This window comes from Erinaceus europaeus, chromosome 15, assembly GCF_950295315.1.
Source record: "Erinaceus europaeus chromosome 15, mEriEur2.1, whole genome shotgun sequence".
NCBI classification, from domain to species: domain Eukaryota; kingdom Metazoa; phylum Chordata; class Mammalia; order Eulipotyphla; family Erinaceidae; genus Erinaceus; species Erinaceus europaeus.
In genome coordinates this window covers 21,909,528-22,050,754 of record NC_080176.1, presented here as the reverse complement: position 1 = coordinate 22,050,754, position 141,227 = coordinate 21,909,528, and the positions used below count along the sequence as shown (strand labels likewise).

The 141,227-nt window shown below is 54.0% G+C and overlaps 2 protein-coding genes across 4 annotated transcripts; both read left to right on the top strand.

Annotated features, from left to right (window-relative positions):
* Positions 1 to 52,253: 52,253 nt before the first annotated feature.
* Positions 52,254 to 110,596, top strand: CARD11 (caspase recruitment domain family member 11). 2 transcript variants are annotated; one of them, XR_009545006.1, is made up of 25 exons: positions 52,254 to 52,419; positions 78,165 to 78,298; positions 85,104 to 85,316; positions 87,881 to 88,018; positions 88,586 to 88,911; positions 91,730 to 91,909; positions 92,774 to 92,926; positions 93,258 to 93,383; positions 94,655 to 94,849; positions 95,370 to 95,546; positions 96,587 to 96,638; positions 97,448 to 97,530; positions 98,113 to 98,213; positions 99,082 to 99,134; positions 100,227 to 100,359; positions 100,887 to 101,085; positions 101,165 to 101,291; positions 101,606 to 101,846; positions 104,171 to 104,267; positions 104,495 to 104,593; positions 105,189 to 105,288; positions 105,540 to 105,719; positions 106,561 to 106,699; positions 106,962 to 107,077; positions 108,189 to 108,326. XR_009545006.1 is itself a non-coding variant. In XM_007525061.2 (25 exons), the coding sequence occupies exons 2-25, from the start codon at positions 78,292 to 78,294 to the stop codon at positions 108,391 to 108,393; spliced, it is 3,426 nt and encodes a 1,141-aa protein (XP_007525123.2). In that variant the 5' UTR covers positions 52,254 to 52,419; positions 78,165 to 78,291; the 3' UTR covers positions 108,394 to 110,596. The 2 variants fall into 2 exon arrangements, 1 of the variants encoding a protein (XP_007525123.2); XM_007525061.2 differs by having other exon boundaries at positions 106,575 to 106,699; positions 108,189 to 110,596.
* An 8,587-nt stretch (positions 110,597 to 119,183) lies between these two features.
* On the top strand, positions 119,184 to 132,891 carry GNA12 (G protein subunit alpha 12). Of its 2 annotated transcripts, none has more exons than XM_007525062.3 (4): positions 119,184 to 119,550; positions 127,452 to 127,667; positions 130,044 to 130,094; positions 131,122 to 132,891. In XM_007525062.3, exons 1-4 carry the CDS (start codon positions 119,278 to 119,280, stop codon positions 131,689 to 131,691), a joined length of 1,110 nt encoding a protein of 369 aa, XP_007525124.2. In that variant the 5' UTR covers positions 119,184 to 119,277; the 3' UTR covers positions 131,692 to 132,891. The 2 variants fall into 2 exon arrangements, with proteins under 2 accessions (XP_007525124.2, XP_060029206.1); XM_060173223.1 differs by having other exon boundaries at positions 119,417 to 119,550; positions 127,408 to 127,667.
* The last annotated feature ends 8,336 nt before the right edge of the window (positions 132,892 to 141,227 follow it).

Below are 141,227 nucleotides of genomic sequence, written 5' to 3'. Positions count from 1 at the left end.
TCCCCAGGGGCAGACTGATGTCTGGAGACTTGCTCCCCACACTATCAGGTCCAGGGCCGGCACTGGGTGAGTTCACCAAGGCTAGACACGAGTCTCCCATCGGGATATGGGGGGGGGGGTCCACAGGGACAGCCCCTCCCCGGGGGGTATGGGCTCTGCCTCATGTGGTCTCTGCTTCTCACAGCAGGTGGAGACAGTCAATTCTGGGCAGTTGGCTGACCAGCCAGAGGGGTCAGAGGGTTCAAGCCCCCAGCTCCCCACCTGCAGGGGGAAAGCTTCATAAGTGGCAAAACAGGGCTGCAGGTGTCTCTCTGTCTCTCTCCCTCTCTATCTTCCTCTCTCAATTTCTCTCTGTCCTATCCAATAAAATGGAAAAAAATAGCCAGTGGATTCATAGTGACACCACTGAGCCCATGATAACCCTGGAGGCAAAAGAGAGAGAGAGAGAGGCACCTACAGCCCTGCTTCACCGCTCATGAAGCTTCCCCCCTGCAGGCTTGAAACTGGGTCCTTATGCCCGGGAATGTGTGTACTCAGTCAGGTCACCACCACCCGGCCCTCGTCATTAATAACCGGAAGGGCTGGTGGCTGTGCTTCCAGTGCCAGCAGAGAGTGAGGGAGCAGAGGAGAGCCAGGCCATGCAGGGCCCCAGGAGAGTCCTCCACTCAGGCCCCCACCCACCACCCCAGTTTACGTCTTCCAGAAAGTTCTTCTCAGAGTCTTGGGGTTCAGGGGGGTGAGGACACAGGTGGTCTGTGCTCCTTGTTAGAGGGCCCTGCAGGGGAGAGGGGGCTGGGAGGCTTCAGGTGCATCTGGAAGTTTCTAAGGCCCAGGGCACCCCCGGGGCTTATTGATGCCCAAGGCAGCTCCCTGCCTGCGGGATCCGGGGAGTCCTCCTAATTGGGTCGTCTGCTTCCCCCCTGCAAGATGGAGAAACACCCCCACTCTATCCCCACATTCCCCTGGAAGGAGAAAGCAGGCAGGGACTATGGCCTCACATGCAGCCTGGTGTCCCCACCAGGCCCCCTCCCCTTTTACCTCCCGATCTTCCCCGAGGTTCTGAGAGACAGGGTGGGGGAGAGGGCCTCCAGTGGCCCTCCTGAAGCCTGAGGAGGGGACTCAGTGTCACACAGGGAGGGTGATTGGACGCCAGGTTTCAACACACATGCTCACACACATGACAAACCACAGGCACCCACATGAGCTGCGCGTCCAGGTGTGCTGGTCAGTACACACATGCACAGACATGGAAGGCTTTGCACACACATGCACTGCATGTCCACACACGTGAATGTGTGCACACCCCCACGCACAAATCCCACCCACACTGATCTGGGCCCTCAGCCCCACACTGAGAGCAGCCCCACAGGCCAGGCCGGCTCACCCGGCCCCTTGGCCCCCAGGCCCCCATGGGCAGCGGCCGCTTCTTTCGCTCTGTCCTTGCTGAGGGCAGGATATCGGAGGTGAATTATTTATACCTCAGGATGCCCAAAGTGAGAGGGAGGAGAGACAGAGCGAGGCAGGAGCAGAAATAACAGTCATCATCATCTCTGCGGTGCTGTCGTGCAGATCCTGCCTCTGCTCTGGGAACAGCTGATTGTTCTGCATTCTGGAGGCGTCTGTGTGCGTAGCCACCACGGGGTAGGGCTGGTGACTGATTGGAGCTATTCACACTCAGGACACCCAGAGGGTCTCGGAACTCAGTGCCCACCAGCCTGGGGTTTTCAAAAGAGATGGGGGAGACTGAGTCTGCAGTACTCATGGGTGGAGGCAGAGAGAGAGCTCAATGGCCAAGCCACCTGCCTTGCAGTGCTCAAGGCACAGGCTGGAGCCTGACACCACACGGGAGGAGCTATGGCACCAGGGGAAGCCCAGGTGTTGGCTGGCTGGGTGGATGGATGGATGGATGGATGGATGGATGGATAGATAGAAGGACAGTGGGTGGACAGTGGATGGTGCATGATAGATGGATGGATGGATGTTAGGTGGATGGATGGATGGATGGATGGATGGATGGATGGATGGATGGATGATGGATGGATGGTGGATGGATGATGGATGGATGGATGGTGGATGGATGGTGGATGGATGGTGGATGGATGGATGGTGGATGGATGGATGATGGATGGATGGATGGATGGTGGATGGATGGTGGATGGATGGTGGATGGATGTATGGTGGATGGATGGATGATGGATGGATGGATGGATGGATGGATGGGTGGATGGATGGACGGACAGTGGGTGGATAGTGGATGGTGCATGGATGAATGGATGGATGGTTAGAGATAGGGCCAAGGACCAGTTCATGAGGGAGTCTGTTTCAGTCCACTGGCACAGGTGCCCTTTGGAGCTCTATCTGCTGTGCCAGGACCCAACACCTGACGAAAATAGGGCTTCAAAGGGTAGTGGGGAATCTATCAGCAGGAGGTGTCCTTCACCTGCAGATGGGGGTGGGGACAGGCTGGGTCAGCCTACTCTGCCACTTGAGGAAGATAGTCCTGAAATGAGTGCAGCCTAGAATGTTCCCATCTTTGACCATGGACTGTGAACTCAGACTGACAGAGACTCAGAGGTCACACAGGCTCCTATGTTAAACTGACCCTGGGTCAGATTGCTGTGGTAAACAGTTAATTATATTTATATATTTTCTTTGATTTTGGCAGCTACTCTCTTCCCTAATCCAGCTTTCTAGTCCTATTCTCAATTTTGACACCATCTTCCCAGACAATATTTTTAGTCCACCTGCATGTTAGCTGTCAAGCTCAAGCAAAAATTACTAAAGTCATGGGCCCCTAGGAACATACCTAAAATAGACTTTCTAGTTTCTTTCCACCCTAAAATCCCTATTCTCACTTGCTCTATTCCTTTTTGGTTCCTGTTCATTAAACACTTTGCCCTGCTTTATATCGTACTGCCTTTCAGCCATCAAGTTGCAAATGCTACCATGACTCCATCCTGACTTCCCTGGGCAGATGACCTCTCCAATGTGTGCCAGAACCCCACCTCCACAGAGCCCTGCCCCACTAGGGAAAGATAGAAACAGGCTGGGGTATGTATCCACCTGCCAACACCCATGTCCATCGGAGAAGCAATTACAGAAGCCAGAACTCCCACCTTCTGTATCCCAGAAGAATTTTGGTCCATATTCCCAGTGGGGGAGAAATGCTAGGGACAGGTGACCAAAGGGCTGTGAACCCCAATTCCACCAGGACCCAGAAAGAGAAGAGAAAAAAAAGAGGAAGGACATTTGGAAGTAGCAATAGATGTAGGTGTAACTTAGAAAAGAAGGGAAGGCAGGACAATAGGGGGGAAATGGGCAAATATATGTAAATATAGATAGTTACAGAAGTAACAGTCAACCCATATCTGTGACCTTGGGAGAACCACTGTAGTTTCCAGTTGAAGGGGATGGGGACACTGAACTCTGGTGGTGGGAATGGGTGGAATTACACCCCTGTTATATCAGAATTTTGTAAATCAATATCTGTGACAAAAATAATTAAAGAAAGAAAAAAAAGACAGCAGCAGAGGCTCAGCCAACCACCCTCACCTCCCTCCATCCTCCCTCCTTCCCTCCTTTCCTCCTTCCCCTCCAGCAGCAGCGTCTTGGGGACCCGCACACAGCTTGTGTCTAAATGACACCAGATTCACCAGCAAGTTTTGCCTTGACTCCTCAGAATGAAGATCCCTGTTCCACCACGCCTACACCAAGAAGCAGACCAGGGCCCAGATGGGACCATCTGCCAGGAGCCATGGGACTAGGCGTGGCTCCCACCCAGTTGGTCCCCCAGGCCCTAGAGACTCGGTAGGGAAGCCCAGCTCTCGCTGGGGGGTAGAGGGACTCTATCTTCGCCGATACAGCATCCTCATCGACACCTTCCATGGGCATGTGAAAGGGACCCCGGTTTCACTGTTCCACCACTCATCACGCCGCTTCTGTGAGGTGCTGGGTGGGGGCAGAAACCTAGGTCTTTGTACGTGGCCAAGTGTGTGCACTACTTGCTGTGCCGTCTCCTGGCCCCTTATTTGTTTAGATATACATATTTTATTTGCTTATTTATTTTAATATTTATTTATTTATTATTGGATAGAGACAGAGATAAATTGAGAGAGGAGGGGGAGATGGACAGAGAGAGATAGAGACAACTGCAGCCCTGCCTCACCACTCATGAAGCTTCTTCCCCCTGAAGGTGGGGAATGGGGACTCGAACCTCCATTGTTGTGCACTGTAGTGTGTATATACTTAACCAGGTGCACTACCACCCAGCCCAAATGTCTTTTTTTCAATTTTTTATTGTATTTATTTTTTGGATAGAGACCGTCATAAATCGAGAGGGAAGGGGGAGATAGAGAGGAAGAAAGAGACACCTGCAGCCCTGCTTCACCACTCATGAAGCTTTCCCCTGCAGGTGGGGACTGGGGGCTTGAACCTGAGTCCTTGTGCACTGTAATGTGAGCGCTTAACCAGGTGCAACACTGCCTGGCCCCTTATTTTATCTTTAAATAAATATATATATATGCTATTTATTACTTAATGGATAGAGACAGAGAAATGGAGAGATAAGAGAGAGATAGAGGAGAGAAATGCCTGCAGCCCTGTGTCTCTGCCCATGAAGCTCCCCCCAGCAGGTGCTTGAACATTGTGCATTATTTGACAGTTGTTTTTTTTTTTAATTCTGTGTTGTTAGAGAGAGAGAGAATTGACAGGGGGAACAGAGACACAGTGCTGCTCCATCATCCATGGAGTCTCCTTGCTGCTGTGTGGTGCTCCCATGTAGCACCAGGGCTTGAACCCAAGGCCTCATGCTCCCCCAGCTGAGCTCTCTTTCATGCCCACAGTCAGGTCTCCAGCCAGGTGCCCACAGCTATCTAGGGTGGCTCAGGGCCTCCCTGCCAGGCTCTGCTCATGCTGGGCAGTGGATGGTCCCAGCACTGGCTCCAAGAACCACACACAGAGCTGGTGTTTAAACAGAGAAGATTCTCAGGTCAACACGGGTGCTCCAGGAATACTAACCAGGCACTGACCCTCCCCACCTGTTCAGATTCTAATTCTGGCAACAGAGGATGAGGGGGCAGGGTGGGAGAGGACTGGCTATTTTTAATTCTTGGCCAAGAAGTGGGTTTTTTTTAAAGATCCATACACACACTGTGCATTCAGCCCGCTTCAGTGGTGTGATATGCTTCCCTGCTGTCCCCGTCTGTGGGGAGGGTGGTAGGGAGAGCTGGGGGGGGGGGGTGTTCTGATCTGATCCCTCATCCCCATTTCTGGGGATGGTACTGGGGACTCCCGAGGGAGTAGGAGAGTGATCGCCAGATGACAGATAATTAAAATTTAACGCTGATTTTAGGGAGAAGCATGGAGGCCCCCCACTCAGGCCCCAGGAAGAGAGCTGGCCCTGAGTATTGACTGGCTTCTCATCCTCTCACACACACACCCCGCCCCCGGCCCATCTGCAGCTCCTGGGGGAATCAATGGCTCTGACAAAGTGCAGGGCTTTTAAAGGTCCCCAGATGCCACTGCAGAGAGGGCCCCCAATCTCCTCGTTCCCCCAGGGGCATCACTGAGAAGCCTCCGGCCTGGATCCTGGGCCCAGCTGCCCCAGACACCTCCCTGTTCAAGGAGCAGAGGCCATGGTCACCTGGGTCTTCACTGTCCCTCACCCCACCACAGTGTCTCAAACAGGCACCCACAGTGCCAGGCAAACAGCAGAGCACATTCTCCCTCCCCCCCCCAAAATCAGCAAAGACCCCCACTTTATATCTGTCTTCATTCCGTAAAGATTCATTGGAGGGACCAAGTGCTGGTGCACCTGGTTGAGCACACTCGTCACCATGCTCAAGGACCTGAGTTCAAGCCCCCGCTCCCCACCTGCAGGGGGGAAGCTTCACCAGATGTCTATCTCCCCCCCTCTCAAATTCCCTCTGTCTCTATCAAATAATAAATAAATAAAATGAAGAGAACTCACTGATCAAATTCAGTCCCTTATAAACTCACAGGCTGATCAGCCCCCTGGGTCTTCACGGTGGGGACGGTCTCTAGACCACCCCAAGTGCCTCATCTGTTGCCTGGGACAACAGTGGGGCACCTGCCATTTGGCTTTGTCTCCCAGGCCGCCGTGAGGGCATCCTACCCCTATGCACCTGTTCACATGTGTGTGGAAGCCCGTGGTGTGGATACCTCAGGCCCCACCTGGTAGTCCATTCCCTTTCTCATCCCCCATGGCTCATGTCTGTGTGGGCCTGTCCACCATTGCATTCCCCCTGCTGGGGGGAGGGCTGGGAGGTGGTAGGAGGCAGGTGCACGGGGAGTCCCCTGCCTGACATCCATGTCATCCAGCCTCTCAGGAGACCTTTCTTTAGACACCCTGCTAAGAGGATCCAGGAAAAAGATAAAGCTGGCACATAGTGGGTGCTCAGGAACACGGCAGGGTGCTGAGGGCAGAGCCGGCACACAGTGGGTGCTCAGGAACACGGCAGGGTGCTGGGGGCAGAGCCGGCACACAGTGGGTGCTCAGGAACACGGCAGGGTGCTGGGGGCAGAGCCGGCACACAGTGGGTGCTCAGGAACACGGCAGAGTGCTGAGGGCAGAGCCGGCACACAGTGGGTGCTCAGGAACACGGCAGGGTGCTGAGGGCAGAGTCACCCCAAGATTCATGCAGGATATATCCTGTGGGAGTGATCGCAGATGGCGGCCACCACACAGGCTGGTCATAGTGTCCCTCAGTCCTCTCACAGCAGCCGGGTGGGAGGTGGCCATGAGCTCGGCAGACCTGGCTCCCAAGAGGGCCTAGGGTTGGGGGAGCGTGAGGCCATGGGGTGGATGAGGAGGGTGGCCCCAGGCTGCCAGCCCCACAAGAGGAAAGCTCTCTGGGGCAGGGAAAGTGGCAGGAAGAAGTGCCCATCCTCCCCGGGGTGTCTCCACCAGCACCCCCTGAGCAGGAATGTCCCTCCTCCCTTCCCTACCCACGTTCTGATTCCATCCAGTGCAGCCCCCTCACACTGGGCCTGCTGTCCACGCTTCCTTCCCAGCCCTGGAGCTGCTGCCAGCCTCCCTCTCCAGCCTGCCAGACCGTCCCTGCCCCCAGCACCTGCAGTCAAGACCCACCCATCCAAATGGCCTGTGTGTGAGCACGTGTGAGCAGACACCAGATGATCCAATGCCACTGGGATCCTGTTCTCGGGAAGACAGACGGAGAGACAGGAGCCCTGGCCTCTGGGGACCATTGTCCCATCCCCGGAGGGAGAGGAAACAAATGATCAACAGACACCAGTCCCGTCTGTCCTCAGCTCCTTTCATGAGCTCGTTACCGCACCAAATTTGAGAATTCAGCAACTGTGCGACACATTTAAAAGCCTGCTGAAGACTCTGAGTCAGAGAAGGGTGCTGGGCTGCACCTGCCGCCTCCTCCAGGAGGTCCGGGGCCCCCCACCCTGAGTACCTGTCTGCAACAGCACCGCAGCCTCCCTCACCCAGGCTCTGCCTAGCACATGGGCCACGGAGGGTGAGCCGGCCCCTAGGATGGCTGTGTGGGGACTCCAAGAGTCGAGAATGTTAAGTCACTGACCACACACACAGAGGTCACCTACTATCTCATCACCCTGCTCTGTCGATGACAACACCCCCCCCCCACCGCCCACAGTCTTCCCATCTCTCTAACAACAACAAAAGAGGTTAGAGGAAGACACTGCATATACACTGCCTGGGAAGCAGTGCAGTGAGAGAATTCCAGTTTTATAAGCATGAGGTTCTGGGGGCCGGGCAGTGGTGCACCAGTGAAGTGCACATAGTACTAAGCACAAGGACCTGCACAAGGATCCTTGTTCAAGCCTCTGGCTCCCCACCTACAAGGGGGACACTTCACAAGCAGTGAAGCAGGTCTGCAGGTGTCTCTCTTTCTCTCCCCCTCTCTTGTCTTCCCCTCCTCTCTAGATTTCTCTCTGTCCTGTCCAATAAAATGGAACAAGTGGCCTCCAGGAGCAGTAGATTCGTAGTGCCGGCAACAAGCTCCAGTGATAACCCTGGAGGCAAAAAAAAAAAAAAAAAAAAAGGCTCTGAGCCTGGTTTCTGACATCAAATGTGCCAGATTGCTCCAAATATATCTCCCCCCCCAATAAAATACATCTTTAAAAAGAAAGAAATAGCAGAAGTCACTATGTCCTACCCCCACTGGGAGGGGACCATAAAGGCAGGGCTTTCAGATGCCTTACAAACCTACCTTAGACTCACATCTCCTGCAGCCACCACGCCAGGAGAAAAAGAGGAAAAAGCACCAAGGCAAATGGACCACTGGGGACCCAGCTCCATCACACAGGCTCCGTGCCCCTGTGAGCACCTGCTGGCAGGAAACAGATGGCATGCCAGGGAGGGGTGAGTCAGCGCCAGGAGAGATGCCGTGGGCAGTCCAGCACCCACTCATGAAAAGACGTGTGGCCAGGTCTGGAGGCAGAGGTGCTTCTGGAAGCTGAGAGCATCTGCAGACCCAGGCTGACCCCCCCGCCGGGACTCCAGCGAGCCAGAAGTGCCCATGCTCAGGGCTTCTGTGTCTTTTTTTTTTTTTCTTGTTATGGCATTTCACTTCTCCAGGATGACATTTTCAGAGTTGGGTGGGAGGGAGCGAGAGGGAGGATGGGGAGATAGGACAACGGTTTGCAAACAGATTTGGATCCCAGGTTCAATCCCCAGTACAACCGTACCACCATCAGCCAGAGCTGAACAGTGCTCTGGTAAAATAAATAAATAATAACAAAAAAGGAGGGGGGGAGAGGAAGAGAGAGCAGGGAAGACAAACACAATGGGAATGCAAACAGACTCTCCTGCCAAAGGCTCCAGGCCCCAGGTTCAACCCCCAGCACCACCATAAGCCAGAGCTGAGCAGTGCTCTGGTTAATAAATAAATAGTAGAGAGAGAGAGAGCAGGAGAGATAGAATAATGGGTTGCAAACAGATTCTCCTGTTATATCTCCAGGTCCTGGGTTCAATAATCTCCCAGCACCACCATAAGCCAGAGATGAGCAAGGCTCTGGGAAAGAAAGAAAAAGAAGAAAGAAAGAAAGAAAGAAAGAGAGAGGGAGAGAGAGAGAGAGAAAGAAAGAGAGAAAGGCAGAGAAAGGGAGAGAGAAAGAGCGAAAGAAGAAGAGAGGAAGGAAGGAAGGAAGGAAGGAAGGAAGGAAGGAAAGAAGGAAGGAAGACTGGTAGACATTTTAGAGAGAGAAAGAGACTACAACATGGAAGCTCCAGTGTGCTGGGGGCTGAACTGGGTCATGTGCTCAGAGCAAAGCAGCTGTGCTATCCAGGTGTGTCGCCCAGGTGTGCTGTCTGGGTGCACTGTGCAGGTGTGTCGCCCAGGTGTGCTGTCCGGGTGCACTGTGCAGGTGTGTCGCCCAGGTGTGCTGTCCGGGTGCACTGTGCAGGTGTGTCGCCCAGGTGTGCTGTCCGGGTGCACTGTGCAGGTGTGTCGCCCAGGTGTGCTGTCCCGGTGCACTGTGCAGCTGTGCTGTCCAGGTGTGCTGTCCGGGTGCACTGTGCAGCTGTGCTGTCCAGGTGTGCTGTCCGGGTGCACTGTGCAGCTGTGCTGTCCAGGTGTGCTGTCCGGGTGCACTGTGCAGCTGTGCTGTCCAGGTGTGCTGTCCGGGTGCGTTGCCTCGCAGTTTGGTTGGCCACTGCACCTACCGCAGGTTCTGGGGGAAAACATTCAGTTAGCTGAGACCGAAAGGTTGCTGTGGTCCCATGGGTGCAGCCCAAGACTTTTGAGTGTGAGGACCCCAGGTTCCACATGCCAGAGTTCAGTGGAGCTCTGCTTTCTCATCAAATAAGTAAAAATTTTCTATATATATATATATATATATATATATATATATATATATATATATATATATATAGTCAGAAATACCAAGGGCATCCAAATGGGAAAAGGCTGGAGCATCACTCACGTCCCCCGGCCCAAGCTGCTACCCCTCCTCCTCAGGGCTCATGGCTTCAGCTGTTTAGACAGTGGCATCCTGCCTTCCCCTGTGCCCTCTCTGCTCCCAGGCCGCACTCCTGGTGGTGCTGGGGATTAAACCTGGGACCTCTGGAGCCTCCGGCTTGGTGCACCCAGGAGAGGTGATGCTGGCCTAAGGTCCCCATTGATATGATCTGCTTTGATTCCAGAACCAAGCACTGATCTGCTCTGCCTACTGGTGGTGCCGGGGGTAGAACCTGGTACCTGCTGTAGGCAACTCCTATGCCCCTATCACTGTGCTGTCTCCCTAGCCCTGATAATACTTTTTTTTTTCTTTTTGCCTCCAGGGTTATCTTTGGGGCTTGCTGCCTGCACCACAAATCCACTGCTCCTGGAAGCTACTTTTTTCTGATTTGTTGCCCTTGCTGTTTTATCATTGTTGTGGTTATTATTGTTGTTGTTATTGCTGTCATTGTTGTTGGATAGAACATAGAGAAATCAAAAGAAATGAGGAAGACAGAGAGGGGGAGAGAAAGATAGACACCTGTAGACCTGCTTCACCACTTGTAAAGCAATCCCCCTGCAGGTGGGGAGCCGGGGGTTCAAACTGGGACCCTTACGCCGGTCCTTGTGCTTCATGCCATGTGCGCTTAACCCCCTACGCTACCGCCTGGCCCCTGATATATTTTTTTTGTAGATCCAGGGTCTTAGGTAAGGGGGACTAGGGATTTTGGGGGTTTCTTCTTCTCCTCCAGGGCAGCCATGTGAATCTTCTTTTGTCTTCTGGTGGGACTGGGCTTTGAACCCAGAACCTTCGAATGCCTCAGGCTTGAGTCTTTTCTGCATAGTCACTATACTATGTATCCAGTATGTCCAAGTCACACATTTCTGAGCCACAAACTAGACTTTTTTTTGTCTTTGCCTCTGCGGTGCAGGCACTGTGAATCCACTGTTCCTGGTGGCCATTTTTTCCATTTTATTAGACAGGACAGAGAGAAATTTAGAAAGGAGGGGGAGACAGAGAGGGAGAGAGACAGAGATACACCTGCAGACCTGCTTCACAGCTTGTGAAGTGACCCCACTGCAGGTGGGGAACCGGGGGCTTGAACCCAGATTCTTATGCAGGTCCTTGCGCTTTGTACTGGGTGCGCCACTGCCTGGGCCTCGTCCTAGGCTTTTACCCATGCGTGTGGCCCTGAACTACTGCATTTGGCCTTGAGTTGTTGTGGGCAACTTGCCATTCTCACCTGAAACTTAAAAAAGGGCAGTGAGTGGGTGGTAGTGTAGCGCATTAAGCGCACATGGTGCAAAATGCAAGGACCGGTGTAAGGATCCCAGTTCCAGCTCCCGGCTCCTCACCTGCAGGGGGATTGCTTCACAAGTGGTGAAGCAAGTCTGCTGGTGTCTATCTTTCTCTCCCCCTCTCTGTCTTCCCCTCCTTTCTCCATTTCTCTCTGTCCTGTCCAACATCAAAAACAGCAGCAGTGGCAACAATAATAATAACGCCAACAACAAGGGCAACAAAATGGGAAAAAGGGCCTCCAGGAGCAGTGGATTCATAGTACTGGCACTGCCCCAGTGATAATCCTGGAGGCAAAAAATGAAAACATAAAAATAAGAAATAAAATGGAGACTCACTAACCAGCTGACTGGGAGGCCTCACTGCTGTATAGTGGGGCTGGGGGGGTCCTAGGAGCCACATCTGCACATGACATTCTCCTGAGACAACCACAGGGAGGTGACACCCAGAGCTTCTCATCAAGACTGCTCATGACAGGTGTCTCTTCCAAGTCCCCTTCATGGAGTGTGTGTGGTGGAGGATGGGGGAGGGAGGCCCTGCGTGGCTTGGGGGGAGAGGGACAGGGCTCAGAGGAGAGGAGTGCACTGGGATGCAGGGACCCAAGAGCGAGTTCCTAAGAGCTCCAGACAAAAGCCAGCATCCTGGCACACCAGGAGGCAAATGTTGGAAACCACTGGAATCAGAGGTGTTGAAATACTTCACTTGGGGAAAGCTTCAGTGCTGTGGTGTCTCTCTCTGTCTTTTCTCTGCGGGGAGGTGTGTGTGTGTGTGTGTGTGTGTCCCTCCCTGTCTCTATTTTTAAAAATAAACAAGCATAGGAATGGAGGAATGGTGGAAGGACTCAGATGCAGAGAACATGACAGGAAGAGGCCTGTGGTGCAGAAAGAGAAAACCCCAGAGTTCTTGCTAAATAGTGGGAGTGTGGTCTGCGGAGCAGTGGGGAGGGGAGGCAGAAGGGAGCCCCAGCTGGCCAGCTGTGGGGGTGCTCTCAGACTCCCCACAGCCGCCTGGCACTGTCCTCCCTTCCCACAGGCATCTCTCACTGGGCATGTATGCTGGGGGCCAGCTCTTCTGACAACAGCCCGTGGCATCTGGCTCAGCACCTTGGAGCTCCCAGCACAGCCTCTCCATGTGGCCGAAGCACCCTCAAGAGAAGGCCCTTTCTCCACCTGCCAGGGCCACCCACCCAGAAGATAAAAGTAACGTCCTGGGGGTTGGGGAGAGGCAGTGCCACACCTATCTAAGTACACATATCACCATGCGTAAAGATACCGGTCCAAGCCCACGTTCCCTACCTTCTGGGGAGGAAGCCTTACAAGGAGAGAAGCAGGTCTGCTGGTGTCTCTCTGTCTCTACTTCCCTCTCAATTTCTCTTTATCCTGTCAAATAAAATAGAAATTTTAAGGTGGGGATAGAGAGCGTAATGGTTATACAAACAGCCTCTCATGCCTGAGGCTCCAAAGTCCCAGCTTCAATCCCCCACACCACAAGCCAGAGCTGAGCAGTGCTCTGGTTAAGGATAAATAAATAAATAAATAAATAAATAAATAAATAAATAAATTCAAAATATTTATTTTTAAAAAAAGACATTTTAAGGTGGAGGTAGACAGCATAATGGTTATACAAAGAGACTCTCAACCCTGAGGCTCTGAAGTCCCAAGTTCAATCCCCCACACCACCATAAGCCAGAGCTGAGCAGTGCTCTGGTTAAAAAACAAAACAAACAAGAAAGAGAGAGAGGAAGAATTTTTTTTTAATGGAAAAAATGGCTATTGGGAGTGGTGGATTCATAGTGCCAGCACCAAGCTTCACTGATTACCCTGGTGGCAATAAAAAATTTAAAAAAATCAAAAATGAAAATGAAAAAAGCAAATTCCTGAGGTGACTTGTGCTATGCTGGGACTGGGGACATGGGATGCTGTGTATTGGGGGGAGCAACTTTTTTTTCTCATTCAACCATTTATGCTTTTATCCTTTATTATTTTCTTTTTTTGCCTCCAGGGTTATTTCTGGGGCTCAGTGCCTGCACTACAAATCCACTGCTCCTGGAGGCTAGTTTTTTCTCTTTCATTGCCCTTGTTGTTCATCATTGTTGTTATTAGTATTGTTGTTATTATTGTCATTGTTGTTGGATAGGACAGAGAGAAATGGAGATAGGAGGGGAAGACAGAGAAGGGGAGAGAAAGACACTTGCAGACCTGCTTCACCGCTTGTGAAGCGATCCCCCTGCAGGTGGGAAGCCAAGAGCTTGAACCAGGATCCTTATGCTGGTCCTTGCACTTTGCACCATGTACACTTAACCTGCTGCACTACCACCTGGCCCCCTATTATTTTCCCTATTTTTTATTTGTGATAAACAGTGGGTAACAAGACTGTAAGATGACAGGTTACAGTTCCACATCACACCCACCACCAAGATTCTTTGTCCTCACCTCCCACCGCTCAGAGACTACAGAGAACCACCAGAGCTCAGGAAGGTTGTCCTTAAACCGCGATCTCCTCAAAGTGCAGCAGCATTCTCTCAGATCTCCCACAGAGCTCTGTGGTGGTGAGAGGCGGACTTTGAGGGGGGACATGGCGGAATGGCCAACCCTGCAGTGTTTGGTCTGTCTTTCCTGGTGGCCCTAGACAGAGACAAGGAGACAAGACTGCCCAGTGAGCCCAGCAGGCTGCGGTGGCTAGAGGGGCAGGTGGTCATGCAGACAGAAGAGGGTCTGGGGCAGCAGCTTTCTCCTGAGGCCCCTCATGTGACCCCCAAGGATGGCAAAGCACCCCACTGGTCTGGGGGTCTCTCCCTCCCACCCCACTAACAGATCGGACCCCTCAGCGTGGAGGCCTGAGAGCTGCATCCATCTGTCCGTCCTTATCAAGCAGGATCCAGACAACATAGTGTGAAGGAAGCCTGCCCACGGCTCCAGGCCTTGCAGGTGTCTGCAGATGCTCACCACAGCTGCACTGCATGCCGGTGGGGCACCCCTACTCCCTGTCAGCAGGTGGGTGCCACCAACACATACACACAGACACACACATACACACACACCACAATCCCCACTTCCTGTCACACCACAGCACAGTGGAAAGTCCCAGCACCCATGTGGCTTCCCTGAGCCTTCCCAGAGCTGTGGGCACTCTGGTCAGGACACTGAGATCCAAGTGACCAGTCCCATCCCCTACCATGTCATCCCGGCCACAGAAGTCCAGGTCTCTCCTGACACCAGGCACCTGGTGACTTCTTTTTTTGCCTCCAGGATTCTCACTGAGCTCGGTGCCAGCACTACGAATCCACTGTTCCTGGCAGCCATTTTTTCCTTTTTGTTGGACAGGACAGAGAGAAATTGAGAGAGGAGGGGAAGAAAGGGAGAGAGACAGAGAGAAACCTGCAGCACTGCTTCACCGCTTGTGAAGCGTACCCCCTGCAGGTGGGGAGAAGGAGCTCGAACCCAAATCCTTGTGTTTAATACTATGTGTGCTTAACCAGGTGTACCAAAGCCTGGTCCCCTCTTTTTTGTTTTTCTCCAGGGTTATCACTGGGACTCAGAGTCAGCACTATGAAACCACTGCTCCTGGTGGCCTGTAACCTCAGATATGAATAGACATGGGCACTAGGTCAGATTGATGGAGTTTACAGTTAATGGTATTTATATACTTTCCTCATATTTGGGAGCCACTCTCTGCCCTGATCCAGCTTTCTAAGTTCTGTTCTCAACTCTGACACCATCTCCTCAGACAATACCTTTAGTCCACCTGCATGTTAGCTGTTTGGTTCAGACAAAAACTAGTAAAGTCATGGGCCCCTTGGAATATACCTAAAATAGACCTACTGGCTTTTTCCAGAATTGAGACCCCAAATCTTCACCTGCAATATTCTTGCCTTTAGATTCCTGATTATTAAACAATTTGTTCTGCTTTATATCACAATGTTTTTCAGCATGATGTCAACCTGACTTTGGGCAGATGACCTCACCAATGTGTCCTGGAACCCCACCTCCCCAGAGCCCTGCCCTACCAGGGAAAGATAGGGACAGGCTGGGGGGATCCACCTGCCAACACCCATGTCCAGTGGAGAAGCAATTACAGAAGTCAAAACTCCCACCTCCTACTACCTATAAAGATTGGGGGGGGGGGTTTTGGGGGGACAGACAGTAGTGCAGCAGATTAAGTGCACATGGGGCCAAGTGCAAGGACTGGCATAAGGATCCCAGTTCGAGTCCCTGGTTACCCACCTGTGGGGGGGTAGGGTTGCTTCACAGAAGGTGAAGCAGGTCTGCAAGTGTCTATCTTTCTCTCCTTCCTCTCTGTCTTCTCCCTCCTCTCTCGATTTCTCTCTGTCCTATCAACAACAATGACAGCAATGACAACAACAAAAATGATTAACAAGGGCAACAAAAGGGGAAAAAATGGCCTCCAGGAGCAGTGGGTTCGTAGTGCAGACACTGAACCCTAGCAATAACCCTGAAGGCAAAAAATAAAGAAAGCTCTTTGGTCCATACTCCCAGAGGGATAAAGAATAGAAGGCTTCCCCCCACACCTATGAACATTTAATCTTTGACAAAGGTGCCCAGCCTATTAAATGGGGAAAGCAGAATCTCTTCAACAAATGGTGTTGGAAAAAATGGGTTGAAACATGCAGAAGAATGAAACTGAACCACTGTATTTCACCAAATACAAAAGTAAATTCCAAGTGGATCAAGGACTTGGATGTTAGACCACAAATTATCAGATACTTAGAGGAAAATATTAGCAGAACTCTTTTCCACATAAATTTTAAAGACATCTTCAATGAAACAAAACCAATTACAAAGAAGACTAAGACAAGCATAAACCTATGAGACTACATCAAATTAAAGAAACTACTTCCCAAACCAAGAGACCCCTCACAGAATGGGAGAAGATCTTTACATGCCATACATCAGACAAGAGGCTAATGACCAGAATATATAAAGAACTTGCAAATCTCAACAAGACAACAAATAACCCCAACCAAAAATGGAGGGAGGACATGGACAGAATATTCACCACAGAAGAGATCCAAAAGGCTGAGAAACACATGAAAAACTGCTCCAAGTCTCTGATTGTCAGAGAAATGCAAATCAAGACAACAATGAGATATCACTTCACTCCTGTGAGAATGTCAGACATCAGAAAAGGTAACAGCAGCAAATGCTGGAGAGGATGTGGGGTCAAAGGAATGCTCCTGCACTGCTGGTGGGAATGCAAATTGGTCCAACCTCTGTGAAGAACAGTCTGGAGAACTCTCAGAAGGCTAGAAATGGACCTACCCTATGACCCTGCAATTCCTCTCCTTGGGATATATCCTAAGGAACCCAACACACCCATTCAAAAAGATCTGTGTACACATATGTTCTTGGCAGCACAACTTGTAATAGTCAAAACCTGAAAGCAACCCAGGAGTCCAACAACAGATGAGTGGCTGAGCAAGTTGTGGTATATATACACAGTGGAATACTACTCAGCTATAAAAAATGATGACTTCACCATTTTCAGCCGATCTTGGATGGCCCTTGAAAAAATCATGTTAAGTGAAATAAGTCAGAAACAGAAGGATTAATATGGGATGATCTCACTCTCAGGAAGAAGTTGAAAAACAAAATCAAAAAAGAAAACACAAGTAGAACCTGAACTGGAGTTGGCAGATTGCACCCAAGTAAAGGACTCTGGGGTGGGTGGGTGGGGAGAATACAGATCCAAGAAGGATGACAGAGGACCTAGTGGGGGTTGTATTGTTAAATGGGAAACTGGGAAATGTTATGCATGTACAAACTATTGTATTTACTGTTGAATGTAAAACATTAATTCCCCAATAAAGAAAATTATAAAAAATAAAAAAAGAAGAAGAAGTGGCTTCCAATGAAGGGGATGGGAACACGGAACGCTGGTGGTGGAAACTATACTCTCTTATCCCACAATCTTATCGATCATTAACAAATCACTAATAGGAAGTCAGGCGGTAGAGCAGCGGGTTAAGTGCACGTGGCGCAAAGCACAAGGACCAGCTTAAGGATTCCAGTTTGAGCCCCCAGCTCCCCACTTGCAGGGGAGTCGCTTCACAGGCAGTGCAGCAGGTCTGCAGGTGTCTATCTTTCTCTCCCCCTCTCTGTCTTCCCCTCCTCTTTCCATTTCTCTCTGTCCTATCCAACAATGACGACATCAATAACAACAATAATAACTACAACAACAATGAAAAACAAGGGCAACAAAAGGGAAAATAAATAAATAAATATTTAAAAATTAAAAATAAATAAATAAATCACTAATAAAAAGAAAGAAAAAGAAACTGCAATGGTAGATGTTATTTTAAACAAGTGGCCTAATATCTATAAGAACTAATCCAGGAAACATACTCCCACATTTTAACAGATGAATTTACCCTTAAGAGCGAAGGAAGACGGCACGTCAGTATGAGGTGGTTCGGCGTTTCTGACTTGGACAATCTCCAGTCACAGATACTCAGAGTACAAGCTCAAACCGCAATGCCCTGATTTTCAGATGCCAGTGAGTAAGTTTCCCCCTGCATCTCTGTAGTGGTCATTCGTGAGACTGAAGTTCAAATTCATACAATCAAGTAAGCACCCAATTATTTCTGAAATGCACTGGTATAACTGTGTATAAGCTTCCACACATAATGACACGACGTATAATACATTATAACAGAGATCACATAGGCGGGGGGTGGGGGGCGCCTGGTTAAGTGCATGTTTCCCTGCACAAAGACCAGGGTTCAAGTCCCTGTTCCCTCCCTTGCAGGAAGAAAGCTTCCTGCTTTCTTGTAGCAGGAAGCTTGTGTAGCAGGTGTGTCTCTGCTTCTGCCTCTGCCTCTGCCTCTGCCTCCCCCTCCCCCCCTCTCTCTCTCCTTCTCTATCCCCTCTGTCTCAATTTCTCTCTGTGCTACCAAATTAAATAAAATTTAAAAAGAAAGAAAGTTGTGTAGTGGTCCGGGAGGTGGTGCAGTGATAAAGCTTTGGACTCTCAAGCATGAGGTCCTGAGTTCGATCCCCGGCAACACATGTACCAGAGTGATGTCTGGTTCTTTCTCTCTCCTCCTATCTTTCTCATTAATAAAATAAGTAAAACATTTATTAAAAAATAAAATAAAAAAAGAAAGAAAGAAAACTGTGAGTTCAATACACTATGACAGCTGTGAACTCAGCACTGTGACAGGCAAGCCTAGCTCGTGGAGAGCGGGGTTTAAATAGGCAACACCCACAACCACCCCCCACCACCCCCCATCCGACAGCCAGGCAGGAACACATGCCCTCCATCTGAAAGTCCCACTGCTCTGGAGGCCTGGGGGGGGGGGGGGGTTAGGAGGAGGTGAGCTGCCTTCACTTATTATGCTTGTCATGCAGAGTTCTGAGATGAAATTGAATTTGGGCACTCAGGGAAGGGCTTCCAGGGGTGTTATTAACTGGCCTTATTTGCACTGACTCCCTCACGCGAGGGCTCTGGTTTCCAACACACACAAATGCACATGCACACGCACCAGCTTGGAGGCCACACCCAGGAGTTGGTGCAGCAAAAGCCCCAGACTTGCCAGCATGAGGCCCCTGCTGCCTCTCGCAGGACAGAGCTGCTGTTGGTGACGACGTCCATGGGGACAGACACAGGGCCCCGGGCCGGAGACAACCCGCAGTTGGGGGCCACAGCTAAGTGGTGGCCGTCTCACAGTGCCAAGCTCACAGCTGTCATAGTGTGTTGGCAGCTGTCATGGTGTTGCACTCACTGTTGTCATGGTGTCTTGGTGGTTGTCACAGAGTTGAGCTGAGTGCCGGCTGTCACGGTGTTGACTTCAGGAGTCAAGGGAAACAGCAGAGCAGACTTTTACCGGCTGTCGTAAAATCAAGATGATACAAAAGGACACTCAGCCTAGAAGGGAGCACGTGGCCACCCATCTGTGACCAGGATCTCGAGAAGGACAGTGGACGCAGGGTGATGACAACTTGGAGAGGACACATGCTGACCCCATTTCACAGTAAAATAAACCAGAAAAATTGGATTTCTCTAGCCCAGAACATGCCCTCCCATGATTGTTCTGTAAGGCTGAGTGAAATGACAACGGAAGTCACAACAGGATGGTGGTGGTTTAAAGGGTGCTGGGAAGGCCACTGGTTACAGTGGCCAGAGAGCATTAACTGTTAATATCAGAGAACAGAGGCATGGGGCATGAAGGTGGAAGCTTCCAGAAGCAGCTCATACGTGGAGAAACAGGCTCCTCCCCTCTCCCAGAGAGAAGCAAGACTCAGGGGCTGGGCAGTGGCACACCCTGTTAAGCACACATAATACAAAGCCCAAGGACCCACTCCAGGGTCCGGGTTGGAGCTCTCGACTCCATCTGCAGGGGGGTTGCTTCACAGGCAGTGAAGCAGTTCTGCAGGTGTCTCTCTGTTTCTCTCCCTCTCTGTCTCCCCTCCTCTCTCTATTTCTCTCTTTCCTGTCCAATAAAAATAGAAAAAATGGCGTTCAGGAGCAGTGGATTCATAGTGCCAGCACCAAGCCCCAGCAATAACCCTGGAGGAGAGAGAGAGAGAAGACTCCCAGTGCTCTGGACTCAGGAGGTACTGGGATGGAAGTCAAAAGGCATGCGCTCTGCCTGCTGTGCTATCTCCCTGAGCCTACAAAGCATCCTAGTACATTTAGGAGGACTGAGCTCGAGGTTGGGAGACGCCTCAACTGGGGGAGGTAGTGCAGGCTTTGCAAGCCTTAGGCCCCAGATTTAATCCCCAGCACCTCATAGGCCAGAGCCATACTCTGATCTCCCCTTACCCAGACAAACAGTGGAAAAGCACCAACACTATTGAGGAAATAGGAGTACTTGGCCTCTGTTCTACCATGCCATTTGATTTACCTTCATTTTGTTAAGTTGCATTTGCTGTTTCTTTATGTAATTTGCTTTACTACCTTTTTAACCTATTTTGGTACTTAAGGTAATATGTGTTTTGGTTTCAGAGATTATCTTTTTATGTATACCTTTCAAATGACCTTAGTCATGTACATTAGGTAGCTACTACTACTAAAATAAAATTAATTAATTTTTAAAAAAAGGTTTTGTCGAGAAAGAGAGAAACTGGAACCCATGTGCATTGTTAGTGATATTTTAAAATGGCAAAACTACTATGGAAAGGGGTATACTTTTTCCTTAAAAATTAAAATAAATTATTATAGAACTCTGTAAAAAAAAAAAATGGTTCGATGATCTCAAGCACCTTCTTCAATCATATCAGTGAGGAAGCAGAAATCAGTTCAGGAAGAAAAGCGGAAAACCCACAGCCCCCATGGCAAGGGACAACACTGCCGAGATTTCAGCAGGCCAGACACAGCCGGAGGAGTAATCTGGAGGCCAGCGGGAACAGAAACACAGCACACCAAAACACCCAAGCCCCCCCTTTCCCTTTCCCTTTCTCTCTCCCTCTTTCCCTCCCTCTCTCCCTCTTGCCTTCTCTCTCCCTCTCCCTCTTTCCCTCTCTCCCTCTCTCTCTCTCCCTCAGCTGAGGAAATGCTGACTCACAGGGCTCTTGTCACAGAGGCAGGTCTCGTGACAGGTGTCAGCACGTCACAGCCCCACCCCTTGCGTATCCCCTCCCTCCACCCTGGAGCACTGGGTCCCCAATCACCCTCCCACCTCCCTGAGAGGCGTTTTATTTAAACACCACATGAATTAAAAATGGAACACAGCATCAGCCGCCGTCAATGCATCAGTCCTATGCCCCAACAGCAGAGCTGCTCCCTAATAAAAACCGTCATTTCTCTGTAAGAAAACCAGCAACCTGGCAGCTGGGGGGGGGGGGGGACGGACAGCAGTGGATAAAGCGCTGGACTCTCAGGCATGAGGTGATAGTGATAGGGATAGGCACAGAGATATATACAAACAGAGAGTGTGTGTGTGAGCACTGGACTCTCAGGCATGAGGTGATAGTGATAGGGATAGGCACAGAGATATATACAAACAGAGAGTGTGTGTGTGAGCACTGGACTCTCAGGCATGAGGTGATATGATAGGGATAGGCACAGAGATATATACAAACAGAGAGTGTGTGTGTGAGCGCTGGACTCTCAGGCATGAGGTGATAGTGATAGGGATAGGCACAGAGATATATACAAACAGAGAGTGTGTGTGTGAGCACTGGACTCTCAGGCATGAGGTGATAGTGATAGGGATAGGCACAGAGATATATACAAACAGTGTGTGTGTGAGCGCTGGACTCTCAGGCATGAGGTGATAGTGATAGGGATAGGCACAGAGATATATACAAACAGAGAGTGTGTGTGTGAGCGCTGGACTCTCAGGCATGAGGTGATAGTGATAGGGATAGGCACAGAGATATATACAAACAGAGAGTGTGTGTGTGAGCGCTGGACTCTCAGGCATGAGGTGATAGTGATAGGGATAGGCACAGAGATATATACAAACAGAGAGTGTGTGTGTGAGCACTGGACTCTCAGGCATGAGGTGATAGTGATAGGGATAGGCACAGAGATATATACAAACAGAGAGTGTGTGTGTGAGCGCTGGACTCTCAGGCATGAGGTGATAGTGATAGTGATAGGCACAGAGATATATACAAACAGAGAGTGTGTGTGTGAGCGCTGGACTCTCAGGCATGAGGTGATAGTGATAGGGATAGGCACAGAGATATATACAAACAGAGAGTGTGTGTGTGAGCGCTGGACTCTCAGGCATGAGGTGATAGTGATAGGGATAGGCACAGAGATATATACAAACAGAGAGTGTGTGTGTGAGCACTGGACTCTCAGGCATGAGGTGATAGTGATAGGGATAGGCACAGAGATATATACAGAGAGTGTGTGTGTGAGCACTGGACTCTCAGGCATGAGGTGATAGTGATAGGGATAGGCACAGAGATATATACAAACAGAGAGTGTGTGTGTGAGCACTGGACTCTCAGGCATGAGGTGATAGTGATAGGGATAGGCACAGAGATATATACAAACAGAGAGTGTGTGTGTGAGCACTGGACTCTCAGGCATGAGGTGATAGTGATAGGGATAGGCACAGAGATATATACAAACAGAGAGTGTGTGTGTGAGCACTGGACTCTCAAGCATGAGGTGATAGTGATAGGGATAGGCACAGAGATATATACAAACAGAGAGTGTGTGTGTGAGCACTGGACTCTCAGGCATGAGGTGATAGTGATAGGGATAGGCACAGAGATATATACAAACAGAGAGTGTGTGTGTGAGCACTGGACTCTCAGGCATGAGGTGATAGTGATAGGGATAGGCACAGAGATATATACAGAGAGTGTGTGTGTGAGCACTGGACTCTCAGGCATGAGGTGATAGTGATAGGGATAGGCACAGAGATATATACAAACAGAGAGTGTGTGTGTGAGCGCTGGACTCTCAGGCATGAGGTGATAGTGATAGGGATAGGCACAGAGATATATACAAACAGAGAGTGTGTGTGTGAGCGCTGGACTCTCAGGCATGAGGTGATAGTGATAGGGATAGGCACAGAGATATATACAAACAGAGAGTGTGTGTGTGAGCGCTGGACTCTCAGGCATGAGGTGATAGTGATAGGGATAGGCACAGAGATATATACAAACAGAGAGTGTGTGTGTGAGCGCTGGACTCTCAGGCATGAGGTGATAGTGATAGGGATAGGCACAGAGATATATACAAACAGAGAGTGTGTGTGTGAGCGCTGGACTCTCAGGCATGAGGTGATAGTGATAGGGATAGGCACAGAGATATATACAAACAGAGAGTGTGTGTGTGAGCACTGGACTCTCAGGCATGAGGTGATAGTGATAGGGATAGGCACAGAGATATATACAGAGAGTGTGTGTGTGAGCACTGGACTCTCAGGCATGAGGTGATAGTGATAGGGATAGGCACAGAGATATATACAGAGAGTGTGTGTGTGAGCACTGGACTCTCAGGCATGAGGTGATAGTGATAGGGATAGGCACAGAGATATATACAAACAGAGAGTGTGTGTGTGAGCACTGGACTCTCAGGCATGAGGTGATAGTGATAGGGATAGGCACAGAGATATATACAAACAGAGAGTGTGTGTGTGAGCGCTGGACTCTCAGGCATGAGGTGATAGTGATAGGGATAGGCACAGAGATATATACAAACAGAGAGTGTGTGTGTGAGCACTGGACTCTCAGGCATGAGGTGATAGTGATAGGGATAGGCACAGAGATATATACAAACAGAGAGTGTGTGTGTGAGAGAGAGAGGAAGAGGGGAGGAGACAGGGAGAGAGTGAGAGGGAAAGAGTGTGAGTGTGAGAGAAAGAGGGAGATGGGGGCAGGGTAGACAGCATAATGGTTCTGCAAAAAAGATTCATGCTCAGGCTCCAAAGTCCCAGGTTCAGTCCCTCCTACCACCATAAGCCAGAGCTGAGCAATGCTCTGGTGAAAGAAAGGAAGAGGAGGAGGAGAGGGAGGAGGAGGAGGAGTGGGAGGAGGAGGAGGAGGAGAAGAAGAAGAAAGAAAGAAAGAAAGAAAGAGAGTGAACAAAAGAAAAGGGAAGAAAAGAAAAGATAAGCCAGGCTGTGGCACACCTGGTTAAGCACACACATTATAGTGCACAAGGATCCAGGTTCAAGGCCCTGGTCCTCACCTGCAGGGGGAAAGCTTCACAAGTGGTGAAGCAGGGCTGCAGGCATCTCTCTGTCTCTCTCCTTCTCTATCTTCTCTTCCTGTCTCAATTTCTCTGTCTCTATCCAATTATAAAACAAAATAAAAATATTTTTAAATTTTTTTTAAAGAGGAAGATAGGGAGACAGGAGGGTTGGGGGGAAAGGGAGGAGGGAGAAAGAGAACCCATGTCTATAACGTTAGGAGAACCATGCAGTTACCTCTGGAGCACAGAACTCTGGTGGTAGGAGTGGTGTGGAGTTATACTCCTATTATCTCATAATTTTGTAAATCACTATAAAATAAATAAAATATGTACATCTCTTTCTTCCTCCTCCTCTCTCTCATAAATAAATAAATCTAAAAAAATAAAGAGTATCAGGGGCCTGGCAGTGGTGCACCCGGTTAAGCAAACATAGTACCAAGCACAAGGATCCATATTCGAGCCCCCGACTCCCCACCTGCAGGGGTCGCTTCACAAGCAGTGAAGCAGGTCGGCAGGTGTCTCCCTTTCTCTCTACCTCTCTGTCTCTCCTCCTCCAATAAAATGGAAAAAAATAGCTGCCAGGAGCAGTGGATTCTTAGTGCTGGCACTGAGCCTCAGAGATAACCCTGGAGGAAAAAGAAAAGAAAAGAAAAGAAAAGAAAAGAAAAGAAAAGAAAAGAAAAGAAAAGGAGGGAGGGAGGAGGGAAAGGAGGGAGGGAGAGACAAGTATTGACCATCGGCCATCAGCTGTCCCAGGACTCCTGTGCATCAGTGAATAACCAGTAAAAAAAGCTTCCCCACCTCAGCCACCAAGCACTGCCCCCCCCCACACACACACCCAGGCCCATGCTGGGCACTCACTGTACCAGAAACCAGCCTGGAGGGGAGGAGAGGGGAGGGGAGAGTAGCTGAAAGGGGAGGGGAGGGAAAAGGAAGGCAGGGGAGGGGAAGGAAGGGGGAGGGTGGGGGAAGGGAGGGGGAGGGGAGGGGAGGGGAAGGGAAAGGAGTGGAAGGGAAGGGAGAGGAGGGAAGGGGAAAGCGGCCCAAGTGCGGGTGGGCTGCAGGCTGCTGTGGTCCCACACGGGGCCTGGCAACCCTGCATCCTCTCATTAAGCATCTTTAATTTTTTGCTGTTCAGGCTACATTAAAATTTAAGACCTAGTTAAACTTGTATTTCTCCAGGCTAAGTGGAAACTTAGTAGATTATTTTTTTCCCAATTAAAATAATAGTAAAACTGATTGGGGGGGGGGGGAGAAATAAAACAAGCTTGAAGAAGCCACCCGTGTCTGACATCAGAGAGTTAGCAGGGCCCAGCCCAGTGCCGCCCACCAACACCCCCCCCCCCCCCGCGGGGTCCCTCTGTGCAGCCTCAGGCAGAGCTGTGGTTCCCTTCCTCCCCTCCACCCCACCCACTGGGCAGTCTTCACACTGCCACACTTCCTTTCACAAAGAGGCTTTTAAAACCAACACAAGGAAACGAATATTCAATTTATTTTGCTGGGTGAAGACATCTCAAGTTATCCGTGTTCCTCTGCACAGTTCCCAGGGGCCCCTCTCCCCCGGGCCTGTGTCTACACCCCAGAGCTTCCTGTGTCAGCCTGGACCCTCTTACCTGCAGCAAGTCAGGGGCACTGGGGGTCTAACTTCAGCAGACAGGAGAGGACCTGGGGGTATCCCAGTGGGTAGAGCACCTGCCTCCATATATGTGTGAGGTCCTGGGTTCAAGTCCTGACTCCACTTGGGGGCACTATGGACAGCACTGGGGGTACAGGTGGTGGAGGAGTGCTGTGCTGTCTCTCCTCTCTCTCTCTCTGTCTCTCTCTGTCTCTCTCTAAATGAGCTGGGAGGGAGAAGTGGGGAGGAACACCAACTCTCATGGCTAGGTGGGGAAGCATCAGCCAGACAGAAGGGACTCTTCATGAGCGGTGAAGCAGGTCTGCGGGTCTCTCTCTCTCTCCCTCTCTGTCTCCCCGCCTCTCTCAGTTTCTCTCTGTCTTATCCAACAAAATGGGATGCATTGGATCGACCTTCCCGTGGTGCATCTCGTGAGTACCCATTCATTGGGGAAACTGACGATCCTTCCTAGCCGACTGAATCCACATGGATCCCAGTCACTTTCAAAGCCAGCAACAAGCAGCTCCTGACAGCTTTCAAGCTGTTGGTCCTGCTCTTCGAGTCCTCCAACTTAATGTTGAGGGGCTGTCCTTTGCCAAACGCGTTCTTATTGGTCAATTGGCGATACAGCATCAGGCAGATGTTATCTGCCTACAAGAAACAGATATAGCAGTCGATGAAGCTGCTCGATTCACCATCAGTGGATTCGACTTAATATGCTATAATCTCCATCCTAAACACGGCCGAGCCATCTACGCCAAATCGTGTCTTGTGGATGTTTACCATACGGCCTCTTTGACCTTCTATGACTCCATTACTATTGGAACTATTCAGCTCGTCAACGTATATAAGCCTCCCAGTGCCTCATGGGATAATGAGGTCCTGCCTAGCCCGAATCACCCAGCTGTTTATGTTGGAGACTTTAATAGTCATCACCAAGACTGGGGATATTCCTCCACTTGTGCTGACGGCTCTATCTTAGCCGACTGGGCTTCAGCGAATGACCTCTCCCTATTATACGATCCCAAACAGCCAGGCTCTTTTTACAGTGCTAGATGGAATAAAGATTCATCACCCGACCTGTGCTGGATTAGCACAGTCAACGGCCAAGCCTTTCCCGCTACGAGACAAGTTCTCAAGATCTTCCCGCACAGTCATCACCGCCCAGCTATCATCCACATTGGTCTCCAGCTCCCACTGATTCTGTGCTCGGAGAAACTAAGATGGAACTTTCGGAAAGCAAACTGACATCTGTTCAGTGATCTTACCAACAAATCTATTCCTGCAATTCCAATTAACTCTATCCCCTCTGAAGATTCCTACAGGCGCTTCCACCAAGCCATCTTCAAAGCAGCTTCCCAAGCCATTCCTCGTGGGAGACATGCTAACTATACGCCTTGTCTTGATGCTGAGTGCGAGCAGCTACTAAAGCAGTATGATGAGTCGGGCGACCCAGATGTGGCTGACCATCTCATTGCCTCCCTGAATGCAGCACGCCAAGCCTGCTGGCAACAACTCACAGAAAGTCTGAACTTCACCCACTCAAGTAGGAAGGCCTGGAAGCTTCTTCACAGACTGGGTGCTGGTAGCCAACCCCCTCTCATCTCCCATCCTCCCGTCTCTCCAAACTCAGTGGCCAGTCACCTAACTCAAGTTGGACGTGCTAAGATCGACCCAGTCTGGAAAAGAGAAATTTCCCATGAGTGGTCATCCCACTTCCAGTTATCTTGTCCATCTCCAAAACTGTCTCCCTTTACACTGTCTGAACTGGAAGACGCTTTGAAGAGGGTTAAACTGGGAACGGCTGCTGGCTATGATAACATCACCCCAGAACTCATTCTTAACCTGGGTCCCGCGGCAAAGAAGTGGCTCGCTTCATTCCTGTCCCACATCTTGGAATCTGAGTCTATGCCCAAAGTTTGGCGAAGATTATAGCGGTTTTGAAACCAAAGAAAGACCCAACACTGGCCGCCAGCTATAGACCAATTTCTCTCCTCTGTGTGTTATAAACTCCTTGAGAGGCTGCTTCTGTCACGTATTTCTCATCTTACAGAGAAATTCCTATCACCCGCCCAAGCTGGTTTCCGCCCAGGAAGATCTACCTGCGAACAAGCCCTGGCCCTCTCAACTTACATTGAAAATGGATTCCAGAAGAATTTAAAGACGGGTGCTGTCTTTGTTGATCTCACAGCAGCCTATGACACGGTCTGGCACCGTGGTCTCCTAGTCAAGATCTCAAGATGCCTGCCTCCATGGGTGGCCAACTCTATATCGTTTCTTCTCCAAAACAGAAGATTCCGGGTGCATCTGGGTGACAAGTCTAGCAGATGGAGACTTGTCTCAAGTGGCCTCCCCCAGGGCTCTGTTCTGGCTCCTACGCTGTTTAATATTTACATCAATGACCTCCCAGAAACTTCTTCAAGGAAGTTCATCTACGCCGATGACATCTGCTGTGCAACTCAGGCATCCAAGTGTGACATCCTCGAGGAAACACTCACGAAAGACATGTCTCTGATATCTGATTACTGTAAAAAATGGCGACTAATCCCTAGCACTGCAAAAACGGTATCATCTGTTTTCCATCTACACCATGCCTCGGCCTCGCGTGAGCTTAATGTGCAGCTTGGCGATACGAGAATCCGGCATGAAGCCCAGCCAGTCTATCTTGGCGTTACTCTCGATCGCACTCTGCCATTTCACGAACATCTCATAAAAATTGCAGCAAAGGTGGGCGCGAGGAATAACATCATTGCAAGACTGGCCAGCTCCTCATGGGGCGCGAGCGCTTCCACACTACGATCATCATCTCTGGCATTATGTTATTCCACTGCAGAATACTGTGCCCCAGTATGGTTCCGTAACCCCCATGTCCACTTGGTCGATTCCAAATTATATTCCTTCATGAGGATAATTTCTGGAACCATCCATTCCACCCCGCTTCCATGGCTGCCAGTTCTTAGCAACATCGCCCGGGATGAGGCATCACCTAAGTTCATTTCCCACGTCTACGCTCGACCAGACCTGCCAATATACGCGGATATCTTCGCCCACCCTGTCCAACGCTTGACGTCTCGTCATCCAATCTGGTCCCCTACACCTACACTGAACTTCTCTGTTCCAGACTCTTGGAAACAGAGTTGGCAGTCAGCTGAGGTAAAGAACAAACACCTCATCACAGACCCCTGCAAGCATCAACCCGGCTTTGACCTAGCACGTTATGACTGGGCCCTCCTCAATCGCTATCGAACAGGCCATGGCCGGTGCGCCGCTATGTTCCATCGCTGGGGAGCCAGAGACGACCCGAACTGCCCCTGCGGCTACAGACAGACTATGACCCACATAGTCAACGACTGCCACCTCTCCAGATTCAAAGGAGGTCTCGAAACTTTACATCAGGCTCAACCTGACGCTGTTGACTGGCTACGGAAGAAGGGCAAACGCTAGAAGAAGAAGAATCCAACAAAATGGAACGGCCTCCGGGAGCAGTAGATTCAGCCCCAGTGATAACCCTGAAGGCAAAAAAAAAGAACGTTCATGCCTGAGGCACTAAATGCCCCAGGTTCAATCCCTGGTACCACCATAGGCCAGAGCTGAGAAGTGCTCTAGTAAAGTATATAAATAAATAATAGGAAAGAAAAAGAGAGAAAGAAAGAAAGAAAGAAAGGAAGGAAGGAAGGAAGAAAGAAAGAAAGAAAGAAAGAAGGAAGGAAGGAAGGAAAAAAAGAAAGAAGGAAAGAAAGGAGGAAAGGAAAGGAAAAAGAAAGCACCAGCCAGAGACATAGCTCCACCAGGGCTGAGTGTTTGCCCGGCCAGAGCAGGGGGCACTGCAGTGTGCTGAAGGCAAAGCAGTGCAGGGCCACCCCATCCCTGGTAGGGTCGCCTATGCCAGGAAGCACTTTTGCATGTGTCCCACCCCAGCGTCCACCACCAGCACGGCCAGGACACAGGGGTCTGAGCCACTGCTAGAGGCTGCCACATGGCACACACACACCAGTTCCTAGGTGAGGGTGCTGGGCCAGAGGGGTACTCGCAGGGGAGAGGTGGAGCGGGCGAGGAAAAGGATGGGGGAGGTCCAGGCTCTTGGCCTCACCAGTCTGAAGATCAAGGTCTTGCTGTGAAAGCCCAGGTCACTGAGGGGCGCCCTCAGCCCCCAGCCTCCAGCTCCCTTCAGGGTCATGCTGACAGCTAACCAGATGTCTCCCCCAGGAGAAGAACACTACCCCCTGCGGGGAGAGGGGTTCAGTGGCTCAGGCTCACCCCCGGTCATGCCCAGCACCAAAGGGGACAGGCCAGGCCCGGGTGCGGGGCACATATAAGAGCCAGAGCCTCAGGCAGAGATGTGGTCTCCCAGCCAGCTGGCCAGGGCAGCCCCCTACCCAGCCTCTTTGTCCCTGCCTGGTTCACACACTCTGAGGCATGCCCCCAACACACACCTCACCTTCCCCAGACCCCTGTCCTGGCAGCATTTAGGGCTCCAGTCCCGGTGAAATAGATAAATAAGTAAGATAGAATGGCTGGCTCCTCCAGCCCTCCCCAACGCCCCTCCACATCAGAAGTCCTCGCTTCTCAGCTCTGTGGCCAGCCTCTCTTCTGTACTTCATCCTAAGGACAAAATAGTAAATATTATCTCTCTCTTCTCGGGCCATCAGCGGATGGATGCCAGGAGCACAAGAGCCTCGTAATTCTTCCCCCAGCAAAGTAGAAAGCATTACCTGTGGCCGACCTTGAGCCCAGGGAGAGGGAGGAAGCCTCCGAGGGTGAGCCTGGCAGTCCCCCGCCCCCATGACTGTGCCCGCCAGCCACACACACACACATACACACAAACCCTACCCCCAGCTCTGCTGAATCTCACTGCCTCCAGGGTTTCCAAGACAGACAGCAGGCAAACTCACAGTAGTCAAAACTACATGGGCTGGTATAGGACTGAGGACACACACACACAGACACACAGACACACACACCTCAAAACACAAGACTCAGGGAAAACAGCCATCAGAGTCAGGTTCCTGTTTCAGTTCATTTTCTTTTCTTTCTTTCTTTCTTTCTTCCTTTCTTTCCTTCTTTCTTTCTTCTCTTCTTTCTTCCTTTCTTTTTCCTTTTTTTTAATGTAGCAAATGCCAAAACAGATTCAACTGATTTCCTCTGTTCTTTCCAGAATGGTCCAGAATCCATATTCAGACATCAACTTGAGGCTTTGCTTCTGGGGGTTCACTCCTGGGGGGCGGGGGTGGACCAGCAGGCTTATCCCAGACAGTGTATGCCAGACGGTGTTTTCATCTCGGAACCCTGATTCCCAGGGCAGCTTGGGGCTTGGCTTTCCCCTGTTTCTCATCTGAAGTTGGGTACACTATCCCTTCTTCCCCATCGGCCTCCCAAAATCCTGCATCATGATGACCAGGGTTCAGCAACGTCACTCCAATGTGTCCTTCATATCTGATGGACCAGATTTGCCCCTGGCCCCCCTACTGCCCCTTCCCCACAGCCTCACTGCTTCTCTGCTTTGAGGAAAACCAAGAGGGGTTTGGGTTTTGAGTTGCCAGCCTCCCACAAAGCTGGTTGTTGCTGAGGATCGCTCCCTGCTCTCCCCCCGTGGTTGGCCATGGTCGGCTGGCTCCACGTGGTCTGAACCAAACCCCCCCCCCCATCCTATAATAAAGATCTGTGTACCCCTTTGCTCTGGACGTCCGCTCTCTTCTCCGCGGTGCAGCCCGACACCAGACCACCTCAACAACAGCTGGTCCCCCAGACCCCCACTACCCAGGGTCTCTGGCAGCCTCTTTGCTGCCTGGCTTGGCCACCTCTCTCCATAATGCCATCCTCATGACACAACCCTCATCACAAGAGACCTCCCCACCCTCGGTCAGATGTAAAGAATCCACCTTAGTAGGAAACACACATGAAGATAGATCTGCCCTTCTGCAGCAATGCCCGTGGGAGCCGGTGAAGAACAAGGCTGAACGCAGCAAAGGGTACTGGGAGTTTTTATTGGAATAAACAAGAAACAGTCACCCAGAGAAGAGAAGGGCAGACAGTAAAAAAGGAGACAGAGGGAGGCCTGTCTGCAGGGAGAGAGCCACCTGCCTGCTGCAGGGCAGGAGGGCACTAGCTACATCCCTACAACTGAAACTGGGTTCTGTGGAAAGCCGGGAAGAAGTGTGTCGCCAGCCGCCCTGGATCAGGGGGAGCTGTCTTGCCCTGTTCAGGCGCCAGGCATGGAGCCTTGCTCCTGAATTCTCATCCAGCTCAGCTAGAAGCTGGCTGTAGCCTTTGCACTTGCTAATGCCTTAAGCCTGAGGGTATTCACTGACCTAGCTCTGAACTGTTGCTCTTCTGTCAGTCTGGCAAAAGCCCTTATATAATCTTATGCTACAGGACTGGGAAGATAGCATAATGGTTCTGCAAAAAGACTTTCATGCCTGAGGCACCAAAGGTCCTAGGTCCTAGGTTCAATCCCCAGTACTGCCATAAGACAGAGATGAGCAAGTGTTCTGGCTATATATATAATTTAAAATAAAGGGGTCGGGCAGTAGCGCAGTAGGTGAAGCACAAGGACCCCTAAGGATCCCGGTTCGAGCCCCCGGCTCCCCACCTGCAGGGGAGTCACTTCACAGTCGGTGAAGCAGGTCTGCAGGTGTCTCTCTGTCTCCCTCTCTGTCTCCCCTCCTCTCTCCATTTCTCTCTTTCCTGTCCAATAAAAATAGAAAAAGATGGCCTTCTCCTCTCTCCATTTCTCTCTGTCCTATCCAGCAACAACAACAGCAATAGCAACAATAAAAATAACAACAACAAAAATGGCAACAAAAATGGGAAAAATGGCCTCCAGGAGCAGTGGATTCATAGTGCAGACACCAAGACCCAGCGATAATCATGGAGGCAATTATTATTATTATTATTATTCCATAGCAATGCAGCTCTGGGGCTGGGAGCTAGCTCAGCAGCTGAAGCACATACCTTGCCTGTGTGGGGTGTGGTTCTGTCCTCTTATCTGTCTTCAAACAGCCCCCCCACCCCTGGGGATTCCCAGTGTGCACTGGCATGGGGAATCCTCTGTATATATAAGAATCCTTTTGGGAATCTTCACCCAGCTACTCAGACTGGCAATTCAAGCTTTATACTAGAAAAACTAAATAAACAAAAAATAAAGTCCAAGAGGCCAACAGAGCTTACTTTACAACGCACAAGGCCCTGGGTTCCAAGCCCAGCATTCTGCCAGAGCCAGCACCCAGGGGAGCTCCAGATAGGTGGTGAAGTGTGGTGGCTTCTCGCCTATACTCTGTCTCTTCCTCTCTCAAAATAGTTTGAAAATGAAAATGTTAGCTTGGGGAGGCTGCTTAGTCATGGTTTTGTGCATGTCTGAGGGGCTGGGAAGACAACATAATGGTTATGCAAAAAGGCTTGGGGCGGGGCAAGGGAGATAGCATAATAGTTCTGCAAAGAGACTCTCCTGTCTGAAGAGGAAGTCCCAGGTTCAATCCCCTGCACCAGTATAAGCCCAGAGCAGAGCAGTGCTCTGGTAACTAAAAACATAGAGAGAGAAAAAAAAGGGAGTCGGGCAGTAGCGCAGTGGGGTAAAGTGCACGTGTCGCAAGATGCTAGGACCAGCATAAGGATCCCGGTTCGAGCCCCCAACTCCCCACCTGCAGGGGAGTTGCTTCACAGGTGGAGAAGCAGGTCTGCAGGTGTCTGTCTTTCTCTCTCCCTCTCTGTCTTCCCCTCTTCTCTCCATTTCTCTCTGTCCTAACAATGATGACATCAATAACAACTACTACAACAACAAAAACCCTTCCATGCCCAATGTTCTAAGGTTCTATCCCCAGCACCACCATCAGCCAGAGATGAGCAGAGTTCTATAAATAAATTAATTAATTAATTAATTAAATTCAGTTGACTGCATTCCCTCACCTCCCCTACCCCCAGATCCACACTTTCACCTGGCAATGGAGCAGCAGTGAGGCAGGCACCAGGAGGTGACTCCACAGAGATGGAACTCCTTCACTCCAGGCATGAGGCCCTGGGTTCAAAGCCCAGCACACCATGAAAGCAACACAGACCAAACTCCAAAAGTGTATTTACATGAAGGGTGGAGTCATGCTTTGTGCTGTAGGGCATGTGTGTGTGTGTGTGTGTGTGTGTGGTTATCTCATAGAAATAAATAAAATAAAATCCAGGCCAGTGGTGCAGTGGATAAAGCACTGGACTCTCAAGCATAATGTCTCAAATTCAATCCCCAGCAGCACATGGACCAGAGTGGTCTGGTTTTTTCTCTCTCCTTTCACATTGATAAATAAATAAAATCTTAAAAAAACAAAAAAAAAATCCGGGCCAGGAAGATGGCTCAGTGGTAGAGTCCACTCCGCAGGTATGAGGCCCTGGGTTAAATCCCTCACACTACAAGGAAGCAAGAGGACTAATCCAAAACAGAACGACAGTGGGGCTCCATGACTGGCCAACAGAGCAGTGCTTTGTGCATTCTCTCTTTTCTCTCTCATAAAATATAGTGGAGGCAGATGGTTCACCCAGTAGCGCATACACTTTGCTGTGCTGGAGGGCCTGGGTTCAAACCCCCGCCACCACACGGGAGCACCATGCAAAGGGAGCAGTGAAGCAGTGCTGTGATATCTCTCTCCTCTCTTTCTCTCTCTCTATGTATATATCTATCTCTAAATATCCGAGGGATGAGTCTTCCGAGAGCACAGAGCAGAGCTGGCATGTGCCCTGCCATCCCCCCCAGGGAACACAAAGTCAAACTAGGCTGGGAAGAAGGCAACCGCTCTGCGCATGCGCAACACCTGGGTCTCTAAGGTACACCCTGCCCCTAGCCCCGCCCACCACCGGCACTACTCACGTGACACACCGTGTCCAATGCTATGCCACGGAAATGGCTGCAGCCCCCCCCCCCCCCCCCACACACACACACACACACACACACGTGCTGCTTCAGGTGCTTTCTCTCGCCACGCAGTCACTACCTGCTGGCCTTGCGACCACATGGGCCTTCCTACGCAGCTGTCCTCTCCGCTGAGGCTGTTTGAGGAGCCCGGTGAGGCCGGACACAGGTGAGGGCAGGACACAGGTGAGGGGTGGGTACACAGGAGAGGGCGGGGACACAGGTGAGGGTGGAGACACAGGTGAGGGCGGGGTCACAGGTGAGGGTGGAGACACAGGTGAGGGTAGAGACACAGATGAGGGCGGGGTCACAGGTGAGGGCGGGGTCACAGGTGAATAGGTGAGGGTGGAGACAGGTGAGGGTGGAGACACAGGTGAGGGTGGAGACACAGGTGAGGGTGGAGACACAGGTAAGGGTGGGGTCACAAGTGAACAGGTGAGGGTGGAGACACAGGTGAGGGTGGAGACACAGGTGAGGGCAGAGACACAAGTGAGGTTGGAGACAGGTGAGGGCGGGGTCACAGGTGAACAGGTGAGGTTGGAGACACAGGTGAGGTTGGAGACACAGGTGAGGGCGGAGACACAGGTGAGAGTGGAGACACAGGTGAGGGCGGAGACACAGGTGAGGGCGGAGACACAGGTGAGGGCGGAGACACAGGTGAGGGCGGAGACACAGGTGAGGGTGGAGACACAGGAGAGGGCGGGGACATATGTGAGGGCAGAGATACAGGTGAGGGTGGGGACACAGGTGAGGGTGGGGACACAGGTGAGGGCGGGGACACAGGTGAGGGCGGGGACATAGGTGAGGTCGGGGACACGGGTGAGGATGGGGACATAGGTGAGGTCGGGGACACGGGTGAGGGCGGGGACACAGGTGAGGGCGGGGACATAGGTGAGGTCAGGGACACAGGTGAGTGTGGGGACATAGGTGAGGTCAGGGACACAGGTGAGGGTGGGGACACAGGTGAGGTCGGGGACACAGGTGAGGGTGGGGACATAGGTGAAGGCAGGGACATAGGTGAGGGCAGACACAGGTGAGGGTGGGGACATAGGTGAGGGTGGGGACACAGGTGAGGGCAGGGACACAGGTGAGAGCGGGGACAGGTGAGGGCAGAGACACAGCTGAGAGCAGGACACAGGTAGGGAGTCAGGGACACCTGCAGACCTGCTTCACTGCTTGTGAAGCGACCACCCTGCAGGTGGGGAGCTGGGGGGGCTGAGCCAGGATCCTTGTGTGGGTCCTTGCACTTAGTACTATGTCGCCTAACCTGGTGCGCCACTGCCCAGCCCCCTCTCTGAGTCTCTGTCTCTCTGTCTCTCTGCACCAACATCCAGCCCCAGGTGAGGTTGTCTAGGCTGGCTGGGCTGCTGGGCCGATCGATTCACAGCTGGCCAAGGTGCCAGGTTCAGAACTGGGCACTGGGGCTGTGCCGGGAGCAGCTGTGGGAATGCCCAGAGTCTCCCTCCTGATTCCATGCTGGTCACAGGGGCTTATGGCACCTGGCACGGGTGGAGCAAGGTGTCTTGTCACTTTGTCTCTGCAGACAAGTCCTGGCTTGATGGTCTTTTAATTGTCTCGACCCAGTTAATTGGGCCGAGAGCCTGCGGTTTGCAGTCTGTTTCTGATCCCACACTCTGACGTTCACAGGGGGGTCAGGGTAGGTTGGGGAGGGGGGATATAGAATTTTTCTCCCTCCAGGGTTGTCTCTGAGGCTCAGTGCCAGCACCACGAATCCTGGACCATTTTATCCATTTTATTGGACAGGACAGAGAGAAATTGAGAGAGATGGGGAGGTAGAGAAGGGGGCCAGGAGGTGGTGTAGCAAGTTAAACGCACATGGTGTGAAGCGCAAGGACCCACATAAGGATCCCAGTTTGAGCCCCCAGCTCCCCACCTGCAGGAGGGTCGCTTCACAAGTGGTAAAGCAGGTCTGCAGGTGTCTGTCTTTCTCTCCTTCTCTCTGTCTTCCCCTCCTCTCTCCATTTCTCTCTGTCCTATCCAACAACTACAGCAGTGGCAATAATAACGGCATCAAAAATGGGGAAAAAATATCCTCCAGGAACAGTGGATTCGTAGTACAGGCACTGAGCCCCAGCAACAACTCTGGAGGGAAAAAGGGGTGGGGGGAGAGAGACCTGCAGCCCTGCTTCACTGCTTGAGAAGTATCCACACACACATATGGGAAGCAGGGGCTTGAACCGGGATCCTTGAGCGAATCCTTGTGCTCAGTCCTACATGCGCTTAATTGGGTGCACCCCCACCGGCCCCAGGACATAGACTTTTTAAAACTGAGTGAAATTCCCACCGTAGGAAAGTCATTATCTTCAGGTGACCTGTTCAGTGACATCAGCACACTGTGGCTGTGTCACCACGTGTCTGATTCCAGCACTTGTCCTTGTTAAGACGGACATGTACTGTCTGCCTCTCACCTGCCATGGATATCCAGGGCCCCTGGGCACAGTTCTCTAGACTCCTCCAGGGGCTTCATTCATCTTTCCCAGGCCCAGGGGTGATGCCCGGTTAAGTGACAGAATGGAGGACAGGAGAGCAGAGGCCACAAGGCGATAGGCCATGTGTACCTCACGGTGTCTGGAACTGCCTTCACTGTGGCTTTTTTGTTTTTTTTAAGAGGTGTGATCACCACCAGGGGTCCCAACAGGTTTTGGGCTGTGAGTTACGACTTTGGATGTGGCTCCATGTTGGTTGTTATGCAAAATTAATTATCTTGGTCATTTGAATGTTTTTTTTCCCCCAAACATAATATAATCTCATTACCGACTGCTCTATACCAGAGTGAATCTCCAGCCAAACCCCATTAAGGAAATTGAAGGTAATTTAGAGTTAGATGATTTGCAGGGGGAAAAAAATTGGGAAGGAGAAGGAGAAGTTCCTTTCTCTGCTAAATACTAATTTGCTCTGGCTCTGCGCTGTGGAAGTGACATCCATTTGGTCGGGGGTGCCTATCAGTGCAGGAGACGGCCACCTGCAGAGGGAGAATCCTTGAGAGCAAGTACTGAATTCCAGGAGGCAGGGGACATGAGCTGCCAGCTCTGCAGAGGACACAGGCCCTACAGGGGACACAGGACACAGGCTCTGCAGAGGACACAGGACACAGGCTCTGCAGAGGACACAGGCTCTGTAGAGGACACAGGATCTGCAGAGGACACAGGACACAGGATCTGCAGAGGACACAGGACACAGGCTCTGCAGAGACACAGGACACAGGCTCTGCAGAGGACACAGGACACAGGATCTGCAGAGGACACAGGATCTGCAGAGGACACAGGATCTGCAGAGGACACAGGCTCTGCAGGGGACACAGGACACAGGCTCTGCAGAGGACACAGGACACAGGATCTGCAGAGGACACAGGCTCTGCAGGGGACACAGGCTCTGCAGGGGACACAGGACACAGGCTCTGCAGAGACACAGGACATAGGATCTGCAGAGGACACAGGACACAGGATCTGCTGAGGACACAGGACACAGGCTCTGCAGAGGACACCGGACACAGGATCTGCAGAGGAGACAGGATCTTCAGAGGACACAGGACACAGGCTCTGCAGGGGACACAGGACACAGGATCTGCAGAGACACAGGACACAGAATCTGCAGAGGACACAGGACACAGGATCTGCAGAGGACACAGGACACAGGCTCTGCAGAGGACACAGGATCTGCAGAGGACACAGGATACAGGCTCTGCAGAGGACACAGGATCTGCAGAGGACACAGGCTCTGCAGAGGACACAGGATCTGCAGAGGACACAGGACACAGGATCTGCAGAGGTCACCGGATCTGCAGAGGACACAGGCTCTGCAGAGGACACAGGACACAGGCTCTGAAGAGACATAGGACACAGGATCTGCAGAGGACACAGGACATAGGATTTGCAGAGGACACAGGACACAGGCTCTGCAGAGGACACAGGACACAGGCTCTGCATGGGACACAGGACACAGGCTCTGCAGAGGACACAGGACACAGGCTCTGCAGAGGACACAGGACACAGGCTCTGAAGGGGACACAGGACACAGGATCTGCAGAGACACAGGCTCTGCAGGGGACACAGGACACAGGCTCTGCAGGTGACACAGGACACAGGCTCTGCAGAGACACAGGACACAGGATCTGCAGAGGACACAGGATCTGCAGAGGACACAGGACACAGGCTCTGCAGGGGACACAGGACACAGGCTCTGCAGAGACACAGGACACAGGCTCTGCAGAGGACACAGGACACAGGATCTGCTGAGGACACAAGATCTGCAGAGGACACAGGACACAGAATCTGCTGAGGACACAGGACACAGGATCTGCAGAGGACACAGGACACAGGCTCTGCAGAGACACAGGACACAGGATCTGCAGAGGACACAGGATCTGTAGAGGACACAGGACACAGGTTCTGCAGAGACACAGGACACAGGATCTTCAGAGGACACAGAACACAGGCTTTGCTGAGGAGCTGGGACACAGGCTCTGCAGAGGGCAGTATGGTACTCCCTCCTGCACTCTGTCCTTGGGGCTGTCCTTAGCACACCTCTCAGTTCAGGTCATCCCCAAGACCCCAGTGGCTGTGCATTGTACCCAGATCACGCAGTCTCTCCAGCGAGACCCCAGGTCCACCATACGCACCTCCAGCCCTTGGGCTCGGGACCCCAGTGCCCTGGCCCCCTCTGAAATACGGGTCTTTGAATTGCCTCCTGGCACTTCAAGAGCTGCTGGATTTGGGCAAAAACATTAACCAGTGCTGTATGCCGAGGACACTGGGCTCTTCATAACATGGCCTCTGACCCCAGCGCCTCTCACCAGGGAAACTGACTGAATGCCCCTCCGGGGCTGACCCAGCCCTGGTGGCCTTTCACCCCAAGATACGTCTCCGGTCAGTGTGTGGCCACGTGCACCTCACAGGCCTCTCCTCGGCTCCTGGCGATACTTACAGTTTAGATTCATCTGAGGCCACCTCCTCTCCCACCCCAGGCCACGTTTAAAGTTAAAAATTGAGCAGAGTGAGACAGCCCCTATGGAACACTGGATGGAGAGAAATAAAATTGAAATTCCCTTATAACCCAGCAATACCACTCTTGGGCATTTATCCAGTGGACACTCAAACATTAATTCAAAGGGACACACACAGCCCCATGTTCACAGCTGCCTTATTCACAACAGCCAAAGAGTGGAAGCAGCCTGAATGTCCATCATCAGATGACTGGCTAAAGGAGTTCCAGGATATAGACTCCATGGAATACTACTCTGCCATCAAAAAGATAATATTGGAGGCCGGGCAGTAGTGCAGTGGGTTAAGTGCACATGGTGCGGGATGCAAGGACCAGCGTAAGGATCCCAGTTCGAGCCCCCAGCTCCCCACCTGCAGGGGAGTTGCTTCACAGGTGGTGAAGCAGGTCTACAGGTGTCTGTCTTTCTCTCCCCCTCTCTGTCTTCCCCTCCTCTCTCCATTTCTGTCTGTCCTATCCAACAATGACGACACCAATAACAACAATAATAAACAAGGGCAACAAAAGGGAAAAATGGCCTCCAGGAGCAGTGGATTCGTAGTGCAGGCACCAAGCCCCAGTAATAACCCTGGAGGCAAAAAAATAAAAATAAGAATAAAAGGATAATATTGTGTCCTTTGGGACAAAATGGATGGAACTGGAGATGATTATGGTTAGCGAAATAAGTAAATAGAAAAAGGGCAGCTATCAGATGGCTTCACTCATATGTGGAATCTAGAGATCTGATTTATGTGAACTTGCCAAAAAAAAAAAAATGCAAACAAAACAGAAGCCAGCAAACTGTAAGACTTGTGAGAACTCTGGTCATTCTCTTTGGGAGCTGGAAGGGCGGGGAGATAGAACTTTGGTGGCGGGTGTGGTGTGGAACCAAACGGTGTAATCTTACAGTCTTGTAACAGACTCTTAATAACAATTTTTTTTAATTATTAAATTAAAAAGTTAAAAGGAGGACCAGTGAAATATTGGGGTTTCAGAAAAGTCACAACCTATTTGACTATGTTTGTCAGAAAAAACGCACCAAGGCTTTTCTGACAGCACAACACCTGCTCTGCCATGTGCATGACCCCGGGTTCCTGCCCGGTCCCCATGACACTGGAGGAAGCTGTAGTGCCGTCATATCTCTCTCTCCCCTCTATCTCTTGTCTCTGCTCAACAGGAAAAGAGAAAGCAAATGAAAAGGAACATGTTTTCAGAGTCTTTGATCAGAGTAGGTTTGGGAGCGGCTGGAGGGAGGTGGTTTCCCGATTTGTATTCTCTGCACCCCCCCACCTCCATGTGGGGTCGAGGGGAGGAAGCCACAAAGCCAGGTCACAGAACTTTCCGCTGAGGCGGTGAGGGTGGGCCATGAGAGCCTGGCCTCCCCATTTGCAGAAGAGAAACCGAAAGAGCAGCAGCTGTGGGCTCGCGGGAGGCCATGTCATTCTCACACGGCCTCCATCCCCCCCAGGTGCCGTGGCCTGATGCAGGGGGCTGGCTCCCAGGGCATGGGGGGTAAGGGCTCTGTGCCACAGAGAGCTGTGCTCATGCCCAGAGTGAGGCAAAGGGGCACCCTAGCGAGGGGCAGTGGGGCCAGCTGTCCAGGGGCCCTGCAGAGGAACACGGTGTCCGCCCAGCTGTCCACTCACCTCCCTGGAGGCACCTGTGGCCAGTGCACAGTCCCAACAGCAGTGGGTGGCCAGGTGAGCCCCGGGGGCTGTTCCCAGAGCTCTGACGCCATGGTCCCCAGAGGGGGGAGGCCAGGGCTCCGGCCCCGGTGCCCACACACACAGCTCGGCCGCACATCCTGCTGGGGCACAGGGCAGTCCCCCCGGAGCGAGCCAGACACCCACGCTGGTCTCAGACGCAGCCAAGGGAGCCCGTCAGGAAAAGAATTCGGCCGGCATCCACATTGGGTGGGGGGAGTTGCAGCCGTGCCTCCGTGTGCGGACGTGTGATCCCAGGCGTCGGAAGTTCCTTGACACAACCTTGATTTAACAGGCTCAGCAAGTGTGAGACACGAGACTTGTACACACAATCCAGTCACATCTAAACTCCAGCCATCCGTCAACCTGATTGCAGAATTAAGAGACGTTCGTTTGCAGTATCGTCCAGATACTTAAGGGTACGTTTAGCAGAAGACATGCACACACATGCACGTGTGCATACACACATGCACACGCACACAGGGCTTCAAGGACTAGAAAAGCCTCTCGGAGAGGATGGACCTGGAGCACAGCACAGCGTCACCCTCTCTGACTGAAAAGAGTCTCAGAATGAAACCATATAGAGGCGCCGGTGGCTCCTGCACTCCCATTCACTGTGAGCTGCGGGCCAGCACAATTCTCACCAACTTCTTCACTTCTCCTTTAGGATTCTCTTTTCTTTTATTTTTCTTTTCTTTTCTTTTCTTTTTTTTTTTTTTGCAGAAGTTGACACGCTGACCCTAACATTCAAATGAAGGTTCAGGAGGAACAGAAAGCCCAAGACACTCAGTGAAGAACTCCCACCTCTGACTGCAAGTTCACTCTGAAACCAAAACCATCAGGATCACACACCTGGCACAGTCACAAAATAGAAGTGTCCCTAGACAGACAGGCACAGGGAGGCAGGCGCCATGCGGATGCAGGCACATGCAGGCAGGCAGATGAGACATTGTTGGGTAGTATGCCAGCTCCCCCCGGTTTCTGTCTCTAATCTTGCTTAACTAAGTACCGGTATGCCTGTATGGGATTGGTTTGATCCCACTCAAAGCTGCGGTCTATTTACATAAATCACTAACTATGCACCACCCTCCCTCCAGGGCATTGGTGGTTCAGTGGTAGAATTCTAGCCTGCTCCACCCCCTCTCCTTGTCACACCCTGATTTTCACCAGTCACTTTTCTCTCCACCCTCTCTACATCACATCTTGTTCACACCCTACTTGGAAAGTATATATAAAGACAGCATTGTGAGTTTTTAGTTTTAGCTTTAGCATAGCTTGGCTTAGATTTTGCTGCATCCTGCATGAATAAAGAGATACTGCGTACAGCTCAACCATGAGTCCCTGGTCGTCTGTCTCCCGTCAGTGAAGCTCAGCCCGACATAATGGCACCCAAACAGGGACCGGCATCGATGTGGGACCTAACCCACCCATCCCCCAGATAAGTAAACCTGGCTACCCATCCGCCCTGGGTTGCCTTTCTACTTATGAAGAGGTTTGCCAAAGCCTCTACTGTTTCATCATGAGACAGTTTCTCTGTCTCTGGAACATTTTGCTCTGGGCCACACTTTGTTTCCCTGACTGGAAACTTTAGTTTCTTGTGACCCTAATCATAGAGCTTGGGAGATGCACGGAGATTTTTCCTTGGACTTTCTGGATTCCCTCTCCCATGTTTCCCCAGGAAAAGGACTACATTTTGCTCTGGGCCACAATTTGACCGTGATCATAGACCTTGGGATATGCACGGAGATTTCCCCTGGGACTTTCTGGACTTCTTCTCGCGTGTTTCCCATGGAGAAGGACTACTCTAATTTGAGGAGCAGTCTCCAGTACCCTGGTAGTCCCCAAGAATGGAGACACGTGGTTAGTTCTACTCTCCTGATTGGATTCTTTCTTTGATGGGAAGACACTTTTAAAAATGGGTACCTGCAATCCTGCAGGAACAGTCAAAAGCACCCTAAATGGAATTTTGAGGAGCTTTTTGGACTAGGATGCCCTCTGGAGACTCATGATGCTACATGGTGAGATCTGGATAATCTGCTTTCAGTTGCATTTCGTAAGAAAGTGATTTGAATGACTGAATTTGTGTATGACATTGACTTAAAAAAAAATGCTGGACGCAGCCATGATTTCTAGAGACATCCAGAAACAATCCAAAAAATTGTTTTTTCCTCCTTTGATTTCTTTTTTTACGTCTTGGCATAAATCTGAAACGTTTAATCCTGAAAACAGTATGAGTTATGGGGGGGGCAGATAGTGCAATGATTATGTTAATGATTCTCATGCCTGAGACTTCTAACCATGGTTCTTCTGTTTACCTTTCCACATTTTATTGAGTTTAAACTGTTTAAACAACCTTAAAATCATACTAGAAAGGACTTCCAATTATAATGGAGTTATCAATTATAGTAAACTTTTAATCTGCTACAAGTTTTGTTTGACAAGTAAGTGAATTTCAGCTGTCAAGTCTTCACATGAAAAAGCATCTGCTCGAATGTAATTCCTGGAAATCCATTTGGACCCCTGTTCTCTGACATTGCCCACAAGATGGAATGACTACAACGCACCCCCAGAAACCAATGATGTGACCTGGAATGACCTGAAGAAACAGATTAACAGACTCCAAAGCTCACTCTCTACAGAAAAGCGGAATTCCGGTGGCTGACATTCCCCATCGAGACAGACATGCAGCGTTTCATCCCCTGGCATTTTCTTCCGTGGTCATCTACTTTGGACTGACACTTCCATCAGACTTGCTGGTACACCTCTTGGACACTTTACACAACTTTACAGCAGTTTCCCTTTATGCTGCTGGGTTTCTCAAAGACTGACTGCAGCCAGCTGCCTTGGGACTTTATAGGCCATGTCCCCTCGCCTGCAGGCTCTGCAGAGACAGAAAACTCCCCCTCCTTACTAGGTCATGCCCACAGAGGCAGGAAACACCCTTTGAGACAAGAGATGCCCACAGAGGCATGAAGCGCCCCCAGCGGCAATAGATAACCCAAGAGGCAAAAAATGCCCTTTCGCCTGCTAGGCCTTGCCCCTTGAGACAGGAAACGCCCCCTTAGGCCTCCCCTTGGCATCACACTGGTTCTTGCTGCTCTCCTATTTTGTTCCTCCATGTTGTATGCCAGTTCTTTTGAAAACGCCTGTATGATATAGGTTTCTGTTCACCCCGCACTCCTGATAATATGGCAAATAGTTAAAAAGAAAGGGGGAGATGTTGGGTAGTATGCCAGTTCCCCCCGGCTTCTGTCTCTAATCCTGCTTAACTAAGCACTGGTATGCCTGTATGGCATTGGTTTGATCCCACTCAAAGCTGCGGTCTATTTACATAAATCACTAACTATGCACCACCCTCCCTCCAGGGCATTGGTGGTTCAGTGGTAGAATTCTCGCCTGCTCCGCCCCCTCTCCTTGTCACACCCTGATTTTCACCAGTCACTTTTCTCTCCACCCTCTCTACATCACATCCTGTTCACACCCTACTTGGAAAGTATATATAAGGACAGGATTGTTCGTTTTAGTTAGTTTTAGTTTAGTTTAGCTCGGCATTGATTGTGCTGCATCCTGCATGAATAAAGAGATACTGCGTACAACCCAGCCATGAGTCCCTGGTCATCTGTCTCTGCCCGCGAAGCCAGCCCAAAAAGACATGATCCAGAGAACTGGTGGGTGCTTACATGGGCCCTCCAAGAATCACTCCCAGTCAGATGATTCTAGACAGCAGGACTGGGACAGCTCAGCAGGGGAGGAGCTCTTATTCATTTATTTATTTATTTATTTATTTATTTAGGCATTAATGTTATATAGTCGACAGTAAATACAGTAATTTATACATGCATAACATTTCCCAGTTTTCCACATAACAATACAACCCCCACCAGGTCCTCCTCTGCTATCATGTTTCAGGACCTGACCTCTCCCCCCGCCCCCCCACCAGCCCCAGAGTCTTTTACTTTGGTGCAATACACCAACTCCAGTCCAAGTTCTGCTTAGTGTTTTCTCTTCTGATCTTGTTTTTCAACTTCTGTCTATGACTGAGATCATCCCATATTCATCCTTCTGTTTCTGACTTATTTCACTTAACATGATTCCTTCAAGCTCCATCCAAGATGAGATGAAGAAGGTGACTTTATCATTCTTCACAGGGGAGTAGTATTCCATTGTGTATATAGACCACAACTTGCTCAGTCACTCATCTGTTGTTGGACACCTGGGTTGCTTCCAGGATTTGGCTATTACAAATTGTGCTGCTATGAACACAGGTGTACACAAATCTTTTTGGATGGGTGTGTTGGCTTCCTTAGGACATATCCTCAGGAAAGGAATTGCAGGGTCACAGGCAGGTCCACTTGTAGCCTTCTGAGAGTTCTCCAGACTGAAGAGCCGTCCTTTTAACAATGGTGCTGAGATAGAAGGAAGAGGCTTCTCTGGTGACAGCTAGCATGCCTGGGGCCCCCAGAGCTGCCAGTTCAGGCCCCAATTAACCTTTATGCCAGACCTGCATGCTACTCTGCCCTCTTCTCCCCTCCTCTCTCACTTATTACTATTAAATAGTCGCTGCTTAGTTATTTACTATAATATTACAGAGTGGCTGGGCCGTGGTGTACCAGGGGCCAGGTTCAAGTCCCCGGCCCCCACCTGCAGGGGGAAAGCTTTGCAAGTGGTAAAGCAGGGCTGCAGGTGTCTCTCTTTATTATTATTATTATTATCTTTTATTTATTTAGAGACAGCCAGAAATTGAGAAGAAAAGGAAATAGAGAGGGAGAGAGAGAGACACCTGCAGCCCTACTTTACCACTTGCAAAGCTTTCCCCCTGCAGGTGGGGGCCAGAAGGTAGAACCTGGGTCCTTACACACTGTAACATGTGCGCTCAACCAGGTGCCTCACTGCCCAGTCCATACAGGTGTCTCTCTGTCTCTCTCCCTCTCTATCCCCATTCTCTCTTCTCAGTTTCTCTCTGTCCGATCAAGTGAAAAAAGAAAAACAGTTGTGAGAATTATGAATTAGAGGGGGTCGGTGGTAGCACAGCGGGTTAAGCGCACATGGCATGAAGCACAAGGACCGGCATACGGATCCTGGTTCAAGCCCCCAGCTCCCCACCTGCAGAGAGATCACTTCACAAGCCATGAAGCAGATCTATAGGTGTCTATCTTTCCCCCGTCTTCCCCTCCTCTCTGGGTTTCTCTCTGTCCTGTCCAACAACATCAATAACAACAATAGTAACCACCACAACAAGGACAACAAAAGGGGGGAAAATTGGCCTCCAGGAGCAGTGGATTCGTAGTGCAGGCACGGAGCTCCAGCAATAACCCTGGAGACAGAGAGTTGGGCGGTAGCACAGCAGGTTGAGCGCACGTGGTGCAAAGTGCAAGGACCGGAGTAAAGATCCCAGTTCCAGCCCCCAGCTCCCCACCTACAGGGGAGTCACTTCACAGGCAGTGAAGCAGATCTGTAGGTGTCTATCTTTCTCTCCCCCTCTCTGTCTTCCCCTCCTCTCTCCATTTGTCCTATCCAACAACGACAACAACAATAATAACTACAATAAAAGAAAAACAAGAGCAACAAAAGGGAAAATAAATTTTTTTTTAAACTTTAAAAAAATAACCCTGGAGGCAAAGAAATATGAATTAGATTCATTCGAGATTGAACTTGCATTCCTGCCTCCCAGCAGTTGGAAATGTCACGTGGAAATGAACCACAGGCCTACCTGTGAAGGCTTCTTGTGACAGTCTGTGTTTCTTTGACACTTTACGCTGACTCATGAGTGAGTCTCTGACCCTGGTTGAGTGCGAGGCTTTCTCACTGTGTCACTTCGTGTACGAGTGACAACAGAGGAAGAGCTAGCTGTAGCACCATGGATGGGGAAGGAGGCAGGGATTGTTCTGCTGAGGGAGCCAACACACCATCCTGGCAGCTGCAGTGTGAAGACAGCCCCGGGGGTGGGAGCACTCCACACCTGTGAGATGGCACACTGCCCTGGACAGCCGGCCACTTTGTCCTCGGAACATTCAATATAGCGTCACTGTATGACTCAGAAATGCCACTCTTGGTGACACGAGAGCAGCAGAAGACATGCTTAGGACCAGACGCAGCCCTATACAGGAGTCCCTGACACGCTGCCCACGGTCACAGAGCAGCCCCAGCAGCCACCAGGGAACAGGCAGATCAGAGAGATGGCACTGGACCCAGCAGGAAAAAGAAGGAACTGACTGACACAGGGATCCACGTGGGTGACGGGGACCCTGCTGCAGAGGCCCACACCCGTGACGACCTTTAGAGAAAGTCACCTGCCTAAATGTATGTGTTACTATGCACTAGGACCCAGTTCAAGCCCCGGTCTCCTCCAGCAGGGGGAAAGCTTCAGGCGTTTTAAAGCAGGGCTGCTCTCTCTCTCTCTCTCTCTCTCTCTCTCTCTCTCTCTCCATCCCCTTTCCCTCTCAATTTCTCTTTTTTCCTATCAAATAAAATAAAGTTCAAAAATATTTTAAGGTCTGGGGAGACAGTATAGTGGTTCTGTAAAACAACACTCCTGCCTGAGGCTCTGAGGTCCCAGGTTCAGTTCCCCTGCACCATCAGCCAGAGCTCAGCAGGGCTCCAGGAGAAAGGAAGCAAGCAAGCAAGCAGGGTGGTGGCACACCTGGCTGAGCGCACATGTTACAATGTGCAAGGACCCGGGTTCAAGCCCCCAGTCCCCACCTGCAGCGGGAAAGCTTCACAAGTGGTGAAGCAGGGCTACAGGTGTCTCTGTCTCTCTCCTTCCTCTCAATTTCTTTTTTTTTAATATTTATTTATTCCCTTTTGTTGCCCTTGTTGTGTTTTTATTGTTGTAGTTATTGTTGTCATCGTTGTAGGGTAGGACAGAGAGAAATGGAGAGAGGAGGAGAAGACAGAGAGGGGGAGAGAAAGACAGACACCTGCAGACCTGCTTCACCGCTTGTGAAGCAACTCCCCTCCAGGTGGGGAGCCGGGGTCTCAAACCTAATCCTTATGCAGGTCCTTGTGCTTTGCGCCATGTGCATTTATCCTGCTGCACTACCGCCTGACTCCCTTCTCTCAATTTCTGTCTCTATCCAATAAATAAATAATATAATAAATTCTTTTATATTACAATATATTTTATTTTAATGAGAGATGCAAAGAGAAAGACCAGAGCACAGCTTAGCTCTGGCTAATGGTGGTGATGGGGATTGAACCTGCGACTTCAAGCCCTCAGGCTTTTGAAAGTCTTTTGGATAACCATTATGCTGTCTCTCCCCCGTTAATAAATTCTTAAAATTTTTGTTTTCTTACGTCTGTTTGAGCCCTTGACCTTCACCTGCAGGGGGAAAGATTTAGAAGTGATGAGGCAGAACTGCAGATATCTCTTTATCTCTGTCTCTGTCTCATCTCTCCTTTCCCTCTCAATTTCTGTGTCTGGCCAACCTCACTTATTTATTCTGTCATTCTTGAGTCCACCTGTGGAATACCCGTGGATTCTTCCACTCCAGGAACGGGGGCTTGTGGAGGGGGCAACAGTCATTATGCTTCACCATCCTCTCTTGTCCTCCACCCCTCACAGAAGACCACTGTCCCGTGTGCCCATCAGAGTCCCACTCCCTCAAGTTTGGCCTCTGCCCACATTTGCAAAGGCCCCAGGGGGCAGAGGTACCCAGTGCCCTTCCTTGAGCAGCAGCTGGCGACCCCCCAGGCCCACCAGAAGCAGTACCTGCAGAGCTGAGTCTGTGTCACCTCCCACTAGGCAGGACAGTCAGAGCAGGGACAGACCACAGAGCCGCACAGCCCAGGACAGCATGGCCAGTGTGCTCCTGGCTTGAGTTCTGCCATTTCTACCAACAGTTTTCCATTCTATTTTATCAACATCTCAGTCCGCAGCAGTGCAGGGGAAAAATGTGAATGAGCAGGAGCTGAGGTGCAGAGGACATGGGAGCAGACAGCAGTCTCTGCCAGGGGGGTCCCCCATCCTGAGAGCCACTGACCCTCAGAGCAGGCTTGTCAGAAATAGCATTTTGGCTTCAGGTGGAGTTGAAGCTGAAACAAAACTGTGAAGCTTCCAGAAAATTCTACAGCCAGCCCTTCCACCCACCACTCAGCACTTGTCTCCTCAACCTCTGTTCTCCTGAAACCCAGCATCCGGTGGGGGGGGGGGGGCGGTGTGCAGAGGAAGAGCCACTCTAACCGATGCTACCTACCACCCCTACATGCTCTGAGCCTGCCTTCTGTCTTACAAAAGCTTCCAGAAACTCACAGCAACTGGGATGCACTCTCCATCCTTCTGAGCATGAACTTACAGCCCACTGCCATTGGCTGCACCTCTACAACTTTCAGGAGAGGAGGTCAGTGTCTGTATCCAGAGGAGGTGAGTGTCTGTCTGTACCCAGAGAAGGTGAGTGTCTGTACCCAGAGAAGGTGAGTGTCTGTACGCAGAGGAGATGAGTGTCTGTACCCAGAGGAGGTGAGTGTCTATACCCAGAAGAGGTGAGTATCTGCACCCAGAGGAGGTGAGTATCTGCACCCAGAGGAGGTGACTGTCTGTATCCAGAGGAGATGAGTATCTCTACCCAGAGGAGGTGAGTGTCTGTACCCAGAGGAGGTGAGTGTCTATACCCAGAGGAGGTGAGTGTCTGTACCCAGAGGAGGTGAGGTTCAGTATCCAGAGTGGGTGAGTGTCTGTATCCAGAGGAGGTGAGTGTCTGTACCCAGAGGAGGTGAGTGTCAGTGTCCAGTGGAGGTGAGTGTTAGTCCCCAGTGGAGGTGAGTGTGACCTCAAGAAGCTTTTCACCCAGTGGTCATGAAGTGGGTTGGGGGGGTGGGGACACAGTTAGTGTGTCCTGGTGCTCTGGAGTGAAACCTTATAACAAGGATGTCAGAGATGACCACATAGCTGCTTCCTGTGTGTATGATCCAGGTTCAAGGCCTCAATGGGATGAAAGGAGCCTGCTGCTGTGGTCGTCTTCACACAGTTTGTCTCTGTTTCTCTGCCTGTCTCTATTCTTCCTCTAGCGTTTGCCCTTCTTCCGTAGCCAGTCAACAGCATCAGGTTGAAAGCTGTCAGGAGCTGCTTGTTGCTGGCTTTGAAAGTGACTGGGATCCATGTGGATTCAGTCGGCTAGGGAGGATCGTCAGTTTCCCCAATGAATGGGTACTCACGGGATGCACCACGAGAAGGTCGATCCAATGCATAAAAATTATTAATAAAAATTAATAAATAAGGGCCCGGCAGTGGAGCAGCAGGTTAAGCACATATGGCATGAAGTGCCAGGACCTGTGCAAGGATCCAGGTCTAGCTCCCGGCTCCCCACCTGCTGGGGGGTCTGTTCACAAGTGGTGAAGCAGGTCTGCAGGTCTTATCTTTCTTTCCCCTCACTGTCTTCCCCTCCTCTCTCCATTTCTCTCTGTCCTGTCCAACAACAACAGCAATGACAACAATAATAAATATGACAACAACAAAGGCAACAAAATGGGAAAAATGGCCTCCAGGAGCAGAAGACTCGTGGTGCAGACACTGAGCCCCAGAGATATCCCTGGAGGAAAGGAAAAAAGAAAGGAAGAAAGGGAGAAAGAGAGAAATGGTGACGCACCCAGTAGCATGCACACGTTACCATGTGTGAGAACCTGGGTTCGAGCCCCTGCTCCCCACCTGCAGGGGGGAAGCCTCATGAGCAGTGAAGCAGGGCTGCTATATCTCTGTTTCTCTCTGTCTCTATTAACAATCAGAACCGCGGGCCGGGCAGTAGCACAGCGGGTTAAATGCACACGGTGCAAAGCACAAGGACCGGCGTAAAGGATCCCAGTTCGAGCCACCGGCTCCCCACCTGCAGGGGAGTTGCTTCACAAACAGTGAAGTAAGTCAGCAGGTGTCTATCTTTCTCTTCCCCTCTCTGTCTCTCCCCCTCCTCTCTCCATTTCTCTCTGTCCTATCCAACAACGATGACAAACAATGATAGTAATGACCACAGCAATGATAAAACAACAAGGGCAACAAAAGAGGAAAAAATGGTCTCCAGGAGCAGTGGATTCATAGTGCAGGCACTGAGCCCCAACAGTAACCCTGGAGACAAAAAAAAAAAAATCAGAACCAAGTCTACAGAATAAACTAGAACATCCAGGGCCTGAGCAGTAGCTCACTGGGCCACAGGCCTGCTGGGCGCCCCCGGCACCACAGAGGTCATGCTGTGGCCCCCGGGGAAGCTCTGGTGATATGGCGCTCTCCATGTTTGTCTCTGTGTGGGGAGGTGAACTGCTACAGAGCCAGGGAGGGAAAGAGAGAGGAGAGGAAGAGAGGGAGAGGAGAGGAAAAGAGGGAGGAGAGAGAAGAAGAGAGGGAGAGAGAAAGAGAGGAGAGGAAAGGGAGAAAGAGGAGAGGGAAGAGAGAGGAAGGAGAGATAGGAGAGGAAGAGAAAGAGGAGAAGGAAGACAGGAGAGGAAGAAAGAGGGGAGAGGGAGAGAGGAAAAAGGAAGAGAGAGGAAAAAGAAAGAGGGAAGAGAGGGAGAGAGAGGAGAGAGAGAAAAGAGAGGGAGAGAGAGAGAGAGGAAGGGAGAGAGGAAGAGAGGAGAGGGGGACAGAAAAAGAGAGAGCAGAGAGGGAGAGAGAAAAAGAGCAGAGAGTGAGAGAGAGACGGGGAAGAGGGAGAAAGAGAGAGGGAGAAGAGCCAGGACCTCCCGAAGTCTCAAGCTCTGTGAGGACACTGGGCTGCGGGTCCCCAGGACCTCCTGAGGAAGGGACAGGCAGGCTGCCCAGGAGGCTGGGAGGCCCTTGGTGGAGTGCTGACCACTTGGCAGCCCCAGGAAGAAGCTTAAGTTTGTGGCGGGGCAAGGGGGGGTTTTGGGGGGGCAGGATGGGCTAGTCTAATCTCCCTGCCTTCCCACCCCCCACCCCCAGCCCAGCCCTGCAGGGTGCCTGTCCACGGTCTGGGTCCCGGCTTCCAGAAAGGCCCCTCTCATCCCCCCAACCTCCCCCACCTGGCTGGGGGCCAGCGCACCTGGACAAGTGTCTGGCCCTGGGCCGGCTGGGAGCACCCCCACATCCACCCCGGTGCCCCCCACCTGCAGCCCCCACTCCTCCCCACACCCAGGACCCATGCCCGCCCTCCCCCTCCCTTATCTCTTTTTCTAACCTTTTTGCATTTTTTTAAAGTCTCACTTCCTGTCTGGTTTTGCATTTCCCTCCTCCGCCCCTCCGCTGTGACATACTTTCTCTCCTTTCTGCTCCTTCTCCTCTGGGCAGCCTGGTGGCGTGGGGCCCCCTCCCATCACCCTCAAGGCCCTGAACGGCACCTCCCGAAAACACCCCACGGGTGGACAGAAAGCCAAGCCTGAGGCCAGCACGGACCCACGGAGCATGAGAGTCCCAGGTAGGCATACTTTGTTCTAGAAGTTTCCTGAGGTCATCTTGGGGGGCGGGGGGACACCACAGGAGGCTGTGCAGATGGGGGCATCACAGGGGACAGGGGACAAGAGGGGTCACAGCAGCACAGGGTAGGGGTCCTGCAAGGACAAAGTGGGGTGGCTGGGTGGCGGGGAACTGCCGCCTCAGGGTGCAGCGTGGGCGGGAGTGGGAGGTGACCTGGGTGAGGGGCTCCGCTGCCCCAACCTGCCCTCCAGCCCCGCCTCCCCCTCTTCCTCACCATCTGGGGGTCTCCTCACAAGGACCCACCACCACGCAAGAGGAGAAGAGGGGGCCCGCGGGAGGCCTGGGTAGGAAGGGAACCTTCCCAACACCTGAGGCGGGAGGAAGTCACAGACCACGGCCTGGTGTGGAGACACCGGAGGGGAGGGCCTGGGGAGGGCAGAGAGAGAGAGAAAAGGGGGAGAGGGAGGAGATAGGACAAGAGAGGGAGAGAGAGAAGGAGAGAAAGAGAGAGAACAGGGAGAGGGAGGAGAGAGAATAAGAAAGGGGGAGAGGGAGAGATGAAAGAGGAGAGGGAGACAAAAGAGAGAAAGGGAGAAGGAGACAGAGGAGGAGAGAGGGAAAGAGAGGGAGGGAGAGAGAGGAGGAGAGAGGGAGAGAGACAGAAAGGAGAGGGAGAGATAGGAGAAGGGGGAGAGAAAGAGGAGAGGAGGAGCGAAGGAAAAGGAAAGAGAGAGAAAGAGTGGGGGCCCCCAGGAGGCCCCAGTGTCCCCCCTCAGAGCCCTGGTCCTGCTCCTGAGTCCCAGTTCTGGGAGCTGCAGGGATGAGCCACAGGGGGCCCTCTTGGGGCACAGTGCAGGGAACCAGGCTGCAAGCCCCTCCCCAAGTGGGCCCCCCACTCACGCTGGGCAGAGGCCTTTGCAGTCCTCGCTGGAGCAGACTGCCCCCCCACGCCCTGAGCTGAGCTCACAGGCCAGGTGCCCCCCAGGCTCCTGTAGTCCTTCCCCACCTGCCTGGTCGGTGCTTCTCAGAGGTGGCTCAGGTCCTTCGTCCCGCCCCCCCATGGCCGAGCTTGGGGGCTCTGAGTCCAGCAGGTGCTGAAACCCAAAACTCTAATTCCTCTTTTTCCCTCCCCCAGGCCCAGCCCCCTCGAGCGACTTCCTGTCCCTGAAACTGGGTCCCCAGAGGCCCCTCTGCCCACAGTCACACGGCTGTCTTTTGCATTCAGCCTCTTTCACTTGGCATCACAGCCTCGAGGTTTCAGAATGTCCTTCCTTTTCTAGGCTACATACTATTCCGTTGTGGCCAGACTGGTGTGGTCTTCCCGTGTCCCTTGCGAGCCCGGCTCCTCCAAAGGTGGGGAGCCTCATGGGAATCACTCAGTGGCACTGCCTGGGCGGCACTGGGGGTCACCCCACAGAGGAACCCGGGGCCCAGGCTTCCTTACTCCCGGCGTGGGGGACTTGCACAGGACGGGGTGCGGGAGGATTGTCGCAGAGGGCGGCAGGGTCGCTAACAGTCGCTGGAGGAGATTCATGGGGCGACCATAGGGCGGTGTGTCTGGTCTGGGAGGCGGGAGGGCAGACACTGGGGGTGACGGGCTCGGCTCCTGCACACACGGAGGGCCCAGCTGAACCCCACAATTCAGTTGATCCTGGTGGGAATGGAGCTTCCGATGCCAGGAAAGTGGGGCCTCCTCAAATCATTTTCTTAAAAGATTTATCATCTATCCCATCATTGCTGGAGCTGTTCTGCTCTGAGCCTGCCTTAGCTTCTCTCAGGAGACGTGGGGGCCAGGCGGCGCTGCACCTGCCTGAGTGCTCACATCACAGTGCGTGAGGACCCCCGTTCGAGCCCCTGCTCCCCGCTTGCAGGGCTTCACAAGTGGTGAAGCAGGTGTGCAGGTGTCTCTCTGTCTCTTTCCCCATCTCCCTTCTGCTCTCAATTTCCCTCAGTCTCTATCTAGAATAAATAATTAAAATACTTGAAGAAGGAGCAGGGCCAAGCGGGGGCGCACCTGGCTGAGCACACGTTACTGCGCTCAAGGACCTAGGTTCGAGCCCCTGGTCTCCATCTACAGGGAAAAAGCTTTGTGAGTAGTGAAGCAGGGCTTCAGGTGTCTCCCTTTCTTCCTCTCTGTCTCCCGCTACCGCCTCAGTACCTGGCTATCTCCATCCAATAAATATACTTTTAAAAATGGAGGAGGGAGATAAAGATGCTGTGGCAAGGGGTGAGGGGGCATGAGCCTGGGTCTGCGTGTTACTCATGTCTTTCTTTCCTTCCTGTTTTAATTAGATAGGAAGGAACATTGAGATGGAGAGGGAGATAGGAAGATAGATGCCTGTTTCTGTGGGGACACAGGAGAGCCTGCAAGTCTCTGGTGGTTGTGGTGTTGGAATTTGAACTCAGTTCTTACCTGGGGGGCCCTGTGTCCCCACCACCCTGCCCCTCTCTGACTGCTCTCTGGCTTCTTGCTCGACTGCCAGAAAGATTCACCACTCTGGGATGACTTGTTCAGAGAGAGAGAGTCAGTCCACAGCACTAAAGCCTCCTCCAGCACAGTGAGGGCTGGGCTCTAGGCAAAGCAGATGTGCTGTCCATTGCTCTTTGAAAAGATGTTCCTATTTTTATGAGAGAGAGGTCAGAGCCCTGCTCAGCTCTGGCATAAGGTGGTGCCAGGGTTTGAACCTGAGGCCTCTGGGGCCTCAGAGATGCAGGTACTGCCCTGACACTGAGCCATCTGCCCTCAAGTCAGTTTGTTTGTTTTTGTTGGTTTTGGTTTTGCCTTCAGGGTTGTTGCTGGGACTTGTTGCCTGCACTAGGAATCCACTGCTCCTAGAGGCCATTTTTCCCTTTTGTTGCCCTTGTTGTTGATCGTTGTTGTTGCTATTGCTGTCGTTGTTGGATAGGACAGAGAGAAATGGAGAGAGGAGGGAAAGACAGGAGAAGAGAAAGATAGACACCTGCAGACCTGCTTCACCGCCCGTGAAGCGATCCCCCCACACAGGTGGGGAGCCGGGGGCTCGAACCGGGATCCTTAAGCTGGTCCTTGCGCTTTGTGCCACCTGCGCTTAACCTGCTGCGCTACCACCCAGCTCCCTACTTTTGTTTTCTTATGTTGAGGAGTTACTGCTTTGCTGTGCCATCACTAATCTGGGAGGGCGATTGTATTTTTAGAGTTACCATGTCCCCTTCACCTGAGACAGAGTGTGAAGCCAGATCACCATTCAGCTGCCTGCCTTGGGGTTGGACTGGGACCCCCGGGCGCCACACCCCAGCCGAGAGGAATAAAGAGGCTTCAGAAGCTAAACCCAGCCCAGGAGGTCCCCCGTGCCTCCCACCCCTCCAGCCCCAGCCACAAACGCAGACTGGGCCCTGCACCCCCTGCTCTGTGGGTCCTGCTGAATGGGGTGTCTCTTCTGGGGTATCTATTCTGGGTGTCTGCTGGGTGTCTCTGCTGAGTGTTTCTTCTGGGGGTGTCTCTTCTGGGTGTCTGCAGGGTATCTCTTCTTGGGTGTTTCTTCTGAGTGTCTCTGACGCCCTGGGGCCTTGCACCTACTGAGCCCTGCCCCACCACCTTGAGGAGGACAGCCCCCCCCCCACAGGTGAGCCCAGGGGAAGGGCTGCAGGCTCCATGCCCCCAGAGAGGGCCCTGCCTCCCTGTGGTTTCTGTCATGGGTTGTCACTTCCTTCCTGCCCCCCCAACTCTGGAGGATGGCGGCAAGGCTCCCTGCTCTGCACTGGCCCCACCCCCTGCACCCCAGCATTCCTAGTGGGAGGAGAGGTGGGGTAGACCACAGAGGCCTCCTCTGCCCCCTGTGACCTCAGGTGGCCCCTCTGGATGCAGGTGACCAGGGAGAGGGGTGCAGAGCTGGCAGACTGACCCCGGAGCTCCAAGGGGCTGCTGGGCAGGGAGGAGCCCAAAGGCCATCCATTGCAGACCTTTGGATGTGTCCCCCTCTACGGAGAGCATCCCCTTTGGGGACAGGAGTGGGAAGATGTTCTGTGCCAGTTCCAGAGGGCAGCAGGGACAGTGGGGGGTGCCCACAGCTGGGCAAGAGGGAAGGTTCCAGAAGCAGTGCAGTGGGCCCAGGAGCAGACAGCTGGGGGCACCTGGGGACACTGAGCTTCTAGAAGCATCAGGCATAGAGGCTTCATGTAGGGAACTTCCATGGGGGGCACAGGGGGTGCTGGGAGCATGTGCCCCCTGCATCCGGGTCTCCTGGGGCTGTGCTGTTTGTCCAGGCCCTTCCTGGGAGCTCATGCCCATCCCCCAGAGCTTGGTGGTGACGCCCACCCCAGCTGCCCCTGACACCATAGATCAGAGCACCCTGATGGAAGCCCGGCCCCGAGCTGCGGGACAGCTTACCTGGGTGGTATGTTGCCTTCCAGTGTGCCAGACCTGGGTTCAAGCCCCCAACCCACCCACCCTGAGGTGCCACAGTGGGGAGCTTTGGTGCTGTGTTCTCTCTTCCTCTGTCTCTGCAACACTTGGCCCGCAGGGGAGCCCTGGAGGTGGCAGCAGAATAAAAAGGGATTTTGTTTTTTTTATATATTTTTTATTTCTTTTATTATTGGATAGAGACAGAGAGAAAAATTGAGAGGGGAGGGAGATAGAGAGGGAGAGAGTCACCTGCAGCCCTGCTTCACCACTTGTGAAGCTTACCCCAGCAGATGGGGACCAGGGGCTTGAACCCGGGTCCTTGTGCACTGTAATGTGTGTGCTCAGCCAGGTGCACCACCACCTGGCCCCTAAAAAGGACTTTTAAAGCCCAGGCCCAACAGGCACCTGTGAACCCCGAGTTTCCAAGGACCCCTGTGGCCATCTATCCCACCCCTTCCCTGGGGCACTCGACCACCTTGGCCTGTCCTTAAGGTCACATAGCTGGAAGCACATGGTGGATTCTCTCTCCCTTTTCTCAGAGAGGAAGGAGAAATGCCACAGCCCCCTCCACTACCTGTGGAATGGCTGTCTGTGGTGCTAGGGCTCGAACCCAGGGCTGCACACGAGAGGTATGTGCTCTGTCCACTGAGCAGCCTCACCACCCCCGTGCCTGTGTGTTCTCTTTCTTTAAAAAATATTTATTTATTCCCTTTTGTTGCCCTTGTTTTATTGTTGTAGTTGTTGTTGTTGTTATTGTTGTTGTCGTTGTTGGATAGGACAGAGAGAAATGGAAAGAGAAGGGGAAGACAGAGAGGGGGAGAGAAAGACAGACACCTGCAGACCTGCTTCACCGCTTGTGAAGTGACTCCCCTGCTCGTGGGGAGCCGGGGGCTCAAACTGGGATCCTTAAGCCGGTCCTTGCACTTTGTGCCATGTGTGCTTAACCCACTGTACTACCACCCGACTCCCCCCCCATTATTATTTTTTTTGCCTCAGGGTTATCACTGTAGCTCAGTGCTGGCACCACAAATCCATTGCTCCTGGCAGTCGTTTTTATTGGATAGGACAGAGAGAAATTGAGAGAGGAGGGGGAGATAGAGAGGGAGAGAGACAGAGAGACACCTGCAGACCTGCTTCACCACTTGTGAAGTATCCCCCGTGCAGGTGGGGAGCCGGGGGCTGGAACTGGGATCCTTGCGTGGATCCTCGTGCTTTGTGCTATGTGTGCTTAACTCACTGTGCCACTGCCCAGCCCCCTTGTATTCTCATCTTTGCAGTCTGCAGACCTACCTGAACTCCTCCCTCCCTCCCTCCGGCTGTGGGTTGGCAGTGGGGTGCTGGCAGGAGTGTGGGTGCCCCCCATCAGCTCTGTGGGTGGTCATTTCTATGGACAGATGCTGGCTCCCTGCCTGGCTGAGGATCCTGGGGGGTCATTGGTGTCCCCAGGAGGAACTGGGCTCTTCAAGGAGGTCCGGTCTGGTGGGTCCGGGGGTCAGTTGATTTGCCTTGGTGTCTCCAGCTTCCCTCGAGTCTCCGACACTCAGATCTGTTTCCAGGCCCAGCCAGTCAGATTTACCAGCACCTGTGACCTGGGTCACCATCACCTTCTGGGGGGTAGGGGGGCGTGCAGACCCAGTCTCCTCCAGCCCCCTGGGGGCCCTCTCACAGGACCCCAAGACACCCAGGTCTGCATTTGGGGAAGCTCTCGTCCAAGAGGTCAGAGATGGAGCTGGGGTGGGGGGCTGCCTGTGTCCGTCCCTGGCAGCCCCCCCAGATACCGCAGGCCGTGGCTGGGTGAGGGGCAAATCACACTCTCCCACTCGTGTGTGTGTCTGTGTCTGTGTGTGTGTGTGTGTGTGTCTGTGTCTGTGTGTGTGTGTCTGTGTGTGTCTGTGTGTGTGTGTCTGTGTGTGTATCTGTGTGTGTGTCTGTGTGTGTCTGTGTGTGTGTGTGTCTGTGTGTGTGTCTGTGTGTGTGTGTGTGTCTCCGTGTGTGTGTGTGTGTGTGTGTGTGTGTGTGTGTGTGTGTGTGTGTGAGACAGGGCCTCAGAATGCATTTCTGTGTGTTTGTGACAAGTGTCAGCACCTCTGAGCTGCTCCTTAGCCCGGTCTGCAGACTGCTGCATTTGAGAGAGAAAAAGGGAGGGAGAGTGGAGGAGAGAGAGAGGGAGAGAGAGGAGGGACATAAAGAAAGAGAGAGAAGGAGGGAGAGACAGAGGGAGAGAGAGAGAGAGAAGGAGGGAGAGGAACAGAGAGAAAGAGAGAGACAGAGAGACCCCACAGTCCCCGCTCCACCATCCATGGAGCCTTCCAGGGTTGCTCGTGGGCATCCATATGGCGCTGGGCTCCCCAGGGCCTCACACACCTGAGCTGTGCACTCTTCAACCCCCACCCTCTGCAGGCTGGACGGCCCCTGAGCCCCTGAGCACAGCCCCCCTTCCCGGCCCCTGCACTCACAGCTCTGTTGGTAGACCAGGCTGACCACTTCTGTCACCTGCGCCCTGGGCAGGTCATCCCTTTTGTCCCTTTTGTCCCCCACCCTCCACACACACCATCTCTGAGGACTCGTCTCTGTTCAGGTACAAGTGCTCTCGGGGCCGGGAATAGCTCATTTGACAGAGCGCACACTTCACTTTGGTGCAAGGACCCAGCTTGAGCCCAGCAGCACACAGAGCACCATGCACAGGTGGCCTTCAGGGTGACGGAGCAGTGCTGAGTTCTCAGTGTGTCTCTGTCTCTGTCTCTCTGGCTGATAAAGGCAGTCTTTCTGGAACAGTGAGGCCGGGCAGATGAGAAAGTCTAGATTGGGGGGGGGGTGGTTTCCCAGTCTGCAGGGGTCACCCCTCTGGCGTCAGGCCAAGTGGCATCTCCCTCCCGACTGTTTGCTGCTGGTTCCCCGCACCCCATCTCACTGCCCCATTCCCCAGGACTGCCCTGAGCTCAGCTCTCTGGCCAGACACTTCCAAACCCCAGGCCTACCTTCTACTCATCTCTCGAGAAGGGGAACCACCCCACCCCCCACATGCCCTGTTCACCCTGTATCCTGCACCTTGAATTGTGGTATGGGGCATGGGTCCCCACAGACCACGAGGGTGCCTGTTTGGCTCAGGGCCTGCTGATGGGGTCTGGGTAACAGGCTTACAGGGCCCTGGCTCACCCAGCACCCAGCGACATGGGGCCCAGGAGGGGGTGTGGGTTTGTCTCCTGTGTATGGTTGGGAACACCTAGGAAGGAGGCGGGCAGACCATGGACTCAGCAGACAGGAGGAGCCTAGAGGCTACCTGGTCACCCGCCCACAGTTGCTCTCCGTGGCCCCTGGGCCAAGCATCCACTCTCCATCCTCCCTCTGCAAATCTGGGTGATTCCAGTCATCCCTGCAAACAGCACCCATGGGCAGAGCCCCAGGAGCTCATTCGTTTCTTTCCCATTTGCTTATATGAGGGTAAGAGAGAGGAAATTAGAGTATCCCACCCCCACAGCCACACGCAGCACCAGGGGCAGGACCTGGGGTCGAACCCCGGGCCTTGTGGCCGCAGACTATCTTTCCTTCCTCTGCATCCACCAAGCCCAGGCTGGGCGGGGCCTCTGCTGGCACCCATCTTCTGCAGCCTCTGCTCGGTGGGAGGGCTGTGCCCGGAGGCCCCCCAGAGCCTCTGTCTCTGTTTATGGACTGCAGGTGTTGGGAGTGGCCGTTGGCACTTGGGGACTGGGTCCTCCACCCCGACAGGCCTCTGGTCTGCTGGGGACACTGGCAGCAGCAGGACGGGGTGGTGACAAGGATGGGGAGCCAGGGCTGTCACTGATGGGCCGTCACCAGGCACCTTTCCTCCTCCCACCTCTCCCACGGCCTCTGCCACGCTGAGCACTGTGTCTGGAGGTGGTGAGAAGCAAGCCGAAGTTTTTAGAACTCTTCTAAGACAGAAAGGGCTCCTTTCTTCCTCCCTTCCTTTCTTTTTCTTTCTCTTTTTTCATGAGTGGCAGAAATGAAACCAGGGTGTGTGTGAGCTTCCTGTGAGGTCAAAAACACTGAATCAGGCTTGTGTTCAGTGAAATCACGGGTGGCAGTGGCAGCGGCAGCATGTGCTCTGGGTGTGGTGGGGGCACCCACTGGGGCTGATGTGCTGGGGCAAGGGCTGGGGTCTGTGCGGCCCCCTCCCCTGTTCCCTGCTGGAGGCGTGTTGGTGACTCACAGGACGTGGGCCATGGAGGCGCAGGGCTCTGCCTCCAGCAGGCCTGGCGGACTCAGACCTGAGGTCACCAGGGGCACAGCCAGGGCTGAGGGCACAGTTGCAGGTGCAATCCTAGCTCAGGGGCCCAGCATACACCCCAGGAGCCCCATAGAGCTCCAACTGGCCTGTTCTTATATTCCTTCCTTCTTCCCTTCTTCCCTTCCTTCCTTCTTTCCTTTCTTCCTTTTGCCTCCAGGGTTATCACTGGAGCTCAGTACCAGCACTTCAAATCCACTGCTCCTGGAGGCCATTTTTTTTTCCATCTTATTGGATAGGACAGAGAGAAATTGAGAGAAGAGGGGGAGATAGAAAAGGAGAGAGACAGAGAGACACCTGTAGACCTGATTCACCACTCGTGAAGCTTCCCTCAGGTGGGGACCAGGGGCTCGAACCTGGATCCTTTTGTGGGTTCTTCCTTGCTGAGTACTGTGTGCGCTTAACTGGGTGCACCACCACCTGGATCCCTGTATTTCAAATTTTACAAGAGAAGGTGCTCTCACACAAAGCAGTGCCCCACCACCCACGGAGCCCCCCCCCTTGTCTCTGTCCTCAGTGCTAGGGATCGAACCCAGGGCCTCATGCGTTGAAGGCAGGTGCTGCACCACCAAGCCTTCGCCCCCCTCCTCCCCCAGCCCCTGCAACATTTTTTCTTACCTCCCTCGGCCTGGTCCCCACACACAAACACCCAGCAGTACTTTGATCCCAAGTTCCTGCTCAGTGCAAACCCACCACCTGAGGAGGCTCCGCTAGGGGGAGAAGATGAGAAATGGGGTCCCCACCCCAAAAGGCCACAGCAGGATCCAGAGGTAGTAATGGGACAGGAGGAGCCCCCGGGCCTAGCCCAGGAGATCCCCAAGCCCCCTCCCACCGCCTGAGCTGGGGGCCCTGGGCCATAACTGGACAGGAGGCCGGGGCAGGGGTGGGGGGCTACCCGAAGAGGAAGCCAGAGACAGGACCCCAGCTGTGGGGCACCAGGCAGGACCCTACTTCTTGTTGTTGGTTTTCATTTGTTTTATTTGTGATTGACAGTGGGTGACAAGCTCGTCAGATGACAGGGTGTCTAATTCCACACCACACCCACCACCAAGTTCTGCGCCCCCACCCTCTCACCTCCCAGAGATCACCACCAGAGTTCTCACAGGGCTTAGAGCTGGCTTGTTTTGCTTCTGTTTTGTTTGTTGGTTTTGCAAGTCCGTGTGAATCAGCTCTCTAGATTCCACACCTGAGTGAAACCATCTGGTAGCTGTCTTTCATCTCTTTGCTTATTTCACTAAGCATCATCACCTCCAGCTACATCCATTTTGTCCCAAAGGACACATTATCATCTTTTTTTATTGCAGAGTAGTATTCCATGGAATCTGTATCCCACAACTTCTTTACCCAGTCATCTGATGATGGGCATGTAGGCTGCTTCCACTCTCTGGCTGTTGTGAACAATGCAGCTGTGAACACAAGGGTGCATGTGTCCCTTCTAATGAGTGCTTGAATGTCCACTGGAGACATGCCTCAGAGTGGTATTGCTGGGTCATGTTTATTTGTTTGAGGACTGTCCTTTTGGAGGAAAGGGCTACCCCAGTCTGCATTCCCACCAGCAGTGTCTACTTCTTGTGGCTTGAAGCTTGGACCCACCTTGTTGGGGTCCAAGTCCCACAGACACACACAGGGGCCAATGTGTAGCTGATGGGTTCACACAGCCAGGATGCACCGTGTGGCAGGCCCCGGGCCTCGACAGAAAGTGGCCTGCAGAGGAGTGTGGTGTGTCTTTGTGCAGCTGCCTGCCCCCCACACACACACACACACACCTGCGTGGCAACCATACTGTCTCCACTGACTTGTCCCCATGCAGGAACGGCAGCGTGCAGCTGCTCACAGTCACGGGCGATCACGGGTCTGGATACTGCAGAGGCTGCTGGCCCATTACGTGCTTCTCACAGCATAGCCCACCCGCCCGACTGGATGGGTGGAGCGCTGCCTTGTAGGGGCCGCCTGGTCCTGATTACAGATCCTTCCGAGTCCCGCCATCACGACTGCTGGTGGCTCCTTGGGCTGCTCCTGCTTGGGGGTGGCCCCTCTGGTGAGGTAGCGCTGCTGCAGGCCACCCCTGGTCGGCTGCGGGTCAGGGAAGAGGTTTTCGTTGTTCCCACACACACATGACACCGTCTGCCTCTCCATTGTTGGCACTCTGGCAGACGTGTCCGCAAGGGAAACACCCCTTTGGCTTGCTGTGCCACATAGCCTGGTAAGGTCGGGTGCCTGGCCCGTGTTGTTTGCACGTCCTGGAATCCTTCTTCTTGAAATACCATGCAGGGTCTTGACTGTGGTTGTCGTTCACCCCCCCCCCATGTGTGGTTTTTTTTTTTTTTAATTTTCATTTACTTTATTTTAATGAGAAAGAGTAGATACAGAGGGAAAGATACTAAGAGAAAAAAAACCAGAACACTGCTCAGTCCTGGCTCATGATGGTGCTGGGGATTGAACTGAGATCTCAGAGCCTCAGGCTTTTAAGGCATTTGCATAAATCATTATGCTATCTCCCCAGCCCGTGTGGTTTTTTCTTATTGAATCACCACAGCTCTTTACATGTGGCAGGTAGGAGTCCACTATCAGAGATCTTTGTGTTGCAGGTACCTTCTGTAGAAAGCTTGCCTTTTTGCCTAATAGACTTTGCTCACAGGTTTTTACCCATTTTGAGATTTGCTTGTTTATTTGTAACAAGAGAGGGACAGAGTTCTGGCTTAGGGCTGGGGTAGGGTTGCTGAATCTGGGACCTCTAGGGCCATAGACAGTGTGTCTGATGCACATCCACTAGGCTACCTCCCCAGACCAAGTGTTTATTTTTTTATCTAATTATCTTTATTTATTTATTGAATAGAGACATCCAGAAATCAAGAGGGAGCAGGAGTGATAGAGAGAGACAGAGAGACACCTGCAGCCCTGCTTCACCACTCGTGAGGCTTCCCCCCTGCAAGTGGAAACCAGGGACTCTAACCCGGGTCCTTGTGCACTGTGACATGTGCGCTCAATCAGATGCGCCACCACCTGGCCCCCAAGTTTTTCATTTTAATGTCATTCAGTTCATGTGGGTTTTTTTCCCTTTATGTTGGCCCTTTTTTTTTAATTTTCTTGTCTCCACAGTTATGGCTGGGACTCGGTGCCTGGACTACAAATCCACTGCTCCTGGAGGCCTTTTTTTTATTATTTTGTTGCTGTTGTTGTTACACAGGACAGAGAGAAATCAAGAGAGAAGGGGAAGACAGACAGAGAGAGGGAAAGAAAGATAGACATGGGAGTCGGGCTGTAACGCAGTGGGTTAAGGGCAGGTGGCGCAAAGCACAAGGACCGGCATAAGGATCCCGGTTCAAACCCCGGCTCCCCACCTGCAGGGGAGTCGCTTCACAGGCGGTGAAGCAGGTCTGCAGGTGTCTGTCTTTCTCTCCTCCTCTCTGTCTCCCCCTCCTCTCTCCATTTCTCTCTGTCCTATCCAACAACGACAACAACAATAATAACTACAACAATAAAACAACAAGGGCAACAAAAGGGAATAAATAAATAAAATAAATATTAAAAAAAAAAAGATAGACATAGGGCCAGGTGGTGGCTCACCTGGTTGAGTGCACATATTACAGCACAAAAGGTCCCAGGTTCAAGTACCTGGTCCCCACCTGCAGTGGGAAAGCTTTGCAAGTGGTAAAGCAGGGCTGCAGGTGTCTCTCTGTCTCTCTCCCTTGCTATCTCCACCTTCCCTCTTGATTTCTGGCTGTCTCTATCCAATAAATAAAGATAATAAAAAATAAAAATTTTTAAAAAGATAGATGGATAGACAACTGCAGACCTGCTTCACTGCCTGTGAAGTGACCCCCTGCAGGCGAGGAGCCAGCACTCGAACCTGGATCCTTGTACATATCCTTGCGCTTTGCACTATGTGCGCTACCGCCCGGCCCCCAGTTGACCCTTTTTTTATATTATTTATTTATTTATTCCCTTTTGTTGCCCTTGTTTTATTGTTGTAGTTATTATTGTTATTGTTGTTATTGCTGTCATCGTGGTTGGATAGGACAGAGAGAAATGGAGTAGGAGGGGAAGACAGAGGGGGAGAGAAAGATAGACACCTGCAGACCTGCTTCACCGCCTGTGAAGCGAATCCCCTGCAATGGGGAGCTGGGGACTCAAACCAGGATCCTTTTGCCTGTCCTTGCGCTTCAAGCCACCTGCACTTATTAACCCACTGTGCTACCACCCGACTCCCTGACCCATTTTTTAAAGACAGATTTGCCTGTATGAAGAGTCTCTAAAAGTTTATCACTCCATCATTTTTTTTAAGACTTGTTTTTATTTTTTGCATTTCTTTTTTTTTTTTATTTAAGAAAGGATTAATTAACAAAACCATAGGGTAGGAGGGGTACAACTCCACACAATTCCCACCGCCCAATCTCCATATCCCACCCCCTCCCCCGATAGCTTTCCCATTCTCTATCCCTCTGGGAGCATGGACCCAGGGTCATTGAGGGTTGCAGAAGGTAGAAGGTCTGGCTTCTGTAATTGCTTCCTCGCTGAACATGGGCGTTGACTGGTTGGTCCATACTCCCAGTCTGCCTCTCTCTTTCCCTAGTAGGATGGGTCTCTGGGGAAGCTGAGCTCCAGGACACATTGGTGGTGTCTTCAATCCAGGGAAGTCTGGCCGGCATCCTGATGACACCTGGAACCTGGTGACTGAAAAGAGAGTTAACATACAAAGCCAAACAAATTGTTGAGCAATCATGGACCCAAAGCTTGGAAAAGTGGAGAGGAAGTATTAGGGAGGTACTCACTGCAAACTCTAGTATACTTCTGCTTTCTTACTTTGGTGCCATACTCCAAACTCAGTCAATTTCTGCTTTGCGTTTCTACTTCTTTTTTTTTTTTTTACATGCATAACATTCCCCAGATTCCCATTTAGCAATACAACCCCCACTATTTCATTCATCATTTTTCATGGACCTGTATTCTCCCCACCCACCCACCCACCCCAGAGTCTTTTACTTTGGTGTAATACTCCAATTCCATTTCAGGTTCGACTTGTGTTTTCTTTTTTTTTTTTTTTCTTTTTTTTTTTTTTTTATTTTCCCACCGCCCAATCTCCATATCCCACCCCCTCCCCCGATAACTTTCCCATTCTCTATCCCTCTGGGAGCATGGACCCTCGACTTGTGTTTTCTTTTCTAATCTTGTTTTTCAACTTTGGCCTGAGAGTGAGATCATCCCATATTCATCCTTCTGTTTCTGACTTATTTCACTCAACATGATTTTTTCAAGGTCCATCCAAGATCGGCTGAAAACGGTGAAGTCACCATTTTTTACAGCTGAGTAGTATTCCATTGTATATATATACCACAACTTGCTCAGCCACTCATCTGTTGTTGGACACCTGGGTTGCTTCCAGGTTTTGGCTATTACAAATTGTGCTGCCAAGAACATATGTGTACACAGATCTTTTTGGATGGATGTGTTGGGTTCCTTAGGATATATCCCCAGGAGGGGAATTGCAGGGTCATAGGGTAGGTCCATTTCTAGCCTTCTGAGAGTTCTCCAGACTGTTCTCCACAGAGGTTGGACCAATTGACATTCCCACCAGCAGTGCAGGAGGGTTCCTTTGACCCCACATCCTCTCCAGCATTTGCTGCTGTTACCTTTTCTGATGTGTGACATTCTCACAGGAGTGAAGTGATATCTCAATGTTGTCTTGATTTGCATTTCTCTGACAATCAGAGACTTGGAGCATTTTTTCATGTGTTTCTCGGCCTTTTGGATCTCTTCTGTGGTGAATATTCTGTCCAAGTCCTCCCCCCATTTTTGGATGGGGTTATTTGTTGTCTTGTTGTTGAGTCTGGTAAGCTCTTTATATATGTTGGTTATTAAACTCTTATCTGATGTATGGCATGTAAAGATCTTCTCCCATTCTGTGAGGGGTCTCTTGATTTGGGTAGTGGTTTCTTTTGCTGTGAAGAAGCTTTTTAATTTGATGTAGTCCCATAGGTTTATACTTGCCTTAGTCTTCCTTGTAATTGGATTCGTTTCATTGAAAATGTCTTTAAAATTTATGCGGAAAAAAGTTCTTCCAATATTTTCCTCTAAGTATCTGATAGTTTCTGGTCTAACATCCAAGTCCTTGATCCACTTGGAATTTACTTTTGTATTTGGTGAAATACAGTGATTCAGCTTCATTCTTCTGCATGTTTCAACCCATTGTTTCCAACACCATTTGTTGAAGAGACTGCTTTCCCCATGTAATAGTCTGGGCCCCTTTGTCAAAGATTAGATGTCCATAGGTGTGGGGCCTCATTTCTGGGCTCTCAATTCTATTCCACTGGTCAGTGTGTCTGTTCATGTTCCAGTACCAAGCAGTTTTGATGACAATGGCCCTATAATATAGTTTGAAATCTGGCAGTGTGATGCCTCTGGTTCTGTTCTTTTTTCTCAAGATTGTTTTGGCAATTCTAGGTCTTTTCTGGTTCCAGATAAACATTTGTAGCATTTGTTCTATTCTCCTAAAAAATGTGCTTGGGATCTTGATGGGGATAGCATTAAATTTGTAGATGGCTCTGGGTAATATATTCATTTTGATGATGTTAATTCTTCCAACCCATGAGCATGGAATATCTTTCCACTTCTTTGTGTCTTTTTCAATTTCTTTGAGTAGTGACTCATAATTTTCAGTATACAAGTCTTTCACTTCTTTGGTTAGGTTTATTCCTAGATATTTTATTGTTTTTGTTGCTATAGAAAAAGGAACTGATTTCTGGATTTCAATTTCTTCTAACTTAGTGTTTGCATAGAGGAATGCCACTGACTTTTGAATGTTAATTTTATAGCCTGACACATTACTGTATTGCCTGATGATTTCCAAAAGCTTCTTGCTAGATTCCTTAGGTTTTTCCATGTATACTATCATGTCATCTGCAAATAAGGAGAGTTTGACTTCTTCTCTTCCAATCTGTATTCCTTTAATTCCTTGCTCCTGCCTGATTGCTATGGCAAGAACTTCCAACACTATGTTGAATAGTAATGGTGATAGTGGGCAGCCCTGTCTAGTACCTGATCTGAGGGGAAATGCTTCCAGTTTTTCACCATTGAGTATGATGTTGGCTGTAGGTTTGCTATATATAGACTCCACTATCTTCAGGAATTTTCCATCTATTCCTTTTTTTTGTAGTGTTTTGATCATAAAGGGATGTTGTATTTTGTCAAAGGCTTTCTCTGCATCTATTGATATGACCATGTGGTTTTTGGTCTTGCTTTTGTTGATGTGGTGGATCACATTGATTGATTTACGTATATTAAACCAACCTTGCATGCCTGGGATAAACCCCACTTGGTCATGATGAACAATCTTTTTGATATACTGCTGTATCCGGTTGGCTAGAATTTTGTTCAATATTTTCGCATCTATGTTCATCAGAGATATTGGTCTGTAGTTTTCTTTTTTGGTTGTGTCCCTGTCTGCTTTTGGTATCAGGGTGATGTTGGCTTCATAGAAGCTGGCAGGGAGTATTCCAGTGTCTTCAATCTTCTGGAAGACTTTTAAAGGTAGAGGTATTAGTTCTTCTTTGAAAGTTTTGTAGAATTCATTTGTAAAACCATCTGGTCCAGGACTTTTATTTTTGGGAAGATTTTTGATAACTGTTTCAATTTCATTAGCTGTGATGGGCCTGTTCATGTTATCCACTTCCTCTTTACTTAGTTTTGGAAGTTGGTAGGTATCTAGGAAATCATTCATTTCTTCCAGGTTCTCTAACTTGGTGGCATATAGTTGTTCATAGAAGCCTCGCATGATATGTTGAATTTCTACAGTGTCTGTTGTGATATCTCCTCTTTCATTTACTATCCGATTTATTTGGGTCTTCTCCCTTTTTTGTTTTGTGAGTCTGGCTAAAGGTTTGTCGATTTTGTTTACTCTTTCGAAGAACCAACATTTACTTTCATTGATCTTTTGTATGGTTTTCCTATTCTCAATGTTATTTATTTCTGCCCTAACTTTAGTAATTTCTGTCCTTCTGGTTGCTTTAGGGTTCCTTTGTTGTTCTTCTTCTAGGTCTTTAAGATGTGCAATCAGGCTGTTTATTTGTGCCTTTTCTTGTTTCCTAATGTGTGCTTGTATAGCTATGAACTTCCCTCTTAGGACTGCTTTAGCTGTGTCCCAAATATTTTGATAGCTTGTGTCTTCATTTTCATTGAACTCTCAAAACATTTTGATTTCTTCCTTGATTTCCTCTTTGACCCAGAAGTTGTTAAGAAGTGTACTGTTGAGCTTCCACATTTTGGCACTGTTACTAATCTTTTGTTGATTGTTAAGTGTTAGTTTAATTCCACTGTGGTCTGAGAAGATGCTTGGGATGATTTCAGTGCTCTTGAATAGGCTGATGCTGTCTTTGTGGCCTAACATATGGTCTATCCTTGAGAATGATCCATGTGGATTTGAGTAAAATGTGTATTCCAGTTTCTTGGGATGAATGACTCTGAAAATGTCCAATAGTTCTAGTTTATCTATCTCTTCATTTAGCTCCCTTATGTCTTTACTGATTTTCTTCCTGGATGATCTGTCAAGCTGAGATAGTGGGGTGTTGAAGTCCCCTACTATGATTGTGTTACTGTTAATATATTGCTGTAGCTCTTTCAGTAGAAGTTTGATGTATTTAGATGGCTTCTCATTGGGTGCATAGATATTAATAATTGTTAAGTCCTCTTGATTGACTGATCCTCTGAGCATTAAGTAGTGTCCATTCCTATCTTTTTTAATCTTATGTATTTTAAAGTCTATCATGTCAGATATGAGAATAGCTGTTCCTGCCCTTTTTTGTGGGCCATTGGCTTGAATGATAGTTTTCCATCCTTTCACTTTAAGTCTGTGTTTGTCTTGTTGTGTTAGGTGAGTTTCCTATAGACAACATATTGTTGGGTTGTGTTTTCTGATCCATCTTCCTACTCTGTGTCTTTTAATAGGTGAATTCAGGCCATTCACACTTATTGATATCAAAGATTGAAGATATTTTAACGCCATTCTTGTAGAGTTTTAGAGTGTTTTGATATATGTTCTATTTGTGGTGGTCTGGTTGTTTATAGGAAACCTTTCAGAACTTCTTTCAAGGCAGGCTTGGTGATGGTTGCTTCCTTCAACTGTTGCTTGTCTGAGAAGGTTTTGATGCTTCCATCTAGTCTGAATGACAATCTAGCAGGATATAGTATTCTTGGCTGAAAGCCTTTCTCATTGAGCACTCGATAGATATCTTGCCATTCTCTTCTGGCCTGTAGTGTTTGTATGGAGAAGTCTGCTGCTAATCTTATGGGTTTTCCTTTGTAGGTGACTCTTTGTTTTTCTCTTGCAGCCTTGAGGATCCTTTCTTTATCCTTATTCCTTTCCAATCTAAGTATGACATGTCTTGGTGTCTTTAGGTCTGGGTTAATTCTGTTTGGGACCCTCTGGGCTTCTTGAATCTTTATGTCTTTGGTGTTGTCTAGACTAGAGAAATTTTCAGCTATTATGGCCTGGAGAACGCTTTCTTCCTCCCCTTCTCTTTCTTCCTCTGGTAAGCCAATAATGCGTATATTGTTTCTTTTGAAGTCATCCCATAGGACTCTGTTGTTGTTTTCAGCATCTCTTAATCTCTTTTTGAGATCTCTTACTTCTTCTTTAGTTGTCTCTAATTCATCCTCAATCTTGCTAATTCTGTCTTCAGCCTCATTGATTCTATTCTCTCTGCCCTCTACTGCTTTCTGGAGTTCATCTATTTTGTTGCCCTGCTCTGATACTGTTTTAGCTTGTTCAGCTAGTTGCCTTCTTAGCTCAGCAATTTCAGCTTTCAGCTCTCTAATAACCATGAGATTATTAGAATTTTCTTCCATATTCTCATTTGTTGTTCCTGCATTTCTGATTACAATTTTTTCAAATTCTTTACTCACTCCTGTTATTATTTCCTTAGCTAATGTTTGGATGTTGAACTCGTTGTTTTGTGCTTCGCCCTCTGGAGGACTTTTAGCTGGACTCTTGTCCTGGTTCGAGTCTCCATTATTTTTTCTTGTTGTTTTAACCATTTTATATAAGTTAACAGTTTTTTCAATCCCTGAGTTGGAGTTCAGTGGTGTAAAAGCCTTTTTTTTTCCCCTGTAGGCTATGGTAGCCTGAGGGCTTTTAAACTATCAATAGGCTTCTTGGCTTAATCAATGACTCCTGACCAAGAGATAAAGCAGGGTGTGGCAGAGATAATCCAGTGGTTATGCAAAGAGACTTTCACAGCCCTTCAGCTATGCCACCGAGGTATAGGTCTTCTCCTGAGTTTCCCGGTTAGATCTCTGTCCCCTGGTGTCCCTCCCTGTTGCTGCTCCAGATTCTGAGGGTAGTAGCAATGGAGACTCAGAGTTGTACTTGGTGAGTCTCTGGGGAGTCCTTTCCTCCCTTCAGCTGTCCCCTTGTTGGTGGAGCAGACTGGAGGTGGTGTCTCCACTGACAAACTGTCAAACTGTTAGCAGTCACTTAATCTCTCCTTAGGCCCCTCTCTCCTCTCTGTCACCAGCCACGCGTGTTTGTACTCACGGGTGATTTACTGGGTTTCTGTGGTCATTCTAGTCCTGTCTTGTTTCGGTCTGGGTGGTCTCCTTTGGTATTCCTAGTTGATCCGGGAGAGGAGAGGAGAGGAGAGAAAGCGATCTGCTGCTTGTAGCTCCGCCTCTGGAAGTCCTCATTTTTTGCATTTCTTTATTAGTGGGTGGGAGGAGGTGAGAACTCTGCTCAGCTGTGCCCTGAGGTTGTGCTGGGCTTTGAACCTGTGGCCTCAGGGCCTGAGGCCTGCTAGCTGGTGGGCTCACAGACTGAGCCCTAGTGTCTCCTCTGCCAGCATCTCCCATCTAGCTCCAGATGGCTGTTCTCTCCTTCAAATACAATAAACCCACCTTCATGGTTATGGGGAGGAGGCCAGCTCAGCCCCCCATCCCACCCTGTCCTGGGTGCTCACACACGGGTCCTGAGTTCTGCACACTGGGCTGCCCCTGTGCCCCACACACACGTGTCAGGGTGCATCCCTGTATGCCTGGGAGAGTCAGAAATGCCTATGTAACCACGGACACTGCAGATACAAGTCGCCTCAGTCCATCACTCTGAACTCACACCCCTTGGCCACCTGGAGAGGCCCCTGCTGGGCCTGGATAGAATGCAGGAGCTCAGGCCCGTGAGGCCAAGCCTGTGGGCACAGGTTGGTGGGGGGGGGGGGGGAGCTCTGCATCTGCTGGAGGAGTTGACAATCCCCAAATGCCCTTCCTGTCATTATAAATAGCTCAGCCTGGGAGCCAGGCAATAGCAAAGCGGTTAAGTACAGTACCAAGCTCACAGACCCGAGCAAGAATCCAGGTTCAAGCCCCTGGCTCCCCACCTGCAGGGGAAGCTGCATAGTGGTGAAGTAGGTCTGCAGGTCTCTCTCTCTCTCTCTCTCTCTCTCTCTGTCTCCCCTGCCCACACTTGTCTCTCTGAAGTGAAGAGGGTGAGAAAGTTAGCCGTGGTGCTGCTCACGCCTGAACTCCTGGCACTGTAGACAGAAACAAGGAGCAACCAGAAACAGCAGCACAGGACTCAGGGGACCTGGGTGCGTCCCCAGATCCGGGGCTCAGACTGGCCACATGGAGGCCAGACCCTCAGGGTGAGTGTAGGGGGGTGGGGCAGTGCAGCTGGGAGGACTCCAGTGTCTCTGTGGCCACTGCTTCTTTCATTTCTCTCCCAAAAATCTGTCACTTACCTCCCCACTCCAAGCTGAGCCATTTATTTATTTATTTTATTATTTTGCCTCCAGGGTCATCTCTGAGGCTCGGTGAGCTATGAATCCACTGCTCCTGGAGGCTGTTTTCTGTTTTATTGGAGAATTTACAGAGAGAAATTGAAAGAGAGAGGAGCCCCAAGACACTCATCCACAGCTGAGGGGCCTTCCCAGGTGCCAGGGCTTAAGCTAGTGGCCTCTCAACCTGGCGCACCACTGCCCAGACCCTCTTTTCTTGTGGTTAGTGTTTTAAAAAATTCTAAATATTTTTTTCTTTATTTATTGGATAGATACAGCCAGAAAGTGAGAGATGAAGGGGAGAGGGAGAGAGACACCTGCAGCCCTGTTTCGCCACTCACAAAGCTTCACCCCTGCAGCGGGGGTGGGGGGGGGACACCAGGGTCTCAAACCCAGGTCCTTCTGCCTTGTAATGTGTGCTCAACCAGGTGTGCCACCGCTCAGACCATAAATTTAAAAAACCTTTATCCAAGTATCATATTAAGATGTCAGAAACTACCAGATGGGGGGCCGGGTGGTGGGCACACCTGGTTGAGTGCACATGTCACAATGCGTAAGGACCCGTGTTCAAGCCCCCAGGCCCTATCTGCAGGGGGAAAGCTTTGCAAGTGGTGAAGAAGGGCTACAGGTGTCTCTCTGACTCTCTATCTCCCCCTCCCCTCTTGATTTCTGGCTATGTCTCCAATAAATAAAGATAATTTTTTTAAAAAACTACCAGATGGGTCATAATAAAAAAATAAAAATAAAGAAGTAGCTATCCTCAGGCGGGGGTACACAGCATGATGGTTCTGCAAACACTTTCCTTCCTGAGGTCCCAGGTTCAATCCCCTGTACTACCATGGGCCAGAGCTGAGTAGGGCTCTGGGATAAAAAATAATTAAAAAAAATAAAGCCATCCTCCAGCCTCACCTCAAATCTCACTCTGATTGTGAGGGTGACCCTCGGCCTTCAGCACTCGGCCCTGAGTGAACCTCCCATGGGGCAGGAGGGCTGGGAACCTGGAGGCGTAGCTGCTCTCTCCCCATGCCCCCCACCTTCAGCCCTGTGCTGTACCTGCCTGCAGTCCAGGTAGCCTTTATTTCCAGGGCTGCGGGGGGGTCCCCTCACCTGATTTGTGAGCAACTGTCACTGCAGTGAAGGGGCCTGATTGCCGCCATGCTGGGGCCAGGAACCCATCGTGCCAGTAGCAGATGAGAGAAGGGGAGAGAGAGAGAGAGGAAAGGAAGGGAGAGGGGGAGAGAGAGCGGGAGAGAGAGGGGAGAGAGGAAGGGAGAGAGAGAGGGAGAGAGGGGAGAGGAAGGGAGAGAGGGAGGAGAGGAAGGGAGAGAGAGGGGAGAGGAAGAGGGGGGAGAGAGATAGAGTCAGAGACACCTAAGCCACCTCAGAGCACCCCTGGGCCCTTCCAGCCCAGAAGGACAAAGGATGCGAGCCCCTCTCTGCTCCCCAGGCCTGTGGGGGCCCCCTTGAGGGTCGGGGTAGGTGCTGACTGGGTGCATTGTGGGTACCCCCTTCTCCCTCCCCCGCCACTACAGCTCTCCCCAGCTTCCATAGCTGCTAATCAAATCCCATATTTACGGCCAGAAAATAAGACCACCGAACCTTTTGGAAACAGTTGGGCAGCTGAGTCAGCAGCGGGGGGGGGGGGAAGGGGGGGTGGCGAAGGGGAGCTGTGGCTTGAGGCGGCCGGGAAGGGTGGGGGCCACCCGGAAAAGAGCCGAGTGGGGCTTGGACCCCAAAACCACTGGTGCAGGTGGCTGTGTTGTCTGCGCGTGGACTGTGGCCACAAGCTACTTTTTCCTGGGGGAGGGGGGCTGTCGCCTACCTAGGGCCCATTGCTTGCGGCCCCCTATTGGGAGAAAGCCCTTCTGCACCCAGGCCATGCTGGGATGTGGGGACTCAGCCACTTCCTTCCACTCGCTACTGGTGCTTCTGCCTGGTCACTCTCTCTTGTGGCCGCCACCGAGGCCAGCCACTCCACCCACCCCACCCTGCGGTGGAGCAGAAGGTAGAGGCGTCACTGGGAAACTAAAGACAGCGTGCGCTTCTCAAACCCACAGAGGAGCTCCGAGTGGCCCCTATGGTGTCTGGGGAGCAGCCCAGATGGGGAGCCCCTGGTGCGGCCCGTTGCCCAGAGAGATGGTGATGTCCCCAGCAATGGGCTGTGCTCCTGGGAGCTGTGCCCACGCTCCACCCGGAGGTCCTTAGAGCAGGATTCCCAGCTGGCGTTTTGCCCCCTGAGGCTTCACACATACACGACTCCTGGCAGAAAAAAAAAAAAAACTAGTATTTTTTCTTTTTTTAGATTTTATTTATTTTATTAATGAGGAGCATAGGAGAAGAGAAAGAACCAGACATCACTCTAGTATATGTACTGCCAGGGACTAAACTCAGGACCTCATACTTGAGAGTCAAGTGCTTTATCCACTGCACCACCTCCCAGACCACTTTTCTTTTAGCCACCAGGGTTGTTGCTGAATTCAGTCCCTGTGCAACAAATCCCCAGCTTCCAGCAACCTCCCCGCCCCCCAATAGGCCTAGAGAGAAGGAGAGAGGTGGTGGTCCGGGAGGTGGCACAGTGGGTAAAGCACTGGACTCTCAAGCATGAAGTCTGGAGTTCAATCCCCAGCAGAACATGGACCAGAGTAATGTCTGGTTCTTTCTCTCTCCTCTTTTCTCATTAATGAATAAATAAAGTCTTAGGGCAGGGGGGAGGTAGCATAATTATTATGCAAAGAGACTCTCATGCCTGAGGCTCCAAAGTCCCAGGTTCAGTCCCTTGTACCACCGTCAGCCAGAACTGAGCAGTGCTCTGGCAAGAAAAATAAAATAAAAATACTATACTATTATTATAAATATTATGAACAGGGGTAGATAGCATAATGGTTCTGCAAAGAGACTCTCATGCCCGAGGCTCCAAAGTCCCAGGTTCAATCCCCCACACCACCATAAGCCAGAGCTGAGCAGGGTAAAAAAAATAAAATAGGGAATCGGGCAGTAACACACCGGGTTAAGTGCAGGTGGCACAAAGTGCAAGGACCGACATAAGGACCCGGCTCCCCACCTGCAAGGGAGTCGCTTCACAAACGGTGAAGCAGGTCTGCAGGTGTCTATCTTTTTCTCTGCCTCTGTCTTCCCCTCCTCTTTCCATTTCGCTTTATCCTATCCAACAATGATGACATCAACAACAACAATAATAATTACAACAATAAAAGAACAACAAGGGCAACAAAAGGGAATAAATAAATATTTAAAAATAAATAAAATCTTAATGAGGGGAGGAGCCCCTACTATTCATGAAGCCTCCCCTCCTACCCCATAGATGAGAGCCAGGGGCTCGAACCCGGGTCCGCAAGCATGGTGACTCATGTGCCCCACCAGCTGAGTTGTCTCCCAGCCCCTGAAAGGAGAGAGCACTTATAAAAACACATTCCCCAGGGGTCATCTGGGGCTGATTCCAGGGAACCTGGGTGCGGACCTGCCTCCTGGGCTCAGACCTCCCAGGCTGGCTTCCTGGGCTGTGGAGTTGATGTGACATCACACCCACCCCAGGGAGCTGCTGGGAGTGTGTCTGCTATGGGGGGGCTCTCATCCCAGGCCAGGAGTATGGAAACAGGATCATTGTGGGGTGCAGAAGGTAAGAGTTTCTGTCATTGCTTCTCTGCTGGACATGGGTGGTGGCAGGTGGATCCACACCCCCAGCCTGTTTCTGTCTTTCCCTAGTGGGGCCGGGCTCTAGGGAGGTGGGGCTCCAGGACCCACTGGTGAGGTCATCTGCCCAGGAAAGTCAGGTTGGCATCATGATAGCATCTGCAACTTGGGAGCTGAAAAAGCATTAAGATATAAAGCAGAACAAATTGTTTAATGATCAGGAAGCTAAAGGCAAGAATATAGCTGATGAGATTCAGGGTCTCCATTTTGGAAAAAGCTGGTAGGTCTATTTTAGGTATATTCCAAGGGCCCATCACTTTACTAATTTTTGCCTGAGCCCAACAGATAATTCTGGGGAGATGGTGTCAGAGTTGAAAGAATGACTAGAAAGCTAGATCAGGGAAGAGAGTGGCTCCCAAATATGGGGAAAGTATATAAATATTGTTAACTGTAAACCCCATCGGTGTGATCTGAGGTCCATAGTCAGAACAGGAGCCTGTGTAACCTCTGCATCCCTATGCAGGTCTGAGCTGGCGTTCTGTGGTCACAGCTAGGAATGTTTTAGACTGCACCCGTTGTTAGACCTGTCTTCCTCAAGTGGTAGAGAATTTTGGTCCAACCTCCCTTTGGAGGATGGAACATTTCCTGCCATTGTTGATCCCCATTGAGGGCCAGGTCCTGGAGGGGCCCACAGAGGGGTCCATTATGTTGTTCCTGATGGACAGAGTATCTATCGTCTTCTCATGTCTGTGGGCGCCTGGATGTCTAGTTTGGGGGAGACTGCCCATGTCAACCCCCCATGTCTGAGCGGGGCTGTAATCTTCCTTTTGTGTTTGTTAAGCCCATGAGTCCTGTGTCTGGTGTGGCTTCTTGCCAGGTTCGAGCCCTTTGCCCCTGGGCTCCGGCTACTCTGGGGGCTACTCTGGGCTGCTCCCCCATCATGCCCCAGAGCTCCTAGTAGCTTATGGGGACACCACAGGGAGGGTGTCCTCCTGAGTGGGTCACAGCCACCTGCCAGGACCTGCGAGTGGAGCCCGTAAAGAGTCCACCAGCCAGCCCCTGACCACCCCGGCATCCCAGCGTCCCTATCACTCCTGGGAGGAGCAGCTGGTGGCCCCCAAACTCATGGGGGGAGGGGCCTCTGAGGGAAGGTGTGTCAGGGATGCCCCCCAAGAATACAGCCCTCCCTCACAGAGAGACTTCCCCCCCAGCACCTCCAGGACCCACAGCCCAGGTTACCCCCAAACCCTCCAGGCTCCCCCTGGTCCCTCTTACCTGTATAGATGCCCTTGACAGGTGCCATCCTACTACTTAAAAAGCCCCCTCTCAGGGACTGGGTGGTAGCACAGTGGGTTAAGCCCAAGGACCGGCGTAAGGATCCCGGTTCGAGCCCTGGATCCCCACCTGCAGGGGGGTCGCTTCATAAGCGGTGAAGCAGGTGTGCAGGTGTCTATCTTTCTCTCCCCCTCTCTGTCTTCCCCTCCTCTCTCCATTTCTCTCTGTCCTATCCAACAACGACAGCAATAACAACAAAAATAATAACAACAAGGGCAACAAAAAAATTGGGAAAATGGCCTCCAGGAGCAGTGGATTTGTAGTGCAGGCACGGAGCCCTGGTGATAACCCTAGAGGCAAAAACAAACAAAACCCTCTCCAACCCATGCCCATGCTCACAGTCTCTCTCTCTCTCCCCCCAGACACCAGCCACCATCACTGCTGCAGCTCCAGGCTGAGCCTGGCCCAGGACAGGAGTGGGGACAGCGGCAGCCTGCAGGCATAGAAGGCAGCTTCCAGCAGTGGCTCTGGGCCCCGCCCACCAGCCCCATGCCAGGTACCTCCGCAGCCCCTCCTGCCCTGTCCTGCCCAGTCCCAGGGCTTGGGGTGAGATGGGTGCCCCCAGGGTGGTGCCAGAGAAAGGGAGAGGAGAGGGCCAGGCAGTGGCACACCTAGTTAAGTGCTCACATGACAGTGCGCAAGGACCCAGGTTCAGGGCCGAGTGCCCCACACCCGGGCCCCTTTAGATGCCGCCCCAAGTCCCAGTGGTCCACACATCCCCTTTCAGGTCCCCTGAAGACACTGGACACCCCACCTACAGGGGGAAACTTCACAAGCGGTGAAGTAGGGCTGCAGGTATCTCTCTGTCTCTCTCCCTCTCTATCTCCCCTTTCCCTCTTGGTTTCTGGCTATCTTTCTGTAATAAGTAAAGACAATGAAATTTTTTTAAAAAGTAATGGGTGGACCAGCTGGACAGAAATGATCAGGAGATCAGGAGAGGACAGATGGACCCTCTAACAGTCTCACCAAGCAGGCCACCGGCCACCCAGCTTCCAGGGCAGCAGACAGCTGGGTAGCCGGTCCATCTGGAACATTGTCCAACCAGAGAGAGACCAGCCCCGGAAACAAGCTTCGGTCCGAGTGAGGCATTTACAGCGGTACAAAGTCTGTTTCCCAGCCAAGGTGGGATGGGACCAGCCATCGGTCAGAGAAGCGATTTCTGTCTTTGTTTTGAAAGTGACTCAGGAAATTGAGCTCCATCCTTAAAAATAAGACAAAAGGCCACAGAAGAAATGATGAGTCTTACTCTGAGACGAAGAGGCATGAAAAATTCGAGAGGGGGGGTCGGGCGGTGGCGCAGCGGGTTAAGCGCACATGGAGCAAAGCCCAAGGACCGGCGTAAGGATCCCGGTTCGAGCCCCCGGCTCCCCACCTGCAGGGAAGTCGCTTCACAGGCGGTGAGGCAGGCCTGCAGGTGTCTGTCTTTCTCTCCCCCTCTCGGTCTTCCCCTCCTCTCTCCATTTCTCTCTCTCCTATCTAACAACAATGACATCAATAAAGATAATAATAACCACAATGGTAAAAAAAAAAAAACAGGGTAACAAGAGAGAAAAACTGGCCTCCAGGAGAAGTGGATTCGTGGTGCAGGCACTGAGCCCCAGAAATAACCCTGGAGACAAAAAAAAGAAAGAAAAAGAAAAATGCGAGAGGGCACGTCGCCAGGGGCCACTCACCCGGTGTGAGGTGAGGACCACAGGTGCTTTCTGTGTGGGGGCCGGGCAATGGTACACCTGGTCAGGTGCAGGGACCCGCTCCCCACCTGCAGGGGAAAGCTTCACAAGCAGCGAAGCAGGGCTGCAAAAGTCTCTCTATCTCTCTCCCTCTCTATCTCCTCCTTCTCTCTCAATTTCTCTCTGCCCTGTCCAATAAAATGGGGGGAAAAAATGACTGCCAGGAGCCATGGATTCATAGTGCCACCACCAAGCCCCAGCGATAACCCTGGAGCAATAATAATAACAATAATAGTAATAGTAAATGCCTTCTAACTCTAAAGATTGCCCACCCAAGCCCTCGCCTTTTTTGCTTTAGGAAAAGCAGAAGCCCAGAGAGAGGAGAAGGAAAGAAAGACAGAGGTTGACGGAGGCATAGAAAGGGATTCAACGAAGGGGCAGGTTCCCGGAGGCTCACAGAAACTAGTGAGGGGCCAAGCGGTGGCTCACCTAGTTGAGCGCACACACTGTAATGCGCAAGGACCCGGGTTCGCACCCCTGGTCCCCACCTGCAGGGGGAAACCTTCACAAGTGGTAAAGCAGGGCTGCAGATGTCTCTCTGTCTCTCTCCCTCCCATCTTAATTTCTTTCTATCTCTATCCAATAAAAAAATAAAATAGAGAGACTAGTGAAATTGGCTTTGCAGAAGCAGGGACTCAGCAGGCCTATGGTCACCACAGTCCACGGAGAGGTCCTAAACCACACTGCTTTCACCCATGAAAATCCTCAGCTGATCAAGAAGGGAAGGGGACTTACTCATCACAGCAAAAAGACTCGGGGCCAGAACTGACCAGCAAGCCCCAGACATAACAGCAAAAGTCAAGCACTGTTCTCCAGAGATCAAGGAGATGGGATGTCACTCTCGCTGCTTCTGCTTAATGTGGTGATCAGGTCCCAGCTGGGGCAATTAGGCAAGAGCAAGTCATAAAAGGGGTCAGTGATGTCCTGGGGATGTGGCCTAGGAAACCAAACACACCATCCAGAAAGATCTGTGTTCACCTACGTTCACAGCAGCACAATTTGTAATAGCCCAAACTTGGAAGCAACCCAGGTATCCAACAACAGGTGAGTGGCTGAGCAAGCTGTGGTCTACATACACAGTGGAATACTACTCAGCTGTGAAAAATGAATTCACTTTCTTCCCCTCATCTTGGATGGAGCTTGAAGAAATCCTGTGAAGTGAAATAAGTCAGAAAGAGAAGGACAAATATGGCATGGTCTCACCCATAGACAGAAGTTGAAAAATAACATCAGAAGGGGAGACACAAAGCAGAACTTGGACTGGAGTTGGTATATTGCAGCAAAGTAAAGAATTGGGGTGAGGGACGTTCAGGTCCTGGAACATGATGATGGAGGGGGACCTGGTGGGGGGTTAGATTGTTATGAGGAAAACTGAGAAATGTTACACATGGACCAACTACTGTATTTTATGTCAACTGTAAGCCATTAATCCCCCAATAAAGGAAAAAAGGGATGAGCGAGCTTGCCCGGAAAGGAGCCTGCTGTGTCTGTTATCAGCCAAGCTTGGACCCCCAGCACCACCACCCCAGCACTGGGGACAATAGCTGTGGTGTGTCCTCCCTCTCCCTCTCCCTCTCCCTCTCCCTCTCTCTCTCTCTCTCTCTCTCTCTCTCTGCCTCTAGAGTAGTGAAGCCCTGGGGTGGGGGTGGGGGGGTGGGAACAGACACAGAGACCATCCAGATTGAAAGGAAGCGGTAAAAGCAGTTCTAATCGCAGATAACATTATCTGTATGTGGAAAACCATAAGGAATCCAATTATAAAAGCCATTAGAACTGATAAATGATTTCAATAAAGCTGCAGGATGAAAGATCAATATCCTGAAATCGATCACACATCTGTATGCTGGCCATGAACTCCCCACAAGTGAAGTTAAGGAGACAGTTCACCTATGTGTCGTCAGAGGAACGAAAGGCCTCAGAAAGGATTGAGCAGAAGCCCGAGAGCCACCGTCCACTGGAAATTGCAAAGCACCAGTGGAAGAAACCAGAGGGGGTCTGGATGGACAGACGGACGGGCCGCCCACACCACAGGTCCTGGCTCGGAAGCCAATAGCAGGTAGCAGGATTCTCCGCACTATCTTCATATTCCAGGAACTCACTGTCCGCATCCCAGTGACCTTTTTTTTTTCCCACATCAACACACCGGCTCTTAAATGTAAATGATATTGCAGGGCCAGAGGGGGCATGTGCCTTGTCACTTACAAGGCCCGGGTTTGAGCCCTGGTACCACATGGGAAGTTCTATGGCACCAGAGAAAGCTCCCTTGCTCTGCCTCTACCTGAATAAAAAAGCAGCCCGGAGTGGTGAAATCACACATGAGGCCCCCCACTCTAGAAACATAAGTCTGTCCTTTTTTTTTTGGTCTCTACTCGCTGGGGCTCAGTGCCAGCACTATGAACCCTCTGCTCCTGGTAGCTGTTTTTCCCTTTATTTGGTTTTCCATTTTATTGAACAGGACAGAGAGAAATTGAGAAGGGAGGAGGAGATAGAGAGGGAGAGAGACAGAGAGACACCTGCAGACCTGCTTCACCACTTGTGAAGTGTCTCCCGTGCAGGTGGGGAGCCGGGGACTGGAACCTGGATCCTTGGGCAGGTCCTTGTGCTAAGTACTATGTGCAGTTAACCTGGTGAGCTGCTGCCCAGCCCCTAAGCATAAATTACATAAAAATAAGCAGGGGGCGGATGGTGGTGCACTCAGTTAAGTGCACAAGGACAAGATTCGAGCCCCAGCTCCCCACCCATAGTGGGCATACTTCACGAGCAGTGAAACAGGTCTGCAGGTGTCTCCCCCCCTCAATTTCTGTCTGTCCTATCAAAGAAAAAAAACAGGAAACATGGATGCCAGGTGTGGTGGGTTCCTAGTGTTGTCACCAAGCCCCAGCGATCACCCTGGAGGCAAAAAAATAAAAAGTATTGGACAGGTGGCCCAGGAGGTGGCTCAGTGCACAAAGCATTAGACTCTCAAGCATGAGGTCCTGAGCTCAATCCCTAGCAGCACATGTACCAGAGTGATGTCTGGTTCTTTCTCTCTCCCCTATCTTTCTCATTAATAAATAAATAAAAGCTTTACCCCGCCTCCCCACCTGCAGGGGAGTCATTTCACAGGTGGTGAAGCAGGTCTGCAGGTGTCTCTCTTTCTCTCCCCCTCTCTGTCTTCCCCTCCTCTCTCCATTTCTATCTGCCCTATCCAACAACAACAACATTAATAACAATAATAAGTACAATAACAATAAAAAACAAGAAGAGCAACAAAAGGGGAAATTAATAAATATTTTAAAAATAATAATAAAATAGTAAGATCATTTAAAAGAAAAAGGAAAGTTTAAAATAAATAAAAACTTAAAAAAACAATGAGAATACTAATTTAAAAAATAAGAAGTATTGGACAGTGCTCTTGCTCTGAGTAGCCAAAACTGTACAGAAAGAACAAAGTGAGAAGACACGTCGCTCTGAAACCACATACACATCTACAACAAGGGCAGGCAGGCCAGGATAGGTGCTCCTCTTGGTGAGTCAGGCTGATGCGTGGAAACCGGTGGAACCCAATGGAATCGGGTGGAGTTGGGTGGAGAGCCCGAGAACAAGCACTTGGATCCATGGCAGATTCTTGACAGAGGTGCCGCTCAGCGGTAGACGAATGGCTATCGTGACTTGGCATTGTGACCTGGACTGGCCACGTGCGCAAGGCCGCAGCTGAACCCTCACCTCACCCCCAAAGCTCGGAGCTGGACCAGAGCCCCCGTGGGCCCAAACCCAGAGTCTCAAGTGGAAAACATGTGGGGGCCAAGAAACAGAAGGAAGTCTCCGTAACCTGCAGTGAGCAGTGATTCCTCAGCCCCGTGCCAAGAGCTCTAGTGAGAGAGGAGAAAATAAATGAACTCACTTCAAAATCAAGGGGGTGGGGGTGTCCAAGTCACACCTCCAAGAACTCAGAAAGCCAGCAGAGAGAACTGGAGGCAGTCTCTCCCCGCCAGAAGAGCCGAGGGGCTCCTGCAGTTCAAGCCCAGACAGCGCCACTGGACCAGGGGACAGGGGACAGACACGTGTGGGCTCTCGTCCACAACGAGAGCCCACACGTGCCGCCTGGTGGCAGGAATGGGAGATACAGGCAGTGACAGCCACGGCAGGGGCGGGGTTGACAATCGCCCCACAGTGCTGGCCACTCTGGCAGTATAGGAAGTCAGACGACCTCACCCATATGTACTGGAACCTCTCCTCCCCAGGGTCCTGCCCCACTAGGGAAAGAGAGACAGGATGGGGTTTTGGATCCACCAGCCAACACCCATGTCCAGTGGAGAAGCAATTATAGAAGCCAGTATGCTACTCCCCATAAAGAATTTTGGTCCATACTCCCAGAGGGATAAAGAATAGGGAAGCTTCGGGGCTGAGCAGTGGTGCAGTGGGTTAAGCGCACATGGCGCCAAGTGCAAGGACCAGCTCAAGGATCTCAGTTTGAGCCCCCGGTCACTTCACAAGCAGCGAAGCAGGTCTGCAGGTATCTATCTCTATCTCTCTCTCTCTGTCTTCCTGTCCTCTCTCAATTTCTCTCTGTCCTATCCAACAATAACAACAGCAATAATAACAACATCTCTAAACAAGGGCAACAAAAATAGGGAAAATGACCTCCAGGAGCAGTGGATTCGTAGTGCCAGCACTGACTCTGTAACCCTGGAGGGGAAAGAAAGAAAAAAAAGAGAGAGAGAGGAGAGAGAGAGAGAGACCTTCCCTCTGCGCTTAGACAAGCCTGGAGAAAATGGAGAGGAACAAGCAAGCAGAGAAGAGAGAAGGCTTCATGCCATCACCACACGAGTGGAACTTGGCCAAACCAGAGAAGCTTATGGGAGACAGACAGGGTGTGGCCGAGGGCATAGTTTAACTGGCAGAGTGCAGGACTTGCAGGGCCTGAGGCTCCCGGGTCATCCCCTGCTTCCCAGGTTATGGGAGTAGTGTCTGGCACTCACTCACTCACAGAGACTCTATCTTCTCTGAAATAATAACAGTAAAATCTGTGGGAGTCGGGCGGTAGCGCAGCGGGTTAAACGCATGTGGCACAAAGCACAAGGACCGACAAAAGGATCCCAGTTCAAGCAGGTGGGGAGCAAAGGCTCGAACCCAGGTCCTAGCACAGGTCCTTGAGTTTAGTACTACGTGCGGCACCACCCTGCCTCCTCACTCGTTTAGTTCCTAAAGGCTCAGCAGCGTGGCTTCTCAGCACCCGGCTCCTGTTTCCTGTGGCAGGAGGCCTCAGCTGTCCCCATCCTGATCTCTGTCACGGCTAATTGGGGGCTTGGCACCTGCAGGACCCCTCTTCCTGGGGAGTCTTCATTCTCCAAAGGGAGAGAGACAGAGATAGAAGGAGAGATACCATAGCACTCATGAAGCGTCCCCTCTGTGGTGTGGCATGTGGTGGCTGGGGGCTCGAACCCAGGGCCTTGCAGCTGGCACCTTGTGTGCGGGCCCCGCACCCCTTCCCCAGATTCATGCCTTGAGCTGGTGTGAGAGGCACATTTGGTCACAGGAGGACCCCTGGCCCCGGCCCCCCCACCACCCTTCTCAGCCGTGTCCCTGCAGGCGGGGGCCCCGAGATGGAGGACAGCGTGGAGACGCTGAAGGACGAGGAGGACGCCCTGTGGGAAAGCGTGGAGAGCAACCGGCACATGCTGAGCCGCTACATCAACCCTGCCAAGCTCACGCCCTACCTGCGCCAGTGCCGGGTCATCGACGAGCAGGACGAGGAGGAGGTGCTCACCACCCCCATGCTGCCCTCCAAGATTAATCGTGCAGGTGGGCAGGGCCCCGACACCCAGCCCCAGCCTGGCCCCACCCACCACCACACACACACTGCCTTCCCAGAATCAGCCAAAAAGGTGGGTGGGTGCGGGACCAGGGGGAGGGCCCTACTCTAGACCCCAGCCTGGCCACCTCCACCGTCCCCCAGCCTGTCCTCCTGTCCCCCTCCCCTGCAGACAGCTGTGATGTGAGGTTGCCCAGTGGGATCTGTGCAGCTTGAGTCAGGCCTGGCCCCAGGGCAGGAACCTACACAGTGACCTGCCACACCTGTGCCTGTTCCCTGGGACACACTAGGTCCCCAACATCCCATCACAGCTGCTAGAGGCCTCCCCGTCCCCCTCATCCCCAGAGCCCTGGCCACCAGGCTTCCAAACGCAGCAGCAGCAGCCCCTCACCCACTGGCTCGGGAGTTGTGTCCACACCCACCACCGCTGTCTCTGTTTACCGCCTAGAGGTGCAGAACAGCCCCCACCCCTGGCAGTGGCGCCGGCTGGGAGCTGAGGAGGGACACACGCCCCGCTATGTCCCCTCAAGGTCCCATGGGCCCTTGGCAGACGCGGCAGAGGTCATGACTGCCTGCAGAAAGCAAGAGTCCTCCCAACGTGGGCTCCAGCCCCCCCCCCCCCACTCACCTGGGCTGCATCCCTGAGCAAGGGCAGCCTGGACGCAGGGAGGCACATCTCAACCAGCAGGCTGAAGGAGCGCTGACTGCAGGGCAATGCGCCATGCAGAGGCTCCCAGACCTCCTGCCAGGGCTCGCCCCAGAGTGGCCCCAGTCCCCTGAGTGGCCCCGGTGCCCCCTCCCAGTCCCCTGAGTAGCCCCGGTGCCCCCCCAGTCCCCTGAGTGGTCCCGGTGCCCCCCCCAGTCCCCTGAGTAGCCCCGGTGCCCCCCCAGTCCCCTGAGTAGCCCCGGTGCCCCCCCCAGTCCCCTGAGTAGCCCCGGTGCCCCCCCAGTCCCCTGAGTAGCCCCGGTGCCCCCCCCCAGTCCCCTGAGTAGCCCCGGTGCCCCCCCAGTCCCCTGAGTAGCCCCGGTGCCCCCCCCAGTCCCTTGAGTAGCCCCGGTGCCCCCCCAGTCCCCTGAGTAGCCCCGGTGCCCCCCCAGTCCCCTGAGTAGCCCCGGTGCCCCCCCAGTCCCCTGAGTAGCCCTGGTGCCCCCCCAGGTCTCCTGAGTAGCCCCAGTGCCCCACCCCCAGTCCCCTGAGTAGCCCCGATGCCCCTCGCAGGTCTCCTAAGTAGCCCTGGTGCCCCCCAGTCCCCTGAGTAGCCCCGGTGCCCCCCCCCCAGTCCCCTGAGTAGCCCCGGTGCCACCCCCAGTCCCCTGAGTAGCCCCGATGCCCCCCCAGGTCTCCTGAGTAGCCCCGGCGCCCCCCCCAGCCCCCTGAGTAGCCCCGGTGCCCCCCCCCGTCCCCTGAGTAGCCCCGGCGCCCCCCCCAGTCCCCTGAGTAGCCCCGGCGCCCCCCCCAGTCCCCTGAGTATCCCCGGTGCCCCCCAGTCCCCTGAGTAGCCCCAGTGCCCCCCCCAGTCCCCCCCAGTCCCCTGAGTAGCCCGGTGCCCCCCCAGGTCTCCTGAGTGGCCCTGGTGCCCCTCTCCTGTCCACAGCTGGTCGCTCCCCCCCTCCACACACACACAGACCGGCTGGCTCCCCATCTCCACTTCTTCATCAGTTTTTTTTTAATATTTTTTATTTCTTTTTTGTTGCCCTTGTTTTTTATTGTTGTTGTAGTTATTGTTGTTATTGATGTCATTGTTGTTGGATAGGACAGAGAGAAATGGAGAAAGGAGGGGAAGACAGAGAGGGGGAGAGAAAGACAGACACCTGCAGACCTGCTTCACTGCCTGGGAAGTGACCCCCCTGCAGGGGCTTCATCAGTTTTAACTTTATTCTTTTTTGTCACCAAGGTTATTGCCTAAGTTTGGTGTCTGTGTGACAAATCCATCACTCCTGGTGGCTTTTCTATCTCTTTCTTCCTTTTGATAAAGACAGAATTTGGGAAGGAGGCCGGGCAGTGGCGCATCTTGCTTAAGTGCACCTGCTACCATGCGTGAGGACCTGGGTTCAAGCCCCCACTCCCCACCTGCAGGGGGTCGCTTCATGAGCGGTGAAGCAGGTCTGCAGGTGTCTGTCTCTCTCCCTCTCTGCCTCCCCCTCCTCTCTCCATTTCTCTCTGTCCTAGCCAATAAAATAGAAAAGATGGCCGCCACGAGCAGTGGATTCATAACACCAGCACTGAGTCCCAGTGACAGCCCTGGAGGCAAACAAACAAAATAATAAAAATGAGTAAACAATTTTTTTAAAGAAATTGAAAGGGGATGGAGAGGGAAACACCTACAGCCCTGCCTCATGAAGCTCCCCTTCCCGGGTGTGTGGGAGGGTGGTGTGGGGGAGCAGGGCCTCGAACCCAGGTCCCTGCACATGGTAACCTCCAGGCCCTGGCTGCCTGGTTGTGGTCCGCTGCTCAAGTTCAAGGCTTCTTGGGGCTGTGGCCGCCGGTGGCTCCGTGCTGAGTGGGTTCTCCTGGTTTTGGGGGACTCCCCATCCTCACCACACCGCCCCCCAGGCCGCCTGCTGGACATCTTGCACACCAAGGGGCAGCGTGGCTACGTGGTCTTCCTGGAGAGCCTGGAGTTCTACTACCCCGAGCTGTACAAGCTGGTGACGGGCAAGGAGCCCACCCGCCGCTTCTCCACCATCGTGGGTGAGTGGGGCCTGGGACCAGTCCAGCGGGCTCGGGGGTGGGGACATGCCTGGTGCCCGTGTGCCCTGGGCTGGGCCCTGGGGCTCTGTCAGCTGCCTGTCCCCCTGCCCACTCCCCACTCCAGACCCTCTACCCCTCCACACTGGGACCCTCCCTTACCCCCCACACCTAGCACCTGCCATCTAACTGTGGGGCTTTCTGCCCCCCCCCCACCAAGCCCCTGACTCCCACACTTGGCCTTTGTGGCCCCGTCATGGCCTTCAGCACCATCTTGGCTCTGTGGCTCTCTGCCCCCACGCCTGGCTCCTGCCCCCACCCCTAGACCTTCTGCGCCATCTTGGCTCCATGGCCCCTGTGCCTGCGTGGCTGTGCGCTTCTCAGTGCTGAGTTCCCCTCTGACTGTGGCGGCCAGCCGGCCTGTGGACAGGCCTCTGGGTGGTGTGGGGTCTGCCCGGATGCATATGGATGGGCCCCTGGGTGGCTCAGTGTCTGTCCAGCCTCCCGTGAATGGGCCCCTGGGTGGCGTGGGGTCCACCCCGCCACCTGGCTGACGCCCGCCCCGCACAGTGGAGGAGGGCCACGAGGGCCTGACACACTTCCTGATGAACGAGGTGGTGAAGCTGCAGCAGCAGATGAAGGCCAAGGACCTGCAGCGCTGTGAGCTGCTGGCCAAGGCGCGGCAGCTGGAGGACGAGAAGAAGCAGCTGACGCTGGCCCGCGTGGAGCTGCTCACCTTCCAGGAGCGCTACTACCGGATGAAGGAGGAGCGGGCCGGCCACAGCGAGGAGCTGGCCAAGGTCAAGGACGACAACTACACGCTGGCTCTGCGCTATGCACAGCTCAGCGAGGAGAAGAACATGGCCGTCATGCGCAGCCGGGACCTGCAGCTTGAGGTGTGGGGCAGGGGACAGGGATGGGGATGCAGGGCCTAGGAGAGACAGGAACAGGGGACAGGGGGACGGGACGGGGGACAGGGATGGGGGTGCAGGGCCTAGGGGAGACAGGAACAGGGGACAGGGGGATGGGACAGGGGACAGGGATGGGGGTGCAGGGCCTAGGGGGACAGGAACAGGGGACAGGGGGATGGGACAGGGGACAGGGATGGGGGTGCAGGGCCTAGGGGAGACAGGGACAGGGGACAGGGATGGGGGGACAGGAATGTGGGATATGGGGACAGAGGGTGGGCACAGGGGGCATGGGCCCAGGGGATGGGGTACAGGGATGATGATGGGACAGGGATGGAGGGCCTAGCAGTGGCGGGGGATGGGGACACAAGGCTCAGGGGGGGCAGGGGTCACAGGGCCCGGGGACAGGGGGACTACAGACCCAGAGCCCAGGGGAATGAGTTAGCAGGGCCCATGGGGACGGGGGCCAGGCACCCAGGCTGGCAGATGCCGCTCTGCACATGCACAGCCCTGAGCGGCCTCAAGAACCCTAAGGACCCTCCACCAAGCACGGGCACATACTTCCTGCACCCACACCTGCCCAGCCTGGGGATGGGGGGACCCTGGCTGGCACTTATCCCTCGGGGCTGCCCTTCCAGGAGGCACATGCCCCTGAGCACCTGAGGTCAAGTGACAGCTGGCTCCTGAGAGCCAGGAGTGTGTCACAGCCCAGCAGCCAAGTCACACAGAGAGCCCCCCCCACCCCACTCCCAGCCCCCACTCCCTGCAGCTGGGAGGACCCACCAGGCCCTGGCTTTTGTTGGTGGAGTGTCGCCATCCCCAGGGCCCCCAGGAGAGAGCAGGAGACTTGGGCCCAGCCCTCAGAGCTCCCGTCCTGACCAGAAACACGGGCGCCAGGGAGTGGGTTGCAGGCACCACCAAGCGGCCCGTGAGCAGCGGCACAGCCAGCCAGGCATGTCAGGGCCATCATTTGCAAGAGGACCAGGGCTGGGCCGCTGCACCAGGCTAGAAGGGGAGGCTGGAAAGGGACCACCTCCAGACGTGGGCCGTGGGCCAGTCCACACTGACCCAGGGTGGACAGGAGGCCCGTGGGACCCTGGGCAAGGAGCCGACGCCCCGAGGACCCGGCAGCGCTGTGCTGAGCACCGGTCAGAGTTGGTTCAGTGCTGGGCGGCAACCAGGCCTCTAGTCAAGGAGACAGGCTCCAAAACCTGGGAGTGACCCCCCCTTCCTGGCCCTGGCGCTGCTGCCTGAGCCCCAAGTGGTCCAGGGTAAGGAGCCCGGCACCCCAGGGCTGCAGGGTCTGATGGCACCCGTGTCTCTGGCAGTGCTGGGCCCAGTGAATGGCCCCATGCCCACGTGCTAGGGCGGCATCTGTGCCCACCCAGCTTGGTCTCCCAGGCTCTGAAGACAATTTTTTCTTTTTTTTTTTGCATGAGCAAGAGGGGTTTTCTGTACTTTTTTAAAAAAAAGTCCTCGGGGCCTGGTGGTGGTGCAACTGGTTGAGCAACACATGTTGCAATGTACAAGCACCCAGGTTCGAGGCCCCGGTCCCCACCTGCAGGGGGAAAGCTTTGCGAGTGGTGAAGTGGGGCTGCAGGTGTCTCTCTGTCTCTCTCCCTCTCTGTCTCCCCCTTCCTCTTGATTTCTGACTGTCTCTATCAAATAAAGATAATTTAAAAAATAAATAATAAATATCAAACCTGAAAAAAATAAGTTCTCCAGGGCAGAGGCAGGAAGCTTAATGATTATGTAAAGAGACTCTCATGCCAGAGGCTCTGAGGTCTCAGGTTCAATCCCTCACACCACCAAAAGCCAGAGTTGAGCAGTGCTCTGGTAAAAAATAATAATAATTTTATAAATAATAAAATAAATTTTTAAAATAATAAAATTTTTTATTTAAAAAAACTTCTCAGGCTTGGGGAGACAGTAAATGATTCAGCAGAAAGACTCTCCTGCCTGAGTCTCTGAGGTCCCAGGTTCAATCCCCAGCACCACCACCAGTCAGAGCTGAGCAGGACTCTGGTCTTTCTCTCTGTATCTTCTGATTACAAAAAAAAAAAAAAAAAAAGGAAACCTCTTTCTCAAAAAAAGTTCTATCTGGGGGGTGAGGCGGTAGCGCAGCGGGTTAAGCGCACATGGCACAAAGCACAAGGACCAGCGTAAGAATCCCGGTTCGAGCCCCCGGCTCCCCACCTGCAGGGGGGTCACTTCACAGGCGGTGAAACAGGTCTGCAGGTGTCTATCTTTCTCTCCCCCTCTCTCTCTGTCTTCCCCTCCTCTCTCCATTTCTCTCTGTCCTATCCAACAACAAAGCAACATCAACAATGGCAATAATAACCACAACGAGGCTGCAACAACTAGGGAAACAAAAAGGGGGAAAAATGGCCTCCAGGAGCGGTGGATTCATGGTGCAGGCACCAAGCCCAGCAATAACCCTGGAGGAAAAAAAAAAAGGGGGGGGGGAGAAAATTCTATCTGTTTTTATGAGAAGGAAGCAGTGGCCAGATGAGCCACAGCCCTGGGTGTCTCCCCTCCTGACCGTCAGGGTCCACCCACAGAGGTCACTTGGGGGACTCCCCGACCCCCGCCACCTTGTTTTTCACCCAGAGCCTTGTTCACCTTGGGCTCGTGGTGGCATGGGGGGCATGACAGTCCTTAGGCATGACCATCACATTACCCCTCCCTCCCCCTGCATGCGGCCCCCTCAAAACCCCCTGGGAGGAGGCGGCTGTGAGCCTGGCCCTGCCCCCACCAGAGGGAGGTTGGGGTCACGGCTCGGCTCGGGGTCCCCTCTGCGTTTCAGATCGACCAGCTGAAGCACCGCCTAAACAAGATGGAGGAGGAGTGCAAGCTGGAGAGGAACCAGTCCCTGAAACTCAAGAACGACATCGAGAGCCGACCCAAGAGGGAGCAGGTGCTGGAGCTGGAACGGGAGAATGAGATACTTAAGACCAAGATCCAGGAGCTGCAGTCTGTCATCCAGGTGGGGGTGTTGGGGGGCACAGAGCGGAGGGGCTACGCTCAGGAGTGTCAGGGCTGCCAAGAGCTGGGGGTGGGGTGCGGGGCACACAGACCTCCCCCCTCAGGACCCAACTCCTCAGTCGCCCTCCTGGGGTGCAGCCTAGAGCAGGGCCTCACTCTGCTCTGTGGCATCAGGCCAGACCAGCAGGCCTGGAGCCCTGAGGCTGCTCCCCCTAGGGGCCCCAGCGGGCAGAATGGGCTCAGTACTCCCCGCCCCAAGGACCCCAGAGGACAGTCTGAGCTCAGTACCCTACTCAGGGCCCTGGGGGACAGTCTGAGCTCAGTACCCCCCACCTCCAGGGCCTCAGAGGACAGTCTGAGCTCAGTACCCTCAGCCCCCAGCGGGCAGTCTGAGGGGAGCTCTGGCTCCTGGGTTTCAGTTCACTGAAACACTGAGCCCACGGCATTGGTGGCTCCGGAGGGAGCAAGTCCCAGAGTGCAGGGCCCAGATAGAGTCAGGGCCTCAGACCTTTCCCCAGGGTGCTCCCTCCCCCAGCCCCCCAAGATGAAGGGCTGCCCTGGGTCTAATCAGGGAGCCACATCTTGAAGGCAGATCAGCTGTCCCTCTGTTGCCCCCTGAGAAGACGGGGATCAGGGGGGTTGTCTCTCCAGGTGGTGAAACCCTGGATTAAGGAGCCCGGGCAGAGTTACCCTGAGGGTACTGTTAATGCCCCCCTGCACTATGGCCCCCAGGCTGGGAAGCACAGTCTGCCCAACCCCAACAAGGCAGCTTTGCCCTATGCCCCCTGTGCCCTATCCATCATCCAGGTAGGGGTGCTGGGGGGCACAGAGCCGGGGGGCTGCAGTCCTGCCTTGTGCCCCCCAGGCCGGGAAGCGCAGCCTACCCGACCCCGACAAGGCCATCCTGGACATCCTGGAGCATGACCGCAAGGAGGCCCTGGAGGACCGGCAGGAGCTGGTGGACAAGATCTTCCACCTGCAGGAGGAAGTGCGGCAGGCCGAGGAGCTGCGTGACAAGGTGGGCAGGGGGCAGGGGCATGGGGTGGGGGCAAGTCAGGGGCATGGAGGTGGGGGTCAGGGCAGGGGGTGAGGCACGAGGATGGGGGTCAGGGCAGGGGCCAGGGCCACAGGGGTGGGCTCAGGGCAGGGGGTCTCAAGGCTGGAGAAGGTGCGGTAGGCCCAGGAGCTGCTTGATAAGGTGGGCAGGGGGCAGGGGCACAAGTCTGTTTGCCCCAAGCTGGCCCCTTGGCAAAGGAGCTGCTGTGAGCAAGCCCTACCCCAGTCCTCGCCCACGTCCACCAGCCCCTCTCTATGGTGCCCCCGGCCCTGACGCCGAGCCCCTCCCACAGTACCTGGAGGAGAAGGAGGACTTGGAGCTCAAGTGCTCAACGTTGGGGAAGGACTGTGAGATGTACAAGCACCGCATGACCACGGTCATGCTGCAGCTGGAGGAGGTGGAGCGTGAGCGTGACCAGGTAGGGCCCCATGCACACGGCCACTGTGACGGCCCCTTGTCCTCCCACAGCCCTGCCAGTGCCCCCTCTGCGGGAAATAGCAGGCAGCCTTGTCCCAGACACCCCCTCAAACAGTGGCAGGAGGCCCAGCTCAGAGTCCGGGGGCTGCAGCCAGCTCAGTCCCACATGGTCCCAGGGGCTGGGCGGGGCATGACTGGCTGAGCACACACATCACTGTGCACGGGGTTCAAGCCCCCAGTCCCCAGCTGCAGAAGGGACACTTCCAGAGTGGTGAAGCAAAGCTGCAGGTGTCTATCTCCCCCTCTCCTTCCACTTTCCTCTGTTATACATAATAAAAAAGGACGGGGGGGGGTGCACCCAGTTAAGTGCACATAGTACAAAGCACAAGGATCCAGGTTCAAGCTCCTGGCTCCCCACCTGCAGCGGGGACATTTCATGGGTGGTGTAGCAGGTCTGCAAGTCTTTCTCTCTCTTCCCCCTCCTCTTTGAATTTCTCTGTCTTGTCTAATAAAATGGGAAAAATGGCCTCCAGGAGCAGTTCAAAATGCTGGCACCAGGGAAAGATAGAAATAGGCTGGGAACTTGGATCACCTGCCAACGCCCATGTCCAGTGGAGAAGCAATTACTGAAGCCAGAACTCCCACCTGCACCCCATAATGATCCTTGGTCCATGCTCCCAGAAAGATAGAGAATAGGGAAGCTTCCAGTGGAGGGGATGGGATGCGGAACTCTGGTGGTGGGAATTGTGTGGGAATGTACCCCTCTTACCCTATGTTCTTGTCGATCATTATTACATTACTTAAAAAAAATGCTAGCACCAAACCCCAAGGATAACCCCGGAGGCAAGAGAGAGAGAGAGAGAGACAGAGAGAGAGAGACCTGCTGATAGCCTTTGCTTTGTCTTTTCTTCTTTTCTCCTCCTCCTCCTTCTCCTTGATTTTTTCTTTTTGAGACAGAGAGAAAGCGAAAGGAGGTGAGATAGAGAGAGACACCTGCAGCCCCGCTTCACCACTCGTGAAGCTCCCCCTGTAGATGGGGACGGGGTGGGGGGGTCAAACCCGGCTCCTTGCCCACGGCAGCAGGTGCGTTTAGCTGGCCACCCAGTCTCAAGGTCTTTTAGAAGGACGAGGCCAGAGGGCTGGGGACATCCCGGGGTCCCTGCCGCCTCCATCCTTTCTATTCCAAATTCAGTTCCAGCCGGGCACATGCCAGCAGTGAGTGCCCGGCCATCACCGCCCCCTCCCACCAACCTGCCATGTCACCGCCCCCAGGCCTTCCACTCGCGTGACGAGGCGCAGACGCAGTACTCCCAGTGCCTCATCGAGAAGGACAAGTACCGCAAGCAGATCCGCGAGCTGGAGGAGAAGAACGACGAGATGCGCATCGAGATGGTGCGGAGGGAGGCCTGCATCGCCACGCTGGAGAGCAAGCTGCGCCGGCGCTGCAGGGACAGCGGCCTGGACCAGGTGCCTGGACCCCTGGGACCCCCAGCACAGGGCCCCACCCAGCAACAGGCCCACCCAGCAACAGGCCCACCCAGCACAGGGCCCCCACCCAGCACAGGGCCCCCACTCAGCACAAGACCCCACCCAGCAAAGGAACCCCCCACCCAGCACAAGACCCCCGCCCAGCACAGGACCCCTACCCCCTAAGTTACCCCCTCACCCCCACCCAGACCAGCACAGGGTCTCTACCCCAGTCCCCCAGCAGAGGGCCCCCTCTGGCTCCTGCCCCACCCTTCAAGTCCCCCACACTGCAGCGGGACCCCCACCCCACGGGCAGCTGAGCCTCCCCCCACCACCCATCCAGCACCCTTCACACGCCCCCCCACCCCACCCCAGTCCAGCAGGCAGGAACAGGCCCAGCTGACTGAGCTTTGGCCCCAGGGGCACAGGCACAGACCAGCACCCTGAGTCTCGGGCACCCTGAGCCAACCCTGGGCCCAGGCACTGCTGCCGGCTGACTGCACTGCCCACTGGCCCGCAGAGCCTGCCCCGCAACCTGCCGATCACCATCATCTCGCAGACCTTCGGGGACTCCAGCCCCCGCGCCAATGGGCAGGAGGCCGACGACTCCTCCACGTCCGAAGACTCACCCGAGGACAGCCGCTACTTCCTGGCCTACCAGCCGCACAAGCGCAGGATGAACCTCAAGGGCATCCAGGTGGGCGGGGCGGGGCGGGCTATTGCGTATGGGCGGGGCTGAGGCTTGGGATAGAGCTACTGGATGTGGGCGGAACTGGAACTGTGGGGCGTGTCTAATGGGTGTGGGCGGAGCTGTGGGAGCAGGACTCCTATGATATGGGCGGGGCTACTGTGCTGGGGGCGGGGTGGAGGCAGAGGCGTGGCTACAGGGGTAGGGCTACTTGGTTGTGGATGGGGGCTTGGGCGGAGCTACTGGGCCTAAGGGCATACTGAGATAAATGTATCGGGCCGCAATGGTGGATGGGGCTGGACGGGTGGGTGAAGGATGAATGCATATGTGGGTTGTTGGATTGGTGGGTGGATGAATGGATGGGGCGTCAATGATGGAGGACAGACTGGTGGTTGATGCTGGATAGATGGATGGATTGGTGAATACTGGGTGGATGGTGGATGGATGGTTGGATGGTTGATGGTGGATGGATGGATGGTGGATGGGTAGATGGATGGATGAATGGATGGGTGGTGGATGGGTAGATGGATGGATGGATGGTAGATGGATGGATGGATGGTTGGATGGGTGGATGATGGATGGATGATTGGATGGTGGATATGTGGATGGATGATTGGAAGGATGGGTGGGTGGATGGTGGATGGTAGATAGATGGATGGATGAGTGGACAGTGGGTGGTGGATGGGTGGACAAGTGGATGTGTAGATAGTGGATGGTGGATGATGGATGGATGAAAGTGGCCATCTTGCATGAGAAAGGCCCGCCCCTGGAGCCTGCCCGTCCTCTGCCCACCCCACTTTCACACCTGGAGCTGGAAGACCAGGATCAGTCATCAGGTCCCCGGGGCCCTTCCAGCCCGAGTCACCCACCTCATTCCCCTGAAGGCCCTGCCCCCTTGTGCCAGACTGTGCTGGGATCAGAGGCTCGCCAGGCCCTGCCCTTCTCTGGCCCAGGAGCCGCAGGACCTGGGTGTCCTGGACCTTGCTACACTGGTGATGAGGTGGCACGTCCCTAGCTGGGCTGACATTTCTGGGTCTCCCCCCTCACAGCTGAAGAGGGCCAGATCCCCCATCAGCCTGAAGCAGACAGATGACTTGCCCGGTAAGTGACCTCTCAGAACAGATGACCTCCAGGTGGTCAGTGTCCAGATGATGACTCTGCTTACTATCCTCAGGGAGGTGTCACCCTACCCATCCCTGAGGGTCTGCTGAGTAGGGGGCCAGCACCCCACCAGGTCCTCCCAGCTGTGGACACACCACAAGCCCCCTGAGACACAGTATCCAGATGAAATCCATGTCCTTTCTCCTGACCACACTCTGGGGCACAGCCAGGTCCACAGAGAAGCTTCTAGAGCTCAGCAGCTTCACGTGGTAGATGGTGGCTCTGGGCACTGAGAATGGAAGACAGGTGCAGGGCGCAGGTCCAGCTGTTGGACCTGGTCTGAGGAAGGGCCCCTGAGAATGGAGTGGAGGACCCAGGGACATGGGCATGGCCATTCTGAGCTGGACGGGCCCCAGGTCTGTGGGCTCCACCCTTCCCAGGGCAGGGACATCCCATCTGTGCTAGAGGTCAGGAGGCAGAGCAGGGAGAGGATGGAGCCCACCGCTGGGTCCCAACCCCCCCCCCCAAACTCCTGCAGCTGAGGAGAAAGACCAGCAGGGAATGTTGCCTGTGTCCTTGGGGACAGATGGCACTGACCGCGCCCTGAGGCCACCTGGGCCAGGACCTGGCTGGGACAGGGTCATGCTGGAAAACAGAGCTGGAGCCCACCCTGCTGGGAGGAGGTGCAGGCCCCCCACACCCAGCAGGAGAGCCCTGCCTGCAGCTCTCAGTTCTTTTCTCCCTATCCCGCTCCCCCACCCCTGCTCTGTCTACCTGTGCCCCCAATCCCCCAACCCCCACGAGGACAGCCAAGGGACAAGAGGAGGATGGCACAGATGGCAGCCCCAGCTCCTCCAGGTCCCTGCCCATCACCAACTCTTTCTCCAAGATGGTAAGCCTTGGGCCCCTCCCAGCTCAGAGCTGCCCCCCACATACCCTCACCCCTGCCCTGAGCTGGGCTGCAGGCAGGCCTGGAGCCCCCTCAGGATGCCTCCTTTCCCAACCCCATTCCTGCTTGGGACCTATCGCTTCTGGGAACGCTGCCAGAGCCCTGGAGGAGCGCAAGCCTGAGGCCAGGACCAGGACCTCCCCCCACCCAGGGTCCCCCATGCACTCCACCCCCCCCCCAGGCACAGAGCCTCGCAGGCCCAGCTGTCAGCTCCCATGTCTCCAAGCCCCGCAGAAGGCCTGGGATGGAGCCAAGAGCTGGGGGAGGGAGGCAGCTCCAAACCTGCTGGGGGGTTGTGGGGTGACGGGGGCCAGTGCTGTGAGCAGGAAGGACAGCTGCCGGCCTGCAGGGGCTCGGGGGCCAGGGGATGGGGAGGGGGTGGTTCCAGGGTCACCTCCAGCTGCTGTCCCTCTGAAGGGGATGCCCAGGCCCCAGCCCCACCCCCACAGAGGGAGGCCCAGGGCAGGTGCTCCAGCTCTGAGACCCCAGGGTGACCCGACTCACCCCACCCCCACATGTCTGCAGCTGCCCCCCCGGAGCCGTTCCAGCATCATGTCCATCACAGCCGAGCCCCCCGGGAATGACTCCATCGTCCGGCGCTGCAAGGAAGATGCCCCCCTCCGCAGGTGGGGAGCAGGGGTTGGGGTCCTAGGCCAGCTGAAGAAGCCAGCTGCTAGGTGGCAGGCCCTCTGTGCCTACGTCACAGGGAGTCAGGCTTCCCGTGTCTTCGGCAAGTAGACACACCTGGCAGGCCCCTGTGCCCATAGGGAGATGTCCATCACAAGGGAGATGTCTGGTGTTGGGGCCCTGGAGGAGGGGCATCCATGCAAGACAGGGTAGAAGCCAGGTACCCCTCTGGCACACGCAGTGCTGGGTACGGAACCCAGGGCCTCGGGCTGCACATCCTGTATCCACCAGCTCAGCTGCTTCCAAGCCCACCAATGGCAGTGTGTCCACCACCCGGGCCTGTGACCACCCCCTGGGCCCTGTGGCCACCTCTAGACCCTGAAGCTACCCCCTAGGCCCATGACCACCCACTGGGCCCCGTAGCAACCCCCTAGGCCCTGAAGTCAACCCTAGGCCCCTTGGCCACCCGCTAGGCCCCATGAACACCCCCTGGACCCTGTTACCTTTGCTGTAAATGCTTCACAGACCAGAGGGAGAAGCCCAAGCGGCCACAAGTTCCCTGAGCCCCGTGCACCATGCTGTCCCCATGATGTGTGGAAACTGGCTTATTATGAATAAAAGAGTGAGCAAGAGGGACCAGAGCCCTGCCCAGCTCTGGCTGGAGGTGCTGGGGATAGAGCCTGGGCCTGTGGCGGCTGAGACGTGCAGGGAGGCACTCCACCAGGCTGAGCCTCTCTGGGCCTGAACACACAACAGCCTGCAGACCTGTCCATCCTCCCTCCCAGAACTGAGGTTCCTAGGGCAGCAGGAACATTCCAGAAGCACCCCCCTTGTTACCCCTACACATGCACACACCATGTCTTACAGCACCCTGGAAGAAGATAATGATAGCAGCGGGTTTGATGCCTTGGACCTGGATGGTGGGTACCCCAGATTGGAGGTCCCTTGCCTGGCCTGCACCACTCAGTGGGCCACCTTGGGGGGCACACCCCCCAGCAGATGGGTAGACAGGAGGCCGGGGGGAGAGTACCCTCAGAGCAAGCTGTCCTGGGTTTGCGGGGTGCATGGGGTCCAGTACACCACACACACACACACACACACACACACACACACACACACACGCCCATGATGGCACTCCCAGCATCCCTGCCCCATGGCCATGATGACGCTTGTCAGAAATACCATGAACACCCCCAGGGGTCCCAGATCCAGGCTGGATGAGGGCACAGTGAGCTGAAGGCATGTGCTCAGGCCTGAGGGTGTGGCCTGGGGTGGGCCAGGGGCCACTCTCCCTCCTCCTCCCCCTCCCCCACAACCATCCTGGATGACTGAGTGGGAGAGTGAGGTGGCTCCCACGGGAAAGTGCAACCCCCCCCAGGACCCCAGGACAGCCATGGGGCAAGGAGCAAGGGGGCTGGACCGCAGCCCCCAGCAGCTGGTGTGAGGCCCAGATATTTCTATGCTGACAACCAGAGAGGAGACCAGGGGTCTCTATGCAGAGCAGGGGACTGGGGGCAGCCCAGCAAGAGTCCCAGGAGTGCCAGTGGGGGCCCCTCCCTAGCTCCCAGGCACCCCGTCCCCCTGCAGCCCAATCAGCCCTGCCCGCAGGGACCCTGATAGTTGACAAGGAGTGGCACTCCTGGCCCTCACTGGGGCCCTCAGCGAGGTTAGCACCTAGTGGGTGTTGACTGCAGGCTGAGAGGGTTCTGGAAGGGGCCCTGCCAAGGAGCTCTGCAGTGTGGTTTCCCCACCCACCCACCCAGGAGACCCCCCAGGGGTATCCACAGAGCCCGGGGCCCTGAGGCCCAGGCTGGGGCAGGGAGAGGGAGAGGGCTCGGTGGTCCAGACGCTGCCCCCACCCACTGGCTGAGCAGCCAGTCACTGAGACTCCCCTATGCCAAAAAGGGGATCTCCAGGGGTCTCAGAGCTTCCTCCCTGGGAGGCCCCATGCAGGGAGGGCAGGTGTGAGGGCTCTCCCTGCTGGGCCCCTGACCCCTGACCCCTGACCCCAGACGACAGCCACGAACACTGCTCCTTCGGGCCGCCATCCGTGCACTCGTCCTCGTCCTCCCACCAGTCCGAGGGCCTGGATGCCTACGACCTGGAGCAGGTCAACCTCATGTTCCGCAAGTTCTCACTGGAGAGGTACGGGGCGCCTGGGTCACACCCTGGAGACAGTCAGCACCCGGGGCCTCGAGGGCCACACAGAGGGACAGCATGTGAAGGCCCCGGCTGTGAGCCCCAGCCCCAGGTCGGGGCTGTGCAGATGAGCCGTGCTGTGGGGCCTCCCTTCTCTGTCTCACAGAGAATCAGCCTGGGGTGGGGGTCACGTATCTGGGACCTGGCACCAGGTAGGGGTGCTCTCCCTGTAAGGGGGAAACTGAGTCAGCCTGGTGTGGGGGTCAGGGGTCTGCATGCAGGAATGTGGGACACAAGACTCTGAGGTGCAAGGGTCAGGGTGAGTGGGTGCAGGGGCCAGGTGTGGGGTGCAGGGGTGTGGGTGCAGGACCCATGTGTGGTTCAGGGCTGTGGGTGCAATACCCAGGTGTGGGGTCAGGGCTGTGGGTGCAGGGCCCTGGTATGTGCAGAGGTGGGAGCCCCAGGTTAGGTGGGTGCTGGCTTGAGGCGGTAGGCGCACCCCAGAGCCCCTAACATTGGCCTGTCCCCCACAGGCCCTTCCGGCCGTCGGTGACATCGCTGGGACAGGCTCGGGGTGCAGGGCCAGTGCAGCAGGTCACGTTGAGTGGGGATGGCCTCCTCTCCCAGCTCTCCCTGGTGGGCGGCAACGCTCGTGGCACCTTCCTGCATACTGTCAGGCCCGGCTCCAACGCTGAGAGGGCTGGACTGCGTGAGGGCCTGCAGCTGCTGCTGGTGAGGGGACCCAGCCGCCCCTAGGGAGGGCAGGGCCTCGGGGGCCAGGGAGAGGCCAAGCTCATGGGATCTCCTCCAGCTAGAGGGCTGCGTGCAGGGGGAGCGGCAGAGCGTCCCCCTGGACTCGTGCACCAAGGAGGAGGTGCACTGGACCATCCAGAGGTGCAGCGGCCCTGTCACACTGCACTACAAGGCCAACCCAGAGGGTGAGGGCTGGGGCCACAGGGCGGGGGTGGGGGGGTAGGGGTTGGAGAACTGTCACAGGAGGTGGAAGGCAGACAAACACCAAGGTTGGTGCCAGTAGGAGGCTCTGAGCTTCCCAACAGCCAGAGCCAGGCGGAGGCCAAGTGGGTACAGGTGCCTGTCCAGCAGGGACTCAGCAGCCAGGGCCTCAAGCACTGTCCGCTGACCTCTGCCCCCACCCCAGGGTGCCCTCTGCCCCCACCCCAGGGTGCCCTTTGCCCCACCCCAGTGTGCCCACCGCCCCCACCCCAGGGTGCCAGCTGCCCTCTGCCCCCAGGCTACCGGAAGCTGCTGAAGGACATAGAGAGCGGTCTGATCACCTCGGGGGACTCCTTCTACATCCGGCTGAACCTGAACATCGCGGGCCAGCAGGACGCCTGCTCGCTGTCGCTGCGGTGCGACGACGTGGTGCACGTGCGCGACACCATGTACCAGGAGCGGCATGAGTGGCTGTGCGCCCGCGTTGACCCCTTCACTGACCATGACCTGGACTTGGGCACCATCCCCAGCTACAGCCGGTGAGGGGCGTGGCCGCGGTGGGTGTGGTTGGTGAGAAGCGTGATCGTTTGGTGGGTGTGGCTAGTGGGCAGGTTGATGGGGCGTGTTGTGTGTGGGCGTGGCTTCTGGGGATGTGGTTGCGAGTGGTGTGCCTCGTGGGGGCGTGACTGGTAAGGGGCGAGATAGCGGGATGGGTGTGGTTAGCGAGGGGCGTGGCTGTTAAGGGGAGTGGTTGCGGGTTGTGTGGTGATGTGGCTGGGTGTGGGTGTGGCTAGTGTCGGGCGTGGCGGGGGACGCGGGATGGGTATGGCTAGTGCGTGGCTGGCTAGTGGAGGGCGTGTTGAGTTTGGGGGCATGACCGGCTACGGGCTTGTTTGGGGGCGTGGTCGGTGAAGGGCCGGGTCGGACAGGCATGAACAGAGCTGCAGTGATGGGGGGACAGGGCAGGCATCACAAGTGAGAGGCCCAGGAAAACAGGGGCAGAAGTGGCCCCCAGCCGTCCCTAGAGCGTCTCCCGGGGCTACCCCTTCCCCTCAAAAAATTAGTGATTATTTTTTTTTAATTTATTGTTTATTTTCCCTGTTGTTTCCCTTATTTTTTATTGTTGTAGTTATTATTGCTATTGTTGTTGTCATCGTTGTTGGATAGGACAGAGAGAAATGGAGAGAGGAGGGGAAGACAGAGAGGGGGAGAGAAAGATAGACACCTGCAGACCTGCTTCACCGCCTGTGAAGTGACTCCCCTGCAGGTGGGGAGCCAGGGGCTCGAACCTGGATCTTTACAGCGTTCCTTGCGCTTCGCGCCATGTTCGCTTAACCCACTGCGCTACCGCCCTACTCCCAAAAAAATCAGTGATTATTATGAGAGAGGACAAACAGACCACCTCCCAGCCCAGCTCAGCTCTGGCACAGGCAGTGCGTGGGCGGGGGGGGGGGGGGGGCGGACCCCAGCCTTCTTCATGGTTGGCCAGCGACGGGAAGAGAGGAAAGAGAGAGAGGGGTAGACAACACAGAAGAAGAGGGAAAGAGAGGGGCCCAGGCAGTGGCGCACCTGGTTAAGCACACACATTACAGTGCACAAGGTCCCAGGTTCAAGCCCCTGGTCCCCACCTTCAGGGGGAAAGCTTCACGGGTAGTGAAGTACCTCTGCAGAGCCCCCTCACCTTGCCCCTGCCCCCCCCCCACCTGGGTGCAGACGGGAGCCTCACATACACCCTCCCAGCACCACAGGTGTGATGTGTGCTGAGCGGTGGGTTCCCTGGCTGGAAGCTTCCGGGGTACAGAGCCTCCCGGCAGCCCCCACCTGAGTCCTGTGTCCCCACCCTCAGTGGCGGCCGCCACAGTCCTCAGCAGTCTGTTCCTAGTCCCTTATGGTACAGCAGAACCGCCTCCGGCCTCATTTGCTGTGCCCCAAAGGACACAACACTGGCTCTTCCTGTTCAATGCAGGGTAGTGTTCTGTTTAATGCAGGGTAGTGTTCTGTTTAATGCAGGGTAGTATTCTGTGTTTTGTTTGGCTTTGTTTTTTTAAAGTTCTTATTTTTCTAATTTTTTAATTATCTTTATTTATTGGATAGAGACGGAGAGACATTGAGAGGGAAGGGGGAAATAGGGAGATAGACAGACACCTGCAGCCCCGCTTCATCACTCACAAAGCAGGTGGGGACCAAGGGCTTGAACCCGGGTCTTTGTGCATGGTAAGGTGTGCACATCAGCGGGTGTTCCACTGCCAGTCCCCTGTCCCATTTTTTATTTGTGTTAATTTTTAAGTCACAAGCTTGTCAGATAACAGGGTATCTAGTTCCACACCACACCCACCATCAGAGTTCTGTGCCCCCAGCCTCTCACCTCCCAAAGGGAATAGAGAAACACCGGAGTTCTCACAAAGTCTTAGAAATAGTTTGCTCACGATTGTTTGTTTCTTTTTGGCAAGTTCATGGGAATCAGATCTCTAGATTCCACAGATAAGTGAACCCACCTAGTTGTTCTTTCTTCTCTTTTCTTATTTCACCAAGCACCATCACCTCCAGTTCCATCCATTTTGCTTCCAAAGGACACAGTATCACCTTTTTTGATAGCAGAGTAATATTCCATGGAGTGTAGATACCATAGCTTCTCTAGCCAGTCATCTGTCTATCTGGCCCAGCTCTTGGTTCATTTTCTGTGAGAGAGAGAGAGAGCAAGGCATCACTGGGCCCCCAAAGCACCCTCCCACAGAGCCCCCCCATGTTACAGGGACGGAGCCCAGGGCCTCGGGCCTGCTATGCTCTGCCCGCTGGCCACCCAGCCCAGAGCTCTCCCCACATGGCTTTGCTCCCCCTCAGCCTCTGACACCCCCCCCCCCAGGGCCCAGCAGCTGCTCCTGGTCAAGCTGCAGCGTCTGATGCACCGGGGCAGCCGGGAGGAGGCCGACAGTGCCCACCATACCCTGCGGACGCTCCGGGTAGGCCGCCCCTCCAGCTCCTGGGGCCTTCAGGTGGCAGGTGGGAGACAAGGGTCTCCCTGGGATGCTGGGCTGTGAGGTTGAGGGGAGGCCGCACCTGGCCTGGCATGCTCTGATCCCATGACTCTAGCACAGAGGGGATTTGAGGCTACCTGGCTGGTGCTCAGCAGCCTCTTTGTGCTCCTGAGTCCTGTCCAGCCAGCTCTGACCGGACATACTGATTTCAGAACACACTGCAGCCCGAGGAGCCACCGGTGTCCACCAGCGACCCCCGGGTCAGCCCCCGCCTCTCAAGGGCTAGCTTCCTGTTCGGCCAGCTCCTCCAGGTAAGGTCTGCAGGCCGTCCAGACAGGCAGGCCAGTATGGCAGGTGGTCTCTGAGCATCCAGGAACCCAGGGAAGAGGGAGCCGATGGGTCCATGTGTGTATCTGAGCAGAGCCTCGGGTGTCCCCAGGGCCACCGCGAGCGTCTGCTGACCCGTCCCTGACCCATCCCATCCAAGACCCCAGGCAGCAATCACCGCACACAGCACGAGCCGGCCCCCCACTGACAAGGGGTGCCCAGGGGTGTGGGGGCACTATGCCGGGTGCCCGGGGCCAGGACAAGGTCAGGGAGAGCGAGTGGTGACACCCCAAGGGCAGCTGTGGCCACAACACTGCCCACCGAGAACCAGGCCCTGTGGGGAGACAGCACAGCGACCGCCCTGAGTTGTGTGTGGGGCCCAGCAGGCCAGGAGGCAGGGTGAACCCTGAGCACGATGGGGTCCTTCTCCAGGGCGCCCCCAGGAGGCTGGGGAGCCAGGAAGGGATGGGAAATCCCGCCCCACTGCCAGGCAGCAGCCTGAGGGAGGTCCTCAGGGACCTGCAGGGACCCCCAAGGTGGGGTTCGGGCGGGTGGGGGACTGACCGGCTGCGCCCCCAGTTTGTCAGCAGAGCCGAGAACAAGTACAAACGCATGAACAGCAGTGAGCGGGTGCGCATGGTGACCACGAGCCCGCGGGGTAGCCTGGCCCAGCAGGAAGGTACTGCCCTGGGGGGGGGGGGGGTCAGGCCCACAGGGGCCTGGGGGTTAGCAGGCAGCTGCTGCGGGCAGTGGTTAACGGGCCTCCCGAACATGTCGTCCCACCTAAAGCCCGGACGGCAGCACTAGCCAGAGGGGCCGTCCCCTGCGAGCAGTCCTTGACTGTATGGCCCCGGGACGCCGAGAACCTTCCAGACGGGCCATGCAGGTGTGCAGCAGCTGTCCCAAGCCGACCCCATGCTGTCCTTGCAGAGCCAGAGCCAGAGGGCGAGCCGGGCAGGAACCTGAGCCTGGTGCCCTACAGCCTGGTGCGTGCCGTGCACTGCACCCGCCGCCGGCCCGTGCTCTTCACACCCAGCCTGCTGGCCAAGGCGCTCGTGCAGAAGGTGCTCAACTCAGGTGGCGCCATGGAGTTCACCATGTGCAAGCCAGGTGGGCAGCAACGCCTGGGGCCCCTCCCCTCTCTCGGCCGAGTGACATTCCCTTGCCTGAGCAGCCCTTGCCCTGCTGATCTCCTTGTCTGGCTGTGGGCACAGGGGCTGCCCTGAATCTGGGTCCCGGTGCCCTGGCTGAGCTGAGCCTCCCCAGGACTGCTTCCAGGTGGTGGGTGGGTGGGTGGTGGACGGTGGATGGATGGCTGAATGGATGGTGAATGGTGAATGATGGATGGATGGATGGATGGGTGGATGGATGGCAGATGGATGGATGGTGGATAGATGGATGGTGGGTGATGGATGTTGGATGATGGGTGGATGGTTGGTGGGTGATGGATGGGTGGATGATGGGTGGATGGATGGTGGATGGATGGCTGAATGGATGGTGGATGGTGGATGGTGAATGATGGATGGATGGATGGATGGGTGGATGGATGGCAGATGGATGGATGGTGGATAGATGGATGGTGGGTGATGGATGTTGGATGATGGGTGGATGGTTGGTGGGTGATGGATGGGTGGATGATGGGTGGATGGATGGTGGATGGATGGCTGAATGGATGGTGGATGGTGAATGATGGATGGATGGATGGGTGGATGGATGGTGGATGGATGGATGGTGGATAGATGGATGGTGGGTGATGGATGTTGGATGATGGGTGGATGGATGGTGGGTGATGGATGGATACTGGACACTGGGTGCTGGGCAGAGTGTGGTTGTGAGTGGGGCACCTTCCTGAGCAGCCGTGTCCCCGAATCCCCAGCCGCTCTGTGGGCCCCAGGGTGGGGGCCTGCCCTGGGACCAGCTCTGCCCATGGTCTGGGGGTTGCGGCACTCAGGCCCGTGCCCACAGACGTGGTCACCCGCGAGGAATTCCTGCGGAGGCAGAAGACGGAGACCATCATCTGCTCACGGGAGAAGAACCCCAACACCTTCGAGTGCGTGGCGCCTGCCAACATCGAGGCCGTGGCCGCCAAGGTGGGGGGCGCCCCTTCCTGCCCTCTGCCTCTGCCCTATTGGGCAGCATGGACCCCACAGGAAGGCCCCCTGCAACATTCTGGGGTGACCCATGTGCAGAGGGGCCTGGGGCGGGGAGCAGGCCCCGCAGAGACCCCCCCACGACAGCAACCCTGCCCCATCCTGCACCTGTGACCACACCTGGGTGCTGGGATGGCCCTCCCCCACCCCCCGCCCCAGGTGCTGGCCCCCACCCGGGCACCTGACCCCCCTGCACCCCCAGAACAAGCACTGCCTGCTGGAGGCTGGCATTGGCTGCACGAGCCACCTGATCCAGGCGGGAATCTACCCCATTGTACTTTTCATCCGCGTGTCTGAGAAGAACATCAAGAGGTTCAGGTAGCTCCCCCTAAACCCCCGGTTCCCCCCGGGCCCCCAGATCTCCCCCAGCACCCCTGGGACCCCAGACCCTCAGGCCCCCAGCTCCCCTCCCTGGCTACCAAGACCCCTCTAGGGACCCCAGCTCCCCCCCCAGCTCCCCTCCTAGACTCCCAGCCCTACTCCCAGGCCCCTAGCGCCCCCCTCAGGGCCCCCCACCCCCCAGCTCCCCAGGTGGGAGGGGATCACCAGAACAATCCAGGGTCCACGAGGCCGGGATGGGGTGTGTGGGCCTGGAAGGATGGCGAGGTTCTGAGAAGGTGGAATGGCAGGTTCTGAAAGCCAGCCTGGCTCGTTCACTGTGGGGGCCTGCTGGGGTCTCAGGTGGGTCAGACTTGGCTTGGTGGAGAGGAAGTCGGGCTCACTGGGGTTCAGGGCCCCTGACATCCCCCAACACGCAGGGAGGGGGGTCTCCTCCTCCTCGGCCCCATCATCCCTGCGTGCACTCTGCCATCTTGGCCCCCAAAGCTGCAGGGACGGCACACCTGGTAGAGCACACACCTCACCAGGCGTGAGGCCCTGGGTTTGAGAATGGGCCTGGTGTCGTGGCTTCCCTCTGGCTGGGAACTAGAGGCCGGAGGGGTGGAGTATGGGCTGGGAGCGCGGGGCCCACCAGGGGCCCTTCAGGGGCCTGGGCAGTGTGGCCCCTCTCCCCTCCCCTGACTCTCGGGAACCTGTGGGTAGGTGGTCGGGTGGGCAGGTGAGCAAGTAGGTTGGTGAGTGAGTGGGTAAGTGGGCAGGTGGGTGGGTGAGTGGGCAAGTAGGCGGGTGGGTGAGTAGGTGAGTGGTTGGGTGGGTGACTGGGCAGGTGGGCGGGTGAGTGGGTGGGAAGATGGGTGAGTAGGTGAATGGGTGGCAGAGATAGGCAGAGAGTCAGGCCTGGCCGGACAGGGTCACCCCTCACCCTGTGCCACAGCCCTGCGCCCACACCCACATCCCCCACATCCCAACCCCACGCCCACACCACCTGCCCTGTGCCCATACTGTCTGGCCTGTCCTCGAGCTGACATCCCATGCCCACACCCTGTGCCTATGCCGTCCGCCCTGTGCCCACACCCACCCTGTGCCCCAGGAAGCTGCTGGCGCGTCCAGAGCCAGAAGAAGAGCTCTTACGGCTGTGCCGGCAGCGAGAGCGGGAGCTGGAGAAGCTACCCTGCCTGTACGCCACGGTGGAGGCAGACGCCTGGGGCAGCCTGGAGGAGCTGCCGCGCCTGCTGAAGGAACGCATCCTGGAGGAGCAGCGCCGCACCGTGTGGGTGGACGAGGGCCAGCTGTGAGCCGGCGCCACCGGGCCGGGATGGCACAGCCAGAGGAGGAGGCCGGGACGCTATCAAACGGCAGAGGCCGGTTCCCCTCGCACCCGCGGCCTTATCTTTACTGTCCAACCACCGGCGGCTTCTGGGCACCGCTGCCCTCAGCTCCCTGCCCTGGTGCCCACCTGATTTGCTGGGAGTCATTGCTGACAGTACCCGTTAGATGGATGGAGGGGCCTCTGGTCAGGATGAGATGGGAGGCTGCCTGTTTGCAGGTGGCTGGAAGGTCCCGTTCTTTTCCTGCCCAGAATACACATGTGATAGCTGGAGCTCTGGCAGCCATCTCAACCATCAAGGTGACCTTGGGGATGGAAGCTTTGCACCGAGGGCCAAAGAGCAGGAAGACAGAAGGAACCAGGGCAACTGGTGGCCCTGCGGAGCACAGGCCTGTCTGGCTCCCTTTCACATGGGCTGGAGCTCTGTTGTGGCCAGCTAGGCCTCAGCCTGAGTCCCCCAGACACCCTGGCTGTCCCCACAGGAGTGTGGAGAGGGGCAGTCCCTCTGCAGTGGGGCTCACCCTTCTCAGGTGACGGTCAAGGACTCTGGGCTCTTGTCCTGCCCAGGGGTTGCTTGGAGGATGTGTGCACAAGGAGGGCACCACCCCCAGGGCTTCCATCCACATCATGCTGCTGGCGACTGGCTAAGCTGCATGTCTGCAGAGCCAGGTGTCCTGCTCCGGGCACAGCTTGGGGTGGGGGCTACCGCACTAGCCCAGATACACCCGTGGGCACCTCCTGTGCCAGCTGCTGTGGACCGGGGTCCTGGATAGCCACACCTCCACAAGCTTTCTTCCCCCCACAAAGGCCTCCAGGGTTTGCAGCAGAAAAGGGGGGCTGGGGGCCGGGTGGATGACTGGGTGGCAGTGCACCTTCCTTTCCAGCACGAGGACCCAGGTTCAAGCCCCCACTCCCCACATGCAAGGGAGAGGCTTCAGGAGCTGTGAAGCAGGGCTTCAGGTGTCTGTCTATCTCTCCCTCCCCTCTCAGTTTCTGTCTATTCAATAATAAATATTTTTTAGTTATTATTGTTGTTGTTGGATAGGACAGCGAGAAATGGAATGAGGAGGGGAGAGAAAGATAGACACCTGCAGACCTGCTTCATCGCTTGTGGGGATCCCTACAGGTGGGGAGCCAGGAGCTCAAACCGGGATCCTTACTCCGGTCCTTGTGCTTTGCGCCACGTGCACTTTACCCACTGCGCTACTGCCTGACCCCCCCCCATAATATTTTTTAAAGAAAGGTATTATTAAAAAATAATAAAAACACAGAAAAGGGCAGAGAGTTCTCTGGGGGGGGAGAGGTGCAGGTGCAGAGACCGACCCAACCCAGGTGAGAGTAGCAGGGCACAGGGCCTGAGCCGGCGGTCACGCCAGGTGGCATCTCCCAGCCTGTCCAGGTGGGTTTGTTCTGCTACCAGGACAGTTGCTGGGCTCAGTGCCCTCATGACCGCTAGGCTCAGAGCAGACAGACAGACACTAAGGGAGGGGAGGGCAGGTGGGACCCCGGGCGGGCGCTCTGTTCTGTAGCCGCAGTTGCTCTAGGAGTCTGTAAGGGGAAGGGGGATGCAGCCTAAGGGGTGGGGGATGGAGCACCCATCCCCTGCTCACAGCTGCACTTAGGCTGGGTCAGCGGGAACCGGCTTTTCTGGGGCTTTTTCTCTCTCTCTTGCTCTTGTGCTGGCCATGCAGGCACGTGTGTGTGTGTGTGTGTGTGTGTGTGTGTGTGTGTGTGTGTGTGTGTGCTTGCACATGTGTGTGTGTGCGCGCGCGGCTGTGTGCACACACGTGTATTTGTGTGTCTGCGTGTAGTTTCTGCAGCTGGGTCTCTGGCGCCCTCTAGAGGAGGAAGGGCTCCCTGCAGCAGACCGTGTGCACACACTAGCAGGTCTGGGCATATGTGGGGAGCGTGTGTGCACAGGGGTCTGCACAGGAGGCCACCACAGACCACTGGGTGTCCCTATAGCCAGCCCCATGCTGCCATTTGCAGGGTGCAGGGGGCCCTGTGGACATCTGAGGGGCTGGCTTTCAGCTCTCCCCCCTCCCTCCCTCCCTCCAGGCCTCCTCCACCTAGGCCCAGGCACCCCCTGGAGCCCCCACTAGTCTCCCAGGAGATCCTCTGGACCCCCGAAGACCCCCTTTGGACCCTAAGAAGCCCCCTACCTCCCCAGAACCCTCAGGAGCCCCTTTGACACCCATGGGTCCCCCCTGTACCCCCAGGAGCTCCCCTTACACTCCAGAATCCCCCCAGGATCCCCCATAGCCCCCCAAGAACTCCCCTTGCACTCCTAGGAGTCTCCCTGGCCCCCCAGAGCCCCTTGCCCCCCAGAAGCACCCGCCCCCATCGCTGCAGCAGGAATAAAGGAGACTGCATTTTGTTAAGCCAGTGGGTAATCAATCATTCCCCAGCCCACAACAATGCAGGAGGGAGGGCGGCTGGTGGCAGCCATAACTCACCCCCACACACACATGCCCTGAAACTGCTGCTCCAGCACTTTCCCAGATTCACAGTGTTGGGCGGGGCGGCACAGCCAGGCCCAGGCCACACCCCTCTGCTCCCCCCCCCACTCGGTCCTGCCCCACCCAGACCACTCGCAGCAGCCCCACGGGCCCTAGCGCCACCTCTGTACCCCCAGACCAGCACAGTGGGCATCAGTGCCTTGGTCAACCAGGAGTCTAGAAGGCTCCACGTGCACCTGCATCCAGGGGCCGATGTATGAGCAGGTTGGGTGTGGCTGCACAGAGCCCCTCCCACGATGCTTCCAAGCCCTCCCGCCGGGCCCTCCCGCAGGACTGGGCCCCATCTTTGGGGACCGGGACACACCTGGCCCAGGGGCTGCAGAGCTGAGGGGCCCCAGGGGCTGCAGAGCTGAGGGGCCCCAGGGGCTGCAGAGCTGAGGGTCCCCGGGCAGGCAGCGCAGAGGAGAGTCAGGCAGGGGCAGGGCTGGGCAGAGTGGCCCACGACCCTCCTGGGGTTCTGCTTGGGGGGGCTTGGTCGGGAGGAGGGTGCATGTGTGGACCTGGCTGTGGGAGCCTCCAACTGATCTCTGCCTCCATCACCTCCACCATCTCCAGTACCTCCTCCATCATTTCCATCACCTCCTCAATCACCTCCTCCATCATCTCTGCCTCCATCACCTCCCCCTCCATCTCCATCACCATCTCTGCCCCATCATCATCTCCGTCTCCATCACTACCATCATCTCTGCCACCATCACCTCTAATTCCACCATCTCAGTTTCCATCACGTCCACCAACTCCATCACCTCCTCCATCATCTCCACCTCTCTCACTTCTGCCTCCACCCGTCGCTTGCCTGCCCTGCCCTGCCCTGCCCTGTGGGGGGAGGGAGCCCCAGCCCTCACAGAAGAAGAGCACCCATGAAAAAGGCCGCCCACTGGGGTGGAGGGGTGTCTCCCTCCTGCAGATGAGGAGGCGGGTGCTGAGCCGGAGCCATGGCGAGTGGTGCTAGGCCGTGGTGGCCGCAAAGAGAGAGCCCCAGGCTCAGAGGCCGAGGACAGCAGACCAGGTCCCTGGATGGAGAGCCCTGCAGGTGGACGTTTCTGATCATCAGGAGCCCAGAAACTCCCCACACCTGAGTGAGGCCTGCTCCCCACAGCAGGGGCCCAGCCCTTCCTTCCCAGGCAGGGAAGCTTCCAGAACACAGCGAGACAGGAGGGGCAGGCTGTCACCTGGGGAGGGGCCACGTCTCGGGCTCAAGTGGCATCCTGCAGGTGCATCCTGAGTCTCAGGCGAGGACACACACACCCCTCCTGGCTGCACCCCCAGCTCTGTTGTGTGATACTGGCGCCACCTGGTGGTTGAGAGAGGAACTTCAGGTGTTGGTGTCCAGGATGGCAGGGACACCCTGGCCTGGTCCCCTCCCCCACGCACCTGTCAGCCATATGAGCTGCCTGCCACTCGCTCACACCTGCCGTGTGCCTGGGGCTGCAGGACTGAGCCCCAGCAGCCGGGGATCCCCACATGGAATAGGGCCAGCCAGGCAAGTGGCCTTCAGGCCCCCAGTCCTATGTGTGAGTGCAGGTGATGTCTGGCCTGAGGTGACAAGGCCTGGGGACCAGGACTCCTCACAGAACCTCACCTCCCCAACTCTCAGAGCCTCAGAGCCAACCAGGCCCCACCCTGCACCCATCCCCCCACCCCCGGGACAGCACCCGCAGATGGAGCCCCACTCACCCAGGCGGCAGGGTTGCTGTAAAAGCACCGAAGGGGGAGCACCCCCCGGGAGGGGTCAGGCCAGGAGCCAAAGCCCTCCTGTCCTCCCAGCCCCTGACCCTGAGTGTCTTCCAGAGCCACTGTCCTGAGCAGAGCAGGGGACTCCAGGGAGCTGCTGCTGAAGAGAGACAGATGGTCAGGGGTCACATTGGAGAAGTGCCTTCCATCATCCAAATGAGGGGGAAGAGGGGAAAGGAGAGATGGGAAGAGGGGAGATATGGTGAGAGAGGAAAGACGGGGAGAGGGAAGAGAGAGGGAGAGGGGAGAGAAGGGGAGAGATGCTGAGAGAGGAGGGAAAGACAGGGACGGGGAGAGACAGGGAGGGGAGAGGCGAGGAGAGGGAAGAGGTGGTGAGAGAGGAGAGATGAGGAGAGGGAAGATGGAGGGGGAGATTGGGAAGAGACAGAAGGAGCCAGGGAAGGAAAGGGAGAAGGCGGCAGAGAGTGAGGAAGAGAGAGCAGAGAAGAGGAGACCCAACAGCTTCACCCTACCACTCATGAAGCCGCCCCTCTGCCTGTTACCCCATGTGGTGGGGGATTGAACCCGGGTCCTCAGGCCTGATGAGCATGTACTCTACAGCTGAGCCCTGAAACAGGGTCCATGCAGACCCGAGAGAGCAGGGGACAGGTGTCCCCTCAGGCCACGGGCAGCAGGGCGGCCAGCACCGACCCACCCAGGCCTTGGGCTGGTGGCAGAGGATGAGGGCACGGGCTGGGATGGCGCCGTGGCCACGGGTGTCCACTCTGGTGGGGCTGGTCCCTCAGACCCCAGCAGTGCCCCCCCCCACCCTGCTGGGACGGCTGTGTGAGGGGAGAAAGGACCCGGCCACAGCCTGGGCTGGAGAATGGAAGGGTTATCCAGAATGACTTACTGGTAGAGTTGAGATAAAAACTGAACTGAGAGGAGTTGGGCAGTAGCACAGCAGGTTAGGTGCACATGGTGCAAAGCACAAGGACCGGCATAAGGATCCTGGTTCGAGCCCCTGGCTCCCCACCTGCAGGAGAGTCGCTTCACAGGAGGTGAAGCAGGTCTGCAGGTGTCTGTCTTTCTCTTCCCTTTCTGTCTTCTCCTCCTCTCTCCATTTCTCTCTGTCCAACAATGACGACATCAATAAAAACAGCAATAATAACTACAACAACAATGAAAAGCAACAAGGGCAACAAAAGGGAAAATAAATAAATATTTTTTTAAAATTTTAAAAAACTGAACCGAGGGGGGGCCAGGCAGTAGTGCAGCAGGTTAAGCACAAACAGCGCAAAGCACAAGGACCGGCATAAGGATCCAGGTTCAAGCCCCCGGCTCCTCACCTGCAGGGGGGTCGCTTCACAAGCGGTGAAGCACGTCTGCAGGTGTCAGGCTTTCTCTCCCCCTCTCTGTCTTCCCCTCCTCTCTCGATTTCTCTCTGTCCTAGTCAACAACAACTTCAATGACAAGAATAACAATAATAACAACAAGAACAACAAAAATAGGAAAAGATGGCCACCAGGAGCAGTGGATTTGTTGTGCAGGCACTGAACCCCAGTCATAATGCTGGAGGCAAAAAAAAAAAAAACTGAGCTGATAGGGCTGGGGAGACAGCATCATAATTCTGCAAAGAGACTCTCCTGCCTGAGGCTCTGAGGTCCCAGGTTCAACCCCCAGCACCACCAGAGCTGAGCAGGGCTCTGGGAAAAAAATAATAATGACAGCAACAACTAATAATATGATGATGATGATGATGAAGGTGGCAGAGGAGATAGCACAAGAAGTCTGCAAGACTGTCCTGCCTGAGACTCTTGAGGTCCCAGGTTCTACCCCCAACACCACCGTCAGCCACAGCTGAGCAGGGCTCTGGGGGAAAGACAACTCAAGCACACCAGAGCTGAGCTGGCAGGCAGCAGGTGCAGTCACATCCCAAGATCTTCCAGCTGTTGAGAGGAGGATGACGCCTAACTCTGATGTACAGCTGAGGCTGGGGGCGAGAAAGCTGGGGCTTGTGGCAGCAGCCTGTGCAGGTGCCTGGACTCTCCGTGGGAGGTCAAACCCCGGAGCAGTGGGGTCCCTGTGCTCCAGGCAGAGCCGGGTGACTTCTCAGACCCCTGGTACCCAGAGCTGCTTGGGGGGGCCGCCAGCACAGGTGCACAGGGAAGGGCCCACAGGCGCACTCAGGCTGCGGGCTGACCTCCCACATAGGAATCTAGCAAAGATGACAGGCTTTATCAATTAATTATTTTGGTCACTGGGCGTCACTACTCCAGGCTGACTTTTTCAGACAGGCAGTCAGACAGACAAAGGGGCTCTTCATGGATCCAAGACACCCCAAGTGTGGTGGGTGCAGGCTCAGATCCGGAACACATGCATGGCTAAGCCAGTCCACCGCCCCGGTGAACTATTTTACCTCCTCAAAAGAGCTTCTTTGGCAGCTGGGCGGTGGTGCACCCTGTTGAGTGCACATAGCACTCTGTAGAAGGACCCGGGTTCAAGTCCCCCACTCCCCACCTGCAGGGGGACATTTCACAAGCGGCAAAATAGGTCTGCAGGTGTCTCTCTGTCTCTCTCCCTCCTCTCTCAATTTATCTCTGTCCTATCCAATAAAATGGGAAAGATGGCCTCCAGAAACAGCACATTCGTAGCGCCGGCACTCAGCCCCAGCGATGACCCTGGTGACAATAAAAAAAATTAATTAAAATGGGAGTCAGGCAGTAGCGCAGCAGGTTAAGAGCAGGTGGCACAAAGTGCAAAGACCAGCTTAAGGATCCTGGTTCAAGTCCCTGGCTCCCCACCTGCAGGGGAGTCGCTTCACAGGTGGTGAAGCAGGTCTGCAGGTGTCTGTCTTTCTCTCCCCCTCTCTGTCTTCCCCTCCTCTCTCCATTTCTCTCTGTCCTATCTAACAACAATGACATCAATAACAACAATAATAATTGTAAAACAATGAAAAACAAGGGCAACAAAAGGGAAAATAAATAAATACAAAAATTTTTAAAAATAAAATTAAAAATTCTTTTCTTGGGGGTCGGGTGGTAGTGCAGCAGGTTAAGCACACACGCTACAAAGCACAAGGACCGGCATAAGGATCCTGATTCGAGCCCCCGGCTGCCCACCTACAAGGGGTGTCACTGCACAAGTGGTGAAGCAGGTCTGCAGATGTTTGTCTTTCTCTCCCCCTCTCTGTCTTCCCCTTCTCTCTCTATTTCTCTCTGTCTTATCCAACAACAATAATAATAACCACAACAATGATAAAACAACAAGGGTAACAAAAAGGAAAAAAATGGCCTCCAGGAGCAGTGGATTCAGAGTGCAGGCACTGAGCCCCAGCTATAACCCTGGAGGCAAAAAAAAAAAAAATCTTTTGGCTTCTTTATGTTAAATAAAATCCACCATTGGTAAAGTCTGTTGGCTAGGTCCATGATCCTAATCTCCCTTTTTTTAAATTATTATCTTTATTTATTTATTGGATAGAGACAGCCAGAAATCAAGAGGGAAGGGTGGAATAGAGAGGAAGAGAGACAGAGAGACACCTGCAGCCCTGCTTCACCACTCGTGTAGATTTCCTCCTGCAGGTGGGGACCGGGGACTCAAACCCAGGTCCTTGTGCATTGTGACATATGCGCTCAATGTGGTGCACCACCACTGGCCCCTCCTAGTCTCCTTTCCTTTCACTGCTTGACCGACTTCACACCTCCAGCGTGGCTCTGTTCCTAGGTGACCTTGTCATTCCTGTTTCTTCTTTTCTTTCCTTTCTTTGGTAGAACAGAGAGAAGTTGGGGGAGGGGCAGGAGATCTAGACAACCACAGCCCTGCTTCACCGCTGACAAACCTTCCCCCTGTAGGTAGAGAGAGGGGGCGTGAACCTGGGTCCTCAAGCACGGTGAGCTGTGCCCTCTACCAGGAGCACCGCCACCCAGGCCCGTATTCTGTGGACTTCTCCACACTTGAGCTGCTTCTTCAGCCTCCTCCCTCCCCAGAAGCCTTCAGTGCCTGCCTAGCTATTCATTGAACTGCATGAAGTCACAAGTTTTTGAAAAATGTTATTTCCTAGCAAGGAGCAAAGAGCACTATTCTCCCATCTCCCAGCTGTGTCCTGTGTGGTGTGGCATCAAACCCAGGCCTTCTGGAGGCCAAGAATAAGCCAAAGCCAGCTGCCCCTGGCCTGGGTCATTTCTCCATGGATCTGTCGCTCAGTAGCCGTGGAGTTCAGGGGTCCAGCCGACCTGGACCTCGACCTGGAGTCCCTGCCGTCTGCTGCTCTCTATTTTGGTCACCTGGTGAAGGAGGGTTTGGCCAAGATGCTTTTTAAGACCCATAAAGTTGGGTGGGGGGAGACAGCACAGTGGTTCTGCAAAAGACTCCCCTGCCTGAGGCTCCAGAGTCCCAGGTTCAATCCCCAGCACCACCATCAGCCAGAGCTCAGCAGGGTTCTGGGGAAAATAATAATAACAATAAATAATAATAATAATAATACTGGGGAGATAACACAGGGGGTCTGCAAACAAACTCTCCTGCCTGAGGCTCCAGAGTCCCATGTTCAGTCCCCAGCACCACCATCAGCCAGAGCTCAGTAGGGCTCTGGGCAAAATAAATAAATAAATACATACATACATACATAATAAATAATGGGGCTGGGGAGACAGCACAGTGAGTGTGCAAAAAGACCCTTCTGCCTGAGGCTTCAGAGTGCCAGGTTCAACCCCCAGCTTCTCCATCAGCCAGAGCTGAGCAAGGCTCTGGTTTAAAATAATACATCATCATAATAATAATTTAATAAAATGTCTCCTAAGACCTGGGAGACTAATTAAATAGGAGGCTCTCCAAAGCTGTGAAAGGCCACAGAAATATGGCAAGCAGTAGATCTGCTTAGGATGGGTGGTCACAACTGAGTGGATAGCCCATCACTCTGTCTCTTTGGCCCCAGCCCCATCTGCTTGTCCTGCCCCGCCGTCCCACATGGAGAGCCTCAGGTCCCTCCCCTGGGACCATGTGTCTGTCTGTCTGCAGTGGGCTCTGCAGTGTGGTTCTGCCCGGCCAGCAGCTCCCCCAGAGGGTGGACTCCTGGGTGCCAGGAGGGCAAAACCTGCAAGCTAAGCACAGGGCCCTTGGGCACTGGCTTTGCAGGAATCCCCATTCCCAGTTAATACAGCTATGGCTGTGCTGACCCAGTGGCATGGAGAGAAAGAAGCAGAGATGGGGAAAATGCGGGGGGCAGGGGGGCGGGTGGTGGCACACCTGGTTAAGCATCACAGTGCTCAAGGACCCGGGTTCAAGTCCTTGGTACCTACCTGCAGGGGGCAAGCTTCATGAGTGGTGAAGCAGGGCTGCAGGTGTCTCTCTCTCTCTCCCTATCTCCCCATTTCCTCTCGATTTCTACTGTCTCTATGCAATAAATAAAGATAATAAAATTTAAAAAAAAAAAGAGAGACTGTCATGCCTGAGTCTCCAAAGTCCCAAGTTCAATTCCCTGCACCACCACTAGCCAGAGCTAAGTATTTCTCTGGTTAAAAAAATAAGTAAATAAATAAGCAATTTTTTTTTTAAGTGTGTGTCCAGGAGGTGGCACGGAGATGAAGCATTGGACTCTCAAGCATGAGGTCCCGAGTTCAATCCTTGGCAACACATGTACCAGAGTGATGTCTGATTCTCTCTCTCTCTTCCTATCTTTCTAATAAATAAATAAAATCTGGGCCGGGTGGTGGCACACCTGGTTGAGTGTACATATTACAGTGCACAAGAACCCGGGTTCGAGCCCCTGGTCCCCACCTACAGGGGAAAAGCTTTGCAAGTGGTGAAGCAGGGATGCTGGTGTCTCTCTGTCTCTCTCCCTCTCTATCTCCCCCTTCCTTCTCGATTTCTGGCTGTCTCTATCCAATAAATAGATTTTTTTAAATTAGAAAATAAAACAAATTGGCTGGGGAGACAGCATAATGGTTATTCAAAAGGCCTTTCAAGCCTGAGGCGCTAAGGTCCCAGATTCAATCCCCAGCCCCACCATAAGCCGAAACTGAGCAGTGTTCTGGTCTCTTTTTCACTACCTTTCCCTCTGTATCTACTCTTTCTCATTAAAATTAACTAAATAAAATATTTTTTAAAAAAATAAAATAAAATCTTAAAAAGAAAAGTGCTGGGAGGCTGTCCACCGAGGAACAGTCCGCTGTCTTTGCGGGGACAGCCCGGGTCCAGCACACACGACCGACCGCCTCCCAGGTGGGCCCTAGCCGCGCTCCAGCAGGCCGCGTCCTGTACACCTGGCATTTCTGGTCCCGCCCAGGCCGGCGTTAGCGCCAATCCGCAGCCGGATCGGCGTGACGGGCGTGAGCGCTAAGCCAATGGCGCTGGAGATGGCGGGAGACGCCCCTCCTCCGGCCCTGCCCCGCCTCCCTTTCATTCCGCACGAAGGCTACGCCCTCTCCCGAACGACCAATGAGCGGCGCCGCCAGCCCGCAGAGCCCGCCCCCCGGGAGCGCCGCAGACCAACGGGCGGCCGCCGGCGGGCAGGCGGGCCAATGGGCGTGCGGGGCGGGGCGGCGCGGCCGGGGCGGGGCGGGGCGGGGCGGGGCCGCCGGGGCGGCCGGGGCGGCGGCGGAGGCAGGAGGCCGCGGGCCGCGCTGGCCGCGTCCGGCCGCCTGGTCCATGGCCTGAGCGCCATGGCCGCGGTGGTGCGCTCGCTGAGCCGCTGCCTGCTGCCGGCCGAGACCCGGGACCCCGAGCGGGAGGCGCGGCGGCGCAGCAGAGCCATCGATGCGGGGCTGGCCCGGGAGCGGCGCGCCGGCCGCCGGCTGGTCCGCATCCTGCTGCTGGGCGCGGGCGAGAGCGGCAAGTCCACCTTCCTCAAGCAGATGCGCATCATCCACGGCCGCGAGTTCGACCACAAGGCGCTGCTCGAGTTCCGCGACACTATCTTCGACAACATCCTCAAGGTGCGCGGGGCTCACCTGGCCAGGTGGGCGGGGGGCAGGTGCGTCGGCGGGGCAGAGCGCGCGCCGAGAGTTTGCGGGGAGCCCCCGGCTCTCCCCCAGGTGCACCCCGTGGCCTCAGGTCCTGTCCCAGGTGCACCCCAGAGCCTCCCCCAGGTGCACCCCTGGACCTCGGGTCCTCCCCCAAGGACCCCTCCCACCCGAGACTCCCAGGTGCACCTGGCACCTCCATATCCCCCTTCACACACCTGCCAGGGGACCCCCAGCTGCACCCAGGTACCCCCAGATCCACCTTCAGACACCCCCTCTGTGTAATCGGCACCTCTGGGTCCTCTCCCAGGGGACCCCCAGCTGCACCTGGCACCTCCAGACCCTATCCCAGGGACCCCAATGTAGCTCACAGGTGCCGCCCCAGAGTCCTTTCAGATGCCTCTAGGTAACCCCAGATGCCCCCAGGTACCCCGCAGATATCCCCAGGGTACTTCCTCAGGAGCCCCCCCAAAGCACCCCCCAGAGACTCCACCAGGTTCCCCCATGCCCCCAGGTGTCTCCCCTGGCCTTTCAAGGCTCCACTTCCTGGGAGGAGGGTCAAGCCAGTGGGTCTGGGGGCAGAGGGAAGGCCCCTGGAGCACCTGTGTGCCCCTGCACCTTGGGCCCCAGGGGGCGTCCAGGCTCGGCCCCCCCCCCCCCCCCCCCGTGAGTCCAGAGGTGCCAGGGGCTGTGGAGGGAGCCCCAACAGCCTCCAACATGTGCAGACTGGAGGACGGACAGGACTGGGTGCTCCCCTGCCACCCCCTCACTCAGGCCCAGGGCGGGCCCCTGCCCGCCCGCCCCTAGGCAAACCCCAGACTTGGGAAACATCAGCCCGCATCTCTGAAATCATTCAAATAATAATAATGATGGTCACGACGTTGCTCGTGGTCACCTGGGTGGTGGGGGGTGGGGCAGGCTGCCCCCACAGCCCACAGCCATCGTCCTCGTCCCAAATGCTCCTTTCCTGCGGCAATTCCGACCAGTTCTTCAGCCCCTGCCCCCCCCCAGCTTGTGGCAACTACAGGTGTGACCCCCAGTACTGGATTGGTGTTTGGGGATGGGCGCTGAGCCGCCCTGCCCTCCGCCTATCTCTCCCAGCCCTTGGCCTGTGCCAGGGCTTGAACCTCAGACCCTGCACCCGGGGGGCCTCCCTCCTCCCCAACAGTTCCCTTAACAGAAGCGGCTTTTCTTAGGCGTCATCAGGGGGAGCAAGTGATTTGAATGATAAACACATCTCCCCACCTCTCCCCACCATGAGTCAGCCACCATGAGTTGGCTGCTGACTTAACTTGAAAGGCAGAGGCCAGGTGCCGAGGTGCCAGGACCCAGCGGCCACCCGTCAGGGCCTGTGCCCTCCCCTCTCCGTCCCCAGTCCCTGGCCTGGATCTATTTCTGTGGCTTCACCGGCCGCCCCGACAGGCAGATAGAAAAGCGGCAGAGAGACTTGGCCAAACCCCAGTGTTCCTCTCCACGCCGGAGGCCGAGGCCGAGAAAACATTCAGACCCAGAGCCTGGAGCCTCGGCCCTTGTCTGCCGCTCGGCCGTTCACTCCAGGCTCTGTTTCGCCAGTGGCTTTTTGTGTCTTTCTTTTCTTTAGTTTTGTTTTATTTTGCTTTTTTTGTTTTTTGCCTTTTTTAACTAGCTGTAACTCCACGGCTCCACAGTCAACTCACCGTGCATGTCATAAGCATTTCTGTGACAAGCTGGAGAGAGAGAACTGGGTTTAAAAGGAAAACAAAACAGCCCCCCCCCATGCTCGTCTGGCCAGAGCTGTGGGGAGGACGGTGCTGAGTGTACGGTGTAGACGGCTCTCTGGAGAGTACCTGCTGCCTCAGGCGACCGTCCAGCCAGGGGGCTGCTGCTGGGGGCCCGGTGGGTGGCTCAGAGTGTCAGCACATAGGACTTGTAGGCCACACACCCATGTTTCACCCTCAGCAGAGCAGCACTCTGGTCTTTCTCTGTCTCTCTGTCAGAAATAAAATAAAAAGTAAATCAAGTCTACCAGCTAGGACATGGCACCGCCAGGAAAGCCTGGCTTTCCGTGTTGTTTTTGTGTCTTCACTGGGGGTCATTGCAGAGGCCCCAGCACCCTCTCCCCAACCGCCCCACCCCTCACTGCTGTCTGGGGAGGCAGCAGGCCTCAGGACACCCTGCTGTAACCACTGACACCCCTGCCCCTTCCCCGAAGTGACTCATCGAGCCCCCACCACCACCACCCCAATTTTGTGACTCCTGGAGATTTGTAAAGCCCCCCCTTCCATGGGACCTCTGGGTGCTGCTTGGCGGGCAGTCTGAGGTCAGCCAGCAGGTGGGGGGCACCCAGAGTGCCGGTGTCTGCCCGCGGTGACTGTGTGGGGGTGGGGGGCTCTGGGCTTGGCACTCGAGAGTCAGGCTTCCCTGGTGCTTGTTCAGTCCCCTAAGCTCCCGCCCTGTCCCCACCCGCCAAGGGCCTGAGCCTGACCCTGGCTGCCATCCCATGGGTGATGTGAAGTCTCAGCCCCGCTGGAACCTGCCTCTCCTGCAGGTGGACGGCTCTGGGCATCTTCCTCAAAATTCATTACTGGGGGCCGGGTGGTGGCGCGCCTGGTTTCCCACACATATTACAGTGTGTAAGGAGCGGGATTTGAGTCCCGGTCCCCACCTGCAGGGGGAAAGTTTTGCAAGTGGTGACACAGGGCTGCAGGTGTCTCTGTTTATCTATCTGCCCCTCCCCTCTTGATCTCTAGCTATCTCTATCCAAAAAATAAAAATAATTTTTTTAAAAAATGGGGTCAGGTGGTAGCGCAGCGGGTTAAGTGCACATGGCACAAAGCACAAGGACCGGTGTAAGGATCCCAGTTTGAGCCCCCGGCTCCCCACCTGCAGGGGAGTTGCTTCACAGGCGGTGAAGCAGGTCTGCAGGTGTCTGTCTTTCTCTCCTCCTCTCTGTCTTCACCTCCTCTCTCCATTTCTCTCTGTCCTAACAATGACCAATGACGACATCAGTAACAACAATAGTAACTACAACAGTGATCTGGGAGGTGGCTCAATAGATAAAGCACTGAACTCTCAAGCAAGAGGTCCCGAATTCAACCCCCAGAAGCACATGTACCGGTGTGATGTCTGGTTCTTTTTCTCTCTCCTATCATTCTCATTAATAAATAAATAAAATATTAAAATAATAGTAACTACAACAACAATAAAAAAACAAGGGCAACAAAAGGGAAAAATAAATATTTTTTTAAACTTTTTTCTTATTTTTATTTACTGTTTGTTTTTAATTTTTTTTTTTTTGCCACCAGGGTTATTGCTGGGGCTCAGTGCCTGCACTACGAATCCACTGCTCCTGGAGGCCATTTTTTCCCATTTTGTTGCCCTTGTTGTCATTATTATTGTTGTTACTGCTGTCGTTGTTGTTGGATAGGACAGAAAGAAATGGAGAGAGGAGGGAAAGACGGAGAAGGGGAGAGAAAGATAGACACCTGCAGACCTGCTTCACCACCTGTGAAGCGACTCCCCTGCAGGTGGGGAGCCGGGGGCTTGAACCGGGATCCTTCCGCTGGTCCCTGCGCTTTGCGCCACCTGCACTTAACCCGCTGCGCCACCGCCCGGCCCTCAGAAAGAAAAAACAAAACCTTGTTGTTATTGATGAGAGGCGGAGAAGCAGAGCATCATTCTGACACGGGCTGGAACTCAGGACCTCCTGCTTTTTTTTGGTTTGTTCCTTTATGGGATTAATGGTTAAGGCACAGGGTGGACACTGTCTTGGCCACTCACCTGCCCTTGAGTGGGAGGCCACTCAGCTGGGTTGCTAACAGGTCTGGGGACCTCAAGCTCTTTTTCTTTCTTTTCTGTTTGCCTCCAGGGTTGTCTCTGGGGCTCGGTGTCGACACTACAGATCCACTGCTCCTGGCAGCTAATTTTTTTCTGTTTTATTGGACAGGACAGAGAGAAATTGAGAAAGGAGGGAGACAGAGAGACACCTGCAGCCCTGCTTCACCACTCATGAAGCTACCCCCCCAGGTGGGGACAAGGGGCTTGAACCCGGGTGACTTTGGGCTTTTTCACATAAATTCTACTTTTTCCCCTTCCTTTTCCCCTCCCCTCTCCTAGAGCCCTGCTTAGTTCCAGCTGGTGGTGCTGTGGGGATGGTGCCTGGGACCTTTGGTCTGTCTATGTTAGCCTCCATGCACACTTGAGAAGAGGCTTCTCTAGGCCCGGCAAGACAGCTCACAGGGTTGTGCATCTGCCCCGCCCTGCTCAGGACCCGGGTTCAAACCTGACCCCCAGCACGCAGGAGGGAGCCGGCGTGCTGCTATGTCTCTGCCCCTCTGTCTGTCTGAAAATCCTGGCCTGGGGTGGTGCAACCCAGGTGTCAGCCCCCGGAGGAAGCCAGTGGGACCTCTCATCCTGGGTGGGCCGAGCATCATCTGGGGGTCTGCTCTCAGCAGCAGGCTTCACTGCAGCCACAGTGACCCCCACCCGCTGCTGCTTCCAGTTTCCACTTGCTGTCTGTCTGTGCTGGACACACAGTCAGTGGGTCAGAGCCGCCTGTGGACTCACAATGACTGCAAGGAGTGAGGCCCATTTCCTCTTGCCCAGTGACTACAGCAGTCCCTCCTTCCCTTCTACCTCCATCCCTCCTTCCCTCCTCCCTCCAGCCCTCCTCCCTCCAGCCCTCCTCCCTCCAGCCCTCCTCCCACCACCCCTTTTCCCACAATCCCTCCTTCCCTCAATCCTCCATCCCTCCATCTATCCTCCCTCCACCCCTCCTCCTTCTATCCCTCCTCCCCTCCTCCCACCACCCTTCCTCCCCTCCTCCTTTCATCTCTCCTCCCCTCCTCCCCTCCATCCCTCCTTCCTGAAGTGGCGGCGAGATGACTCCAGTCTGAATAGCAGCGCAGCCAGATGTCATGTCTGCTTTCCTGATAATGGTGTCACTGGCCTTTCTCTATGATTTCTCTCCTGCTCTTTTGTCTTTTCCTCCCTCCCTCCCTCCCTCCTTCCCCTTTGTCTTCTCTTTCCTGCTTCCTCCCTCCTGCTGCTCTGGGCTCAGGGCGCCCTGTCCCTAGTCTGTCTGGGTGCAGACTGGTTATTTGTGTGAGGAACCCCTCTAGTGCCCCCCAGAGAACGGAGACACTGGGAGAGGATGAGGAGGAAGGGAGACACCCACAGACCTGCCGCACAGTGTGGCGCTTCCCCCCCGGCAGGTGGGGCGGACTCTGGAACCCGGGGCCTCGTGCCTGATGTGATGTGTGTGCTCAGCCAGGTACCCCCACGTGGCCCCTCCAGTGAGGTGGTAGGAGGCCTGAAGTTCCCTTCTCAGCCCTGCATCTGCTGGACTTTTTGGTTTTCCTTAGGGCCCTGTTGAGCTCTGGCTGATGGCAGTGCGGGGGATTGAACCTGGGACTTTGGATCCTTGGACAGGAGAGTCTCTTTGCATAACCATTATGCTGTCAACCCCTACCATCTGTGGACTTTGACATACTCTGCATCTTTATTTTTACTCTGCTTCTCATGTTTTATTATTATAATTTGCCTCACTTGGGCTTGGTGCCTGCACTCCAAATCTGCTGCTCCTGGAGACCATTTTTTCCATTTTGTTGCCCTTGTTGTTATTATTGCTGTCGTTATTGTTGGATAGGACAGAAAGAAATGGAGAGCAAAGAGAAAGACAGAGGGGGAGAGAAAGACACCTGCAGACCTGCTTCATCACCTGTGAAGCGTCCCCCCTGCAGGTGGGGTTCGAACCAGGATCCTTACGCCAGTCCTTGCACTTTGCCCCATGTGCGTTTAACCCGCTGCACGGCTCCACCCCCACCCCCACCCCCACCCCATGTTCCCATGTTGGCTTATTTCTGAGTCTCGGCTTTTTTGGACAAGCCCCCATGCACTGCTACCATTGCAGGAGGGGACACCTGGCTGCTGCCCAGGGCTCTGAGCTCCCATGGACCTGCAGAGCTGGGCCTGAGCTGTGTTAATCCCTGTCCTGCCCCCTTTCCACCCCCAGCCCCGGGACTGCTGGGAAGGAAGGGGAGCAGTCTGTGCCTCCCCCCATCTCAAACCCAGAGTTCACCAGCTGTATCTATCAAGGACCCAGGCCCTGTGTCTTCTGGGCCTCGAAGGGGACAGACCTCCCACTGCCAGCTCCCCAGCTGTTTTTCTCCAGCCCTGCTGGCCTCGAACCTAGAACCTAGCTTGTCCTAGCTGTGACCTCGGCAGGGTCAGACACTGCCGGCACCAGGCTGGCCTTCCCTGCTACTCTAACTTTACATGGCATGGGCCCATCTCCTTACTCAGAGGGAGACAGAGGCTGGAGCTTCCCCTGTTGCTATAATGCTCCCATGTGGTGCCAGGGCTCTAGTGCTGTCTCCAGCCCATCTCCTCTGCTGTTCTCAGCCCCCCACGTCTGAGGGCCCGCCTCCACACACACTCCCCGCCACACACACACACACACACCCACGAGAGGGAGAGCGAGAGCCAGAGCCCACATCTGTCAGGCGTCCTGTTTATATTTCTGGCCGCCAGCCAGGGCCCAACCTCCTCCTCGGCCAAGCGTCCTCCCAATTGAGTGGTGCCCGGGGTCACTTTTGATTTGTGGAAAACTGACCTGAAGCCTGGAACCCGCTCTCCCGCTCGGCCTGGCCCTGGCCCCGGCTCCACTGGGTGCAAAAACGGCCTGATGAATGTGCCCCCAGCCCCCGGGAAGTGCCTCAGATGAAGTCACCACGCACCCAGGCCTCAGCATGGGCCTTGGGTATTTGAGTAAATGTCTGGTTTTCAGGAAAATCAGGTGACTCATCCCACCCGCTGGCGGGGCTTCACTGGCCACCTTCACCAAGGCTGGAGTAGCACTGGGGCCCGTTTGTACTGGGGCTCAGTGTCGGCACCATGAATCCACTGCTCCTGGAGGCCACTTTTTCCATTTGATTGGACAGGACAGAGAAACAGAGAGGAGGGGAGATAGAGAGACACCTGCAGCCCTGCTTCAACATTTGTGAAGCTTCCCCCCTGCAGGTGGGGAGCCGGGACTTGAACCGGGATCCTAGTGGGAAGTTGCCAGCTGGGAAGCACTGAGGAGTTTACCCAGAATGAGGGGCATCTGGAATTCAACAGACAAAAGGGGTAGAGCATGTGCAGCTCTAAGTTCGAGCCCCTGCAGTATGTGGGCTCTGTAGATGTTAGAGCAGAGCTGTGGGGTGTCTGCTCTCCCGCCCAGCAGGCTGTGGGGGCAGCATGGACAGTGAGGGTGGTGGTGGGGAGCCAGCCCAGAGCTGCCCTGCAAGTGGGCATAGCTCCGTGCTGGGCCCTGGGCAGCAGGCGTCTCCAGCAGGCCCGCCAACCCCAAAGAGGCAGACCTGCAGGGTTCAGGCCTCCCAGCCCCGTCATATGCCCCCCTGGAGGTGTCCGCCGGCCTCAGGAATCCCCATCCGTGTGTCCCATCTGGACTCCTCCAAGGACCCCCCCACTCCATCCCCTGGCAGTGTCCTCTTCCCCACAGTGGCCACAGGCCCCAGCTCTATTCAACTGGGGGTAGAGGGGAGTACAGCCAGGTAGAGGGCAGACAATGGGGGTCAAGCTCAGTCCTTCCCATAGGGTCCCCCCCACCCTGGAGCTGGAATAGCTCGCCGGGGCCAGGGCTCAGAGATGTGGGCCAACATCATCCCCAGGTCTGTTTCCTGCCCCTTCTGGTCAGCCGGGAGCTCCCACGCTGGCCTTTGCAAGAGCACGACTGCCCTTGGGACAGGGCCGTCTGGTGGTGTGAGGGCCCTGGCTGGAGAGAAGGGGATGGCCATCAGCCTGGGAGGGCAGAGGCCCAGGATCCCGCGTCTCTCTCTCTCTCTGAAGAATGGATGCAGAGATCCCATGACAGTGCTGCCCCTTGTCCCCAGGGCTGCAGGGTCCTCGTGGACGCGCGGGACAAGCTGGGGATCCCCTGGCAGCACTCGGAGAACGAGAAGCACGGCATGTTCCTCATGGCCTTTGAGAACCCGGCAGGGCTGCCCGTGGAGCCGGCCACCTTCCAGCTGTATGTGCCTGCACTCAGCGCCCTCTGGCAGGACTCAGGCATCCGAGAGGCCTTCAACCGCCGGAGCGAGTTCCAGCTGGTAAGGGGGGCATCCACAGCCCTGCACAGAGCCGACAGGCAGTTCCCGCCCTACGTGTGGCCTCCTAACCTGCACCAGACGCCTTCCCGGTCCGAGCAGGCTGGAGCATCCCCAGGCGTCACCCTAGTACGGGGCGTCCCCGGGTCCTGACCAACCATGTCCGTTCTATTTCAGAGAGACGGGGAGAAACAGAGACTCCCCGGCACCGCTACACTGCGGGGCTCAAACCCAAGGCATGTGCTCCACCAGGCCACCCTTCTGACAAAATGCCAGGTTAAAAATGTCTGAAGTGGAGAGTTGGGCGGTAGTGCAGTAGGTTAAGCACAGGTGGTACAAAGTGTAAGGAGCGGCGTAAGGATCCCAGTTCTAGCCCTAGCTCCCCACCTGCAGTGGAGTCACTTCACAAGCGGTAAAGCAGGTCTGCAGGTGTCTGTCTTTCCCTCCTCTCTCCATTTCTCCTATCCGACAACGATGACATCAAGAACAATAACCAACAATAAAACAAGAGCAACAAAAGGGAATAAATAAATACATAAATAAATAAGAGAAATGTCAGAAGTAGGGGGCTGGCCGGGCGGCGGCACACCCTACTGAGCCCCCCCTCAGTTTGTCTCTACCCAATAAATATTTTTAAAAAGTCAAAAAATGTCAGAATTGGGTGGGGGGATAGACGGCACGGTGGTTCTGCAGAGACTGTCATGCCTAAGGCTCTGAGGTCCAAGGTTTAGTCCCCAGCACCACCGTCAGCCAGAGCTGAGTAGGGCTCTGGGAAAACAATCATACTGCACAAGGACCCGGGTTCAAGCCCCCAGTCCCCATCTGTGGGGGGGGGAGGAAGCTTCACAAGTGGTGAAGCAAAGCTGCAGCTGTCTCTCCCTCTCCCCCTCCCCTCTCAAGTTGTCTCTATTAAAAAAAAAAATTGGTCAAGCAGTAGCGCAGCAGGTTAATAAGCACAAGGACTGCCACAGGATCTGGGTTCAAGCCCCCAGCTCCCCACACAGCAGTGAAGCAGGTCTGCAGGTGTCTCTCCCCCCCCCTCTCGATTTCTCTGACTGTCCTATCCAACAATAGCAGCAGCAACGACAACAATAACAACAAAAAATGGGGAAAATGGCCTCCAGGAGCAGTTCATAGTGCAGGCACCGAGCCCCAGCGATAACCCTGGAGGAAAAGGAAAAAAATGGTCCCTGGAAGCGGTGGACTTGTGGTGCCAGCACCCAGCCCCAGTGGTAACCCTGGTGGCATAGAAGCAAGAGTCTGGAGAGAGACGAAGGTTCTGTTACTCTGGCTGGTGCTGGTGCTGGGAACTGAACCCAGGACCTGGGAGCCTTGGGCAGGAGAGTCTGGTACACCATCTCTGATCTGTCTTCCCACCCTCATTTCTGTTTTTAAATCATAAGCCCTGTGGGCAGGCAGAGAGCCAGAGCGAAGCAGGGTTTGAACTCATGGCCTTAACTGTGCAAGTCCTGTACCCCACCCACCGTCTCCTGTCCCTTCACAGTGGGTGACTGTCCCTGGTGTGGTCCTGGGGGCCCTTTGGGAGCTCTCCCAGACAGGAAGCCCCAGCCCCACCTCAGGCCACCTTCCCCAGGCTGCCCGTGGACTGGACAGAGCCGGAAGCTGAGCTACTTAGGGCAGCTGGCCAGAAGCCGTGTGGCCTTGTCCCCAGCCCAGGGACCCTGAGCCCCACTCTGCCCCACCTGTTGGCAGGTGCTTCACAAGCAGTGAAGCAGGGCTGCATGTGTCTCTCTCTCTCTCTATTTCCCCTTCCTCTCAATTTCTGTCTCTATCCAATATAATAAGAAAGAAAAAAAAAAAACAGGGAAACAGCCACAGGAACAGTGGGCTTATCCTGCCAGCACCGAGCCCCAGCAATGACCCTGGTGGCAATAAAAAGTGAAAAAGGAATTCACGACAGAAAAAAACGTGGAACATGAGTCTCGGGAAGCTCCAGGTGCTGAGGGTCGGGCAGCGGAGTGGTTGGTGTCCTCCTGCTGCAGTGTTTGAGGGAGCAGCAGTCTCTGCCCACAGCACCCTCCCGGCTGGCCGTGTCTGAGACGGGGCTGGTAGCTCGTGCAGAGGGACAGAGGGACGGGAGCAGCAGGAGGGCCAAGGCAGCCACTCCTCTGGCGTCCCTGCCCCCGGCCTGCGACCCCCATTGAAGGCCACAGCACTGCCCCATGGGTGGGGGGGGGGGTCTGATCAGCACAGGGCCCTCCTGCATGGGGTTAGGGGTAGCTGAATTGGTTTTCTGTGGCTGACCCTCCCGCTGCCCATTGGGGGCCGTGGTCGGCGGCTGACCTCAGCCATGGGGTGGGCATGGGGGCTCACTCGGCTTGCTGCAGTCCCCCCCCTCGGCCGCCTGTGTCCCCTCAGGGCGAGTCGGTGAAGTACTTCCTGGACAACTTGGATCGCATCGGCCAGCTGGTGAGTGGGCCCAGGGTGGGTGGCTGGCAGACCCGGGCCCTGCCCCCTGGTATCCCCCCGCAAGGGAGACTCAGGAATATTCTTGGACTCAATTTTGCACCAGCATCACTGCTGGGGCTCCATTTCATAGGTGTGAGAGACAGAGACACCATAGTCCCGCTTCATCACCCATGAAGCTCCCCCACCCCCCTGCAGGTGGGGGTTGGGGCTTGAACCCGCGTCCTGCATGTGGCAGTGTGTTCTACATGGCGTACCACCACCCATCCCAGAAACAGATGGGGGCACCCCAGGTCAGCCACCACCTCAAGGTCTTCTTGAGGCTGAACCCCCAGGTGTCCGCTGTGCCTGTGCATCTGCAGTCACGACCACAGAGCCCGCCCATCATCACCCAGTGCCCCCAACCTGTGTCCCCTGGTAGGCACCGCTGGCTTCTCCAGCCGGGGCATCCCCCTCCTCCTGAGCTCAGTCCTGTCCCCACCCTGGCTGGGTGTCTCTGTCCTGAGCTGGGGTGGGGGAAATATAGTGGATTCTCTCCTTTGTCTCTGTCTCTCACTGTCTCTGGCCACCTGACAGCAGAAACCCCATCAGCTGCAGGATAAATCTTAATTGAAAACAGACACTGCTGTGGCATCACCAGCCCTGCATCAGGGCCCAGAGGGACAGTGTCATGGGCCAAGGCTGCGGGGGACAGGCAGCTCAGTGCCATGTGCACCTGCAGGGGGAAGCTTCCTGTGTGGTGGAGCAGTGCAAGGGTCGGTGTCTCTCTCCCCCTCTCTCTCTGTCCCCCTCTCCCTCACCTGTCTGGGACCCCCAGCAGCAAACAGCCCTTTCCACATTGGGGCTGGGTCCTCACCACCAAGACCCGTCCCTGAGCCCCCACTCCATGTCCGTCCGTCCCCACAACCATGTCCCCCAGTCACCCAAAGGCCTCCTCCACCCAAGCCCAGTGCCCTTCCACCATGCCCCCACCCCATTTCTGCCTGCCCCCTGAGCCCGTCGCTGCCCCCTGAGCCGCCCTGTCTTACAGAACTACTGCCCCAGCACGCAGGACATCCTGCTGGCCCGCAAGGCCACCAAGGGCATCGTGGAGCACGACTTCGTCATCAAGAAGATCCCCTTCAAGATGGTGGACGTGGGTGGCCAGCGCTCACAGCGGCAGAAGTGGTTCCAGTGCTTCGATGGCGTGACGTCCATCCTGTTCCTGGTGTCATCCAGCGAGTACGACCAGGTGCTCATGGAGGACCGGCGCACCAACCGGCTGGCGGAGGCCATGAGTGTCTTCGAGACCGTTGTCAACAACCGGCTGTTCGCCAATGTGTCCGTCATCCTGTTCCTCAACAAGACGGACCTGCTGGCTGAGAAGGTGCCCCGCGTCAGCATCCGTGCCCACTTCCCCGACTTCCGCGGGGACCCGCGGCGGCTAGAGGACGTGCAGCGCTTCCTGGTGCACAGCTTTGAGCGCCAGCGCCGCAGCCGCAGCCGCCCACTCTTCCACCACTTCACCACAGCCATCGACACGGACAACATCCGCTTCGTGTTCCACGCCGTCAAAGACACCATCCTGCAGGAGAACCTCAAGGACATCATGTTGCAGTGAGGCCCTGAACCCCGGACCAGGGACAGCACCCTCAGCAAGGCCCCCTGGGACCCAGGACACCATCCTGCAGTGAGGCCCCTGGCCCTGGGATCAGGGACCCCAGACCCGCAGGGACACCATCTGCAGTGAGACCCCCCCCCGGGACCTGGGACCCCAGACCCACAGGGACACCATCCTGCATTGAGGCCCCGGGACCTGGGACCCCAGACCCACAGGGACACCATCCTGCATTGAGGCCCCGGGACCCGGGACCAAACTACTGAAGCCACCTCCACCTCCAATTCCCAGCTGGTAGGCGGGCAGGCTGGCTGGGGACCAAGGAGGCCACCCGCCTTACTGCCCCCAGACCTGGGCCCTACAAGCCCCACCACGCTCACCCATCTGGGGGCCCTCCCAGCAGAAGTGCCTTCTTCACCCTGTTGCCCCTTCCTGTCACACACCCGATGCACCCTGGGGACTCCAGGTGACGTGGCCGTGGCGCGCACACATGGGGGACCTCGTCCTCACCCTGGCCTGGGATCCCTGCCCCGTCCCCTGGGTATGACCCTGGGGCCCTGGGTACGATCCTGCAGGTAGGGCCTAAACCCCACAGCTGGTAGGGGGTGACCGGTTCAGAGAGGAAAGAGCCCTATCTGTCCTGTCAGCTCTGGGGGGGCTCTGAGCCCCCCTAGGGGGCCCCCGTGCTCAGCACTAGAGAGTCCGCTCGTCCCATCACAGAGTGGGGAGCATGACTGAGCTCTCAGGGCACCAGGCCCAGCCTGATGATACCCCCCATCCCCCATGGCCGCACGCAGGCCCAGAGGGGATATGCCCAGGACCACCTGCGCCGTGCCCCCCCCAACACACACACACACACACACACACACACGCTCCGGCCTTGCCTCCTGACGCTGCTGTCACATCCCCTCCTCTCACCGTCAGCAGCCCCACCAGCTGTGCCTCTTTTATTGCAAAAAATAACAGTACAACTTCCGTGTGGAGACCTTCCACATCATGCCATCCACGCCCAGGACGTGGGTCCCGAGAGCCTTTCTAACTGTCTGTAGAGACACCGTCCCCCACCCCCAAGTCTAAAGCTTTGTAATTTATAGAAATCTCTAGAGTTCTTATTCTTGTAATTTTTTTTTTTTTTTTTTTACTTATTTGATGAATGAGTCAGGCTCTTTTAACTCCAAGATCAAAATATAGTCTTGAAACAGGCCAAGTGGCTGAGTGACTTGGGGATGGGACCTTCCCCAGGGTGATGCTGCTCCCCGCAGGGGCCGAGGTCCTCTGCATGTCCTTGCCCTGGCCAGGCTAAGGCCACCTGTCCCCCAAGGGCCTCTGATGGCACTGAACTCACCGTACAAGCTGGCGCATGTCCGTGTGGGTGCATCCATTCCCAGCAGACCACAGGAGGGGATGGTGCTCAGCTAAGGACTGACCGTCTTGTCCCAGTTGGGCCTTTCTGGGACTGGGCCCTAAGGCCTGGGGGGGGGGTGTGTATAGAGGTCTCCAAGCCAAGGGAGACAGGGACATTCCCCCATGTCACTCGCCCAGGTCCATTCTGCAGCCCCCCCCCACTCCACCCCAGTAGTGCCTGTCCAGGGTGGGAAAGGTACCATCCTGTGACTCCAGCCCCTCCACCCTGCTGAGCTTGGAGGGGGCAGCTGAGCTGGGTCCTCCACACACATGATCGTGTGCAAGGACCCGGGTTCAGGACCCCGGCCCCACGTGGGAGTAGCATGCACGGCCAGTGCCGTCTCTCCCTACTTCACCTGTCTCCCCATCTCAGACTGGAAGAATCAGTGGAGTCTCACAAGCAGAAAATGGAAACAAAGTCAGAGTTCTCACAAGAAAACGAGGCGACAAGCTGGAAGGGCTCTGACTGGCGTGGGCCTGGCAGCACCTACTCCGCGTCCCCCCACGGTGCTCTTCTGGGGAGCCCTGCAGCAGGCCAGACACCAGAGAGGCTGCAGTGAGGAGGCTGTGGGGCCTGTGAGCCTGAGGCCCCGGCACAGCAGGTGCCAGGAACTGAGTGCCACTTCTCTGTCTCTGGCTGTGGCCGCCAGGGTGACCGCTGGGGCTCAGTGCCTCTGGTGACCATTTTTTCCTTTTTTTTTTTTTTTTGTTTCTTTTTATTTGACAGGTCAGAGAAACTGAGAGGAAAGGGGAGATGGGGAGACAGAGAGACCTGCAAAGCCACGTCACCAATCGTAAAGCGTCTCCCCTGCAGGCAGCGACCAGGGGCATGAGCCCAGGTTCTTCTCGCTGGTAATGTGTACACTTAGCCAGGTGCCCCACCACTCAGCCTGCAGGAACCTTGAAATAAAGTGTCAGGGGCCAGGAGGTAGTGAAGCAGGTTAAGTGCACATGGCTCAAAGCGCAAGGACCAGCTTAAGGATCCTGGTTCAAGCTCCCAGCTCCCCACCTGCAGGGGGGTCACTTCACAGGCAGTGAAACAGGTCTACAGGTAAAGCAGGTCTTTCTCCCCCCCCCCCCCCCCCGTCATCCCCTCCTCTTTCCATTTCTCTGTCCTATCCAACAACAACAATGATAATGGCAACAAAAGGGAAAAAATGGCCTCCAGAAGCAGTGGATTCATAGTAACCAAGCCCCAGCAATAACCCTGGAGGAAAAAAAAAAAAAAAAAACTGTGGTCCAGGAGGTAGTGCAGTGGTTAAAGCATTGGATTCTCAAAGCATGAAGTTCTGACTTCAATCCCCAGCAGCACATGCACCAGAGTAATGTCTTTCTCTCCTATCTTTCTCAAAAATAAATAAAATATTTTTTAAAAGTCAAAAAAAGGGAGTCTGGCGGTAGCACAGCAGGTTAAGCGCACATGGCACAAAGCACAAGGACCGTCATAAGGATCCCAGTTGGAGCCCCCGGCTCCCCACCTGCAAGAGAGTCGCTTCACAGGCGGCGAAGCAGGTCTGCAAGTGTCTGTCTTTCTCTCCCCATCTGTTTTCCCCTCCTCTTTGATTTCTTTCTGTCCTGTCCAACGACAACGACATCAATAACAATAATAATAAAACAAGGGCAACAAAAAGGGAATAAATATTTTTTTAAAAAAGTGGTGGGCCAGGCAGACAGCATCCTGGTTATGGAAGACACTCCTGAGTCTCTGAGTCCCAGGTTTAAGCCCTGCTGCCACCACTAGCCAGAGCTGAGCAGGACTCTGGTCACAAGAGCTCTCATGTTACAGTAAAAGAAACATGGAGACAGCATAACAGTTAAACAGACTCCTGCCTGGGGCTCTGAGGTCCCAAGCTCAATCCCCAGCACGACCATAAACCAGAGCTGAGCACAGCTAAGAATAATCTCAGGAGGTTAATAATCTTCACCTGCACTGGCGGGGCCCCTGATCCCCTGGGTATAGCCCCCAAGTCCCTCTGCCCCTCCACAGTAGCCCCATGGGGTCCTGGTCTGGAAGTCGGCGCCACACAGTGTCCCACAGCACCTGGGGGGACCCCTCTGCCCTCACTGGCTGGGTCTCTGGCTCTCTGGAAGGGGAAGCCCACCACACACCCAAATGCTGGGTGCTCTGGTGCCAGGCATAGAGGAGCCGGGCTCACGCCTGCAGTTCTAAAAATGCTCTTGGGGCTGGGGGTATAGCATGATGATTATGCAGAGACTTTCATGCCTAAGACTCTCAAGTCCCAGGTTCAATCCCCCATACCTCCATAAGCCAGAGCTGAGTAGTGCTCTGGTAAATAAATAAAGATGCTCTCAGTAGAGGATGGTGGGCACCACGCCTCATGGCTCCATCCAGCATATGAAGGGGCCACCCCACCCTAGCCTCCCACTGCACCTGTCCCCCACCCGCTGTCCCAGATCTGAGCCCTGAGTGCCACCCAGGGGCGTCCTCCACAGACAGGATGCAGACCCTCTGCCTGGAGCACCTTGCCGTCTGTGACCCTCCTGGTCCCCACCCTTCCCACAAGGGCCTCCCCACTGACCCTAGGAGAGACCTACTGCACTCCAGCTTCAGATAGCTCCCAAGCACCTGGAGGCAACAGCAGGCAGGCCTGCCCTCCCTCCTCTCCCACCTCCAGGACAGGGACCCCATCAAACCCTCTGAGGAGGTCCCCACAGCGCTCACCCCCCACCGTCCTGCCCTGGGTCCCCACACCCGCCCACCTGAACCCCCTCTACATGCACCCCTCTCTGGGAGCCCCGGGACCCCTCAGCCTCCTGCACCCCTACCTTGAGGTCTGGCTGTTCCTGGTGGGACCAGGCCCTCACAGAGCAAGGACAAATCTGGGACCCAGACAGATGTGGTGTCAACCCAGATGCCCCCACCCCACATTCCAGCCAACCAGGGTGCCCAGGGTGGAGGCACAGCTGAAGCAGGTGAACCCCCAGAGAGGCCCAGGTGAGCATGCTGAGCTGGGAGGATGGCCCACCCACCCACCAGGGCCTGCAAGGTGCCAGCACCTGACCCCAACAAAGGGGCCAGAGCTCTGACTCGTGGCTGTGTCCTCGGAGCCCCAGGGGGCAGCCTCAGTGCTGCACTGCTCTACTGCTCTGCAGGGGGGTGCCTGCACCCCACCCATGTCCCCAAGAACTGGACGCTAAAGTATGGAGGTCAGGCCAGACTGGCCAAGAATAATTGTGGGGGTGCTGGGTGAGAGCCGGTGTACCCACTGACACCCAGATGGGGGCTCCCAGCCTGGCTGTCCCTCGCCAGGCAGGACCCCACAGGGGCAGGCTGGGTTTGGCACCCCTACAAGGGAGTGGGGTTCAGGGGCTCCCCAAACCGGGTGTTGAGTGCAGGCCTTCCTCCAAGACCCAGCCTGGAGTTGGGCAGGGTCCTCCCAGCCTCCCTCCTGACCCCCCCCCCAGCACAAGGCCAGGAAAGGACCCCCAGTTACTAGGGCCCCAGCAGGACCCAGGTCCCCAATAGCAAGGTGGGAGTGGGGGCACGGGCACCCTCCCTTGGCCGCTAACCCCCCCCTCCTGCCCCCAGCCCCCTCCAGCAGGGTGGGGCCACCTCCCAGGGAAACTTCCGGCTGGTTCTGGAGGGTTTCCACAAAAGCATCTTACTTTTTTAAAAAAAATTTTAACTTTGTAGGGCATACTTTTTAAAATATTATTTTTTAAATATTCCCTTTTGTTGTCCTTGTTTTATTGTTGTAGTCATAATTGATGTCGTCATTGTTGGATAGGACAGAGAGAAATGGAGACGACAGAGGGGGAGAGAAAGACAGACACCTGCAGACCTGCTTCACCACTTGTGAAGTGTACCCCCTGCAGGTGGGGAGCCGGGGGCTGGACCGGGATCCTTACACCAGTCCTTGCACTTTGTGCCATGTGCGTTTCACCACTGCGCTACCGCCCGACACCATGCCTTTGTTTTTTTATTCTAATTATTATTGTTATTGGTGTCATCGTTGTTGGATAGGGCAGAGAAATGGAGAGAGGAAAACGGGGAAAGATAGACACCTGCAGACCTGATTCACCACTTGTGAACCCCCTGCAGGTGGGGAGCCGGGGGCTCGAACCGGGATCCTTATGCCCTTTGCACCACATTCGCTTAATCTGCTGTGCTATCACCCAACTCCTGCCTTTGTTTATTATTGTTGTTACTGATGTCGTTGTTGTTGGACAAGACAGAGAGAAATGGAGAGAGGGGGAGCAATGCTCTGGTTAAAAAAAAAAAAGTGGTCTGAGCTCTCCCGGATCAACTAGGAATACCAAAGGAGACCACCCGGGCCCGAAACAAGACAGGACTAGAATGACCACAGGAACCCACCAAATCACCGGTGAGTACAAACATGTGTGACTGGTGACAGAGAGGAGAGAGGGGCCTAAGGAGAGATTAAGTGACTGCTAACAGTTCAGCAGTTTATCAGTTGAGACACCACCTCCAGTCTGCTCCACCAACAAGGGGACAGCTGAAGGGGGGAGAGGACTCCCCAGAGACTCACCAAGTGCAACTCTGAGTCTCCATTGCTACTACCCTCAGAATCTGGAGCAGCAACAGGGAGGGACACCAGGGGACAGAGATCTAACCAGGAAACTCAGGAGAAGACCTATACCTCCGTGGCATAGCTGAGGGGCTGTGAAAGTCTCTTTGCATAACCACTGGATTATCTCTGCCACACCCTGCTTTATCTCTTGGTCAAGAGTCAGTGATTAAGCTAAGAAGCCTATTGATAGTATAAAAGCCCTGAGGCTCCCATAGCCTACAGGGAAGAAAAAAAAAAGAGGCTTTTAAACCACTGAGCTCCAACTCAGGGATTGAAACAACTGTTAACTTCCACCGTGAACCCTTTAACTTACTTAGACACAAGTCAATTCAGGCAATAGTGATCAATAATTTGAAAAGTACTGATAAAGGGAACTCATAACATAATATATAAAATGGTTAAAACAACAAGAAAAAATATTGGAGAATCGAACCAGGACAAGAGTCCAGCTAAACGTCCTCCAAGGGTGAAGCACAAAATAATGAGTTCAACATCCAAACATTAGCTAAGGAAATAATCACAGGAGTGAGTAAAGAATTTGAAAAAATTGTAATCAGAAATACAGGAACAACAAATGAGAATATAGAAGAAAATACTAATTATCTCATGGTTATTAGAGAGCTGAAAGCTGAAATCGCTGAGCTAAGAATGCAACTAGCTGAACAAGCTAAAACAGTATCAGAGCAGGGCAACAAAATAGATGAACTCCAGAAAACAGTAGAGGGCAGAGAGAATAGAATCTATGAGGCTGAAGACAGAATTAGCAAGATTAAGGATGAATTAGAGACAACTAAAAAAGAAGTAAGAGATCTCAAAAAGAGATTAAGAGATGCTGAAAACAACAACAGAGTCCTATGGGATGACTTCAAAAGAAACAATATACGCATTATTGGCTTACCAGAGGAAGAAAGAGAAGGGGAGGAAGAAAGCATTCTCCAGGCCATAATAGCTGAAAATTTCTCTAGTCTAGACAACACCAAAGACATAAAGATTCAAGAAGCCCAGGGGGTCCCAAACAGAATTAACCCAGACCTAAAGACACCAAGACATATCATACTTAGAATGGAAAGGAATAAGGATAAAGAAAGGATCCTCAAGGCTGCAAGAGAAAAACAAAGAGTCACCTACAAAGGAAAACCCATAAGATTAGCAGCAGACTTCTGCATACAAACACTACAGGCCAGAAGAGAATGGCAAGATATCTATCGAGTGCTCAATGAGAAAGGCTTTCAGCCAAGAATACTATATCCTGCTAGACTGTCATTCAGACTAGATGGAAGCATCAAAACCTTCTCAGACAAGCAACAGTTGAAGGAAGCAACCATCACCAAGCCTGCCCTGAAAGAAGTTCTGAAAGGTCTCCTATAAACAACCAGACCACCACAAATAGGACATATATCAAAACACTCTAAAACTCTACAAGAATGGCGTTAAAATATCTTCAATCTTTGATATCAATAAATGTCAATGGCCTGAATTCACCTATTAAAAGACACAGAGTAGGAAGATGGATCAGAAAACACAACCCAACAATATGCTGTCTACAGGAAACCCACCTAACTCAACAAGACAAACACAGACTCAAAGTGAAAGGATGGAAAACTATCATACAAGCCAATGGCCCACAAAAAAGGGCAGGAAAAGCTATTCTCATATCTGATATGATAGACTTTAAAATAGATAAGATTTTAAAAGATAGGAATGGACACTACTTAATGCTCAGAGGATCAGTCAATCAAGAGGACTTAACAATTATTAACATCTATGCACTCAATGAGAAGCCATCTAAATACATCAAACTTCTACTGAAAGAGCTACAGCAATATATTAACAGTAACACAATCATAGTAGGGGACTTCAACACCCCACTATCTCAACTTGACAGATCATCCAGGCAGAAAATCAGTAAAGACATAAGGGAATGAAGAGATAGATAAACTAGAACTATTGGACATTTTCAGAGTCATTCATCCCAAGAAACTGGAGTACACATTTTACTCAAATCCACATGGGCCATTCTCAAGGATAGACCATATGTTAAGCCACAAAGACAGCATCAGCAAATTCAAGAGCATTTAAATCATCCCAAACATCTTCTCAGACCACAGTGGAATTAAACTAACACTTAACAATCAACAAAAGATTAGTAACAGTCCCAAAATGTGGAAGCTCAACAGTACACTTCTTAACAACTTCTGGGTCAAAGAGGAAATCAAGGAAGAAATCAAAATGTTTCGAGAGTTCAATGAAAATGAAGACACAAAATATTTGGGACACAGCTAAGGCAGTACTGAGAGGGAAGTTCATAGCTATACAAGCACACATTAGGAAACAAGAAAAAGCACAAATAAACAGCCTGATTGCACATCTTAAAGACCTAGAAAAAGAACAACAAAGGAATCCTAAAGCAACGAGAAGGACAGAAATCACTAAAGTTAGGGCAGAAATAAAATAACATTGAGAATAGGAAAACCATACAAAAGATCAATGAAAGTAAATGTTGGTTCTTTGAAAGAGTAAACAAAATCGACAAGCCTTTAGCCAGACTCACAAAACAAAAAAGGGAGAAGACCCAAATAAATCGGATAGTAAATGAAAGAGGAGAAATCACAACAGACACTGCAGAAATTCCACATATCATGCGAGGCTTCTATGAACAACTATAGGCCACCAAGCTAAAGAACCTGGAAGAAATGGGTGATTTCCTAGATACCTACCAACTTCCAAAACTAAGCAAAGAGGAAGTGGATAATATGAACAGGCCCATCACAGCTAATGAAATTGAAACAGTTATCAAAAATCTCCCCAAAAATAAAAGTCCTGGACCAGATGGTTTTACAAATGAATTCTACAAAACCTTCAAAGAAGAACTAATACCTCTACTTTTAAAAGTCTTCCAGAAGATTGAAGACAATGGAATACACCCTGCCAGCTTCTATGAAGTCAACATCACCCTGATACCAAAAGCAGACAGGGACACAACCAAAAAAGAAAACTACAGACCAATATCTCTGATGAACATAGATGCTAAAATATTGAACAAAATTCTAGCCAACCGGATACAGCAGTATATCAAAAAGATTGTTCATCATGACCAAGTGGGGTATCCCAGGCATGCAAGGTTGGTTTAATATACGTAAATCAATCAATGTGATCCACCACATCAACAAAAGCAAGACCAAAAACCACATGGTCATATCAATAGATGCAGAGAAAGCCTTTGACAAAATACAACATCCCTTTATGATCAAAACACAACAAAAAATGGGAATAGATGGAAAATTCCTGAAGACAGTGGAGTCTATATATAGCAAACATCATACTCAATGGTGAAAAACTGGAAGCACTTCCACTCAGATCAGGTACTAGACAGGGCTGCCCACTATCACCATTACTATTCAACATAGTGTTGGAAGTTCTTGCCATAGCAATCAGGCAGGAGCAAGGAATTAAAGGCATACAGATTGGAAGAGAAGAAGTCAAATTCTCCTTATTTGCAGACGACATGATAGTATACATGGAAAAACTTAAGGACTCCAGCAAGAAGCTTTTGGAAATCATCAGGCAATACAGTAAGGTGTC

Coding starts and splice junctions, on each gene's coding strand:
- GNA12 (XM_007525062.3), top strand. CDS start 119,278: ATGGCCGCGGTGGTGCGCTCGCTGAGCCGCTGCCTGCTGCCGGCCGAG. Junction 127,668..130,043: donor GCCGGAGCGAGTTCCAGCTG/GTAAGGGGGGCA, acceptor GTGTCCCCTCAG/GGCGAGTCGGTGAAGTACTT. Junction 130,095..131,121: donor TGGATCGCATCGGCCAGCTG/GTGAGTGGGCCC, acceptor CCTGTCTTACAG/AACTACTGCCCCAGCACGCA.
- CARD11 (XM_007525061.2), top strand. Junction 101,086..101,164: donor AGGGCCTGCAGCTGCTGCTG/GTGAGGGGACCC, acceptor GATCTCCTCCAG/CTAGAGGGCTGCGTGCAGGG. Junction 104,594..105,188: donor TGTTCGGCCAGCTCCTCCAG/GTAAGGTCTGCA, acceptor CTGCGCCCCCAG/TTTGTCAGCAGAGCCGAGAA.